Source organism: Aythya marila (genome assembly GCF_965140915.1).
Source record: "Aythya marila genome assembly, chromosome: 10".
Taxonomy (NCBI): domain Eukaryota; kingdom Metazoa; phylum Chordata; class Aves; order Anseriformes; family Anatidae; genus Aythya; species Aythya marila.
In genome coordinates, this window is record NC_139051.1 from 7,296,205 (window position 1) to 7,440,383 (window position 144,179).

The 144,179-nt window shown below is 45.7% G+C and overlaps 2 protein-coding genes across 2 annotated transcripts; both read right to left on the minus strand.

The window, feature by feature from the left end:
* Positions 1 to 5,214: 5,214 nt before the first annotated feature.
* Positions 5,215 to 7,591, minus strand: SNTN (sentan, cilia apical structure protein; the record flags this gene model as incomplete). The annotated part of the gene is made up of 4 exons (XM_082768565.1): positions 5,215 to 5,373; positions 6,176 to 6,315; positions 6,949 to 6,983; positions 7,491 to 7,591. 4 exons carry the CDS (start codon positions 7,589 to 7,591, stop codon positions 5,215 to 5,217), a joined length of 435 nt encoding a protein of 144 aa, XP_082624691.1.
* A 5,517-nt stretch (positions 7,592 to 13,108) lies between these two features.
* On the minus strand, positions 13,109 to 108,013 carry SYNPR (synaptoporin; the record flags this gene model as incomplete). The annotated part of the gene is given in 9 exon segments (XM_082768455.1): positions 13,109 to 14,817; positions 15,612 to 15,803; positions 22,901 to 23,099; positions 35,920 to 36,044; positions 104,587 to 104,652; positions 104,745 to 104,787; positions 104,789 to 104,812; positions 104,814 to 104,939; positions 107,985 to 108,013. Coding segments are annotated over 9 exon segments (1,071 nt in total). The 3' UTR covers positions 13,109 to 14,550.
* Positions 108,014 to 144,179: the final 36,166 nt, after the last annotated feature.

Genomic DNA, 144,179 nt, shown 5'->3' on the forward strand with positions numbered 1-144,179 from the left:
TGCCCAGCATTAATACAGGATTTGACAAAGCCACCTTTAATATGATCTCTTTTTAATTTGTGCTCTTTATTACAGCTTGTTGTAGCTGCCTAATTAAAGTTTGTCAAGGAAGTAATCAGCCTTATTTCCGTAGTGAGAGCAGTTTAATAAGAAGGTAATTTTGCAATTTGTTTTCTTTAATTAATTAGACAAAACCCTATAAAATCCTTGTAGCCAGGCACAAACCCAAGGAAATGGTGACACCAACTGCAGTGTCTGAGGAAAGGGGATGTTCCACCTCCAGTGGTCTGTCCCTGACGTGGTTTTCATACCTGTCAAGCACAGCAGTATTTGCAGCTCTCAAGAAACAAACTCTCACATCTAAAGCCTAACCTGTGTGTCTCTGTAAGTGCACGTGGTTTCCAAACAAACCCCAAAAGAGCATCAGGTGGAGGCTGGACCCAAGCACAGAACAGCTAGCTCAAGGATAATCCACCTGCAGATGCGGGAAATAGGTCAGCTTTGGGCACAGACTTCCCCCAGCATCAAAACAAACCATGCTTGTACTGCTGTAAAAAGGAAACAGAGAAATGACTGGAGGGCTCTGGACCACTGCTGGAGGAGAATGAAAGGTCTCAGGGCTGGGCTGTAGATATTTTTACTTGTTCCCACTGAAGGAATATTCGGTTCATCTCCAGCAGTACCCAGCTTTGCTTTACAGACTCAAGAGGGCTGGTGTATGTCGACCTATCCAGACAAAAAAGTTATGCTGGCCTTAGCTGCCTTTTCAAGGAGTTCAAAGTTTGTTCTGTAACACTGACTAACACCTACTGAGCCTCGCAGTAATCATATGCAGTAAGGCAAGACTTCTACTAAGGATCACTTACTGTGACACTTGTTCTCTTTTGCTCCGGTGACAGCAGGGTGCCCAGAGGCTGCTCGTTTTTGGTGGGTTGCGAGGGTGGGGAAGCTCTTGAGGTCCTGAGATGTCATTTATTGATCATTCAGGATAAACACAGGCTTGGTTTTGCCCGCTGATGAACTTCTGCATTTATCCAACTGCTGGTTTTACTGGAGGGTTGAAAACCATCCCACCTGAGGAGCGGTTTTCCTCCAATGAGAGGTCCTGGCCTCATTGATTTCAGCAGCTTCACAGAAGCGTGTGTTGTGCCTTGTGTAGCTCTGACCATCAAAATCCAGCACATAGCAGCTGAGAAAGCCAGATCAAGGGTGAAGGGGAAAGAAAGGAAGAATGACAAACGAGGCACCGTTTCAGCTGTGCACAACCAGCCTCTGCTACAGACACCCAACTCTGGACTTGGTTCAGTTTGGGGGAGCATGGTTTCACCCCCTCGGTATGCCTGGGAGGTTGGGGCTGGCACTTTTTATGGCTACACATAACATAAACTCACTCCTACAATAATAATGAATAAAAGATAAGTCCCGTGGCTTTGAATCTATCTAAATCTAATGGCTGATTTGTGCAGTTGGGGATTGAAGAGACAGCCCGATCTATCTGGCTGCTGAGCATCATTTGCTGTCTACCTTTGCTGGAGGAGGACTCGGGACCAGGGCTATAAACACTCGGAGGGTGAGGGAACAGCAGATGAGCAAGGAGAGGAGAGGAGACGTAGCTCTGCTGGAAACCTTGTAAAGCACTGGCTGCAGTAAAAGTCAGCGCAGGAATTAAAAGCTGTCAGTTCAGCAAGCCATAAAAAAACACACCATTTCTTCTTTATCTAGCTTCCCTGACTGAGCCTGAAACAAAGAGCTTTTCTTTTTTCCAGAAGGCGTTTCAGAGTGCTCCTTTGTGGCTCACAAACTATAGCACTTCGGAAGGAACATAATTCCAAGACAAAGCTTTTCATCCGCTCTGAAGCGAGCTCCCGAGAGTATGCACCACGTAGCACCTCTCTGAGTCAGGGCAGCACTCCTGAAGAGGAGATAACTGCTGTCTTGGTAGGCTGACATGCAAACCTGAGCCCCCTCCACAGTGACCTGTGGAAATCATAGCAGGAGCGCACGTGGCAGGCAGCTGCCAAGGTGCTTTTGTGGGCACACAACTAGACCCAGCTGGGGACGTGCAACCCAGACAAATTTTGTTTTACATAAAAAAGTAACACAATGCTTTGAGGGGAGAAGGGATGGAGCAACATGTCCCTCAGCAGGCAAGGTTTCAGGTCCCGGGCAGAAGGCCTTACTGAAGGTGCAATAACAGCGAGCCCTTTGGGGAACATATTTCTCTTTCCTAAAAGTTTTATGAAAATTTGCTGGCACAGTGCGTGTGGCCTCAGGGTCCTGGCAGAAAGCTCTCTGTGCAACGCTCTGCTGTGCTTCACCCCCCGAAAGTCAGCAGGCTGGGCTGTGAGAGCTCCCCTGCACCCTGGGAGAGCACCTCAGTGGTTCGGCTAAAGCAGATTTTCAAAACCTTCCAAGTCCAGCAGGCTGTACTAAAGCCAGATACAAAGTAAGCCTCATGGGGAGAAGCAGTAGCTCTAGGTGAGCTAATCAGAGTACGAGAATGAAGCTGTCTCTCTGAGACAACACTTGGAACCAGAAGCTGAAGATCTGAGGCTGAAGCTTTCAGCCCAGCCCTCCTGACCCCCATTTCTCCTCTGGCAGTCATCTGAAAGCTCACAGACCTGCAGAGATGACTCAGACTCCTCCGAACAGACCTTGAGACACAGATCCAAAGCCTGCAGAGCCCACCTGAGCAGTACAGCTGTAAAAATCCCAGCCCAGGCCCACAGAGGTCAGGTTTTGACTAGCTGCTTCATGCTGCCTTCACTTCTAGGAGCGGGATCAGATATTGATACGATGTTCACACTTGCAGAAGAGTCTGTAGTTTTCATCAATTTAGCTGCCTGCTCGATTCCTGAGCACTTGCGTGGGCTCTGCTATGAGAAATCGATGATGAGCTCCCATCGCTTCCAATAGGAGTGAGCTAGGAACAAAATAAAGCACAACAGTAGCCTTTTAAGCAAGCTTTTAGCCAGCTCCCCAAGGATGAAGGCAGACATGCTGTCTACGCCAGATCAGCTTCAAAGCCGTCAGCTGAGAGTGCTCGGGGCAGCCACAAATAGTCTGAGCTAATAAAAGAGCACCTTCTGCAGCCAAGTTGCAAACTTCTGCCTACTCCTACCTGTAAGAAGATGCTGGGGCTCTTCCAAGTGCATCACCCTGCTTTTGAGCATCAGGCAGGACTGTCAAGGGCAGGTGTGGATCAAGCCTTGCACATCCCATTCCCTTCCTTCAGAAGCTCTTCCAGCCAGGCTGGTGTGGGAAGCCCAGTGTGGACTGGCACCCAGTTCCAGCTCTGCTACACGCACCGAGCACACACTGGTTTCTCTGCATCTCTGATTCTTTCCCTACCCTTTCAATATCTATGCTGTCGAGGACTTACTTCTTACTCTGGATTTTTGCTGTGCTGTGCACAATAGGCGTTTGATGGAAGCAAGGCACTCTGGATGCTAGTGCACAACAGGGACTGCATTAGAATACGAAGGGTTTGCACATGACGAGATGACAGAGTGAATTGATCTGACAAAAGGCTCTGAAGTCATTAATTCAAGTCACGCAAGATTAAGAAATGTTTTAGCAATAACAGAAACTGTGTTAGGACCTTAGCGATTTCAGAGAACACTTTCTTAATTGGCTTCACAATATTGTTCCTTTTGCCTTTTTGTTGTAACAGAGGGATATTAATAAATTCATGTTTTCAAAGTCATCAGTGGCTCTCAAACAAGCTTTTCAGGGCTATGCCACGATTTCTTTACTTTGGTAATGGGAAAAGCCTTCTAGGGACTCTTGCATTCGATCTTTCTATCCTGGAGAAGGAGCATCTGCTTATTCTGTAAGCTTCCACAGATCTTCTGCCTGGGCAAAAAGTAAGGGGCTGAGGGAAGAGACTGGGGACACATTAACTGTACAAATCTCTGATGCCCACATGGATGAAGATACCAGAATTAGGCCTTGCTTTGATCTGTGAATATTTAGCCTCCAGGTCAGGCCAGGCCCTTGCTCTGGGACCAGCCCCTTCCCTGCTGAGCTCCATTCCCAAACCCATTCACATCACTTCTTTCAGCTCCTTCCCAAGCTGCAGAAAGACACAGACCTGTTCTCTCCAAACAGCTGGCTGCTGTCCTCCTACCGCAGCTTGACCAAAATCCAATGCAAAACATCCTCTTCATTTCTGCAAACACTAAGAACCTTTTCATGCCAAGGAGTTAAATCTGGTTACTCAGCTAACATTAATTTCCCTCTTTTAGCACCAAAGGTTTTCATCCCATCCTGTTTTATATATATTTTTATGTACCAAAGCTAAATCAATGTCACCTTTTCCAGCAAGGGAGAGGAGAAAAGGAAGGGAGTTGCACTATTTTGCTGGTTTGCCCAGAGGCTTGCTAAATTCTTACGGAGGATGCTCTGTTACTGGGGTATGAGAATGCTTTTTGTGCCCCAGAGTACTATTACAGGGGGGTAAATGCTGGCTGTGAGCCAGGACCTTATAGGAAGGAACCAAAACAAACACAAGGATGATGAGCATTTGGCACCAAGGCCCTGGCCCTAACCAAGCAGGGTGGTGGATCCCACCCAGTTCTAACACCTGCACTTCATTAGCTGCCCTTTTCCCACCTCCCCTGGTCCTGACCTTATCTGCTCTCTCCTCTTCACATTTTCAGAAAATAATGGGCCCAGCTGACTGACTCTTTGAACCAAGTCACCCCTCTGTTCACACGAGCACACCTCTGCCAAGGACACATTGCAAAGGCTGGACTTGGAAATTCCTTCTGCAGTGACTGCTCAATGAACAGGCCAGCTGGAGGACAAAATACAAATAAATAAATAAAGCTCCATTCAGAAGGCTTAGTTGAAAAGCACACAGACTAAACTCAATTCTTACTGAAGGCTGCAGCAGATTGCCCCACAGGTGGCAGTGGCAGGGGTGCTGCTCCACCGACCTCCCTGGGGGCTGCAGGGCAAGAGCTGGCCCCAGGCTCAGCCCCCTGGGACAGACACAAAGCCCTCGGCCCTATTTCATAGCCATTCCTGCCAGGACACCGCCCACGGGCACTTCCTCTGCACAGAAGTGAGGTCAGGAGGGTTTGGACAAGACTTTATTCCATTTGAAAGGGAACAGCAGAGGGGATTCAGGCACTCGGTGTTATCTCTGTGCGTGTTTCACACCCGCTTTCCTTGTAAAGTGCAAAGCTATTTCTTCTTTTAAAGCACTGGTCATTTAGTGGTTTTCATGTTTTTGATCTCCTGCAGCAGGTCAGACATTAGAGTGAGACTGACCAGCAAGATCATGAAATCTTCAAAGTCAATTTTGTTCTCTGTCTCCTCATCCAGGGAAGAGATTACTTCCTGGTATTTTGGTTTGTTTTCTTGGCCCTATGGAGAATTTTAAATGGAGGAAAAAAAAAAAAAAAAAGACGTTACATTCCTTTTTTATTGTATCATCTGTAAAGAAAAAAGAAGCAGCATCATTTTTTGTTTCATATCTTCCTATTCAGGGTTTTATGTTCACATGCACATTAGTTTTTCTAAAGTTATCCCAAGAAACTCAAACAGAAATATTATTGTAATCAGACAGGAAAACAACTAGTCCCCAAAGTTTCCTGGATCCAGAATACATCTTCTAGAAGATCCCTGATCACGACTGCAAATCTGGTAGTGATGCATGCAGCTGGTAACTGCAGCATTCCTACCACTTGATAAAACTCCTGTTCTCTTTTGGGTTAGAAAGGGAGAAAAAAAAAAAAGCAAGAAGTTTGCAGCCACCAGTACTTATGTAACTGGTTTTCCACCATAGCTGGCTGCTGGTTTTACTGGAGGGAGGGCGATGGATGGTGAGGTGCTCATGGCTCTGTAGCATGGGGTCAGCGTTCTGGCAAACTCCCAAATCCCTAATTAAATGCAATGGGTTTCTTATCCCGTAAACACACAAATACTTGTCATTACATGAGCTTTTTTTTTCTTTGTTTGCTTACAACTGCCCTCCTTTTCCAGCAACAATACAAACAGGCACATCAACAGTGGGTTATTGCTGATGCTCCTCTTTAGCCCCACACCAGACTCAGGCTCAGCGCTAAGCAACTAATTCACCAAAGACATTTTACCAATTCACCCCATGGATGGATGCACACACAGCAGTGAGACAGAGCCTGAGATGCCCGCTCACCCAAACTCTTACCTGTATGAAACTCAAAAACTGGGTCTGCAGCAGGTTTTTGGTTTCAGCTTTGCTGAGTTTGCCCTCCGGGTCAGCAGCGTTGTTATACACCAGCGCAGCCGTAGCAACAGCTTTTTCAAGGTCTGAGCCTTTTTCTAGAGCTAGGGGGAAAAATGTTGCCAGCCTATCAGAAAAAGCAGTGTTTGAGGTATAATTGAAAGGAATGTGTCAGAAACATCCTGAGTGGGTGGAAATCAGTGTAGTTCCATTAAAGTTAATAAGCCTGAAACTGTTTGTACCCACAGAGGACCTGGCCTAGATTTTATTTGGAGTGGGCCAGCAACACACCTCCTGTCCCGTGGAAACACACCCGAAGGCAGGTTTCACATGGCCAGGGTGGGAGCCGGCAGGGACACAGGGTTGGGGGTGAGACCTGCCTGGCTGTCCCCTCTGGGGACCTGCTGCACCATGGGGATAGGCCACTCCAGACACCTCTTGTGTGTGTGGGGACTCTCAGGGCCCTCCAGCAGGGGAAACGTGGCCCAATAGATGTGCCCGTGTCTGAGTATCAGTGATAGAGCTGCACACCAGTGTTGAAGTGTGTTCAGGATTTGGGCTGAAATATTTGGCTGGGTTCATCCCCTCCTAAACCACATCCTAAAGACCTTAGTTTCCCAGCCCACAGTTCCCAGCAGGTACCAGAGGTGGTTTGGGCTGTGATTTTAAGGGAAAGACAAGCAGAAGAGCCATGGATGAATGCTGGGGCATCCAGGGGCAGTGAAGGGTCCCCTTACCTTTTATTGATGCCAGCTGCTTGGCTATAGGCATGCTGGTAGGGAGAGAGAAAGGACACACAGTTACCACCTGGTGAATTGAGCAAGCATATAGTTTCTCCATAATAAGCTTCCTCACTTTTATTTTATTTAATCCCCCAGAAACCTGAGGCTTCCCAAAGGAGACTCTCTTTCCTTCACAGCAGGAAGATCAACATCCCTCACAAGCGGCACACAACATCACACAGCTCCCAGTTCTTAACCTAAGCAAGTAGCCTGGAGTTTTTATTAGAGATGATAATTAAATAACTTGATCACTGGAGAGAGGCACTGCAGCCTGCGGCAAGTCTCTTCCTGGAGCTCTTTCATGTTCTGAAGAAGTTCCTGGGTTTTGAGCCTGTCCCCAGGGAAGCACAGAGGGCTTTGCCATCCCCTGCCCAGGGGTGCTCCCACTTGGGAGCAGACATTGATAATAAATATAACATTTTTGCAGATAAATAGATCCAAATAAAGCCTTTCACGAACAAATCACCAGAGATGCAAAGAGCAGAGCAGTCACTTACCGCTTGGGCATCCCTGCCGCGGCTGGAGGGCTCTTCTGGGGGGAGGCAGGATTGACGGAGTAGTGCTTTGTGCTGGGGACGCTGGCCTTGCAGCCACACATCGTGAGGGCAGGCTGTTTGTGATCTCTAAGCAACTGGAGTAACAGCAAACAGGTGGATTCAGGCTCTGCCCCGTGCGAGCAGCCTGCCTGCAGCCGTGCCCCATCAATAATGTAAGTGCTACCTGCTGGTCACGGGACCAGCAAGTACGTGGGTCTGAACAGCCCCTGTGACGTTGGCAGGTAGAGTTGCTCTTTATTTTCTGGGATAACTTATTAGAAACAAACCAGACTCGGATGGGGCCTGAATCCCCTTACATCTGTGGGATGTAAAATTGCACCAGGACTAACTCAGTCACCAAAGCAGCACCCATTATCATTTTAATCAGAAGCCTTCCTGGTGTGGGATAAAGTAACTTGCCCCAAGCTATGAAGAGAGCTGCTCCTATAGGCAGAGTCGGAAACCAGGTGTCTCCCAAATCCTGACCCAGCATCATCCTAGGAGAGCAGCACAAAAAGCTCTGCTGGTGCCCCAGCTACTAGCACGGCAGCGCCCAGCACCACACATTGGCTTCGGTTTTTACCCGAGCAGACACTGCCTGCCTCCAAAAGCAGCACCGAGCCATCTGGCAGAGCAGCCGCGCAGTGGAGGAACTGGAAGGGCTCTGATGAACTTTGTTATTTGTTGGCATGGATATCGCTACCAGAAAACACACAGCTTGTCACGCCGCCCATCTCTGGGCACGTTCTTGCCGCGCATCCTTTGCCAAGAGGTGTCCAGACAGGGTGACAGTGACCTAGAGGACCAAGTGGCTATTTTCATCCTTGGGGGGCTGTTAAAAGGTGGTGTCTTCAGCTACCTCATCCAGCACATCCTTCCTGGGGAAAGGATACAAGGCGATGTCAAAACTTCCCAGAATGAGACTTTATGTAACAGGACACGCAAAGGAGACTGCAACAGATGGCCTAGAGAATTAAAATGTTTTCCTCGTTTAGTAGAAGCTAAATTACTGAAGGCTAATGAATAAGGATGTTCACCACCTTACTGTTCCTGGATTTTAATTATCTTAAAAAGCATGGGAAAAGAGAACCTTTAATTTTCCATCTAAGAGTGTCATTACTCAAACAATTCAGAGCCTTTTTCTGAGAGGTTTAAGCTGTCTTAGATCTCTAGTGCGTTCTTTAGGACTGGCTCATGAATAAAACAGAGCCTATAATTGCAATGACGCAGCCAAAACACATATAATCAATGCTCATTATCCCATCAATTAACACACTAAAATTAAACAAGAATTCAGGCTTAGTAATCTGCCATAAGCTCTTAAAAAAAAAAGTCTTGATATCACGTTGAAGTGATAATTCCCTTTTACATCTGTTGAACCATACAAGAAGGCATGAAAAAGCCTTACATCCTGGTTAATCCATCCTGGTGGTGTTTGGTCTCAGCATCCGAGGTAAAAACGAGAGTGAGGAACAGCCCCTGTTGCGTGGTTATCAGCTCCAGGCTGTGCTGGGAGCTGCCGAGCAGAGCCAGCTCCCTGGGCTTTGGGCTCTTTCCATCGCAGATCAGATTTCAGCTCAATTTTAATCCTTTTTTTTTTTTTTTTTTTTTTTTTGCATTTAACTGACTTTTGGGAGCCTGTTCTCCAGAGCAGATGATTTCCTTTGCTGGGGCATTAGCAAGCCCAGGCAAGCCTGGGAAACTTTATCTCTCTAGGATGTATTAATTAGTGCACACAGGAGCGTTAGTGCATTACAGAGACAGGGTAGCACAAGGATAACCCTTGCTTTTGCAAGCGTTGATCAGCTTTGAAGACAGCAAGATTTTGGCTGTGTGTGTTGGTGCAGTATTCTGGTCAGCAAGGTGTGAGGGAGAGGGGCCATCTGTTCTGTATCTATTTTGATCCACTCTATTTATGTTTGAGATATCCAGGTGCTTCTATCAGGCAATTTTTAGCACATTTCACACATTAACAATATTGTCTGCACAAAATATGCAACCTGATGCTTACGGCTACACAATCTTTACATGCAGTTCTGTTCAGATTTTGCAAGCGCTGCAAAAAGCCTCTGCCTCCCCTTCCTTTTTGGTACTTTCCCAGAGTTTTCCCATCCCTTCTAAGAACTTCCTGCCATTCAGTATAGTTTATGTTGCAACACACTTGTGTGCACGGAGTCCCAGCTCCCTTAGTGATGCCCCTACAACAGCGGCCAGAGGCAGGTGTAAGCTTGCCCGTGCTGGGGCAGGGGCGGTGGCACAAGGGAGTGCCCAAAGCTGCAGAGGCACTTGAGCCATTTTCCAGCCAGCCTTCATTTCTGCAAACTCCCAGGAGCTGCAGGAGAAGTGTTGCTAACTTGCACCCAGGATGCTAAAAGCCTGATTTCTTCGTGACCAGAACGTGGTCATTTTGATCTTACCTAATGTTAATTTTTTCCCCCAAAGGGTGAGGAATGGGAAGCCCCCATGCGATGCCCCCAGGTCTCACTGTGCAGGCTGAACCAGGACCATCCGGTGCTCTGTGGGCTCAATCCTAGCACTGTGGTGGCTGTGGGACCACAGCAGCCCGCTCTGGGGACTTTTCCAGGTGGAACCTTTACCTGGAGACAAGGACACTTTGTCTCTAGAGGGAAACAAAAAAGGCAGCTCAACAGAAGGAGAGTAAAGCTGACACCAGCCTCCTGCTGAGGCTTCCTGATTGCCTTTATTGAGCTCACATGCTGCTAAGCATCCAGAAGAAAACAAAACGCAAGCCTGTGCAAAACTTGAACCTAGGACTGACCAAGGAGAGGTCCCCATCCAGGAGGCACGGACACCTCAGCCCACCTCCCCACCACACGCAGGAGATGGTGTGTGGCGCTCAGCCTGGGGTCGAGCTCTGGGGCCACGAACGAATAAAATGTTAATGAATCCCACTGCTGAGGCAGAGCAGGTAAAATGCCATTTAAGAAAAGCTATTAGAAGCAGGCTGTCTGCAGGGAAACATCGTTTGTCATCGCACGCCCAGGCACTTCTCAGATGTGGCGCATAGCACAGGCCGAAATCTGCTCGTGCTTCCCGTGGGGCTGCTGGGGAGCTCAGAGGCCACGGGGGTCCTTGGCATGCAGCCAACCAGCTCCCTTGCTGCCTTTGAAGATCTAACATGAAAAAGATATAAGGCACGATCCCAACAGTTTTGGTATAGCATTCATTTTCAGAGTGAAGTCTGAAAATATTATTACCAAATAACCTTCCCTCTGAGACACATTTTACTAAAGGACGATTAGACTTTAAAAAGGCAGCTGTACTCATTAAAAATGGAAAATCTTATTAAAGAAAGACACAACAATAAAAATGTAAGAAAAGAAACCGGTTGCTAAATGCGACAAAAGGGATGCTCCCCCTGCTCAACTACTAAAATGTTATAGCAAAATGCTAAAAAAAATCCAAATCTTCACACTGATGTATGCACTGATGGATGATGGGACAATTGGTGCCAGATATTAATATTGAAACACAGATTGTTGCTGCTCTTAGAAAGTTCCAGGAGGAGAAGCTCTTGGGTTTAGTAGCAAGAGGGAATAGAAAGTAATCCTGGAAAAAAAATAGCTAAGCCAAGGAGAGCACAAGGTAAGTAGCCCATCCGTTCACATACATGCAGATTTTGATCTGCCAAAAGGAAGAAAAGCAGGTAGCAGAGGCAGCTGGTACCCAAAGCCACTCTCCCTGCCCTCTCCAGCCCCTCTCCTCATCCCACAGAGGGGATGAGGCTGCAGCTCTGCAACATCCTTCCCTCCCCAGTCAAGAGCAATGGGGAAATCTCCAAACAAGATGTGAGCATACCTCTTGCTGGGCTGGGAGGCACACTGAGAGAAAGTCCTGTGCTCCCACCTCCCTGTTGCGCTCATAGAGGTACCTGCCTCTCCTCCTCAGCACTACACTTGATCACTTGATAAAGCAAATATGCTCCCATCCAGGGTGACTGAGAAATGGGCTATAAAGAGAAACACATGGGAAAACAGGAGGGACAGCACAGAAGCTCAAGTAACATATTTTTTTTTTCCAGGCTGACCTAGTTACTTAACTAACTGGCAGAGATACTCACTAATGATGGAGAAGAAAAGCAATCGGTCTGCCAGCAGCAGTTTCACAGAGGATGCTAGAGTTTACTTAGCTATTTGTCTTAAAACCAGGATACATCAAATAAAGTCTTTGCTGTCTTGCTGCTTGACATTCTGCTGTACAGTCACTATTCCCAGTTCAAATAAACTTCCAATTCCTCAGCGATTGCAAAAGGATGTGATAAGACTTGAATCCAGATGAACACAGAGGAAGCATTCAGAAACATTTTCTTATGTAACACAGACAAGTACATGTATCATTTTTGTTTTCACTTGTGCTGCCGCCAGAGTATATTAATCTGAAAAGCTGTAGATGAAGAGATTTTCCATCCCTTCTAATTCACAGTGAAGACTAGTCCCTTCAGGATTTATCGGACAACCGCCAGCTCATCTGTTCTGCGTGGCAGCAAGGTAATAGTGTACCTGTGACCAATCAGTAAAGCAAAAGGCAAGTCTTTCATGAAAACATGGACCTTTTTTACTACTCTTGTCAACTGTAGCACCAGTTCTGCTCTTCTTGAGACAATCTTTGCTCAGATTAGGAGTTACACAAGTAATACCCAAAATAAGTCAATGTCTCACACCTCTGGTCTTATACTGCAGTTCCTGTGCTCACATGGTCACACAAGAATTTCAGCTTGTTGGAAACGCAGGAACAAACCTCAGCAAAACTCAAGTTTCTGACACTCAGCATAGAAAAGTTTGGAAATGGGACCCTAATCACCTAGGTGGAAAAGTTGATGAAGAAAAATTTGGATCACGCAAAAAGCGTACTCCTCTACTTCTAAGAGAGAGGCATTGAGTACACAGTTTACGATAGTCCTGATCAACAAATACAAAGTGGATTAAAAAAAATAAAATGATTTGAGGGGAAGTAGGATGACATGTGAAGAGCTTACAGCGCATTCCCATCCCTCCCCACAAGCACAGATTTCAATTTCTTTTCACTTGCCTATATATAACTTTTTCCAAACTTAAAAATGAAGGAACAAAAGAACAGAAAGCCAAAATAATTTTTTTCACTGACCCAGAAAATTGGATTTTGATCCCATTTGGAATACAAGGACATTTAGTTATTCAAATTTGTCTTTTCTTAGGGTTGAGAAACGGCTTTTCCAGCAATCCACAGAACTGGTGCAGTTAGCACAGCACAGGGCTAGTCCTACTGACGGATGGAAAGAGAGGCATAGAGGTGGGCAGATACTAAATTGCAGTTTAATTTTTGTTTAAACTTGTGATAGTGACCTTTAATGACAAGTATCTGTAGAAGTGTTGTACTCCACTAAACATTAAAACAAACCTCATAAAGGTGTTGGAAAACAGTGAGAATATGACCAATAAGGTCAAGCACAGAGATAATATTCTATCCATCTTCTTAGTTATTTTGCAGTGACATTTTAATATTATCATACTCTGAAAACATGCATTGTATGCAATAACTTTATTAGGGTCAAATAGATATCACAATATAGATTCATCCACCGAGTAGCCATAAACTGGTTACAACAATCATAGAAGAAACTAAGCTGTTTTAAGCTAATATGCTTTCAACATTACAGCTCATACAATAAGATTATATACTGATACACTTTTATTTAGAAATGCAGATGATCAGTTTGGACTAGTACATTGTGCTTCAGGCTTCCATTTCTGTCAATGCATCCCATATGCCATAGTGAGGACAGGCTGAATTTTCCAGGGAGAAATCAGAACCGGCTAAGAACCTGGCTCTGGCTATTTTAGGGTGAGTTCCTCTGAACTTGGGTTATTTGGTCAATCCAGATACATTCTCCAGTAGCACCAAGCTAGCGCTCAGAGCAGCAACAGAACAGAGGGATATCTAACAATCTTTGAACAGCACGGATAGAAAGACTGTCTTATGAGAAGAGGGTAGAGAGGAATATTTATGCTTTGTGAAGTCACAACAGTACATGCATTTTTCATGTTTTGCTGTACTGAGCAACAGGGCATCTTCAGGTGGTTTTGTATACTGATATCTGCACCTCTGTTATCTTAGTTAAATAAATACCTTTGTAAACATATAACACAGTTACTTGGTCCTTATTCTCCACAGCTCACATTAAAAGATTCACAAAACATCCATAGAAATAGTGATTTATAGAATGAATACTTAGCTCAGTTAAATGGAATAAACATTGGTTAGGTACCATATATACTACTGAATGCCATTTCAAGGAAAAACATTTTTGTTACAAAGCATTCAGAACTTGGGTAAGCCATATATTCAACTCTGCAAAATATATAAAAGATGCATACTTCTTTTAAACGGACATTTAACAAAGTGTAGTGGCAGAAATTGAGAAGTTCCATTTTCACAGTCCAGACAGTTGGTAGTATGAAACTGCTTATCCATGCACTAAATTACAGATGACTTGGTTAATTGAAATAATAGTAAAATCTTAAGAAACAGAAGATATAATCAAAACAAATGCTCCAAAGAGTCACAGACAGGCAGTTTTGAAAATGTTACATGCATGGATATACAGAATAATCAGTAGAAATAACAGTAAAACACTTCTGTTTGTCACCAAAATGCAGAAGGAAATTCAGTTATATTATGCATATTAAATACTACAGACTTGTGGCTACAAAATGCTTCTACCATCTCAACACATACAAAACTACCATAAAGTTATCTCTACAGAACATACTACAACACGGACTCCAGGTCACCACCTGCAATGTGCAACTCCTGACATTAGTCAGGGGCTAAAAATGCCAGCCTCAGCCACAGGCCACCTCCCATCCACCTCAAAAGGTAGGGCAAGATCTTCAATTGACATTGAACACTGTGTTGTAGTATTAATTTGTGTGAAACCCTTAAAAACCTGGTGCCGCTGAAATTCGAGACCTGTTAAACGCTCTGTGTGTGAGGGATGTAAGAGCTTGTGCTGCGTGAAACCTTAGATTTGATTAGCGAAGGAGGTTGGCCCGCTCTGGCCGTAGCTCTGGGGCTGGCCGTAGTCACCCACCTGCCCGTAGGAGCCCGGCTGGTTGTAGCCCCCGGCCGGCCCGTAGCTGTCTTGGTTGTAGCCACCCTGGTTGTAGCTGCTGGACTGCTTCTCCATGGTGTCTGGAGGGTGCCGCTGACCCGAGGAGTGCCAGCCCGTCTCCTTAAACACAAACCAAATGTTGCCTGCCCACAGGATAAAGTTCAAGAATCCAAAGACCTGGATGGAGAGAAAAGGATCTCGTCACCCCACAGTTGTGGTGACACCGCCCCGCCTGATGGTTGGGACCCTGCATGGTCCTTGGAGAAGGCAGGGCTGCTCCCAGTCAGTCCATCTCCCCAAATCCGCCAGAAAGGTTCCTCAGCTGTGGAGCAAACACCTAAATTCACCTCCCTTAGCTCTAGCTCGCTAGGTTAAGTGCGTTTCCCCTGCTGTTTTAGAACAAGGTTGGCATTTTCAGCTACTTTTTTGTTGTTTGAGAACATAATTTAGTTTAAAGAAACATTGGAAAGATAAAATGGGAAGGAAATATTTTTAAAAGAGAGGAATTAATTGCTCAGCTGACTTTAAATAATTTATTTTGTTCTTCAAACATTTTCTAAATACTGAAATGACATTTAAACACGCCATTTAAGCAGAGAGACTGATTTATATTGCTCTTTTTTGAGGATTTTTAAAGGAATCTGTCAGGCACAAAACCTTTCCTTCCTTAAGGACAGCACAGACTCCTTTTCCAAAGCATTGAAGCTGGGCAGCTTACAAGCAAGCAGGCTGATGGACTTGTTTGGAAAGGCACATTGCTTCCTCCAAGCTCCTGCCCTTCACACCCATCCCACTGCTGCTCCACAGCACCTGCTCTGAGTCAGGCTCTGCCTTTCCCTGCGGCAAGCTCCTATTTCCATTGATGGCATTTCAGCTAACAGGTTTACATTAGCTAATTTGGATCAACACACGGGTGAAAGAGATGAAAGTACATTTGCAAGGTAACGGTGAAAACAATCAAATTCACTTACAACCGAAGTGTTCAGGCTCGACATAACAGGACTGCGAACAGGCAAGCATTTGTTGGACTGCTGTTTGCAGGCTGACATCAGTAATAGCACCTCGTCTGGGTCGGTCGCAATCTTTACATCTGACAGTCCTTTAGCCCAAGCAGATGAGCCCACTAGCCACAAGAATGAGAAGACCACTGTCACAATGAAATCCTAAAAGACAAATCAGTTGGGAGCATTATACTGGTGTGTCCATTGAGAAGAAAAATAATGTTAAAAAATCACCAGAAAGCTGAAAGCTTGCATCCGAGAAGAGAGAAATAAACAAATAAGAGCTTGTTATTTTGCAACAAGTCACGATTACTGTCATCACCTACAGCACTAATTTTCAGAAGAACTTGATGTGCCCTGTGGCTGCCATCAACATCTTCAGCCAGAGGGCAGTTTTACAAGCACATGGACAGTATGCAGGGTGCTGAGCTGCCTTGGGAATCTGTCTATTTGGGATGTCTGGTGCAATTCAAAAATTCAGATGCTCTGGAAGGAGCTTGGCCCTCCTGAGGGCTCTGGATTTCCAATGGGAAGTGTTTCCATCGGCGACAGCATCTGAGACAGAACCTGGAACTGGCTAATCCTCAGCTACCAGATGAGGAGCTTTCTCACAAGCTACAGGTAAGGCCAAATGTCCCTGTTGCATGAACTGTGCAGCCGCTAATTATAACGAGCAAACAAATAAACAGAAAGCCTTGCCAAGCACAGAGACTGCTCAGCTCCTCTGTCCCGGCAGCGCTTTTGCTCCTAATCCCCATCGATGAGAGAAGAGGGGAGAAGGTGCGGCGGTGCCTCCAGGCTGCAGCGACTCCCAGCAGCTCTGCTCTGAACCACTCTGCTCACTTTTCCCTCGAAAGGCTCTCAGGAGCACGCACAGGCATAAACTTCTCCTTGTCTTGGCCAGAACAAGTGGCCAAGTGACACTGTTGCTGTGTGGGTTTGGGGGGAGAAGGGGGAGGAGGTGTGATTTTTCAAGCTTTCTTGTGTCTTGCTAAAACAGAAGAGCCTTTCTGCTGTCATCTCTCATCCCATCTGTCAGCCCACAGCAGATGGTGGAGGTGCCAAAGTCTAACATACCGCTGACTGCATTGCTGCGGCTCGATACCCCAGCTTGGTGGGGGCTGCTTCCCCTTTCCCCCTACAAAGTAAAGGTGTGCGAGAAAGGAGGAGAAAACGGTTGGTAAGAACGCAGCATTTAGGGTCTGTATCCAAAGAAATAAGGGATCCTCTGGGAAAAATCAGTCTCCTTTTCTACAGACACCCTGGGGATTGGGCTCTCCATGGCACGAAGCGTGGACGCGAGCCTCTGCGATGGGAGAGGCAGCAGGAGATGAACCAGCCACTCGAGTGAGCCCTGAACAAAGGACTGCTCCGCTCATGCAGATGGGATTAAATTAAGCGTGCTTGGATGCTTCCCAAAGAATACATCCTTTTTTTTAAACAGTGCCACAACTTACTCTCTGCAGGCCTGTGTCTGCCACAGCGCTTTGAGTTCCTCCGACCTCCCTTGGTGCTGCCCAAACAGGCCCTCTGGGAGGGCGTGCTGCGAAGGCTGGGAGCTGACAACTATCTTAGCGCCCAGCAGGACCCGGTGTAGGCAGAGGCACGTAGCCCACGGTGTGTTCTCTTCTCAGGGAGATCTCCAGCAAGAAAAATTATCGTACGCTTTGTGTCCTCGCACTAACGGAATGAGAAATGGGTTTCCTAGAGGCAACAGCTCAATTTAAAATATTTTCCTAAAAATTCCAGCTGGTAGAAATGCCAAATACTTGCTAAGCTACGAATTATGATGGTATATGCTTTTTTCTTGCAATGAGGCTTGACGTGTTACGTACCTGGCTGCCAAGCCCACATATAGGCTTCCATCAACCCAATAGACTAGGATGTACGAGGGGTTTGGGGAATACTTTACTTAAACAATAATGAATTATCTCTCAACATCACCACGCTGTTACGCTTTCCAAGTGAAATCAAGCTCTGGAATCAGTGCCTTAACAATAAAATAAACAAAGAGTAGGTAGAAATTCAAGGGAGAGACAATCAGACCAAAACTAACATAACATAGAAGATGAAACTTGCACAAAAGAGGAAAGTTTTAAACTGAGCAAAGCTCTCCAGGCAAGTACCTACAGCAGAGGGGTTCAGACCCTCTCTCCAGCTCACACCGTCATGCTCTTGGCTGGACCCATCCTGCTCGCGAGCATCACTTGTGAGCTGCTCCAGCATTTCATGTAGCACACACTGACCTCAGTGCTGCAGTCTGAAGGATTCACACCACTTTAAAAACTGCAGGGACTAAAGCCAGGGTGGTCTTCAGCCACAAGCACAAGCCTTTCTGCTCCAAGTGGGGCAGAGAGGTTGGAATTTGATGGTCTTTAAAGCCCCTTCCGACCCAAACCCTTCCACGATTCTGTGACTGGAGAATTTGCTGCATCTCTTCCGCACTGTGCAAGGAACAAAATATATGACGAGAGCAAACTTGTGTCTTCCCTATTTATTTTGAATCTTTGCTAACCTTCAAGCTTTGGCTGGGACTTGAACCTTTCTTGTTTTCAAGTGGGTTTGGATTCCTGGCTGAACATTTTCACAGCTCTGGGTGGAACAGAGTTACAAGATAATGACATGCTGAAAATAAAAGTGAATTTCAAGCTAAGCTGTTCTGTGGCTTAATGTTTATCTGGGGAATTTCTCCTTGGTAATTAAAGCCAGAGTGCCTGCATACTAAAACAAATCTAGCATTTGAATGTTTAATATCCCCATAGCATGTTTTTTTTTTTTTTTTTCCCTCCTTTGGAACAAAGTAATTTTTGTAGTTGTTGTCTTGAAACGATGCCTACAGATCTCTTTGGTGTGTATTGTGGTATGGTTACTCTATACTTCTAATTGTGAAGTTTCTTTTTCAGATCTCAGCTGAGATACTTTGGTCTGCCTACAGGTGCCTTTGGGAAGAAAGCAAAATAGGAACATGTAGGAGAAAGCAGAAAACAAGATTTAAAATATGCAGAATATCCAAGGAGGGAATTTTTAAGAGCTTGAAGTATGCACAACAAGAAAAAAAATCTTGCTGCCTTATTCACATTGAAACTTCCTATTACCAACTTTGCCAAAAATGCCTAATTGGGACAATTTTATCTATTATATGATTTAGAATAGAACTATCAACATGCCTTTTCACTTTGTGGTAATCAGAACATTTCTCTTTGCTATCAAACCACCAGCTTTTGCCAAATTCCTGACTTTAGGGCAACAGTGAGATGTGGATCCAGAAACCCAGCACCCTGCATGCCCTCAGCCAGCCAAACTCGCCTGCAGAAGGCACTGCTCCATGCAGCAGCAGGTGCCTTTCCCTGCTCTGAGCTGCTCAGCACCTTCAGCAATCCCCAGGGAGCTGTAACCCATGTCCCTCCCTGCCTTCCCTGCTGCCCCGGCCAGCACGGTACCAGGCAGGACAAACCACTCCAAAGCCTGGCTTTCACGGTCACACAGGAACCACCCCACCAACCCCCTCCACGAGAGCCCCAGCCTGGGAAAGCAGCCAGTGGCTGCAGGTAACAAACACCTTCTTACAATATAGCTCTTTTTTGGTAGCAAAACCTGCTTCATCTTTTCCAATGTCACTCGTGCATCTCCCCAAGGAGCTTCTGAGCTCACAGGTGAGGTGCACACTGCTGTATCCCGGGGCAGAGCGTTGGGCTCCCCTTGCTCTATGTTTGCCCCTTGGTCTGCACAAAATCCCACCCTGGGTTTCCTGCAGAACCCAGCTTTGAGCCAGTTACACGCTTTGTGCTGCAGTCTGCAGCCCTGGGAGCTCTCTGACAGCAGAGACACGCAGGGCTCTTTGGGAGACACCAGTGGTTGCAGCAAGGTCACAGAGCTTCGAGAAAGAGATGACAGAAGTGGGCTGACATAGCTCTTTGAAATGCAAAGAACTATTCAGGTTATTCACATTTTTGTTGGTTTTGTTGTTGTTGTTTTGTTTTGTATGTCACTAAAAAGAAATCAGTCTTTGTTTTTACAGGTGGCCCTCTATTCTTTGCCTATTTATTTTCTAGAAGGCAGGGCAAAGCAGAAGAAATTAAACATGTTTAACCAAAGACACCTCCAAAGAGAGAATTAGCAGTATACTTTACTCACTTGGTCCACAACATATGTAAAGAACCAAACGGCTTTCTGCTTAATGTGATTATTCACGGGACTCCAGATGCAAACGACCTCATCTCCTTACCTGTAAGCATCTTTACGCACTGCAATAATGAGATTATCAAATAATCACTACAAAAATGAAATATCTCTTTCCAGGGTTATGTCAGTCACTTTTTTGACTAAATCAATTTATGCTTTTGTATCAGTTGATTGGATGCTAATCAAGAGATGTACACGTACACACAAGTGCATGTGATTTTTCCCTCTGCAACTTTAATCCCAGGTAAACTCTGCTCATTCCTTTAGGAATTGGCAATCCAAGGTCTTCTCTCAGATTTATCTATCCAGGACGAAGCCACCCAAATTGTCTCTCTGTGGAGGCTGCAAGGCAAGATGAGGGTACACATGTTATCTGCAACTGTTGCTCACTGCACAGTGCATCCTGACAGCCACAGGAGGAGCTAGCAGCTCCAAGTACTGGGAATATTTCCCTGCCGTGATGTCTCACTCCTCTCTGAACATTAAAATATTTTTTCCACAGTTAAAGTGATGCTCAGCTGAGCTCTCAGCACACGCAGTTGCTTTTCCCTGTATTTGTGTGAGCAAGGTGAATGCAAAACATTTGTAACTGAAATTCTCTCCATGAGTTTCATGTAACCAAGCGGTCATTTAATTCTTTACAGTCATATGGTCTGCATTCAGTCAGGCCTGCTGCAATTTGGGATGCATTGATAATGCTTTACTGCCTGTGCAAGGGATTTTGATTTTGTTTTTTCTCCTCTCTCTACTTCTATCATACTTATTTTTCAAATCCTAAGAAGTACTCAAGAAGAAAGGCAGCCAGCTCTGAAAGGGCACAGCCAAAAGGCAGATGCCACCCCAGACTGAGCAGCTACCAAGCCAAGAGGAAGTAGAAGGCCTAAAATGGGAAGGGTTTTAAATACAAAATTATAACCAGGCTCTGCAGCAGAAGCAAGGACAGACAAAACCATCTCCAAGTTCATCACTAAGAGACAAAAACCTGGTAGCCTGGCAGCAGTGCCTGACCCACTGATCTGCTCTACTTAGGAGAGACGAGAGGACGGCTCTGCCTCTCGTGCTGATGCGCTGGGTGACTGCTAGTGTGGCTCAGGCATGCACAAAGTAACCCAGATCTCTGCAGAGATTCTTTGGCAGGAACAATCTCTATCAAATATCTGATTTGTTACAGGTGTGATCTCATGGGTGCTTCACTGCAGGGTGGCATCTTCCCAGAGCTGGGAGATGCATCGCCTGCCTCCCTTGCACAATGCATTACATCCCTCAGGTGAGCCCTGCAGCCCTGGGGAACTGGTTTGCACTCTGAGTGACCCTTCACTCTTGAATCCCTTCTGGCTAAAGCTGTTTTTTCTCTGCTTTAGACCCTGAATTTTCCTTAAATCTCCACTGCACAGGACCTACTCCTTGCCCCAGGCAGGCTGCAGATGTATGCAACCACTGCAGTGGGCAGCCTCTGAGGAGACCACTGGGTATGTGGTCCAGGTGAAGAGATTTTGTTTGTTTGTTTGTTTTTTTTGTAAAACAAACCAAAGCTGGCAGCACAGAGGAGATGCTAGAGCACATTGAACTCCCCTCCTGGCAGGCGTGACTGCACATAACCCTAAGCCACTGCTCAACACCTCTTAGCCTGGCTCCTGCCCCAGCAGGAGCTGCTTTTGCTGTAGGGCACAGAAGCATCTTTATATTCAGAACAAATAAGGTCACTTAGGCTTGGTTTAAAGACTGGAAAACTGCAAACAGCGGCTTTGGTAACAGACACCAGTTAAATTTAACCTGTAGATTCAATTACAATCCATTACACAGAACAAATTAAATCAATGCCACGCTGATGCTGTAGCGGATTGCACCGTGCATCCTGTGACAAACACGACTGCAGCAGCTGTGACAGGAAAGTCCTAGACAATGGCAAATGGCAACATCATAAGCTGACATATTAGTGTTATTTATCTTGTTCCTTTTTCTATTATGCAGGATAGCATGGTTGGTCAGAAAAAAAGAATTATTTTCCACAAGAAAGTTTAAATGGCAGATCTCTGCAACTAATCCCTTGATGAGGCAGTTTGAAATGAGATACTGAATCAAGCAAAGCAAGGCACTATTTATTTACTGTTTCTATAGGGACCCCTTCATCTTGCCCAGTTTACCTCTCCTTTTACTGTGATGATTTCCCTTCCTTCCTCCTTAATTCTTCAGGGTGAGAGGGAAAGACCCAAAGACTTCCAAAGGAAGAGGCTTCATTCCCTTTAATGCAGACTGAGAACCTTTACTTCTGTATCAATTCATCAGTTTCAAATGATGCAACCTTAAATTACTCACATTTTCTTGCAGCAGGAAAATCTCTCAAAACTGCCAAGATTACCTTCCTACAGTTTTATCTTCCACCTGCTGTTACTGGAGCTATTTCCTTTATCAGGTACAGACTTTTTGAGTTGGTGATTTATTTTCCTTCCTATTATGTTTTTCTGATGTTATTTTTTGGTGGCTTTCAGTCATTTGAGAAACAGGTCTCACCCAAATGCCTCGTTTCTGGGAGTGTTAAACTTCATATTTTCTGAAATAGAGAATCAACTTTTTCCTTAGCCAAGTCTTGACTAAAAATTCACTTTCCGTTTGAATTGCTCTCTTCACACCAACACTTGAGCAAGGTATTTCCTTTCCTTTAATGTAACCTTATTCTCATTCCTGTGGATGCAGGGACCTGGCCAAATTTCATGCAGCTGAAGATTGGTGCACAAACAAGACCAAGGGGTCTGTCACAGGTCACGATGGATTAAAAAGTAAGGGAGATCTCAAACAAAATAGCTGTCATGGGTTTTACAGCCTTGATTTATAAGAAAATGAATACATATCATCACTTGTTTCTTGTTATGACCCTTTCAGAATCAGTAAAAACAAAAATAAAGGCAAAAACAGGCACAGCTTGATGGGTGCATACAGTGATAACTGGAAGGTGAGGAAGCTCCTAAACCAGCACTGAGACAAATGCGCTGGATGCTTGTGGTAATTCTGGAAAAACAACCATGTAATTCTTCAAAGAAAAGTCAATCAGCCGCACCCAGCAGTAATTGCACACTTACAATTAGAGGTCCCCTGTTGTTTTCACGGTACTTGTTCTGGAAGAAGATGTAAACCACGGTGGCAGCCAGTGAGTAGAGGAAGGCGAAGACCGCGATGGTGACGAAGAACTCCGCAGAAGAGGAGAAGTCCCCTATCAAGGAGAGCTTTTCTCGGCGTTTCCCTTCACAAGTGGGAGCATCAAAATTCACTTGATGCAACCTGGAAAATATTCCAAAGTGCATGCAGGTGAAGCACAGAAATAGAGAACCATTACCTGAATAAAGATACATTGATATTTGCTGTTTCCCTGTCTCATTCCTGATGCGCATGGATCTCCTGCTTGAATAACTGGCCCCGAGAGCAGTCTCGTGGGCTGTGCTCTTCGGGGCTGCTCATACACGTGAGGTTGCTTCTGGGTGAGACCCAGAACCTGCACACATGTTTCCATCAGACTTTTAATCAATCTGAGAGAAAAGTTGCTGTTCCAGTGGTTTGGTACAACTCACCTGCTCTGGGGCTTTGCCATGGCAACAACTGAAAAAGGGTGACACGAGAAGTCATTTGAGTCTTGAATTCATACAGTCAAGGAAAAAGAGAACAGGTCTTATCCTCTCTATCAGTAGCATGGGATACCTACTTTTGGAAGCTCAAAACTTGTGTAAAACAGTTTAATGCACAGCTACCTGTAGCTGTTGGGCCATGGGGCTGTGAGCTGTACAGAGCCCTCTATGCTGGAGGTTTTTAAAGCCGAGCTGCAGCAAAAATACACAACTCAAGCCAAAGAAACAGCCTGCACACCTTGGTTTTAGCAATCAAAGCTTGTGCTCACACACCGTTCGCAATTAGCCACCAAGCTAATAGATTTGTGGGGGTCTGACAGCTCCTGCCAGAGCCTTCTTTGCTCTAATAATTCTAATTTCTGATTCAGAAAGAGAAATGGGGTCCCTTGGGTGTATGTGAGTGTGTGCTTTGGCTGGTACCACTGTGTGTCCCAGATTAGCATCAGTGGGGACATGGGGCCTGATGAGGGATCATGCAGTTCTGCTCTGAGCTGGGAGAGCAGAAGGGACAAAGCCAGCAGAAAGTCAACATCAGCGATTAAAGAAGTTATGATCTGGTGCTGAGAAAGGATGAGGCCTTTTGGGAGACATTCCTCTGCTCAAGGGCAATTAATGTGCGCAGCAGCGAGCCACCGGCGGCAGCAGCTGTGAATGTATGACTAAATAAAAAGTTTGGTCCCTAGGGGAAAACAAAGAACCCGCGGCAGAAATCACTGAGGATGGATTAATGGACATGTGAGGATTGCATGGCTTTTATTTCCTGGTCCGAACTAAATGTATCCAAACGTGTAGGCAGAATCTTTTCATCAGTGGCTGATGCATAAAGCCAGCTATCTGCCTTGGGCACTTCCTTCCCTGAGCTCCTGTCGCTGTAGTAGCGTGGCGTGGAAGCACAAAACGTGTGTCTAGATCACAGAAACAAGCAGCAGTTGCCTCGTCTTCCCCGTGAACGCAGCCAAGTCTGATGAGAGCTGCACACGTGAGACTGATGCCTCTGAACACATCCGACAGCTTCCTGACGTGGCTGCAAAGCTTTGTGGCATCAGTGCACGCACGGTTTTTTATTAGGTCTTATTGCCCTTTCCTAAAAGTGGAGAAGAGGAAAAGGAAGGTTTCCTAGTGCCTGCCATGCCCATTCTGCAACCTGTAGAGAAAGCGGCTTCATTTCAACCACCGCCAGGACTACAGGAAGGCTTGAAATGCATGATGTGATGTGGGAAGGCCAGGCCGTGCCATGCTGATGGAGCCACATGGTGCTGTGTTACCACCTCACACCGCAAAGAGACTTTGGAGAATTGCTCTGGCCCTCAAGTTACTGTCACAAATACCATGGAACCAGGCCGAGTTACATTAAATACAATCCTACTTCTCTGGGGAACAAGGCAACTCTGACTATATTTTACCAAGTAAAACAGATCTTTAGGGTAGTTTTATTTTTAACCTGGAGTCCAGAAATACCACACTTGGCAACACAATGTTTTGCACACACCAAAGGTGAAATGACTTAAGGAATATTCCTATCCAGGAGTTGCTGCCCAGCCCTGCCCCTTGGGCTGCCCACCACCAGCAGCCTGGCTGCAACACAGCGAAGGAACCAGCACCACTTTCCTTTTCCATTCCCTATTTTCTGGGCTGCATCTTAGTTCTGAATCACGATAACATCTTACTCTTATCTTCCCAGCGGTGCTTTTCTGGCCAAGCATCTGTCAGTGATACCAGATACCTTGTGATCACAGCAGAACTTTTCCATCAAGTTATATTTATTCACTAGCTTTTCTTTTTAGATTTCTCTAGCCTCTAAGAGTATGTGTGATAATTGGTGTCTCTTGGGGACACCACACCTCTGCCCAGACAACTGAGATCTCGGTGCAAATGGCCCCAAAATAGTCCATGACACAGACCTGGGAAGAGGAGGCTGTGGCAGGGATGGGAGGTGAGGGAGGCCCTGAGGCAGTGATGGAGGATGTTGGCTTTTCAAGATGCATTTTGAAAGTTCCTTTAGGACAGAGGAGGGTCAGTGATAAAAAGTCTGGGTTTACTAATCAAGTCTTCTTTGATCTGGAAGCTCGAATTTTTCCACCAGTGCTGCTGAGTCAGCCTTTCTGGGGGCAGGACTGCTCAGTGATGACTCAAAAAATTAATTGCCTCTACCTCTGCCTCCCACTTTCAATGTGATTCTACCCATTATGCCTCCTATTTCCTCTGACTTATTGTTCTTTCATCTTCTCTCATTTCTCATTCTTTCCACCCCACCTTTTCTTCCGAGTCATCCTTGGCCAGTGTCTTCCTTCTGCTGCTTTTCCATCTCCAGCACCACCCCTGCATTTCATCTTCACCTCTCCATTTCCTAGAGGAAATCAGGAGCCCTGAGAGCAACTCTCTGCAATCACATCCTTTGCACTTTGTTAACATCTGAGCAATGCTGCTGGGCTGCATTAGCAGAAGTGATTTTCACTGACTGATAATACAAATAAGAAACACTTCACTGTTTACCTAATTAGGGGAAAAAAATAATGGAAACCTTTCTTCCTAGGTTCCTCAACACCTGAGCTGGACAGTGCTTTTTGGCTTGTGCTGTGCTAGGTGTTATTAATTGAGAAATAAAAACAGTGACTCAGGAACGTGACCTTACAGCCTGCATCCAGCGGGGCATTGCTAGGGGCAGCCTCGCAGCTCATCGCTACTAACACCAACCCTTCATCCACTGGGGCTGTTTGCTAACAGCACCACCATAACCAGGCTTTCTGGGTCTGTTTTCCCTCCAATTCACAGGAATCTGAAGCAGAGTCCACCAAAGGCAGTCGAGTCGCACTGATGAAGTCACGGTAATTAAGGGCTTGTGAGATTTCTACCACTTGGCAAACTTTCCGCTGCCGTGGGAAATATGATGACAAGACAGCTGTATTGTCTGGCTTGACAAGATCAGAAGAGGGTAGGAATGTTTTACAGTGGAAAAAAAGGATTTTTACATTGTTCCCCGACAGCAAAGAGCGGTTAGGTTTTCAGACACTAATTACTCATACTCTGAAAACAATACATGAAGCCAGGCACGCCGAACAAAGCTACAGCTGCTACATGTGCGTGGGGAACAGAAGTTGTGCTCCCTCCATGTAAATGTGAAGCTGCCTTTCCTTGCTGAACTTCCTTAGTACAATATTCAAGACAATTTGCTTTTAATTATGGGCCCTCCCTTTCTCCAGCAGCCTAGGCCACCTGATGATCCTGGAACACAAAAGCAGACAGAGCCAACTGCTCCAAGGGCCCAGCTCATCCCACATCCCATTCTACCAGCAGACACAGGACAAGAGCCCAAGCAGGAGTGTGCACAGGGCGATCTGATCTCCTCTGTTTCAGGAAATCTCCTCCTTCAGCAATGCACTCAGGGCTGAGCCTTGAAACCAACAGAACATGCAATTAACAGCAAGTGCATGCTCAAGTATTATTGATGAACAGGCAGAGATTTCCTCTCCCGGGCTCTGATCAGTGCCTAGATTAATAAATAACAGATAAAGTTCTGCCTCTGAAAATTCTCAATGGGGGTTAGTGTTTCTCCATTTCTTTACTAGGATGTGGTGAAAAAAACATGACAAAAAATCTGTTTTGGCAGATTGTCCTATTTTCTGAAAATAGCATCTTGTAATCCACCCCCCCACACCCGTCTATGACATGCTTGAACAAAATCTGCAACACCCACACACGCGCTTGCAAAAGCTCAAAGATCCATTATCCTTGCATCAGGCTTTCTTTTCCCCCTCACTTATTTCTGGTAGTCACACTGTCAATTGTATTTACTGTCTGCAAAGCAATCGGAGAAACACACTGCTGGAAATTAGTTACTGCAGGTAGTGCCTGCGGAGGAATTTGTTGCAAAATGTTTATCTTGGTTGGTAATCTCCAAAACAAAGGATAAGTGATATTTCAAAATACAGTAGGCTGAAATACACAGGACAAAGCTACTCTGGCAAGACAAGAACGTGATGGGAATTTTTGTTTTTCTCTCTCCGCATACAAAGAGAAGGCATTTTTTCAAGTCATCCCTAGAAACACCACAGGTCCCTCATTTTGGAAGACTGTGCTGATGTGCTTTCCCACCAGCATCCCCAGCCAGCTGGTCCCTGGACATATGCACCTTCTCAAAGTGCCAGATGAGGATTTTCTGTAGGTTTAGTTGAAGAACACTAATAAATGGGACCTTTTTCTCTCACAGCAGAGCCCATCATTCCCCGGAGATGCTCCCTGCAGGAAGAAAAATACTTTAAAAGTGACCTTTAATACTCAGGTGAAAGCAGAAATCTGTCTGAGAAGGAAAGGCCTTCTCTTTAATGAAATCAAGGTCCACTGACTCTTCCAGAGCCACAACATCCTTCACAGCACGCCCTCAAGGAGGGAGCAGTGCACATACTGCTCCTCACTGCAAAGAACATTTCCCCTGGCATTGGGCATTCCTACATTTTTGGTGTTAAATCCTGGCTATTCGAAAGGCTGCCCACACGACAAGAAACAGGTTTCTTTCCAGCCTTCAGGAAGGTGGCTGGATCTGAGCTCTGCACCTTCCTCCCCCAGATCCGCTCTCTGAGGACAGACTGCTATAGGGTGGAACCCTGCAGCAAAGCCATGCTGCGAGCTCTCATACACACCATGAACACATGCAGAGGGAGCCACTGCTAAGCAGTTGTCCTCCATCTCTCCATCTTTTTTTTTTTTTTTTTATTTCCCAATTATAGCCATTATCCAGTAATTCCCCTGGCATCTGAGTCTTTGCATCCAGGCCTCCCGGAGCTGTTGAAGTCACTCTTTCTTTGAGGCAGGCAGCCCATTAATGCCACATTTGATCTGCTTCAAGCCGTTAATACCAAAGTTCTCTCCAGCCTTTCAAAGTTGAATACCTGAAGTGTTAATAGACCCCTGGGCAGCCGGGGGGATGTGAGCGGCTCAGCCCAGCAGCAGGACAGCAGGTACCACAGAGGTGATTGTTCCCTGTCCCTTTTGCACCTATGATGTTTTGGCAAAAGCTGAGTTTTCCACCCCTTCGCTAAGAGTGACAGGACTGTTTCTTCCCTAAGCCTGCACTGACAGCTTTTTTTTTTCCCCTTGAGATAAGAGAATTAGCATTTGCTTGAGCATTCAGTCCCCTACATTTCCCACTGCCCATCTGCCATAGCTTATCCCAGCACTGCCTGAATATACCACAGCCATTCAAAAATTGTGAGGTGCTTACCCATATTTCCTAGGTGTCCTAGCAATTGTCCATACCTCACTATCTGTCCCCCAAAAGCAGCCTCCCCCTTTTAGCCTCCCCAGAGTCCAGAGGTGCTTTCAGACCCTTCTTCCAGAGCAGCTGCAGTGCTGCTTGAGAGCCCTGCTGCTTTTCTTTAAGGAAGCAGAGCTGGACTTCAGGACACTATTTTCTGCCACATCTGTCACCACAAAATCAGTTCATTTTTCTCTGGAAATTAGAAAAAAAAATTTCCATCTGACTCAGCAACTCAAGCTTGGTCTTTTGTTTCTTTGCTTTCTAGAGAAAAAAAAAGTTTGCTGATCAAAGAGGGTTTGAAAGCATTTCACTCTGAATTTCTGTCTTCTCAATTGCTCCAAAAAAAGCCCAAATCTCTTCAGGATTATTCAGCATCATCAGTAGTTTCACACTTACATACACACTTCATCTTGCAGACATTTATTCCTAACTTCTGTCCCAGACATTTGACTATCCTAAAGACCTACCAGTCTATGTTCTCTTCTTGTTTATGTCAAGTCAAAGTACTGGAAAATATTTCCTCCTCCATGTTTTCATTTTCTTAACTTGTCAGGTTCCCAGTCCGCACTCACAGTGCAAACATGTGGCCAGTGCTATATTGTTAGGCCACTGTTTTTAATAAGACAAATTGCCAGCCACAGTTGTCTCAACACCACACAGTGCGTGCACAGAGAGGTGGCAATTCCCCCAGCACCAGCAGCACACGAACAGCCATGGAACAGCCACAAACAGCTGGACAGCCATGAAGCGTGCCCAGAGCCATGTGGCGTGCATGTCCTCTGCTCCAGCCTCCTCCATCCTCCACCTCATATCTCTTCTCTTTAACACAGAGAGACAGGGAGCATCCAAGGTGCCCAGGTCTCCATGAAGGGAAGGAATAAAGCCATTTGGAGGATGGAGTCTAAAGGCTTTGGAATAAGGACATCCTCATTAAAACAGAACCCTGTCCCTGGTGGTGTCCACAGCTCGGGAGCCCTCTCGTGGGGCCTGCTACCAGTGTTTGTGTCCACAAAGTTCTTGGAGAGCAGCAACAGCCTCGCCACACGCTCCTGCAGGAAGACGTCCCAGCCGCACGCTGCTCGTAGCAGCGAGCCTCCCCAGACTGCGCCCGTAACAGTGATCCAAGCCCTAGTACTCCATCGTAACACCAAAAAGGAAATCCATCGTAACACCAAAAAGGAAATAAAACGGCTCTTTATAGAACATGCTGCTGCAAGCACTCACAAGGCTGAGTGGGTGATCCCAACCCCAATTCCAAGCCCACATCCAGACCCAGATTTATCTCCCGAGAGACTTTCACAGCTCTCCTCGGAAAGGCACACTTTCCCTTTCCATGCAAGCAGAGCACAGCAGTCAAAGACATCCTCCACCAGTCTTTGCAAACCCAAATACTTTCTCAGATCAGGCTTTGCGGTACAGGCTGGTGGGATTTCCCTTCACTAAGCGATTTTCTTGGGGCAAACTGCTTCCGAGCCACCACGAAGCTTGGCTACTGTTTCTGAAGGAAAGTAACCCTTGATTATCCTTTAGAAATGTCACTGTGTCCATGGAACAATGCAAATTAGGAGTCCTGGAAATGTCACAGACACACATTATCATTGCTGCACCTGCCCAACTCTACCCAGTCCCACAGTGCAGACCTGGGGGATCCCACAGCCCATCCATCCCCCACATGCTGCCCTCTCCCCCAGCCAGCCATGGGCCAGCTCGCAAAGCAGCAAGCCTGTCAGAGCTGAACAAGAGCTCCCATGTGGAGAAAAACCTATGAAGATCTCAACTTCTAAGGTTATATTTTAAGAAAAAGAAAGCATAAGGCAAACTCCTAAAAAACAACAGCTGAATCTAATGAGACCCCCCCCCTCCTGCACCCTGCCAACATGCTCCATGGCTGCTCTCAACAGTTCATGAGATTTACACCAGCTCCATCTCACCTTGCCTCCCACAATCTAACAGGCTACAAACTCTGCATGAAGTCAATCCAAATTCATGGGTATCACTGGGTGTTCAGCCAAAATCACCCCAAACCATAAATTCTTTGCCCTGCAAGAAGCAGGGTTCACATACAGTTTAATCTAGGTCTATAAACCCTGCAAGCAGCAATTTCAGCTTCAGGACCAGCAGACATAAATATGAGAGCAATTACAGAAGGTGCAGCAACATTCATTCCTTTGTATTGTATTTTCACATTAACATTGTATTTTAACTATAATTTCTTCAAGTATATTGTCCTAAGGCATTAGAAGCAATCGAATTCAGTCCTCTGTGGAGTTTTACAGCATGACTCCAATAAAACTCCCAGTCAAGACGTTTTCATTCAAAGTAGAAGTCAGCACCTTCTCTCAGGGACCCTACAGTTCTGGGGAAACCTTCAGGGCTGCTGCACTGCAAATGCAGATTTGGGAGCAGGGGAAGGACTTGTCTGATCACTGCTGCCTGGGGTATGGGATCAAACACCAAGCAAAGCCAAAGGGTTTCTGCTTTGGTTGCTTCTGCATTGGCAGCATGAAAATAGGCAAAAAAAACTGCAAGGGAAGTAGTAAAAAGCCTGACTTTTAGAAAAAGCCTTTGTGGCAGGCACAGATAAAACACCATCACCATACAATGCTGTAGAGACTATTCATGAATATATATTAAAAATTCAAGTGGGAAAAAAGCTGCATATGTTACGAAATCCAAAAGTGACTTCCACTTTAAGATCAAGTTACAGTTAAAGTATTAAAGAATTTTTCTTACACCAAAACAGTGTTAAGCATAAAATAGAGCATCTACAAAGCAAAGTAAGCTAGTCTGCAGATCAATACCATCCACATTCATCGAGAATCCAATTGCTTTGAGTGTCAAAAGAAAAGCTTCTACAACTCAATGAAGATTTAAAAAGCAACATTCTCCCTTTTCTGCAGCAGACACCACCTCCACAAAGTCACTGACATTTTGTTAATTTCTGCAATGGTCATTTCTACAAAGTGTCCACCAACATGCATGGAGAACAACAGGGTTTTAAAACAATGCTAAAAGAAGCTGACAAAGACTGCTGAGAGGAGAAACTTCCATAGTTGCCTGAAGCCAGCATTGCAGATGACTACTAAAGTTTAAAGACCTATTTATCAGCAGCTCCTTGTCTCCCAGCAATGACTGACATTTATAATCTTTTGGTGAACACGTTTTCCATTGAATTCTGAAGCAAGGCTTACTACAAATGGGTTAAAAAAAATGAACACTGGTACATTCCAGCACAGAAATGTGCTAATATTGACATAGGCTTTTTCCAAAGAAAGATAGCTGTAAAGCACCGAGTTTGCTACTTTCTCCTTAATTATCATCTGTAGCTTCTAAGTAGGCAATTTAGGCCTGACTGTCATATTTCAAAGGAAAAACTAGCCTACCCATCGCATGCAGATGAGGTGTACACTTTAAAGAGCACTCTGTGGAAACATCTTTATTCAAATGAGATGCTTAAAGAGTGAAAAGCTCCCGTAAAATACAATTTCCTTTTCTTTCAGACACAGGGACTACTTCAAGAGACAGTTTTACTAGCACACTGGAAATATAATGTGAGATTTAAAATAAAAAGGGAAAACAGCATTTGTTTTGCTCAATGCTGCAGTGCAAAGGCATGCATAGACATCTCCCCTCATCAGGCTTTCCCATTAGCACTAGTAGGCAACCCTGCTCTACCCCACTGACATATAAGTTTTTTTTTTTTTCTTTTTTTTTTTTTTTTTTTTTTAAAGTTGGAAAGATAGAGCTATTACAGAGAAATGTGGTGTTGAGCCACAGTTTTCCATCCCCAGCTGGACTCACACCTCGCCAGCCCAGTCCATCCATTCCTGGAGCTCACCCCCATCATCACGCTGCAGCCAGGCTCTGAGCAAGGCACTGGGTCAAGACAGGGTTCTGCAGAAGTGAGCTCTCCACAAGGCAGCAGGTGTGATACTAGCAGATAACCTCTCTGCCTGGCAGCACAGCATCCTGAGAGCACTGCTCCTTCACAAAGTTTCACTTAAATCAGCTGCTGAAGCCCAAACACTTCAGCGAAACTCTGCCAGTTTCAAGAAAAATGTTAGGCTTGTGACATGAACAATAAAGTAACAAAAATTCCTCAGTACAAACTCAGTAAATAAAGCCTGCCAACTAAGCTGGCAATCAAGAAAAAAAATGTTTCTTAGAGGATTGGTTAAAAAACACCTTAAAAAGATGAATACCAGCAAGAAATATACAAGCACAGCAGGTGTAGTACTCAACCACTTGCTGTCAAAGCAAAACCAATTAATAGCCAAGTGTGCAACAAAATTGTGGCTGAGATCAGAATAAAAACACAAATAAGTTTATAGGACCTTCACCAGGACCCTTTCCCAAAGAAAAACTATTGCTTCAGGGCACTTGAATGAATGACAAGTCCAATCTGAAATGGTGGCAGACTGCTCGACTGTAACAAATAATTCCAAGAAGCTGATTGTTTTTTTCCTTAAAAAATCAGTACTGGGGTGAGTGTTAAGTTGATGAACATCCAGATATGTGCCAAATCTCCAATAGATACTGCACCAAGCACAGTTCCTTATGCTGAGAAAAACTTACTGTAGGACCAGAGATGTCCCAGCCCCCAAAATACAAACTTGTAAAACTTGAGTTGCACATCCAGGTATCCAGAAGAAAGGCTACCTTGTGTTTTAAAGCGTGAAGACGTAAAGTAATCCTTTGTGATAAAAGCAGAAGCCAGCAGAAGAAACAAGGAAAAAAACTAGGGTGCTTATTAGAAACAGCCTTATGAAGATCATCTTGGACATGAAAAAGGTTGGCAGAATTGTGGAAAAGCTCGGCAGAGCTCCAGGAAACACTGCTGGTGGGGTGGTAGGGTTGGACTATGGGTTTCTTTGCATATTGCAGCATGACTGCAGGGTCATGGATGTGGGCAGCAAAAAGCTTACATGAATTGATGTACCACTTTGCCACAACTCTTCTCCAGAGGTTAACATGCTTATTTACATTTCCCCACTTCCTTTTCAAAGAGCAAACAAATCCAGGCCCAGAATTAAACTGGAAAACACTTTATACTGGATCTAATTTACTTGCTTGAAACACTTATCAACTAGCCATGGTCTAGCTGTGTACCTTCTAGAAGAAAATGAACATCCTCACAGTTACAGCAATGAGAATGAAAGCAGCTGCTAGTACAGCTGGACACTTTTCTATATCTTAAGTCCTGCTGGAAGGTGCAGCTTTAAAAGCAGCGCTCAGGTATGTGACTGCTTCAGTGCCACCGCTGACAGCCGTGACAGTGCTGTGGTGTCAGATGCTCGGCAGCATCCTTTCTTCCACCCACACCTGCTCCAGTTGTCAGCCAATAATCAGAAAACTGAAGGCACTGGAAAGGAAAAAGCCTTGTGAATACAGACTTACTCAGACTTAGATGCAAGAGAATTGGTGGGAAATTCATCCTACCTACACAAAGCCTACGTGCCCATGCAGGCAGATAAGCTTCAGGATCACAGACCTGATGAGGGAGCCTGAACTCAAAGCATTTCTGATTTTTTCCAAAGGTATCAACTGCTCTGACAGGAGTTATCGCCTTTCCCAACCAAGGCCACTCCTGTTTTTAGGGTATCCCCTCTCCATTCAGTGAAAGCACTAGAAAAAAGTGGAAAGATCAAATTCATTAAAATAAACAACACAAACATTTAGATAAAACTTAACACGATGAAACCAAGTTCCACAGGCAGCACTGGGCCAGATTTTCCATGCACACATCTGCTACCCCACATGCTTTTTGCATGTGCCTCATGTTTGCACAAAAAATGGACAGACTGCAGGTATATTCATACCACATGAATATATCCAGGTGTTGGCTCCTCCTCATATCCCACACTGCTCAGAGAGCACCAGCCACAGCTGGCAGCCACGCCAACAGCTCAACAGCCATCTACAACCTCAGTCCCAGCTGTATCCCTCCTGCAAATAAACCTGATTTTGTACCATATCTTACAATTACTCAGCAATGTCTCTAGTTTCCTAATAAGCAAGACTGGGAAATTGCAGATCTGGCCACTTCCTTCCAAAAGCAATGGTCAATGTGCCTGTGAAAACACTGGGAGATATTTGCTGACTACTTTTCTCAGTTTTATTAACTTTTTGTATAAAGTACTATTTAATAATCATGCAAATTAAAACCACTTTACTGTAGGGTGTATTCTGTAATGAATGCTGAAGAAATGACCTATTTGGAAGTGAATCACATTACAAATTCATGTAACTCAATTTTCAGGATCCATCTCATGCATACTAAGCAGAAATGAAAGAAAATACAGACAAGTTGAAGACAAAAAGTAAACATTTGTAATACCAGGAAATAGGACTTCTGGGGTAATAAGTGTGTGTCAAGTGACAACAACAGTTCAAGGAATCAAATTCAGATTCTGCTGTTTGGAAAACACTACATTTTAGAACATGTTAAAGTAATAGATGCTATTACATCTGGTTTGTACATACTCATAAGCAAAACAGCATGTGATTTCCCAAGAAACCAAAATAATTTCAGTCCTAATATACTGGGTCTGAGACTGGATTATGTATTTTTTTTTTTTCTTAATCATCTCAATTCCTTAAAGAAATCACTTATGCAGAAGTGAAAGGTTTCTAGAGTGGTCCTGACATCTGTAAAAACAGAAGACAGTAGGTGTTCTTTTGAAGCAGGATCCTAAAACACAGGAGCAATAAATACATGTTTTTAACCTCGCTATAGTTTTCAGATGTACTTGAACAACAAAACCTCCTCCTCAGTCACTAGTGGTCCAACTTTAAAGCATTAAGGCACCAAGAGATGCAGACAGGCAATCAGTGTCATTTTCAAAAGAAAATCAAAACTGTCATTAGAACTTCCTTCATTTGCAGCTTAGGTAATGGCTGCACCACAATTAATGACTACTTTATCCCCTTTTTTCTTTTTTAGGTCAGTGTGCCTTTTTTTTTTTTTTTTTTTTCTTATCTTGCCTGCCATGGCCCCTTGTGCTGTTCTGGCCTTTATGAGGCTCTCCATGCCCACAGCTGCTCTTCTTCACTGAATTCCTATTCCCCAGTGGTTCCCATAGCCCCATCCACAGCAGGTCCAGCCAAATTAATTCCTCCTGCCCACCCAGAGTCTAAACAGTCTTGTGAGCAAAAATTCAGGAGCCCCAAACTGGAGCTTCATCAGGAGCAACCTGCAACCGAACCGCCCCAACCCAAAGCATACCTGAACGGGTAGGCGAAAGCTATGTCAATGTTGAGGTCACTCTCTGACTTGTTTGCACAGTCCACACTGAGGCGCAGCCCTCCAGAGTACCCACCGCATGTTGCAAATGCAAAGATTGCAAAAAGCTGTCAAAAAAGAAACAAGATTTTTATTTTATTTCATTTCACAAGCAGATCTGTGCAGCAGCAGCTGCCCCCTCGGGTCAGGTTATCCATCACACCATGCACTCAGAGGTTTGCCATGCATTATTCCTGCACCCTTCCAAAAAGCCAATACAAAGAACCATAAAAATTGAAGCTCTGTTGCTTCACATAGACTGAACCATCACCGTTTTTCTGTGTCAGACATCTCAGCCCTCCCCTCCAGTCCCAGAGCCCACTTGGGATTCACAAGGCAGGCAGGTATTTAAATCACCCGGCTGATGGGCAAGTTTGGACTAGAAGAGAAGGATGAACATTGACTGAGCATAATGAGTCAGTCCTGACACAAATAAAGCATGGGCAGAACTATTTATAATGAGCAGACAGGGATAGCAATAGTAGACTGAGACAGTTCTTGTGGCCATCATCTCATTGCACGATGAAACACACAAGCTGCCCTTATTCCATTTAATGTAAAACTTGGAAAGAAAAAAGATGACTTTTTGATAACTTTTCCTAAATTACTACTACAACTCAAGATGGACATATAGATGCCATAAACTAAAACTCAGCAAAACAGAAAAAAAAAAAACATCAGGACAGAGGACAAGCTCTGGCAAAATGAGCAGGAACAAAGAGTTAGGGTGGTTCTAATGCAAACCCATAACACATCTTAATCTTGCTGGAGAAGGAAGGATTGGGCAGACTACAGACACATCAGCATTTATAGTTATTTCAGGTGTTCAAACAGAGGAAGAAGAAACTTCACTAGTGTAAGCTGCCTTGGAAGATCTAGAGCAGAAGTGAAGACAGCTTACTTATGCAGTTGTAATCTGAATTAAAGGCCAGGCTAGTCTTTGTTCCCATTGCATCAGTATAGACCTGAAGTAAGCCCATCAGCCTTAAATGAGCTATTCTGAGATCTACAGTGGGTCAGATATGGTAACAAGTAACCCCCCAATCCCAGTCACAATTGAATATACTAGAGGCAAGAAACCCAAAGGAAACAGAGTGCATGCATCTGGAAAAATACCCGATACATGGCTTCCCCAGCACAGATGTACACTTCAATACCACTCACCCACCTTAAACTGGCTAAGGTTGAAGCTATCAGGGAGCAGACCATGCTCTGAGAAAGGAAGGCAACCAAATAACAGAGCATGGAGCAGTGCACACGCCTGGGAAAGTCAGGTAAGGTGCCACCCTGCTACTCACTTCCACTGCATGTCACTTAGGGGTCGATTTGCAAAGGTATTTAGGTGCCTAATGATAAGGAAATTTGATAAAATTGTGATTTTTTTTTTTTTTAATGCTGGGCTTACTAAATAAAAAAGATAGCTGAAGTTTACTATGAATTGGCTTGTTAAGTAATTCAAAATAAATCTTCATGCCATAACTTGAGTAGCATTCCTTAATCTTAAAGCAGACATTTTCTCTGTAAATACAAAGAGTTGTTCTGCCTTTACACGTGGAACAGCACTAAAATCAGTATTAATCATCTCACTACAATTTGTGAGGCAACGTCAGAAAACAATATATTAAGGAGAACAGGAGAGATTAGGGCTGACCTGCTTTCTGGCCTAATTAATGGAGTCGCAAATGCAAGTGTTTTGCAGATGTATAGGGAGCCACAAAGATTAATGGCTTGCAATAAATAAAGAGAGAAGTAAATAAATAAAGAAGAGAGTACAGGACAGACCTACCGTAAATGACCAGCCATCACCTGCAGCTCTTGGCGTTTGGATAAGGAGAGAAAAGAGGTGCAATTCAATGCATCTCTGTTAGTGAAGTAGTGGAAATTAGCATATGTGCCACCATGTTTATTCACCAGGGCCAAAGGGACACCCCAAAACCTACAGCTCAGACTAGTCCTTCTTAGAAAGGATCTTCTCCTTCAGGAGCATCTTTGGCAGCAGACTCAGGCCCCCCCAACCTCAGTCCCTTCAGATCCAGCACCACCTACCCTGAGTGCCATGAGGCTTTTCAGATGCCTCCTCTTGCTCAGCAAACCCCTCCTGCTGCTCCCCCTGCAGCCACATCCCACCAGGGCTGCCCACAGTTTCTATCCTTGCTCAGCACATGCTATGCTACAAGCACCCAGGCAGCACCCACACTGGGAACAGGTGGGGAAAGGGAAAAGGAACCAGCTGGAGATTTTTATACCCAGCTCCAGAGAGGGCTGTGCCAGCCCCAGCCCAGCTCTGAGCTGCAGCTGGGTCAGATGCTGCTCGCAGCTGTGCGCTGAGGCCACGCAGCACCTTTTGGAAGCACATTTAAATTTTATTTCACGGGGGAGCAGGGCAAAAGCTTTAAATCTTGGGTATTTCCCCAGGGTGTCTTGGCCAAGCAGCAGGCATAATTCTCCTCTTGCCAAAGTAACTCTGTGTCTTTCTTTTTTTTCCCCTCAAGTTTTGCTGCTTTATGTTGCCAGTGGAGTGCCTGGTGCATTAAGCCAAGATTTACTTGGTGGGTTCTGCGTGTGCTGTAATTCTGCGGCAGTTGCAGGAATGCTGTAAACACTACTGTATTTTATTATATCAGGATTTGTGTAAATGGCAGTTGTAAACCCCATAATGGGAGCTTTATGGGCCAGATTCAATAAAACCTCCATCTGCAAGATAATTTTATTGAATCTAGCCTCTCTGAAATTGAAAAGTTTATGGAGAACGGGAAAGCGTTTCCCTATGTTCCTATTTACTCTTTGCCTATAAATCCATGCTCAGCCCTTGTCCCATCTGCACTGTGCATGCACATTGCTTTTCCCCTCCACATCAGATCAATCTCCCAGAGCGTGCTTACCTCTGGTTATTTATTATATAGCCTCTGCCCCAAGGGCAGCACCGTGCCTGCCTTCCCCAAGGAGCAGCTGGGAGAAGCACAGTGCCCTTGGGGCATCGCATCCCTACCCATGCATGTTCCCCACCCCTCGTCCAGCCCCGGCTGGAAGACTCTCCACAAGATTTTGGACACATTTCTAACAAAGCAGCACGTCTCTGAAGATGGCAGTGCCTTTCGGTATGGCACACAGATGTAGGTATTAATACTTAATGAATCCCCTGCTTTTCTAATGATGATATTCTCCCCATGACCTTGCAGCCTTGGCCGGTGCTGTTGGCATATTTTTGTAGGGAAGCCAGGTAAATCTCACAGTCTAGCTTAACAGAAATTTATTATGGTACTGAGCAGTCATAATGTCTTTAGTATTGAATCAGATTAGCATGTTTTAACGACCAGTTGGACACTTAGCACATTGAGAAAAAATAGCAGTATAATTCCCAGCAGAGCACGTGCAGCTCACACCCACCCAGGGCAGGCAAAGTCGGGAAGACCAGCTCATCACTGGAAGCCCTCCCTTCGATTCCAGCTTCAGTACAGTGCCAGCAGCTTCTTTGCTTCTGTGGTCAGGAGCTGCTGGCCACCCCACGACAGGTCCTCCCTGCAGCCACCCAACCAGAAGCACCTATTTGCACTCACACATCCAGGTTTTCATTTCAGCAGCTCCTGGAGTGAGGCTTCAGCCCTGCCCCCCTTGTCTGGGGCTGGCACCCCAAGGAGCTGGTCCCCACTGTGCTGAGGCAGGTGGCAGTCCCACAGCATGTGACCCCACTCCTCCTGCCCCAGGAGGGACAAACAGGACAGTTTCCTATCAATTCTCAGTGCTTGGCTTTCAGACAAGTCCCCTCAACAGGTTTGCCATGAGGACCAGAAGAAAGCAGAGCAGCTCCTGACGAGGCGAGCTAGAAGACTTATGTAGAGCACATTGCACTAGAACATCCTGCTAGGAGGATAACGCTGTCATTTAAAATTGATGAAACTTTTATATAAGCCACTTGTCTTCCCCAGGAGCACGCCAGCCCCATGCAGCAGACCTTGGCAGCTCACTGGCAGATTTAGTGGGGCTGGCTGGGGATGCACCCCGCGATGAGGGCTGGTCCTCAAAGCTTCTGCTGTGCCAGGAGGGCAAAAGGGGACTGAAGCTGCTGGAAACCCAGCAGGAGAGGTCCCAGCCCCAGGTCCTGCCTCAGTGCTGGGAAGCTGAGGGGAACTTCTGACGCTCGTGAAGAGCAGCAAGCAATTCTTGAAACGCCTCCTCTTCCATTAGTCACTTTACACATCGAAAGCATTTCACAACGACATGTATTTCTGGCAGGGCTTTTGGATGTAAGACTTCCCCATAATATAGACTCTGAGAAGGGTCTGCTGGAGCTGCCTGGCTTTGTGCCTCCTCTGCTCGCTGGGGCCATGGGGAGGGAGCACCCCCGTGCCCTGCAGCCAGCATCGCCCTGCACGCTGCCTCCCTTCGCTTGGATTATTTATTTATGGAGCACAACCAGCAACTGAACATCATTATTAAGACTGTAAAGGGGAGATTCAAAGGCACTGAGTGACTCTACAGGAAAACATTTACTGCAGAGCCGATGGCCCAAAATATGTCACCAGTGAAAGATCGGGGAGCGCTCTCTCTTCTAGTTGCCTGCCTGTTTCTTTTTTAAAATCTGGCATTTTTCCTGCGTGGATCCGAGCTGCAGACTTCCTGGAATCACTTCTCCTACGTACAAGCCTTCGTGCACTGGAGATTATCAGATTATTGACTTTGGGATTCCTAATTATATCAGTTTGACTGGTTGATGAATTGGAGGTGGATAGCACTGCAGCCAACGCAGCGCTGGGGGGGAGGCGATGACTAGCAGGGCTCATTTTCCTCCAACAACTATCCAGGGAGCGAGCTGAAATACATTCTCCTCCTGCTGAAAAATAAAGCCTAGAGCAATTGTCCACTAATTGCCAGGATTTAGTGTGCCCTCTTAGATATATAAAGCAGCTCTGCAAAAAGCAAGCTTGTTCCTGCCCAGACCTGGCTTGTTTGGACCAGGAGCCCGGGGATGAGGGAACATCTCAGGGTGTGCGGCTGGAGGAACCCCATGTTCCCCATCCAGGGAATGTTGTATTTCTGCCCAGATATCGCCCCATCATTGCCTCATTTTTAGCACATTGATGAAAGACCGCTCAGGCAGCTACCCCACATCCTCCAGGATGTGGTGGCAGCTGGGACAGGACTTTTGGGGTCACCACTGGACAAGCCTGGCACACACGGCTTGTCCAGATCTCACACAAAGCACTCATAGCTCTCACTTGGGTAGCAGGTTTCATTTCCAGTGCCTTCTGAAAGCAGAACAGAAACACAACTACAATTGTGTTGGAGGAAAATACTTGCATCAACAATTTTGCCTGGCTTTGCACTGAGCTGAGCAACCCAGGCCTCTCTCACACAGTGTGGTGAGGACAGACATCACCTAAAACACCCTGTCCTTCATCCCTTAGGCCAACAGGACACTCACAGCAGGCTCCAAAACATCTCCACGTGGCTGGGCTTTTCCCTGGGCCGTTTGTGGCAGCAAGTCCCTGGTTGGATTTGGTGGCACCTGCAGAAACCGTCCCCAGTGCCACTGGGCAGGAGCCCTGCAGCAGGCTGGGGCCCTGCGGCATCCTCTGTTTAAAGCACAGCATTTCACTTAATGCCTCGTGTTTTTAAAATAAAAAAAATAAAATACTTAATTTGATTCTTAATAGAAAGATTTATGGAAATGAAATTGGGGTATTTTTAGTGAGTGAGGATCATGTTATAATAATTCAGTTCCACAATACTTTAATCCCAAGGAGACAATTTTCTCTCTTTTTCTTTGAAGAAAATCTTTATCTTTTTTACTCATCTTTCATTGATTATTCTAAAAATCCCATTTAGGCCCGCCACATAATGGTATGGTAGTCTTTTCTCATTATATTTTAATGGAATAAAACCCAACAGTATATGAGAGGATTAGATAGCCATTCGTTGAGGTAAAGAACATTGTTCCTCCAGATGGCCAGACAGAATCTGTGTAATGCCTTTCCTATTTATTAAGTTCAAAATGTAATGCAAGCTGATGAGATGTTTCATCCAGTGTTTAATGGGTCAGCCATAAAGTTGAAAGCTAATGCTAAGGTTGGCAGCTCGCACGGAAGAGTTAACTGGCAGAAATAAAGACATATTTCGACATCTTCTTGGACTTGGTGAAATGAAAAGTTGTCAGAGAACAAAGCCACTCACACAAGCAGGGCAGAGATGTTAAGCTGTTCCAGCCCCTCCAACCACTTGCCAAAGGTTTGAGATAATTGAAGACATCTACAAGGACCTGCTTCATTATTACTATTACTATTATTAGCAGCCTTATTGTATAAATTGCCTTTTGCACATGGGCAGTGACAGGTCGGCAAGGAAACCACAAAACTAAATGTGCCGATACTTACTGCCGACAGATTTACGAGTACCTGAGTAATTAGTGGGTGGGCACCTCCTTCACCGGGGATGGATCACACAGAGCTGTAGCTCTCTGCAGCCAAAGCCCGCAGTTCTTTCCCTCCCAGTAGCCTGGAAGTTACAGCTCTTCCTCTGCTGACTTCCTAACTCCACTTCCCTACCCTCTTCTTTCAAGGAGGTGGGAGCAAAAGAGAGACAGATTTGTTTAATTTGTGCATGCAATCCCTGAATAACTCATGTTGTGACATATGCCACTTCAGCGGAGACGTGCACTCCTTTTTGGGCCTGAAGACTTTTCCAGCCTGCTGGCACAAGAAGGCAGTTGTGATGCTCTCGGCGGGGATGTTCACTGCCACGGAGCCCCAGCACCAAGAGTGGCCACCCCCAGGCTGCTCCAGTTCATGTGTGAATGCAACTCTGTCCCTGATCCCTGTTGAAAACATGGGATTTTTTTTTTTTTTTTTCAGGCTTTAGAGTCTGATTATGTGGGATTTACTGTGTAATGAGTGTAAACATTTAATTATAAAAATAAAAAGGCTGGACGGTTGCTCGTTTCCTCGCTTGCCTGGTGGGTTTAAAAACATCTGGGTTTAAAACAGCCCACCATATAACATAACTGCACACGGAGCGTGATCCAAACCATTACTAAGTCGGATTTACTCTCTCCAATAAACACGGGGATTTACCTTATGGCTGAGCACTGTCCACACATGAAGCACTCTGAAAAAGTGCCCCAGAACTTAATGTCACTGACACCTCAAAGGGGGTCCCTTAGGGGCTCAGCAAAAGCCATGATGGTCCCATACCTTCCACAGCACTGGATGGCAGAAGAATACACATACAGCTTGCATAAAAAGTATAGTACACAGTAGCTGCACCACCTGCCCTGGGACAAGGCACCTTCTCCGTCTGCTGTAATCACTTCGTTATCCAATTTGCATCTTTGTTCTTTCCACCCGCCCCAGAGCTGCCAGGCAGACCTGAGTGCCGGAGGAGCATCTTCCTGCTCTGATTACAGCCTGCCACATGCGGCAGCAGCAACGAGAGGTGGGAGCTCTCCTTTGACCAGAAAATGCTCTGACGGCCGGGTGCCCGCAGCGCAGCGCAGCGTGGGGGCTGCAGCGAAACCCTCCCCGGGTCAGGAGCAACTCCACATGATTACTCCAGGAAAGGCGCCTGTCCTTCAATCACGCTGTATTATTTATGACCTAATGATTGCCCATTGACTAGCAGGGATTATACGTTTGCTGAGATGTTTCTGGGTGAATGAAAGGGCATTAACCTCATTATTATCACGGCCGTGCTCATCAGAGGCCATTAGCAGCTTCCTCTCGGCTCCCCGCGCTGCCGTGAAGCCACTTGGTGTCATCTGCTCCCTCTCCACCCGCCGCCCCGCCAGCATGCATGCCTGCACTCAGCTCTGTCTCATTTCTCAAGCAGACCCAAGGAAATGGGTGAGAATTATTTTGTTTGGGAAGGCATCCAGAGAACCCTTGGGACAAATAATCCAGCGCAACAGCTTTGTCCCGTGAGGATTTGAGAGTGCTTTCAAACTGCTAAGCAATGAGGCCTCACTTCCTCCTCACATCCCCAGCAGAGCTCTCTGAAATGATGGCTGGATGTTTTTTTTTTCAGTCTTTCAGTCTCACAACACCCTTACGAGCAGGACCACTGGGAACAAGGCTCTCCTTTAGGAAATCACGGCTGCTTTTCCAGGCAATATGTGTGCGCAGCCAGTCCTGGCCACCGAGACCCTTGGTGGGTGTCCTGACCATCACAGAGGTGCCCTTCTTGCTCCAACCCAACCTCCCTACGGCGCCCTTTGCAACAGAGGAAGGCTCAAGCTGTGACCAGGCTCCTGTGCAGGACCCATCCCCTCATCTCAGAGCAATTTTGGGTGGAAAATTCCATCAGCGCCAGCTCCGACCTCAGCACCCGCCTCTATGCAAAGGGCTGGAAGAAGAATTTGCTCCTGGCTAGCTATCAGCACACATGGTAAAAAATAATTTCTTTTCTAATAATTAAAATGATGGGCTATAAATGAACGCTTGCCTTGTTGAGCTCTGGGAATTCACAGGGAACATTTTGAGCAAGAAGAGTTTTCAACATTAAAAGCTCCCTTCCCTCTTCTGTGCCTCCACTCCTCTTATGCTGTCCCCAGAGATGGCACTGCTCTCCTTCCTGACACTAGATCACTAAGAGCAACACCTAAACATTAATGTTTTTAGGAAGCAGCAATAACAGTGTCCTTACATTGGAAGAAAATAAATAAATAAATAATCCAAATCTCACTAGCTCTTGACACACTTCATCTGGCCAGCTTAAGCTGTCCCTGTTTCCTCTCCATCCTCACCCAGACCATATTCCTCCACACTTCTTCCCTCTTTTTCTTTCCATGCCTTCTCACTGGTGTTCCCTGAAATCTGCAGCTGTACCTGTTTCTAAACACACAAGAAAAAAGATAACAGGCATCCCCCTTGCCTGAATGCTCCTCATTTCCTTTGTGTTTCAAAATACTTGCAATTCGGAAATAATCAGGCATGTTTTTCTTTCTCTCAACTGCCAGCAGCTGCTGTGTATCTTCTGTGCCACTTCCCAATGTACTTCAAATCCTACCAGAACCCGGAAAAAAGCAGGCACTTGTTCAAAACCCAAATGCATCAATATGGTTTTGGCTGTAGCAATCTTTATACCTGCACTGCTGGAGATGATTATCCAGCTTTTACATCTGCAGATTCAGGCCTGTGGAATAAAACCAGGGCCGATAAAATAAGGAAGCAAAGAAAACACAAGCAGAAAATGAAAAAAGCAATTGAACATGCTATAAATTCAGGATCAGGTAAAAGCTAATTATGGTCATGTTCGCTAGGAAGAAGAGGGCACAGTGAGGGAGATAGACTTATTAATTATTTGTGTTATGGTAGCACTTAGAAGCCCCAGTCCTTTATCTGGGACTAGCTGTGCTATACATGGCAAACACTCAAATATCTCCGGGTAATTGCACACATTTTTAAGAAAAATGTGCAAATGCTCTGTTCTTTCACCTTCAGCAGCCTCTGCTTTGTTGTTGCTGCCGAAGGAGTCCAAGTTCACCACTGGCCTCATTCCGAGCAGCTTGCTGGATGCTCTCATGGGTACGAGAACAAATAATTCAGCACAGAGGCATCCTCCACCCATAGCCAAAGTGGGCAAACAGCAGCAAAACCCTCACTGTGGGCACGAGGCTTATCCATCAACAACCCCATCCCCTGGCCTGGGGGACAGAGCACTCACTGCTGCCAACAGGGATGTTTTGTCCTCATTGCTTCTGTGCAAGTTTGATTGCTTTTCTAATTAAGATACATTTTATGGTAATCTACCAGGCCCCTTAGACTAAATCACTCAGTTAATCTGTTGTTAGTGCCCATATGTTTACAGCTTTCGAGCCTGCTGCAGCACATTTGCTTTGCCAGGGTGCTGGGGAAGTTTGGTGAGAGATGAGCTGTGGCGTGGTCCTTCAGGTGGTGGGATGGAAAGGAAAGGAAAGGAAAGGAAAGGAAAGGGAAAGGAAAGGAAAGGAAAGGAAAGGAAAGGAAAGGAAAGGAAAGGAAAGGAAAGGAAAGGAAAGGAAAGGAAAGGAAAGGAAAGGAAAGGAAAGGAAAGGAAAGGAAAGGAAAGGAAAGGAAAGGAAAGGAAAGGAAAGGAAAGGAAAGGAAAGGAAAGGAAAGGAAAGGAAAGGAAAGGAAAGGAAAGGAAAGGAAAGGAAAGGAAAGGAAAGGAAAGGAAAGGAAAGGAAAGGAAAGGAAAGGAAAGGAAAGGAAAGGAAAGGAAAGGAAAGGAAAGGAAAGGAAAGGAAAGGAAAGGAAAGGAAAGGAAAGGAAAGGAAAGGAAAGGAAAGGAAAGGAAAGGAAAGGAAAGGAAAGGAAAGGGATACACTGCAGATACAGAACCCCATGCTGATCACCTGTCTCTTCCCCTGTATGCACAGAAGGGGTCAGCACATCTTTCTCATTTTCCCTTTTTTTCCCTCCAAAATAATAGTTGGACATGACAGGAGAGGAAGGCTGAGGACTTTCACAGTATTGCCACTTCTCCGACACCAGACACCAAAGCAAACAGGATTTTTATCGTGGGCTCAAGGGCTCTGAGCATCCTCTCAGGTGAAGGACCATCACCACTTTGCAAACCAAGGGTTTGGTTTGACTAGCAGGAGTCAGCCCCCTCCCCACCTGCACCAGACACCGAATGAAACAACAACTGAACAAGTGCTGTACCATGGTGCCCCTGCAAGAACCCCAGCCTCCCCCCCAGCCCCCAGCCCACCACACAGCCACGCTGCATCAATGAGGGGCACCATGCTGCTCTCTGAAAGGACTTGTGTTCAGCTTGCTGAAGGAAAGAGAGCCCAAAGGCAAAATCAAGAAAGACCAACCTCTGGGTCAAGTTGCCATCTGTCATCCTACATGCAGGGAAATATTTTCTGAAAAAAAATGGTCATATAATTGTACAAGAACCCTTAATCAAGAATGACGTGATGAATAAAACGCCACCTGCCATCACCAGCAGTGACAGGCAGCTGCTATCCAATATCAACACAAATACCTTTCCCCCCATGGAGCACCTATTGATCGGAAAGGGATTAACAGAGGTGAGGAAAGTATTCATTAAGTCTTCCAAGGACTTGGCTAAAAAAAGAATATCTGGCATCCAGGAGGAGATATTTAAGAAATCAATCTTTTAAGAGCCTAAGGAATTTCTCTAGGAACTGATTGAGCTGATAGGTGCCACACAGCCAACGAGACAGGTCTCAGAGGAGAAGCACCTCCCCAAGATGCCTGCCCTAAAATAACATTTTAGCTCCCCTAAAATAACATTTATAACTCCTTCCAAACCCTAACGCGCCTGCCAGAAAGACGCAGCAGCTCCTCCACCCCACTGGCACAGCTCTCGTGGTTCCAGCCCTGGAGCTGTGTGAAGCTCTTTGACCACGTCAAAAGCAGGTGGCACGGGCTGCTCCGGGGGCAAGAGGAGGAAGAGGTGGGGGAGGACTACATGTTGCAGTGCCAGGATGGGCAAAAGGTGACAGAAAACCGTGAGCATGGAAGACGTTTGTATGTACAACATAGGGAGTAAGCAAGCTCTGCTGTCTCCCCAAGTTTGTCTTGGTCATATCCTGTAGAAAAAGCATGTGGGGGTTAGAGGGATCATTTCTGCTCAGCCACAAGCTCCTCTGCCAAGGAAAAGCCTTGTAGCGGCGGACATAACCACATTGCTCACAAAGGGCCTTCCACCCGTTTGGCTGCTGGCGAGGGTGAGCCCTGCCCTGCCTGCAGTCACGCCAACCAGCCCTGGCCACTTTTCCTGCTTCACATCTATAAAGACAAGCTGAACCATCTTCTTAATTAACCACAGCACGCCTAGCTTTCAGGGAAGTCTGGCACCCCTGCTATGACAAGTTACACAGCACAGAAACCCCAGCCTTTTTGTTCTGCAGGGCTGGAGGCAGGAACCATGCTCCTCGGCTCATGTCAGGCAGCCCCTTCCCCTCCAGGGGCACCCAAACGTGCTCCTCAGCCACCTTCCTGCTCACCTGGAGCTTACTGCGCTGAGCCACATACATCGGGCTCGGCAAAGCTGGAAATGCTTAAAGCAATCCTCAGGCAGGCAGGATTATGCTTAGAAAGTGTGAGAGGTATGTGCTGCTCGCTCATGCCCTCCGCACCTGAGAGATTAAACAACTGGGAAAAAAGATTAGATTGGGAAAATGATAATTATGGTTACACACCTTGTCCTCTAACACTGTGCTGAGCACACATGCTTATGGGAAGCTATGCAGTATAAATGCACACAGTGCTTACAAAATAGAAATCATGTAAAAACTGAAAAAAAAAATGAACTGGGCACACATTCATCCCATTTTGGGGTGGGAAGCGGAGCCCCAGGGATGGGCTCCCTGCTCCAGCAGCCACCGCGCAGCCCCCAGTGGGGCTCAGGAGCTGGCTGCAGAGGGGGCAGAGCCCCCAGTGCTGCCTGCAGCTGCTGTGCACACAGGTGGGAAGGCGAGTGCAACTCCTCCATTTGGAGAAAAAAACATCGGAACAATTAAGCTTGCCCAAAAGCAGCTTCAAATGACTAAGCAGTTATTGCCAATTTGAAATTTCACTCTGGAAGAGTTCAGCCTGTGCTGCCAGGCACATCCTTACCTTCTTTTCTGGGCTTAATAAAGCCAGTTACAGCCTTACTGGAGCACACTTCAACCATCTATTAGCATGCCCTGGTATCATGAGAGTAGGTGGATTATTCCGGGTAGGGTGCGTGAATTTTCCGAGCAGGTAAATACTCGTGCCTGTTCTCACAGCAGCTCCAGGTAGTGGAGTTTTTAAAGACTTGTGAAGCACCGACGTGATCGACTCCCAGGGATATGATTCAAGTACGAAAGAATCAAAGTGCCAATAAATTAATGAATATAAAGCAGCGAATTCAAATATTTATCATGCAGTCTGGAGGTGTTACAGCTATACATCTTGTTTTCCTCAGCCACACCATTGCAATCACTGTCTGGCATTGCCTGGAAAGCACACGGCGAGCTATGATGGGGAGAGAGAAATAACTGCACCTCGCTGTTATTTACAGGTAACAAAGAGGTCTCCAAGTTAGCCGAGAGCACGGCGGAATGAGGCTGCTGAGCTATACAAAGCAGAGGCAGGGAGCAGAAAGTCAGAGCAACAGTCTATTGACCTACATTAACGATGTTACACTCTGAAAAGAACGCTATGCTCTTAATTACTTTAAAGATTTTCTTTATTTCAGTAATAGGTTTTGGTGAGGAGCATGTTGCTGCCCACCTGCCGCACTTCAGATTGATCTCTACAAGGTAATGTGCAGTCAGATATTCATGCTTCAGGTTGATCGATATGAAATAGCTTTCACTGACTTTTCTGTACCAAATATTGCTGCATTATTTTTGAGGAGCCTTTGGTTAAAAGTGCCAGAAGAAACATGACAAATGTTATGTTTAACATTCCTTTAATCCTCACTTTCCACATTTCTGCTGTAAAATGAAGTGCAAAACAAGTTTTCAAAGCAGACACCCCCCCCTGCAATGCAAAATACAAACCAAAAATATTTCAATGTATCTAAAAACCATGGAACAGTTGGGCTCAGCATGAGAGTACAAAGAAACCAAAGCTAAAAACAATTTGGTGGGCTTTGCAATTCCTTAAAAAAAAAACACTTCTCCCCCCAAACAGCACAGTTACACAAATAAATAGATATGCATATAACTTACCGGAGCAAATATCACCATACACATTTACAAAAGGATTTATAATCCAACTTGCGTCTCCTGAAATAAAGCAAGGTTTGTCTCATACTAAAAATAAAGGCTCCCAAAAGCTTCTCGCAGTGGAGAGGGAGAGAGAGAGGGAGGGAGGGAGGGAGCGAGCACCAGCTCCTTGCCTCTCTTTTTATGAAGCAAATAAGGAGAGCAAGAAAATCAATGCTGAGAGAAAGTGAGCTGATATACCAATCAGGCAGCAGCCTCAGCCTTATTTGCGGAGGGATAGCAAAATGGTCATATTATTAGACAATGACTATACACAGCCTAAGTGGAGAAATCTAATACTTTCCCCGTGGCAAGAGGCTGATTGCTTTGTTGTGGTGCAGGTACCACCACGGCGTGCTGAGATGCAGCCCTGTCCTCCCCACGGTGCATGCATTCAGCTTTGTTCTGCGTGCACGCTCTGGGGGAAGGAGCACCTCACCATCACTGGGCTGAAGTTGGGCTCAGCCTAAAGAGCCTCCAAACCGGACACTTGCAGGTTGGGGGCTCTTTGCTGTGTTTTGCAGACCCCACTGCCGTGCTTCTCATTGCCTCTCAGACAGCTGCCTGCAGCTCCAGCAAGGAGCCCACCCAGAAAGGGGATCAGACCTTTCAGGTCGCATTTACTGTAATGTGCACTGAGCTTCTCCGCTGCCCTCACAGAACTGGACATCCAGAGCATCTCCCTCAACCTCGGGCTTTTTCCACTTCTTCAGTGTCACAGAAAACCTAGGGGGAACCCACAGGTTCCCTTCTACCAAATGGGAAAAGTTGTGCACTATTAATTTACCCAAAGAAAACCTTCACCGGGCCCCTGTTTTCCGGGAGGAGGAGGAGGAGGAGAGCACAGCAGGAGCTTAGCTCACTGCCTCCGACACTCAGGCATCTGCTTGCCAGCAGCACTCATCTCTGGCAGCTGCACACTGGGTCCTTAGGATGCTGCCACACCTGCTGCCCCTGCACCGAGCCACAAGAACCCCACAGCCCATCCCTGCAGACCCCTCACCAGGTTTCAGACCTTGGCACAAGACAGCTCCACGGCTCCTTCCCTTTGCAAGGAGCCCAGCTCCCATCACAAGCCCATTGCCCCAGCGGTGTTTTGTGTAAGTGAGACTGTGAATCACACTCCGTGCTATTTTTTTTCCCCACCAGCCCTGGGTTTATCACTGTTTTGCCCTCTTTTCCAGACTCTGCAACAAAGGCATGTGACTTAATAGATGAAACACAATGTGAACTTTCTCTTTTATTTGGAGACAGAAGTTACACACTGGCATACAGAAACACCTGCTGGGTGACAACAGTTCTCTGCAGAGCAAAATCTGAGCACACTCACATTTCCATAGCAGTTTGGAATTCAGATTGTGCCAGGAGAGCTGGAATTCACAGGGAAAAGCATAAAGATACAAAGCAAAGGGACTGAATGCACCTGATATTTCCTGATCATTCGATCTGTCCAGTTGGGGCTGGCACTCCCAGCACTGGATGCTCACAGCCCGGGCACAGAGGATGCTCACACAGCCCCTGACGAGCTCCAAACCTCTGGGCCTGTTTCCCACGAGTGGGAGCCACATCGCCACACTGCCAGATGTCCCTTCTGGCACCACGGCCCTGCCTCTCCAGCAGAGGCAGCTCGCTGCCAGCCAGCGCTGCGAGGAGACATCACGGTGCCGAGGGAGTTCTCCAGGGAGAGATGCTGAGGCGCTGCTCCACAGCTTGGTGTGTTCAAATGGAGGGGAAGGCATCTGCCTGCTGCTGTGCCTGCTGCCCACCCGAGTCGCAGCCACACCGATCAGACAACCACGGTCTTCTGCATTGTGCTCAGGTCTACAGCTGGCACTGAAACTCACTGCATCTCACACAGACCAGCCTCCTGCTGCAAGGCGTGACCAGAAGTGAAATGCAAGCACCCCTCCTCCTTCTCTGGTGGGATCACTTTATCTTCCCTCCCCACCTCACCCCTAGGTTATCAACAGCTACACTATTGTTGCTACTTAAAAACTCACTGAAATCTTTGGAAAACCTCGAGAAACATCCATTAAAATAGCTTTGCAGAGATGCCCTTGGGAGCTGCCAGACCTTGGCCCTCTTAAACACCTGCCCACCTGGGTACCACCTACACAGGACATAAGGGAGCAGGATGCAGGTTTAACCAGAGCACGACAGGTGACAGCAGGTGATACTCTATCCTGTCCCACAGCTCCTTCAAACAACACTGCAACACAGGCTCCGTGATCAAAGGAGATCCAGGCTTGATTTTTTTATTTTTTTTTATCCCAAACCGTGACACGCCATGAATGGATCAGGTCTAACACTGCTGACAGCAGATGCGTTGGTGCTTGCTGATATGGCAAAACTCTCCTCGGGATGCAGCAGGCCCTGCAGCACTGGTGCTTGCTTTGGCTTTATTAGATTCCTTTGGAAAACTTCGTTTGAAATATTGGATGGGACACTTTACATTGCCAAGCATAAAACCAGGCTCTGCCAGTGTCAGCACTGCTAGGACACGTCTCTCTGTGCTTTATCAGAGCTTTCCACTTTTGATTAAGCTGGGAGTTTCAGAGCAAACTAAGATGCTTCATGGGATTTGAGCTCCAAACTCCTTTAGATACCACTGCAGAGCTGTACACATCCAGCAGATTTCTGCCAGCTTTGCTGCGCCACTCCGGGGTCTAAGGAGACTCAGCCCCTGCCTGCAGAAGGTTCCTGGCCAGAGCAGTTGGAAGGGATGCAGTGACACCAGTGACAGCAAGGGCTGCAGCCCAGTGAGAAAATCCTCCTCCACTGAGACAGAAGCAGAATTAGGAGGCATCCTCAGGAGGACAGCATGAGACAGTGCTGCTTTTCTCCCAGCTGCACTTTGCCATCTCCCCTCACATCCCCCAGCCCAGCACAGGATGCCTAAACCCCACTTGCTATGATGGGAAGGGCAAGGAGGGAGCCCAAAAGCACAGGGTACACTTAGACCCTCTTACTGCCATGCTGCTTTGGTCTTGGTACATGTGTTCATATCACCCCAGCAGCACTGTTTTATACATCCCACCACGCAGGACCTGAGCTGGAAGGTTTTCAGCATAGAGCACCACGGTCCTCAGCTCTGCCCGTGGCTGCATCACACCTGCCTGGCTGGGCTAAAGCAGGAGCAGGCAGCTACATGAGTGCCCGTGCCACATTTGCAGGACCTAATTAGCACTATCAGAGCCTCCATCCCAGCTGTGCTGTAATGAAAACACACCTGAAGCAGCCACTGCAGATAACCCACCAGCCCAGGGAATACTCACAAAGGCTGCCCGTTTGCCAACGGAGATTTTTCACATGTCCCTCTCAACCTCTATTTAAATTTGGGAAGGCAGAAAATTAACAAAGTCTGAGATCTAACTGGAGGCCGTTTGTTTTTCCCATGGAAATGGAACGCTTCCTAATGAACCTCCCCTCCCCCTGTGCCGCCCGGCTCTGGATGCAAATATTGCTGCGAGTTTATCAATCTGCGCCTTGTTTCACGCTGTTTGCAATGCTAATGAGTAAACCAATTTTGACATATTATGTAAGCCAGTTTCTGAAACAGAGATTCTTGGCAGGCCAAATGTAAACACAGACACCCTCTTGCATCCAATTTAAATGAGCATGTTGCTGAAAGCACAGAGGGCTTGATTCTGTTGACTTATTCCTGATTTACTCCAGTGCAAAAAAAAAAAAAAAAAGTGGAAAAACAAAAAACCCACCACCCTTCAATTCAATTACTAGTGCAGCAGCAATTTGCAAAATGGATCTAATTTTGTAACATGGAAATATGCTGGAATAAGCTAATGCAGGGTGGTGACTGGGGCACCGTGTGAGCATCAGCACAGCACACGGCCAGGAGCCCATGTGCCATTCCAGATGGAGTTAATGGAGGACGTGACAGCTCTTCCCTCCCCACCTCCCCAACCAAACTCAGGTCCAGGTAGGGGACAACCCAGAGGGTGACTCCTTTTAGCCTCCCGGCTCTTCCACCATGGCTTTGCAAGAGGACCTTGCACACCTTGGCAGCCCCATGAACCACTCATCACCTCATCCACTCAGCCTACTGTGAGGTCCCCAAACTGGCACCTGGCCCCAGCACCAGGACAGCTGGACACCCTTATGGATGGATCATATCCAGCCTTTGCAGGCTGTCCGAGCAGCAGAATGACATGCTGGAAGGCACACAGGTTGGATGGCAGGCTGCAGTGCCCAGCAGTGCTCTGCCCAGTGACAGAGGGATGAGCCAATGCAAATTTAGGGGTAGTAGAAAGAAGGTGGCATGCATTTTAAAGGCACCTTAAAAAAACAGCTCTACTAGAGAGCTGGACAGGATTCATTAAAGTGAAGATAGGCTGGAATCAAATCTCTGATTTGCACTTTTCACAATACCATCTGGAACATTTGCATCTGCCAAGAGCACAGCGTATTTCTGCGGAGAAGCAGAAGCAAATGGGGTTGCAACATACCTGGAGGTGGCCTTTGCCCCTCTAATGGATCTGGGCATCTCCAGAGTGTTTTAAAGCTAAAACACAAGTGTGAAGCTGAACTGAGCTGCTCCCGCCACAGCAGAGGAAAAGAAATGAGATGCTCTGCTGTGAGGTTGGGTGTGCTGCTGCAGAAAATATTTATTACACGTGTCAGAGATCCTGCCAGGCATCAGAGCTACAAAGCCCAACCCCACGTTCAATCCTGTGTCACTTCACAACATCAGGACCAGGATGTCATTAATCATACCTGGCTCTTTTGCATTATAAAACAAATGAAAGCACGAGGAAGAATACTTTCAGCCTCCAAGCAAATATCCCATCCTGAGCTTTCAACGATGACAGCAAACCTGAGAGCTCTTTCCTTCATGCTGCGCAGCACTTTCAAGCTACGATCATAAGCAGCCGAAATGTCACACATTTGCTGTCTCATCAAGTTCCACCCTGCAATTTTGGAAGTACACAGTTGCTAAAGTAATTCAAGGTTTGAGCATTAAGTTTTTTCTCATGCCATACCTATACATGAAAAAGAAGAGGACAGTGCTCAAAAACAGGGCAGCTGACAGGTGAGCATCACTTGGGATGGAGACAGCAGGGAGATGAGCTGCCAGCACACTCTGCAGCAAAGACTAGGAAGAGAAGAGGCCCTGCAGACCCCACAGACCACACTGGACCTTGCCCAAACTAGTCTAAGCCCAGCTCCTTGCCAGGCATCTCCCACCCCTCTAAGCATGACTGGTTAGAAGTCTGGCTGCTACTGCTGGCAACTCCCTTTGGAAAGCCCTCACCATCCACCCAAACACCTCCTGTATTTCTGATGGGGTTACTGCCCACTCCCCCAGCCTGCTTTTTCTTGTTGTTTTCCATGTCTTCAACATTAAGTACTGTTTCTGCACTTCTAAAATACCAAAGACTAGAAAAACATAGAACAAAAATAACCTGAAAGCCAAGTGGGCACAGACTGGATGATGAAAACAGCACGGAACAGGAGTGAATCAGATTAATTTCTATTGTAATTTTTGTAGCTATTTAGCACGAAGAATGAAAAAAAAAAATCTAATTACTGTCAACTGTAAGTTTTCAGCTTCCCAGCCAGCAGAGTGCTGTTATTAAACTACTGCATAATTGCCTCTTTTACTCCGCTTCCCACAGAAGTTGTGTTATTTCACTCATAGTTAAACTCATAATATTGGCTTCATAACTAATCCTGTCAATTGAAATCCCCGGGCTGGTGCAAGGATAAAAATAGCCGAGTTGTTTCGTTCCTCAGCTTTCCTTCAAAGCCCATCTCACAAGAGCTGGGGCCACAGCTCAGCAGGGCCACATCCCTCTGACCCACAGCTACCTGCAGGAATGTGCTCCAGCTGAGCACAGGGCATGGGGACAGAGATGACTGCCCCCCTGTGCTGGGCAGGAGCTGTCCTGCCCATCTCTGCCTCTTAAGAAGGAGAGCTGAGGTGAGATATTTAACATCGCACAGCTGAACCCCACCTCTAAGCCCCAACCTTTCTGCCCACCCCAGGACTTCAGGCTGGTGCTGAAGTTTAGGTGATGCTTGCAAAGGCTGCAGGTGCACAGAAAGCAGGGGTTTCTGCCTTCCCCAGACACCAAGCACTAGGTATTTATCTCACACACAAGACCGTGCCAGGGCACCCAATTCCACTTTCAAGCAAAGAAACGGAGATGAATGATCATTAAAAGAAATACTTATCTGTGCACTTCCTCAGGAGACTGCCATAATGCACTGGACTTCCACCCACATGAATTTTGGAAGTTTAGGCTGCCTGAACCCCTACTTGCTCCTTGTGTGTTGGGCAGACCCTCCCTGCTAACCCCAGCACAGTCCTTCCCTGCAGACAGTGTTTGCTGCAGGAGAGCCAGGACTCCACATGGCAGCACATCCTCCTGCCAGCGGGATGCTTCTCTCGCCCAGGACACACAGCAGGGCTATAACTTCCACCCAGCTCAGGTTTGGGCGAGGCAACAGGGCTGGAAAGGGTGAAGGAAGGTGGCTTTGATCTCACACCCAGCCCTGCTATCCCCAGCTCCGTCTCTGGAGACACCAGCCCTGTGCCAGGGATGCTCTCTGGTGGGCACGCACAGAAACTGCTGAGAGCAGGCAAGGAGCAGATGGGAAAGGATGCAACATCCAACACAGGCGTCTGGCCAGCAGCTGCTTCCCCTGCAAGCCCAGGACCCCAGATTTGCCCTCCGACAGAGCTGCAGAGATCAGGAAGCAATACTAAACCCCTCTCCTAGGGCTTCCACACGCACCTAGAGCAGCTCGGCACCCATTCAGCTGCTTGCTTGGCTGCGACTGATGCACAGCCCAGAGCACAAAACAGCACAAAACACTCCAGCTGCACCCCGTGCCTGCAGGGGAGCCACAGGAGATGGCTTCAGCTGAGTGTTTTCCCTCCTGGCAGAGCCACCAAGCAGCAGCAGCACCACCTTTGCTTTCCCAGTTGAGATGAGAGGAAGGAAACTCATTTATGTCATTGCACAGTCCCTCGGTGCTCTCACACAAACCAGGGCTGCTCCTGGCAAGCCCAGCCTGGAGACCTGGGTGTCCCCTGGGGCTGGGGCCAGCAGCCCCAAAGATTTAAAATAAACACAGCCTGATGTAGTTCTTGTTTTCTTACTGATGTTTGTGCATGTGAACCTGCAGGCTGACAGCCCTCCTTGTCTAGTAAGCCTCAGAACTGCAGAGAAGCTGTGCTATAGGCCAAGGTTAGCCCTGCTGGTGGTGGCACTGAACTGCCAGTGCCTGGCCTTGGGGTCAGGGGATGGAGCCCACGTTCTGGGGCCTGCCTCCACATCTGCAGGACATAGAAAGGATGAAGGAGGGAAAGGCTCAAGTACCAGGATTGAAAGAAGCCCATTACCCTGGGTAAGAACTGTCCCTGCACAGTTCTCTAATGATGTCCAAATACAGGAGTAGAGGAAAAGGCAAAGGAAAGTGAAACTGCCAAATACGTGGGCAGCAAAACCCCAAGAGGAAGAAGCACTGGTGAGGGGACACCACGTGCAGACACTCAGAGCACCACAGCAGACAAGGGGGTACAGGCCAGCCTGCCTCTGCTGGAGCTGACAGCAAATGCCTCCTCTTGGGATGCTCAGCCAGGTCCTCAAGGAGACATGGCAAAGCAATCACTCTTATAAAGCAATCACTCTTATCCAGATGTACATCCCTGGGTAGCAGTCCTTTGGTGCCTCAAACACTGCTCTGCTCTTCCTCTGTGTCCCCAGTCTCCAGTGCCTGTGGCATGTCCGTTTAGTTCTGTCAGCTCTTCACCCCCCAAAGAGAAGGAGGAGTGAGAGTCCCAGGCTGTCCTCTGCTCCCCCTGATGTGGCACAATGTGTTCATCAATCACCACAGGTCCTTCGGGAGGAACCTGGAAGAGGAGAGCACAGGCCACGTTAACACTACATAAATCAAGTTTTTAAAGTGTAACTTTCAAATTTTCAAAAAATCTGGTTTGAGCATGCAAGAAAGCGTGCTTAAGGTCTCACTATTCCCCAGATTAAAGTACTGTAGGTGAATGGGTAAAAATGCATTTGAACTGATGATTTGACCAGGGGAAAAGGAGAAGTGCATTTCTGCTTCAATAACACCTAATTAGCAGTGGGATTTTAGATGCAAAAGCAAAACATAGGCCTTGCCATCAACTTCTCATTTAACAGTTCAATCAAAGAAGTCATCAGCCTTCCTTGGTGGCTGTAATTAAGGGTTTGCACAGAATGCAAGGCCTGTTGTGCTTGCAGCTGAGCAGGGAGCCTTTCCTTTGGCAAATCTTGTATGCCTGGGCGAGTCTGCAGTCCACATATGACTAAAAGTTTTCAGCCAGCTCTTAGCAGAAGAGCTCCCAGATGTGGGGCATTCCACTGCTCCAGCTCCCTCAGAAGTAGTGGGTTGACCATTTGGTGAAAGATTCCACCTCTCTAAGGGATGCCCAAGCAGATGGCCACTTTCTTGGTCATGCACTGCCCTCTCTTAAGCTCTAAGACACGTTGACCATGGAAGGTCACAAGGGCATCTCGTGTAATCCCAACACTCAATAAAACCCAGCCATGCCCATGACAGAAAGTAGCATTATCCTTTTTTTCCTCTGGCTATATCTTACCAGAATCAGCAGCAGCAGGGGTCTTCTGAACATCAGCTTCAGGAGGGTCGGGTGCTGAGGTACTGTATTTCCCCTGTGAACGAAGGGGAATGGTGCATTTTTTAAGTTCTGCGTTAGGCAGCCGCACAAGTCCTCTAGGTGGAACTTCCCTTTGGAGCGCAGGAGACTGTCCTTGTCCAAGCATCAGAAGGTGTCTGTGCAAGTCAGCTCATTGTCCTTAGACTTTAGCACATTTTTGTGAATATGAAACTCAAGCATTTGTTATTATTTCTTGATGTGAGGAGCCCCCCAGCAGCACCCCAGTTTGCCCAGTCTCACGCAGTGCACTCAAGCTCTCACCTATGAGCTCCATGCCAGTCACTTCCAGTAAATGGATCTTAAGTGAGCTGCCCAGGATCAGGAACTCCTTCTGAATGAGCTGTGGTATTTATAAATCCATCACACCCCAGCTGTTTCAGGCTACTACTGGTGGCTCTTTGTAGCTCTTTCTACCCCATCCACTAGCCTAGCAATTTACTCTTTTATTCTCCAGGCACATCACTTATCTTGGTAGAAAAGCAGTGCCTGCTGCTGCCATCTAGATGAGCTCCACCTCATTAGCTCTCTGTTTCGTTATGAAACTTGGCTGTAAACTTATTTGCTCTCTTTCTGCTCACACCTCTCCGTTTCCCTCTCTCTGCTATTATCTCTCTAATTATATTATTTCATCCTGTAATGAATGTAGCGCTTGTAGGAACGATGCTCTGCAAAATTACCTTCTATTTGCATTTACATCTGAGCTTTTATCTTTACACAGAACAGATAAAGAGGGATGAGGAGGGATCTGACAGTTACCAAGAAGCAGCTCTGGCTGAACTTTTAACCAGCTTTGGAATTACTAATGCTTTTTTTTCCCCGCCCCCCCCTCCAGTCTCTCCTTCTCCCCCACTTGCATTTGTCACACCTTTGGCAGGAACCCTCCACAGCAGCCTCTCCTCCAGAGGCACTGACAGCTCTCTGCTCAACCCAGCCACCTGGGCCACAACACCTGCAACCACAGTCAAATTTGGTTAGACAGGCTAACAGGGCTAAAATCCATGGGGAGGAGGAAGGAGTTCAAATAATGTGATCTTGTAGGCTTCATTTGCTTCAGAAATCAACTTGGAAAATACGGCCAATCAAGACTTATAGAAAACATAGGTTTCAGGGAAAAAATAAATAAAAAAAATTACTGTATGCTGACTAGTAAAGCAGCCAACCCCACATGTGGGCTATTTATGCAGCAGTCAAGTAGTTCTGGTTTCAATGCCAACATGAAAGCCACAAGCCCCCATTAAGCTCTGAAATTCAGTATCTTGAAACTCTGCATGAGATTCCCCCACACCATCACTACCCACCGAGGGGTAAAGTGCTTCCAAATTGGATTGTCCATCCCTCCCTAAACAAATTCCCAGCTCCACAAGATGATAATCTCATCTTGGGAGCTGAATCGTGAAGCATGTGAGACAAGGCTGTGAGCCGATGATCAAACTTTATGAAAATGCCCTAGCTCTTATCAGGAGAGATCAAGCTAAGACGGATCAGAGAATTGAAATCTCATCATTTCATAAATCAAACCACCGCCTGCGTGCTCCCAGTGGCTGTCCAGGAGCACTCATGTTTGAAGGACTAATTGCAAACCAGTATGGTTTTCTTTGCTCTTTTCCAGAAGATAAATTAACAGAGATATCACAGAGATGCTGTTCTCCAGGCAGCAAGCCATCGCTAGGTCTGCCCAGGTGAGCCTCCTGCATCTCATTTACCTTACCAATGCAGTGGAGGTTTGCAGACACCTGGTTTTCTCTCACCACAGTGCTTGCCTGGTTTATTTCCAGTGCAGCAGAAGCAGCCAGCTCTTTCCTGCCATTAGCACGGAATGTGCTGTGCCCCTGGTGTAAGGCACTGCTCTGCAATCCTCATCCCTCCAGAGCAGCAACTCTGGGTGCTGGGGCTAACCAAGCCCTGGTGTTCACAAAAGGTTGCATGTACTCTCCGAGGCAACACAGGTATTGCTTATTTATTATTTCTTAAAAGAAAACTTCCAGAAACACAGGCTCTTTGAAGCTACGCCACCCAGCCCAACTGTGCTGAAGCCGGCCAGCAAATTCAAAATTTATTTCTGCACCTTGCTGAGGATCAGGGAGCCAGCATGCACACAAGCTGACTCACAGCCGAGTTATTTCAGTTGATGCTTAAGACAGGACTTGCAGACAATAAAGCAAACATCCTGCTCAAACTAATTGCCCTCCCCAGAAGCCAGGCAGGTAGCAAGCCATCACTTCAAACCTCAGCTAGCACTCCCAGGCATCTCTAAGTGCTTGTCTCCCCTTGAGGCAATTAACTCCTAACTCGCTGACAGTTTCTGTCTCCAAGAAGCAGATCCTAAATTATTGGCACAGGACTTTGCACTCGTATCTCTAGCTTCTGTGCTCTTATTCCCTTTCATCTGCAAGGCTTTGCATGGGTTTGTGTCTGGGCGTGTGTTTTCTCACACCAGTGGATTCATTATTTATGGGGCCGAAAGAGCCAAGCTGCTCAAATGGCTGCTCATCATTTAGCTCTTCTGCATGTCTCTCAAAGGCATAATAAACATTATGGGAAAGCAAATATCAGGCTCCGTGGGGTTGCTTGAGGGAAAATGGAGATGTGACCTCATGGGTGCTTTGCAGAGGGTGTGCCACGTGCCACGCTGTGTGCTGGACCCCATGCCAGCAGCTGGCACTGCCAGGTCTCAGCCCTTCCACAGAGCCCTCCCTGTGCATCCCCAGGGGTCTGCATGCTCCAAGGGATGCTCTGGGTCAGGCACCTTCCCAGCATCACCAACGTGCTTGGTTTTAACAGCTTTGCCAAGCAGCACTAGAGGGCAGAGCTGTTTACCCTCAGCATATCTGACACCAAGTAAAAAAACTAGAAGTATGTATTTTCAGCAGCATCTGAATTCTAAATGACTGCCCAATCTGCAAGCCCATTAATATGCAAAAGTCACACAGCACATTTCTGTCTAGAAGTCACAAGCACAGGCATTAAAAAGCCAATGCCAAGCCTGGGTTTCCTTGCTCTGACTGCTTTCCCAAAACCTGGAAGACACCACGTGTGGGGCTGCCTCTTGCTGGCAGCATTGCCAGCCAGGGCTTCTTGCAGTCGAGGACATGGGGTAATTCCAAATCATCTCCACGATGGGCAGATAGCAAAGCCTGTTTAATTCCCATCACCGATTTTAGAAAAGGACCTTGCAAATCAGCAAGCTTTGATCAGAGCCCTGAGATCACAGACCTCACCGACACTCCCCTGGCCAGGCTTGCAGCTAAGCCTCTCAGCAGCTGAGAAACGCTTCTGAATACACACAGTGTTCCAGGCTTTATTTAGCTTTGATTTTGAGAGCAGAGAGCTCGTAGGAGCCCCCCCAAGGCAGTAAAGCAGGGCTGTTTGAGGGTACATCCACCCACCCACGCCAGGAGCCTCGGTGAGCATCTCCACCAGTGACCACCACGGCTTCCAGCTCTCAGCTCACTGCACCTCATGCAGGAGGGACAATAATCCTCAAACCTGCCTGCTTGCCCTATACAATCCCAAAGCCTTTGTCTGTCATAACAATCCCTAACTTACTTATTGCACTTTGCTGACGTGCTCCTGGAACCAACTGCCCAGGGCCTGGCTGCTTGAGGAGACGTCCAGCTGATGGGCAGCAACAGAGCAGCGGGGAAGGAGCACTGAGAAACCCCAGCTGAGGATGCAGGTCCTAAGAACCCCACTCAGATATCATTTTCTTATTATTTCCCCAGTGCACACACAGTGTGCTTTTCTTTATTATCACCAAAATCAGTCACCCTGCAGGTCTGCCTGCTGCCGGGAAGGGAAGCGGAGGAGTCTTATGTGGAAAGTCACTGTTTGTTCCAGAAACAGGGGAACTTGCTTATGAAGAACTGTAATGCATTGTACCGGAGCACCTGGCCCCGCTTCCTACGATGGCACTTCATAAGAAAACCTCTCCTGAGAGGGAAGAGAAAGGCCTGCAAGATACAGCTCTGAGCACAGTGCATTAATGGCTTAGGTGATGGCATAGAATAAAGCCGGCGATCTTGATAGTCTGAAAAAAAATAAATCTATTATTAATACTTACAGAGCAGGAAGGAAATTATAGTTATATTGGTTTTATGTCTCAGTCACACTTTGCCCCTTGCCACAGTTACTTTGCACCACATCCCTGCCTCCCAGGCACAACCTGCATTTCCTTCCTCTCAGAGAAAAGGCACCGCATTGACTTGTTTTTGTGCAGAACTTGCTTTTAACATCACCCAGCAAAGAGGGTTGGCAGGGTCCTCAAGCAGAGGCCAGGCAAGCTGTTGCCCTGCCCAAGGCAGGGGCAGCTGTGCCATTTCTGGCAGATGTTTGTCCAACTTCTGACCCCCAGCAACCGCAATTCTCCAGCTTCCTGGGGCAAATCCATTCCAGTGTTTCTCAGCCCTCATATTCAAGTTATACATCCCTTAATATCATTTCCGCTCATTCCTACCACCAAGTATGTAAAAAACTGTCCATTCCCTTCCTTTCTGTAGCAGCCCTGGAGAACCCATCCACAGCAATCTCATCTCCTTGCAGTTCCCACCTCTCAAGACTAAACAGCCTTGGTCATACAACTTTTTTCCCTCACAGCCTCTATTCTCAGAATATTTTTGGTGTGCCTGTCTGTGCTCTGCTTCCCCAATTACCTCTTCTTTTGAAGGCAAAGCCCAAAACAGGATGCTTTCCCAAGGTCTAACCAGCATGGAAGGACTGCTTCTCTTCCCCATGAGGCAGCTGCCATACCCCACACCTACTTGGCTGTTCTGCACCACCACCCTTGTTCCTTCAGGCTGGGAAGCAGCAGCTCACAACCAGAGCCTGGCCTCAGGGGTACCTGCAGAGTCACAGCCAGGCTGTGCTGGTGAGGTTGCTCCTGCACCTCCCCAGAGGATGCTTACAGGAAACCAGATGGCTCCAGATATTTTCTCCACATCAAAGCCAACTCTTAAATTACCTCAAGAAGCCACCAGCCTCTTTCCACTGGCTACATAATGGCCCAGGCAGATTACGCACCACAATTTAATTACCCTAAGAGCTCCTGATCCCCTTACTCACTGGCTACTTTGGCTTGCCTCATGCACACTTTGAGTCCTACCCTGCACATCTCCATTTACTCACGTGCTGCAGAAGAAGAAGCCACCAGCAAGGACCAGCTTTAGGTCTGACTTACACACACACATTGCCTGCTCAGCTTCCATCCATACCAGCCACTAGGTACAGAACTGCTGCTCCTCCCTTGAAAATCACAGCTCAACAAGCCTCTGCAGATGGGATTAATGATGGTCTCTTAAAATTTCAGCCTGGTTGGCCTGGAATCACCTGCACCGAGTTAGACCTTCAGCTCTGGCTGCTAGGCCAGGTGTGGCTGGGTTCCTCCTTCTGCTTTGCACAACACTCGAGCATCTTTTAGATTGCAGCTGAACTTCCCTCACCCCTTATCGTGCACTAAACAATTTGGCGTGCAGCTATCTTCTTCAAACAGAGTCAGGCAGAACATTAAGATGGATATTGTTCCTGCTCCCCAAATGATTATAAACAAATTACTGCTGGAAGGAGCAGCATTATATTATCCTAACATTAGATCCATTTCTTTGGCTGGCTGTATGGTTGCTGTCTAACTGTGACTGCGCTTGGCATGGGCAGTGGTGGTCCAGCTCTGCTGGGCTCATGTTGTAGAATACTTACATTTACTCATTTGACTTACATGTTATCTCCAGGTCTGCTGCAAGTCTCATTAAAAAGTCATAAATTATGAGCAATAAACTCACAAACCATACAGAAGGACTAGCCCCATACCAAGAAGAACACAAAATACTAGCACCCTACATAAAATGAAGCAAGGCCAGACAAGGTCCAAGCAGCATTACAAAGCTAACACCCCCTGATGTCCACGACCAAGGCTGAACCTGGTTCAAATCACCCCAGGTTTTACTGTACACCAATTCATGACTACACGTACCTGCAAAATCTGCTTGTGGCAGCACATATGGTAGTTGTGCAGCAAAATACCTGAACGGCAGAAGCAAATTCTCATGATAATCATAAATGCTCAATTAGCTTAGACAGTTTTTCAGTGCCTGCTCAGAAGCTGTTTGACTATTTAATTATTTAAGCGTAGAACAGCCTTTTTGTTACTGCAAAACTGGGGCCTGTCATCAGGCGATAAATAAAACACACACAAACTGCTACCTGAGAAGCATCAAGAAGCCTGAGAACCCCAGGGTCTGGACAGATTTAAGATCAGAGCATAGCTGTCACTTGGCTGTGCCTATCATCACGTTAAATGTGATGGGCACGATACCTGCTCAGGTACTATCCAGGCATAGCCGGACATCCAAGAGGAGCTTGTGAAGGGGGCATGCAGGTGCTATTCCGTGGGGCAGTTTCATGCAGCCTGTGCCCATTCTCACCCCCATGATGCTCTCCATGCCCACAGAGCCTCCCTCTCCTGGTGTTGTCTCCTGCAGTGGGCAGGAAAGGCACCCAGCACAGGGGCTCAGAGGTACAGGGCCAGGACCTTTGGGCTGGGGAACACACTGAGCAGCCTGGGATCTCTTTGCCTTGCACCTGCAGCTCACCTTTTGTCTCATATGACTGCCTTTTTTTTTTTTTTTTTTTTTATTTTGAAGAGGTATCTCACCAGTTAGGAAAAAAAAAAAAAAAGGACCAAAGAATATCCAATGTGACATTTAAAAACTGAGAATCACCTTGTAGCTGCAAACCCACATAATGAACGTACCCATTTGCTCTTCTTGTATCGTGCAAGTATTTTTAAATTCAGCTTTCATAAAAACATGCTCCATAAGAAAGAAAAAAAAAACCTCTTTATTTGTAATATTACAATTTGATTCTCTTTTATGATGTTTGCATAGTTTTGTTTAATTTTGTAGAAAACCAAAACAGAGACTGGGATCAAAGACAGTGATTTCATTAGAGCTGATAGGTCTTATAGAGCTCTGCAAAGTTTCACTGTTGCCTGAAGATGTTTTAATGCCGGAAAGATCTTTGCATTTCCAGCCTGCCAGTTTCTGTTAAAATTAATAATTGCAGGCATAAATGGGCTGCTGGTTCTTACCTGAGCTGTGACTTTAGCACCCAGCTCAGAGGTGACATTCTCCCATCTGCAGCAGGCAATTTGGGGCAGGCTTAGAAATGTCAGCCAGGTCACTGCCAGCAGGTGACACCACGGCCCATGCCTTGGATTAACCAAAACTGCAAGTACTTCTCTGTACCTCAGGAAGGGATGAGTGGGAAATTGAAAAAAAAATCAATCACTAGTCTCATGTTTATTTCAGCTGATCATGAAGTCTCTAGTTATTTTCTTAAATTTTCTTTTCCTTGTTTTTGAAAAAAAAAAAAAAAGAAATAAAAATCCGCTGTAGTAGGGTTGTCAGTGACAAAGCTTGACAATGTTGAGCAGTACATAACCTCAGATGTACACAGGCTTAAAGGAGGCTTTGTAGGCAGTGTTACTGAAATACAAACACATCCAGTCAGCTTTAGGGTAATTGATACTGTTTGTGGCTAAAACTAGTCGACACAAAATCGAACAGAGGTCACAATCTGCCCTCACCTTTGCATGTATAAAGTGCTGGGAGGCGATGGGGGAAACAGGCTATTATTTACAGGGCATATAATTAAAAATTGAGTATAAAATTTCCCGAGGCCATGCCTAGGGCCCGCTGTTGACATTGCGTTCCCATGTTAGCACAGACACCGAGATGCAGTTCCCTCGGGAGATGCCTGGCGTGGCCAACCCAAGGCCAGGTATTCACACCCTGGAAGAAATATTTGGCTGCTTCTGTATTTTTCTCCTTGTTTCTCTGGAGCACAATTATCCTGGAAGGGTGAAGTTCAGTCGATCCATTCCAAGCTGGGCTGGCTGCATTGAATCAAGATTTTAGCTAATTAAAGAACTATAGCAAAACAATTTTGCTCCCTCCCTTGTTCTGAGGTTTGGACCCAGGAAAGCAGAGAAGCTTTGAGACTGTCACGTCCAGGACTCCTTCTGGCGAGGCTGGCCTTGCTGCCAGCCGTGGTTATTTTGGTGCCTGCTCACGGCTGAGCAGCAGCAGCCCTGGAGGCATCTGATGCAGAGGAATTTGTTCAGAAATCTCACAAGCTAACAAAACATGAAGTTCTGAGCAACCCCCCCTTTGAAGAGTGTTTTTCTGAGGAAAACAAAGTTATTTCTTTGCCAGTTCTCCATTCCCCTGAGTACCCAGCTCCACCACCAGAGATGATGCTGGGATGGGACCGCCACATCCTTCCAGTGACACCACTCACCTGGGCCTTTGAGCAGCCTCTATGGTATTGCTCCTGCACCAACTTCAGCAGATGTGGCTTTCCTCAGTGCCTCTGCTATTTTAAGGCCCCCATCCTCTTTGCAGAAACATATAAAGAAATGATAAAGGCAAGTGAGAGCCACTCCACAGTAAAGGCACTTTGAAGCCTGGGTCACTTCTGAGGTTTCTGTGAGCTCGGCCAGGCTTCCTGCTGGGCAGAGATGCAAGGGAGAGCTGCTCCCTGCCTTGGAGCTTGGCTGTGCTTGCTGCATGCCCCCGTGTGTCCAAAAATAAATGGAGATGCTCCATGTATCACCAGGACAACAGCCAGGGGGTTTTAGGGGAGGTGGCATGCAAAGGAAAAAGCCAAGGCTGAATATTCCCTGGAGCTTACAGCAGGTAAGAACATAATACAGATATTTAGTGATCTTGTTGTTGCTATAATCCAGGCAAAGTCACAGCTGAGTCCTTCTGGGGCTTTGATTTTAAAGCTCAGCCCTTGTAAACATGCTGGCTGAACAAAGGGTATGGATAAAGGCAGCGGGAGGTTTTTCTTCTGCAAAGAGCAGGGAAAAAAATATTTTATTGAAAAAAAAAATCACAAAAACAGACTTCTATTTAAGCAATTTCTTTCCAAAATTTTGGAGAGGATTTCATTTCCTCTTGAACTTGACATCAAAGCAGACATCATGCTTGGGTTAATAAGCACGAGAAGCGAAACCAATTAAAATATTACTGTCACCGAAGGCAGACCTGACTGGGTATAACAGCCTGCCAGATTTTCGCTGATGTGGTGATGAAACACAAATATTTATGAGCCAAACGCTGCCTCCACCATTGTTCAGAGCCCTCTGTGTGTTCCAGCACCGAGTCAGGATTACAGCAGGGGAGGCTTGTAGCAGATGAGCTCTTCGCCTCAGCCCCCCCTGCCAGGGGAACAGCAGCAGCTGCACTTTGTCCCTACGCCTCTCCTCTTCATCACAGCATTAGGCAAATGCGAATGAAAGCGTGAGGCAGAGTAATAACACTAAGAGTGAAAAATCCGGAGATAACTTTGAAGTGATGAATCCAGACGCTGCACAGAAAAAGCCTTATTCATACCACAGCAACAGGGCCCCTGCATTATTGAAAGGAGCAGCCTTGAGCTCCCGGCAGACAAAAAGGAACTCTTCTCCTTTACAGCCAAGGCACAAGAAGAAATTGCTTGCCAGCCTCTCACCGAAAGCCTGTAGCCAAGCCAAGAGCTGAGCCTCGGTGGTAGCCCAGTGTCCTAGAAGAAATGTCCCGGCAGTGCAAATCTCTACCTGAAAATTACACCTACCTAATTAAGAATATATTCCTCCATGTCTATGACATCTATTACTACAGCTCAAGAGGGATTTGTGCTGTTTCATAAATATCACCGTTGCCTGCTATTAGATATCCAGTAAGGCCCAAGTCACATGTTTGAGTTTAGGCACAGAAATGTTTGTTTTCTGCATCATTTGAAGGCTTCTACATTACAGAGTGCAGCAACAAGTGCAGTAGTTGTGGGGTTGTGTTTGTAAGTGAATCACTGTAATTCTTCTGACATACTCCATCATGCACTTTTTATGTACCATACCAAAAGCTCCTCAGCTCAGTTCACGTCAAAGCAGGCTGTCCTAAGACTGGCAGCTTTCTGTTGCAAGCTTCTATCATCTTCATAGCATGGAGTTCCTGAGAACTGAACGGAAAAAAGTAGCTGGGGTTACTGAGGCACTGTTGTATTTTTCAGGAGGTTATGGGTCTCCACTGTGGTACAGAGTAGAAATAAGTTAGATAAATCCTTGTCAGGAACAGTTTAGGCTGATCCTGCCTTGGGGCAGGAGAATGGCCTCAATGAACTCTCAGGATCGAAAAGGATGAGAAATAACTGAATCACATGGGAAAAATGTTACTGATTGGACGAATAAAGCTGAGTAATTACTGCATTACCTTTCTATGTCTCTAAATGACAAGAGATTCTGTAAAGCCAAGTGTGGTCTTGGTTTTGGAAAGACCACACTGCTTTTGCTGAGGAAATAATTGCTCATTTCAAGCATCCTATTCCCAAATCCACTTTCTGGGTCACATACTTGCTCCTATGTAATGCTCACAGAGGAGGAGTGGCTACAAATCTTTTAGGAAAACGATAAATTTAATTTCAATTCTACTGTGATCTACACTGCATCCTCAGAAGGCTGTGGGAGAATACAGCAGCCAGAAAGAAGAAGTGAGCCAGTTATTAAGTTCAAGCAAGATGTTAATTAACCTCCAGGAAAAACACCTCCAAACCTACAGGGAGGAGAAGGAAGGAAGGGGACGGTGCACGACTTGGCTCTTGTCTCCTGCCCAGGTCACCCACTGCCTTCTCCACACAGAAGGAGAAGGTGTAGCCGCTATCTCTACAAAATATGAGCAAAAAAAACCACCTTAAACTAACAGAGAGGAATTCCAGCTTGGCCTACAGGGAAGAACCACAGGTTAGTTGAAATGCTGAACCAAAGATACTTTACAATCTCAATACCAATTTGCCCACTGCCCTCGGGACAAGGCACTGACTCCCTGCTCTGCCCCAAAGGGCCAGCCCCAGGGCATCGGCATGCCCAGAGCCATGGATTTTCACAGGCTCTGATTTCTCTCTCCCTGCTTCACAGCCAGCAGCAGCCACTGAGAGCAGACGAGCCCATGCTGCTAGCATTTTTCTGAGGAACAAGCATTGGAAATTTGCTCTTTTTATATTCTTCATCCATGAACACAGCCCCCTCTGGGCTTCCAGTGTGACCACTCTGAAGGCAGCCTGCACGTCTCTGTCAGGGAACGGCTGGGTGTGATCCTGCCTCTGACACATGGGCACTTATTTGCCATCAGTCTTCACTGATGGAGAAGGTCAGCTTGCTTCCTTTCTTGCCTCCAAGCACTTTGTACATAGTCCCTTGTAAATGCATCCTTATACCTGCCTTTAATGTTAGTGTGGTTGCAGTTCCCAGATAAACACAGATTCTCCTCATAGGGAATTATTTCAAACTGTCCCATATTCCCTTTTTTTTTTTTTTTTTTGTTATATCCTTTTCTCGTAGACAACATGTGCACTGGTGAGATAAACTGGCAGCAGGTGAACGGGCAGGGGAGTGGGGATTTCTCACATTTTGGATGTTACAGGAGGCAAGCACAGGAAATCGTGAGTTCCTAGAATTGTTACAACTCTGCTGCCAAGCCTCAGCTCAATCACAGCACAAGGAGCAGGAGCTCACCTCGAGAAGGGATGAGTTGTATGCAAACCTTCCACCATCAGCATCTCGCTGTCTCACTGCAGCAGCACAGGCTTCTTTCAAACCACCTTAAATACCATTAAAATATCACTCATAACACACTAATTGTGCGCTAATCCATGCACCTTTGGCTGTCTCAGATGACAAAATTATAACCCATAGTACAGCAAGCGGGGATCATTGCTCTTTGTACCAAATAGCTTTTCCCTGCACTCAAGATCATCATGAGTAGGTTTTTATATGCTAAATTTATGCAAATAAATGCCACTTTGGCAACTTCTTTTGTCAGCACTTTTATGACAAGTTACATACATAATGCAATGAATCTGTCCTGCTGAAGAAAAAGGCAAGCGTTTCTGAGGAAATAAGAAAAATTTAGGGAAAATATTCCAGTCTGGAACAACTGTCAGCACCTTCAGAAAGTTATTCATTGTTTCCTTCACTGGTGAAATTTATTGCAAACAAAAGAAAAGAGAATTAAAAAACAACAACAACAACAAAAAACAAACAAACAAAAAAAAAACCAACAAAAACAAACAAACAAACAAAAAAAAAAAACAGGGAGAAGCAGAGAAGCCTCCCAATGACCAACCTCTGCACAACAGCCCCCCACCCAGGATGCTGGGGTTGCTCTCTGGCACGAACTGGTGTTCAGCAGGAGCTTTGGCAGCAAAGCCTCCCTCTTCGCAAGCTTCCCAGGGCCCTGACTCACTGCCACAAACATCTGTGGCACATTAAGCTGTGCATCTCTGAGCTGGGAGAGCAATGTCCTATATCTGACTAAATAAATCACATTACTGCTTCAACAGACATCACTGTAAGGACTCGATACCCAGGCAGATCTTGTTAGCAGAGCTCCTCAGCCCAGCACCTCGGAAGAGGTTAATCCATTTAGTCAAGCCTTGAAAGATCAGGCTGCTAGCAAATTTCACCATATGACACCTGGGATCTGCACAGGGCAGAGATTTTTGGGTGAGATTTTATTTTTTTTGAGAGCAGAACATCCGTCCCCTGCAGTGGCATCTCCCAGCACCAGCCACAACTGGTGGCTATTTTGAAGTAGCTTTCTAAATCACAGCTGCAGGCAAGCTCCTGGGTTTCAAGAGGGATCCCTCCCTGATTTTGATGAGAGCATGAAGTAGGTTGTTGCATAGGTAAAACCAGATATCTGTGTTTGTTTTGTTTTTCTAACACACCATGATCTGCTGACACATATAATGCAGATTACAGGCTCTGAGTACATTAAAAAAGGTCAAAAAGGTCAGTATCACAAGATTGTCACAGGGCATGGAGAAATAGACATCTTTCCTTAAATTTTCTTATAAATAATGAAAATTTGTGACTCTTCGATCTGCTGATGCTGAATCAGCTGCTCCAGCTGAGAGGTGTTATATCCAAAATATTCTGTACCTGGTATCTGAAACAGCAGATGCTAAAGGTCCTCCATCCCCAGAAACAGCATTTTTGACCTGGGAAAGTCTCTGCAGTTATGATTCCATCACTGTTCCCCTCTAATGTGTAAGAAAAGAGCAATATGTCTCATTGGTTTGCTTTTAACCACATTTTATGGGATTCAATGTAAACAGAGCCACCTGTGCAAAACCAGGCGACTCCAATTAAAAATAAGCTCAACTGCTAAGATGACCCAGCTGCAATAAGCACAAGGAAACACAGCTCCCAGCCAGAGAAGGATACATCAGTTTTCCCTGTACTCCACTTTCCTGATGTGTGCACGTGAAAGGCTGTCTGCCAAACCAAAGGAGAAGATGGACAGAATGTCAGTTAATGGTGGGCTTTTATATGTTCATATTCCATCTGAGCAATATGAAGAAAAGTGAGTTTGAATGCTTAATATTTTCACCTTTATTGAAATTAAATATTAAAAAATAAATAAAAGGTAAATAAACAAAACCACTTGCTGCACATTCAGAACAGTTTCAAAGGTTTACAGTGATTCCAATGAACCCCACAGATCACAACAAATACACTTGGGTGTAAGTGTTTTTTAAAAATTCACCATGAGTGGCTAACGTTACTGTCTTTGTCCATCACAAAAGCCATATGAGCTCAAAAAGACATCACCGAATATTTTAGACCAGGAAAACTCTTTATTGACTGCTTTTGAGAGGTGTACAGAGACTTTGTCAGGACTGGAAACAGCTGTCATCTTCATCCATGCTTACACATTGTTAAAAATGTAATATATATGTAAATGTTTATATCATAGTATATAGATATGAATATAAATAATATCACAGACTTCATGAAACAAACTCACAGCAGCACAAGCCTCCCCACTGGCCTCTGCACCAATGGAAGTACCAAGCTGCTGGACCGCTTACTAAACACAGTTGCAGTACAGCACAAACAGCAATACGTGCAAAATCACACGCGAATGTATCTTCCACCCACCAGGATAAACAAAAAGGTTTCCGTAGAACACAGATAGAGTGACTTTGATATTACGGTGCCTGGGAACGCAGAGATAATGAGCTGTCACAGCCAGGAGCAGCTCGGCACCAGCGATGCAGCTCCGCATGGTCACAGCTCCCAAATAATACCGATTGCTTCAGCATTTCTGTCGGGATCAACTTGACACCTCAGGCAGTTTGGAGAAGAACCATTTAGACAACATACAAAATCCAACCACATCCAGAGGAAACTAATTAAACAGAAAGTATAAAATACTTCTAAAGCATTAAATGATGGCTGGAAGGACACCTCAGTACAACTGAACTGACCGCAATTCAGCAAAGTCTCTGTTCTTCTGATCCCAAAACACTGGGAGCTTAAAGCATTCAGGAAACACGTTTGATTGTCAATCTCTTGCAGTGAAACCATCGTTGGAGAAGGACAGCAGCAGCGATACCTACTGAATGATCCTTTCATGTCACTCACTGATATAATGATGCTACACTTACTTCAATCGACTAGAAGATGTGCTTATAAGGGATAAAATTTTACTTTCAAGAAGCCTTCATAAATATGTTAACTTTTTTTTTTCTTTTTGCAGTTTTGGAACTGCAGCCACTCTATTTTTCGAGGGGCAGCAAGGGTCCCTCCTGCAGCCAGCACAACCTCCCCGAGGCCGTCCCGCTGGCTCTGCAGCAGGGAGCAGCACACAGGGCTGGCCCCAAAGAGCAGCTGGGGCTCATCCAAACCCACTGCTCCCCAAGCATGTCAGCCCGGCAGGCCCTGTGCACAGAGGTGCTTGCACCCAAACAATCAGCAACTCCAAAACTCCCCTAACTGAGTAAAAGCATTCTGCCAAGCTAGGTGCTGGCAGGTTTAGCAAGTATGGATAAGTGCAAGCATGCTATTGTCATGTCAGTAATGCATTCCTTTATGTCTCTGTAAGATGAGCCAGATACAAATAATACCAAACTTATGCATCTTGTTAAGTATGCAATTAACTAATCCAAATTGAACTGGATAAGAATTCAGCTGAGCTTAGTCCCTGCTGCAGCCTGTTCTTCCCCAAATTCTTCATCTGTTACAAAAAATGTGCTCTGGGTGACTGGAGAGGAGGGAACCAGCTGAATGCAAGGACTTGGGGACAGCTCAGGGACATAATCCTGCCTGCAGAGCCAGGGCACAACTCCTGGTGGGGATGCTCCCATCACTGCACACAATTACCTACCAGGTTTTTCCTCTCTGCAAAACCCTGGAAAACAAGCACCATAATTTGGAGCCTTTTGCACTCGTTAGTAAACAGCAGCAGATTCTGCAGGGAAGGGCAGCTGTTGAATCTGGGTCACCAGAAAAAGCTCATGTTTTTCCACAGCCGGCCAGAGCCTGCCACCAGGTGTCACTAACTTCTTGATTAACGCAGATCTGATCTGAAAACGCTCCTTTATCAGGATATTTCTTACCCAAGGGGACGATTTTCACGCATACCACCAGCAACCAGAAAAGATGCCCACCTTCCCCTCCAAAAACAGATAGCACAAGACCCACTCTTGTACCAAAGCTTTCATTACAGCTGCTCCTGCCAATGGCATTATGTCTGCAGCCATTCCTGCAGCCTGACACCTTTTAGAAAAAGAAAACCTAACCCGACCATTGAATTTAACTCATCCCCATGAAGGATGTTGGGGCTAAAGGTATAAAACAACAGGGTTAAAGAGTACCTTGGGAAAGGGTAAGTGGTAACTGCAAGAAGCACAGTTAACTGTCCTGATAGCTGGAGCAAACGGTGCTGGGACAGCGACTTCCCATGTCAATCAGAAATAACACAGAAGTGCAAGCAATGGAAAGAAAACAGCTCAGATGGTGGGAAAAAAAAATCTTTCCAAACAGTCTCATATGTTTGTGTGCAGGCATGACATTTCTACAGTCAGCTCAGAGGGAGAACTGGAGACAAAACATGAGTTACTAATACCTCTGTATCCGTTAGAAAACTACCTGGAATGAAAAAATAAATAAAGAAAAGATATCACAGGAGGTACTGTGCCCCAGTGGTGTACTGTCCATCACTGCAGTGCCAGGTGGACACAAGGTGGAGGCAGGGGCACACAGAAGCAGCCCCCAGCACCAACTCCAGGCATGCTGCCACCGCTCTCGGTGCTCACAGGCATCGCCACACTGTGAAGATGATCAATGAGGAAATATTCCCGCAGCATCCAGACAGTGCCTTGTCATGTGAAAGGCACTCCCAGAGGGGCTCAAAGCTCTCTTTTTATTCTGATTTGAGCTGCCATGGATACAAATTTCTCTAACTGGGAACAGACCTTCCCTACTGGTTGATGAGCCCCAGGTCCTTTTGTTGAAGCAAGCAAACCCTCAGAGGGTGACAAAACCTAACAGCAGACTCAAAACCCTCAGAATCATACGGAAATTAGAACTTTCTGTTCTTTGGAGCCTGGCCAAATGCCCCCGAACTTACAGCATCACTCTGGGTGGCCCTCATTTCACCATAACCCTTTGAGACTGTCCCCATATTGCCCACCAAAGGCATTACCACTGGCAGCACTGCTAGGTTCAGGGATGTTGTTGTCCACATCCTCATATAAGACCATCCCTGAAATCTGAATTTTTTGCGTTTGCTTCATTAGGCCGTGCAGATGCTGAATCTGAGAGAGACACAAGATCAGAAATGATTTAACTTGTTTTTGAGGCACAACTTTATATGTCACCCATTCGAGGAAGACTTCAGCCTTGGAGGGCCACCAAAGCCCCATATCGTCTACATCAGGCTTAAGCTAAGATCTTCCCACCAAGCTGCAAGAAACATTGAAAGACTGTCAGTTGTAGTTAAAAAGCTGAAAGTTTTCAATTAAGTACAAAGCTGCAGGTAAACATGCCTCTGTTCTGTATTGATTTCAAAGATGTTGTTCAAGATTTGCAGCCCTACCTTGCCTGATAGCAACATAAAATCTCAAAGGTATTGCACAAGGTGTAAAAAAAACAACTTGTCATTTGGGACAACAAAGCAGAGATTTTGCCCGACTGAAAAGCAGAGGTGCCACCTGCGGTTTTAGGACAGGGGAATTAGCTGAGCAGTTCTGGCAGGATCTCCAGCGGTGAGTGACTTGGTGTGCTGGGCTCATTTCTCATCAGGAGTTACACATTTTGCACCTGCTCCTGGTTCTCTGCAGAGCCCCAAAGATGCTGTATTTCGCACAAGGAAATTGAGTCCACAGCACATAACACATTGTATATTCTGCTGAGAAAAACACCACACTATGGAGGAGTGTGGTGGGTGATGCAGAAATGTCCCAGGTTTGGCCCTACTCCTGCTGGGGATCAGGGCAGAATCTTCCTCACAAGCCAGGATGAGGCCCCTTGCACAAGCAGTACTCACCAGCAGCTGAGGGTTTTTCTCGGGGTGGGTATCTTCTCCTCCGACAGAGCCTGGCTCAAACAAGCAGAGGCCTTGTGTTCTGCTTTGATTTTGCATTTCATTATCCCACTCTTCACAGTGAGCAGATGTGAGGAGGCTTTTCGTTTTTTGGAGCATTGCTATCTGCAGACTGGGTAGAAAACACTGCGTGATACCAGACAACTGTCCAAATACATCCAAGTGCTATATCCTCTTATCCCTTGACCTCCTGCTTAATCTAGAAGTAATTCCAGACCTCCTCCTTTATTGAATTTTTGTATTTATGATGAAGCCCAGGTTCATTAGCAGCATCGGCAGAGGAAGAAGTTTGTCATATTATTAAATCAGCAAAGGGGATTCAGGAACCCTGGAATCACTTCTCAGCTCAGACACTGGTTTCCTGCACAGGCAACCAGTCTTTTTGTCCTCTTGCCCTCCCATGCATTAAACAGAGGTGGAAACTTTTTCTTTCTCCTTCCCTCCTGCTTGTACAAGCTGTGAGGATGGTTGGCAGCGCTTACTATGAGCCACATTTCAACACAGCAAAGGGTGAAGTGAGTGCCTAACCCACACTGAAGGGCTTTAATTGTGTTTTTATCAATGGTGAGTCACTGCAAGTCAAGAACTGTGACAATATACCCTAAATCATACAGGATTACCACACTGTGTCAAACAAACATATAATTAAGCGGCTTTAATATGTTAACAGTTTGGAATCAGATTAGTGTTGTATTAGGCTAATAGAGTCAGTCCCCATTAATCCAGATGAATTGCCCAACTCTGTTAGTTTATTTAGATTCTTTTTGTCCAGAAATTAAAAAATATAAATCTAATTCTCAGCAGAAGGTGCACGTGCTGTAGGGCAGGATGAATTCATCAAGATATCTGGGCACGTGGATAAACCAAGTGCAGCTTAACCGGTTCAACTGCACAGTGCAGAACTAAACCCCCTAATCCTCTGTGATGAGATTTTTGTGCTGTATGAACACAACGGGTACCACGAGAGGAGACAACGTATCTGGGAGGCACAGTCCTGAAGCAACAGCACTGAGCTCCCCTGGGCTTAGCACTCCTCCAGCACCAGTGTTAGAGCCTAGCACCACCTCATCTTGCAGACACGGCTAAAAATGCAGGCAGACAAGGCACAGATGCAAGCAGAAGCTGCTGCCTGGCTTCCCCATGCTATCCAAGTTTTAAATATGAAGTTTAGGGATCACACACATTGGGACAATAGTGCTGGGATGTCTGCACACCTTCATCAGGAATGACTGCTTGCACCATAGCAATATTCACAAGCCAGCTCAGAAAGAGTTTTTATTTTCCATCCATAGATTACTCTTAAGGATGATTACACAGAAAAATCCAGCTGAAAGAAACTGTGGATACCCAGGTAAGGAGAGGGAGAAAGGGCCGACCCCTGTTGCTAATGACCTTTACAGCACAGATGAGGTTTAATCCAGCCTTGCTTAATGCAGCTTGCTCTTGGCACATCACGAATCCAAACCACAGCAGAGTGACAGGTTGCCCCATCAAGATACAGATTTCAGACTCAGAGGTGATGCTTCAAGTCCAGATGCCTACGGCCACCCACACACTATTTCATATATATATATATACGTGTGCAAAAATATATATTCTCATTACATACGTGTAACTTTTGAATTTTATATATATTTCTATTCTATGTTGCAGCAAATCAACATCAAGATTTTACTTCTTCAGTCAAGCTGGCTAAGACAAAATCACACATTATGTACACAATCTTTTTAAAGCCAATTTATATTGCTTTACATTTGCAAAATAAATTGGACTAATTGTCCACATTTTTGTATAACAGTGTAAATAATTCATTTTAGAAGTTAATTTTAAGCTGATAAACAGTGCAGTTTGTAAAAAAGGCAGTTTCTGAATTAACCATCTACATTCAAGGCAGCGTTCAGCCAGCAGGAGATGCATTTGATTTATATTGTGTGAGTACAAGTGAGCCACCCAAGCACCCACAAAGCAGACTACATATGTCCAAGTAATTAGCCAAAGAACTAATTCATCACACCCTTTCTGAGACAAATTTAGCAGTATGAAAGGCAGGATGCTGTAGCCACCTGACATTTTGTGACTGAGCTTTTATTCACAGCGAGGTGCTATTCTCAATATGAAGCACTAGGCCTTGAGTTACCAAAAATAAATAAATAAATAAAAAATCCTGGTCCATGGTGTTTATGCTACCGGGGACAAAAAATCTGCTTAGAAATATCACCAGGAAAATGTCACACAGTGAGGTATCCATGACAGAATGGCTTGGAAACGATGGGGTTTGTGCTGAGAGTGAAATAGCAAAATAGAGCGTAGATGGGGTTGGACAATCTGTGTTTTCCAAACCCTGGAGGTCAGCACACAATGCTAAGAAGAAAAATCACTTGCATCTGTTTTGTTTACAACGGCAGTCGGACATTTTTTGTTTGCTACCAAGCACTTATTGACGTGTAGCTCACCAAGATGAGAATGTTTTATAAGAAGCATCTTTGCACTAGCAGAAGACAATGCTGTGCAAGAATAAAATGGTATAAATACTTCTCTTCACATATAGTAGTATTTACAACATGCAGCAGTAAACAACCTAAAAAGCATGGTTGTAGACACTTACCTCCAAGGGAAGCTTTGCTGCCATCTCATTAATAGGCCTTTGTTGGTGGCCGTCTTGAAGGCAAACAGGAAAGCCTGAGCTGCAGCAGCGCTGGCAGACAGCTCAGCTCCCCTCATTTTTACCATGGTGATGGCCAGGTGCGTTTTCTAATTACAAAACTCATACTGGACACAGTGCCTCATGTGTTGTTCACCCTGAGGGACAGGAGGCTCCTGCAACTTGGGAAGACACCTTTGGTATGGTGCTGTCACTCTTGGTGGTGTACCTATAGCCGGTAAGAGGCTCCTGGTGCTTTTGGAGGGGAAGAGAGGGACCCATAAGGAGGCACCACATGAACCTTTAAACCTCAAACCCCAGCACTTCCCCTGAGACCAGCTTGTGAAGGATGTTTCTTCCCAGCAGAGCTGAGAAGAAACTTCCCCACTGACAACAAGGAACCTTCTCTGGTGGAGCCTCAAGAGGAATTGCCCTCAATTCCCACAACACGCTAAACTAACCATTTTCTATTTCATCAAAATTGAAATAATGCATTAAACAATGCAGCCAGAAAGAAATTTCCCAAAGAACTGTTTTTATAAGTGTGTATTTTCCCCTTTAAAACTTTCATTTGTCACAAATAGCTGTTGACAGGCAGGATGACATGTTCTGTACAGAAATTTTTGACATTGTCAAAATTCTTCTTCTGAAGCTTTCAAAATGAACAGTTTCAGTTGAAAAAATATTGTGTTACAAGACTGTAACACATATAAGAAAGAAAGTATAATGGATCAAAATCAAAATCCTTCAATTGACCAGATCTGAGGTTGGGGGTGTGGGTATCTTTTTCAAAGCAAGTACACTTTCAAGATTCCAATGTTTCTTCATGACTCAAAGCAGACAAAATTTTGGCAGCCTTGTCTTTTTTTTTTTTTTTTTTTTTTTTTTTTGGAGGGGTAAGACGTGAAGGCTGCTTCCCTCATGGCTTAGCCAATCATCAATGAAGAGAAAATGACTCTCACATGTGGGGAGAAGGCACCGATCCAGCCATGGGCATCCACCCCATCCCAGCATCCAGGGGATGTGATGTGTATGAGGAGACCAAAGCCTGTTGCTCCTTCACCACGGCACGACAAACCTCACAGTTCTCAGGCCTCTGAGATCAGGAGATGCTGTTAGTGCTACAGCCAGGACACTCAAGCAGTACCACGAAACCCACAGCCAAATATTTCATCCCACATGGAGTGATAGGGCCTGGCTGCTGTCTCCAGGCCCACCTCCTCCCTTTGGCGCTTACAGGTATGATTTGAGGACAAGGAGAGTTTCAATCTGCTTTCAAGGGACTGATGCTTGTTCTGATAAATCAGATGGCGTCTTGGTTTGCTTTTATGTTTAGTGAAGGATAAGGTAGGCAGGCTGTCATGTTGTCAAAACGCTCACACACCCCACAACAAAGATGAAATAAACCATTTCAATTTCAATACTGGAAGCTTTAACTATCATTTTATTTGTGTTTATATGCAGTGATGACATTCAGGTGAGACTAATGCCCATGCTAATTGCCACAGGCTCACAAGCAGTGTTTTCTAGGTAACAAAGCACTTACAAAGACAAATCTGTATTGCAGTTTCATTCATACTCAAATCCGAGGGAATGAGTTGGCATAATTGTCAACTCCATCTTTTTGACATATTTGTAATTTGATATAAAAAATTAATGCAGACAAAGTAAAAACATTCACAGCAGAGGATAAAGAAACGCACAGCCCAAGCCTCCCACTCCCCTCAGCTGGAGGCAACGCATTCCCTCAAACACGGTATTTATCTTTGCCTTCCTAAACTATTTGCTGGTATTACTATTTATTTTTTCCTAACGACATGCCAAGGTATTACTTCCAAAATGACTGGTTTCTATTCTCGGTTAGCTGCAGTTCCTACCTCCTGCCACCTGCCAGCCAAGTCGCGGCGGTCGCTTGGAGCAGAAGGTTGGAAGCACACAGGATGCTCTGCTCTGAGCAAGCCCTGGGGCCTTCCGCGGGAGCGCCAGGGCTCCAGGCATCCTCCAAAAACACACCAGGAGAGCTGCAAAGGAACTGAGGTCAGAGGGAGGGGAAGGGAAACCGAGTCATGGGGCAGCTGCTTTTCTGGGATTGCCCAGAAGAGCTGGGAGAGATGCGCTGGCCATTGACCCGGCCGATACTTCCTTTCTCCTGCTGCCTCAACAAATTGGTTGTATGATGAATACATCACCACACACACGGCTACAGCCTCTGCAGAACATATTGCTTACACAAATGCCAATTGTTTGGCAGTTGGAAGAAATTTGGCCAAGCCCCATTAGAAGGCGCTGTTTGGAGCCGTGCTGATGCGTCATCCCCTTGCCATAGTATTTTTAGAGTGATCTGTGATTTCTTGCACTTCTGCTGAGCACTGGCCCTTCCCAGGCTTAAAAAAAAAAAAAAAATCTGCTTTGGCCACGATGGGCACACAGAAAGGAATAGCAGCTGAGTTGGTATCACTGTGCTCTGAACACAGCAAGTGCTGTTACCCCCTCACTGTAAAGCAGAGTGAGCAGACAACCAGAGCAGTTGGATCCAGATCTTCGTTCTTCAGGTACCGACTTTAAATACTTTGCAACAGCTAAAGCAGCACAAGGATTCCACATTCGGTTCTGAACTTCTCCCTAACCTTTGTGGTGGCATTAGCATAAGGCAAGGAGACATATTTTGACTCCCATCTGTGCAAATCCTCCCCGTGCTGCAGAATCAACATTCTGTCAACCAATTATTTTATGCTGTATCACAGCACCGGGGGGTGGGGAGGAGGGGGGGGGAAATCATCACACCTACAATCAAAAGAGCAAGGTTTTGCAACATAGCATGTACTAAAGATGTCTGTCTTAAGTCAAACTAGCAGCCATATTTTATTCAAGAAGCATGTAAACAAATCTGGCACATTCATTATAAAAAAAAAAAATTGTGTACCTAGCATGTTCATCACATTTCAGATATTCCATTCCTCCCTCCCCACTGAGCTCCATGGAGACAAGTCAATCACAGTTAACCATCTGGTAATCCTTAGCCCAGGCTGTGCAGCTGCTACCTACCATTTTTAATCAGGGCTATGTCTTCCATTCATGCTAAATAGGAGGCATGAACAGCTGCTTGGCCAACACTTTCAAGCAAGCTCTCTCTCTCTCTTTAGTATTCCTGGCTTCTCTTCCTTTCAGCTCTACATTTTGCCCATGTTTTACAAGCTTTCACTTAAAAAAAAAAAAAAAAAAAAAAGAAAAGAAAAGAAAAGAAAAAAGATAATAGTAGTGAAACAAGAGGAAAATGTTTCTAATAGTTCACTCTTTAAAGGGTATATCTGCTCTATGCATGTTCCTAGGGGGGAATACAGACTGTGATCACAGCCTCTGCTGTGGAAGTACGAAATCAGTGTGCCTACAGAAATGTGTTGCTTTCTTACCTACAGAGCCCTGAAGAATGGCTCTCCATTGCTCATTTCAGGTAATGAAGATTTCAAGCACGTAAAAGCCAAAAAAAAAAAAAAAAAAAGTTTAAATTGCAAATACAGGAGTTCAATTTCAAAATGAGCCCTGTACTTTCTGCAGTGTGCACCGAGAGTTTCCTACAGGCTTTTCTGTACCCCAGCATCCAAGCAGAAGCCTCCTTGCCTCCAGGAGATGCAGGTCAAGGAGGCTGCCAAAGGCTTGTTATCACCCACACCACCATATCAGGTGCTTTGCTGCTCCCCTTTGAGCCATGCCTTTGTTTCTTCCACCCTCCAAAACGACTTTGAGCTTATTTTTGAAGAGGATCCAACATCCATAGCACCCAACTGTCTTTCCTGGAGATCTAAATATTATAGCATCAGCACAGCAATATCACAGCTGCAATTGCTCCAGAAAACAGCACTTACCCTGCTCGGGTGACAGATACCAGCCCAGCCCTGCACTGGACACACACACAGAGTCCCTCATTCTGTCTGTTCCATGCATCCAGAATGACAGCTGCAGAACTCTCACCTCAATAACATGAAAAAGTCAACATTTACCCATGGTGAATCACAGATTTTCTTCAAAGCCAAGATGATGGTCACGGCAATCCACGGTAATGCCCTCTAGAGCCATCCCAGCAGGATTTCCACTAGGATTTCTCAGGTGCATCCACTCAGGTGTTAGTTGAGCCTGTTTGTTTAAGCCAGCTCCTACAGCAGAGGCTGCTCTTGTGAAACATTTATTTGCAATTTTTTCTTCCCCCAAATCCTCCTGCAGCCAAGAGACACATCACTTCTTCACTTGTAGCAGCCTTTTAAGAAGAGCAGTATCCTGAAATAAAGAAGTCACCAACCTCCTCCACATAACCACATAATTGTACCGCAACAACAGTCAATTTATACCCAAATGCTTTTGTTACATATTTTGTTATGATAGCATTACAACACTGTAGAATATTGTTACTTTTTCAACCTAACAATAGATAAATCCAATATGAAGGTCATGCTGGAAATAAATGTTTTTTTTTTTTTTTTTTAAAAAAGACACAATGCTACAGTTATTAGTAAACATTGTCTTTATTAATGACATGACATTGAGGAGGTATAATCTTGTAGGAGTATATCGATCAGTTTGCCCTAACAGAAAATAAAGAGGACATTTTCAGTACAGAACAATGGCAGAAAAGTGCACACATAGTCCACTGTGAATTCAGCGTTTAACTTTTAAGAGTTTGCCACGAGTAAGAAAAAAAAAGCAGATTACAGGACAATGTTTCATCTTATGGAGGGGAAAATTCCTCCAAAATACAAAACATGTCAGAGCAAATTTTAAGAGAAAGTAAAAGTGATCTAGAAATGCGGTAGAAGGACCCTGTAAAAAATAGTTCTAGGATAATGAGTGCCACCAACCTGAAAAGGTTAATTTCTCTTTATGTATACACACATAAAATTACAACTGTTCTGCTTTAACAGCTTTTTAGTATTTCATGGGGATAAAAAAGGTTTTAACTGCTTTATCTAAATGTGCAGACTCACTTCCACTCTTGCATCAGTTGTCATGGGTTGGAAAATCTCTAAGTTTCTCTGTTAGTCCTTCTGGGGAGTCTTGTTCCAACCACAGAAGTCCTCCCCATGAGTGGTGGTCCAATGACATACATCTCTAGGCAATGATCAGGCTGACAGCAGTGAAAATGGGGCAAAAGAGAGGAGCACAAGGAAGAAAAATGGATAGTGGAGAGCACAAACATGGATGATCCTTTGGTTGGAAATACGTTATACAATGGAACAGTTTTCTGCCTACTGACTAGCTAAACTGAACTGGAAATAGGTGCTGCATATGTTTATCAAACATCTGTAAGAAACTGGCCCTTGCTGAAGGTTTTGTTCTGCTTGTAGGCCAATGCTAACCCTCTACCTTTCCCTCTGTATATCCCTGTGTGTTCTGGACGTGAATAGCCTCTCCTTGTAAATTTAGGATAGAAAACACAGTACAAGAGAATAACATATATATATGCCAATAGGCAACACCAAACATATATATATATAACATATATATATGCCAATAGGCAACACCAAACTATCTGAGTATTAGAAAACCAAGAGAGCTAGAGTTTACGGTAGTTGCTCTGACTGTGCCAGCTACAGACCTGTTCTATGGACACCACTGCCAACACCAGCGCTTCTCCAGAGGGGATAACAGGACAAACTCCAGCTCAGAAGCACCGCCTGAACAACTTCTATGCAAACTGCCACGTGCCAAACAAGTGCAGAAAACACTTGCTGTGACTGCAGCTAAGAGCAGCAGATTTCCTCATTCAATGTGAGGCTACAAAGAGCTAAGCTTTTCAGCCCAAATACTCTTCCATGTTATCCTTAGCAGCCATGCCCACGTTGTAGCTGGTGGGTGCTATTTCTGGCAGAAAAGCTCCTTCTCTGATGACATTACTGGTGCACCAAAAGGGACCATTTCTGATAGGGAAATGTTTCCCTGAGCCATTAGACAAAGAGGCAAGTGATGGTGCCCCTTCCCTGGGCCAGGCACTGTTCTTGTATTTAGAAGAACTTTATGGCACTTAGAACACTTGATAGGTAGATAAAATCAGTGACAAAGCAATGGATGCCATGTGACATAGACAGACACACATCTACCCCTGCAAAGAATCAGGAAGGTTATAAACTTCTACACTTGCATAAAACGTGCAGATCTACCTCAGGTTTAGAAGAATACAGTGGGCAAATACTGGATGTGCTGAGATGCTGAGCAAAACAAACAAACAAAACCCAACAACAACAAAAACACACAATGATGGGTTTGGATTTAATAACTTCTTCTTGTTTTTTGTTTGTGTGTCATAAAGCAACATCTTCCCTTGGGGCAAAATCTCACTTTTACAGTATTTGGTCCCAAGAGAAGAATGTATTTTCCTTAGATTTACTCCTGAATAAAAGACAGCCTGGCATCTTTGTTGGTTTAGAAACAAAAACAAACCACAACCTGCCAGAAGTGGGCTCTAATAAAGGTGGTGGTGATGATGCTGGCTCTCCCCTTCACCCACCAAGCGTTCTGGTTATGAAACAGAGACTGAAAGGGCTGAAAGGGAATTGCAGCATCTTTAATTAAGAAAACAGAATGAACTGAAAATCTGGAAAAATAACTTGTGACTAATATGCAGATTTTATCAGCTTGCAGATCTGAAGCCACAGTTTGCTGGAAGTTGTATCCATTCTGCTAATTTTCTCAGATTAAAAAGGCACTTGTGTTCTCTCTCTAACTGAATGCTTTGCCTCCATGCTTTTTGCAGCATATGCTCAAGTTTGCAGTTACTATTGATAGAATGGAAAAAAATTATAATTCTTAAGATTTAAAAAAAAACCAAAAAACTGTTTAAGGTCAAATGCTGCAGAATTGAAAACACAATTCGGATAATCAAAATCAAACTTGAGTCCTGGGACCTTCCCTTGCAAAATTACTACCATAGATGGAATTTAATTTAAATAAAGGACACAGTAATGCTTAGGAGAGGCTCACTGGAGCCTCTGTACATGCATAAAAGCTGGCAAGTACAATAAAACAGCAGAAGTGCTCAGACTATTCTAGTCTGAGTGTCCAGTGGGACACTTGAAAACTGTTAATTTGGAAAAGGATAAATACAGTATTTTAGAGTAAGAAGAGAAGTCTGCTCTGTGGTGTCAGCAGGAACCCTGGGAGCACCTATGCTATCAGAAGAAAGAACTCAACAAGAGAGCACAGTCTGGGATAGCAAAGCCCCACAAGTGAAGGATGTGCTTACACCCCCACACCGTGCACTTCTTGAACCCACCAGCCCCACCGGTAAGGCAAGAGACACTGAAGTCATCAACCACACTCTGCAGAAAGGGACAAATCCTCTCTCACACACAAGCTTACCACCCACGACTGGGGCTTATAATGACTCTCAACCACAGTTTTCTGCAACAGTCAAGCCCTTGGTTCCCTCAAGAGCAACACCACCACAAAGTGAGGAACGAGGCCATACTCACTTTGGAGCCTGCGGCTACGGAACAGGAGATGGGATGTAAAATGGGAAAGTACAGATTGGAGCACTGCACTGCCTGCTGCAGTACTTCTTCCTTCTGCTGTGACGTGAGATTTTGCAATGCTGTTCAAACAGAAAGTGCTAAACAGGCCAATATTATATGACCCAAATATAGTACCACAGTACATAATTCTGAATAGGAAAAAAAAAAACACAAAACAAAAACAAACAGTCAGGCAATAAATTAAAGGCACCACAAATAGGAAGCATATACATTTACCTATAGGAAGGCTTACGTTACCCATGATGACTATGACAGTTAGGTTTGGAAGCAAAATTTTCATTTCATAAGCATTTTTCTAAAGCAGCACCATATGAACACAGATGTAGGTCTACAAGCTCATACAATCTCAAAGATGAAGTGACTAAAGCTATCATAATATGTATGACCGGATAAGAAACATGATACTGTCACTCAGTTAACAACACGATACATGAGAAAGTAACACAGAAAATGTATTCCCAAGGAGTGTGAAAATACATTAACTCCTTGGTGCTCTTCACAAGCCATTATCACCTACAGAAGGCACACCATAAAATCCAAATCCCAAGTGTCAAAGACTAAAGACACGATATACAGCCATAATCAAATTTAATTACAATGTTTCATCCATGATCACCCTGCAAATGAGTCGGGATCAATAAATGAATTCCCATCAAGTGGAACAAGCTGCACATTCAGCAGGATAAGAGTTATCCCTGTCCACAGCTACAGAAAAAGGATTTGTTCTCAGGACAAGATCACTTCTAGATTGGCTGAAGTTGGGGATGGCAGCATTGCCAGTCTGCTGCTTCCCAAAAGCTCCTTGCAAAGGGCAGGGCTTTCAGAGTGGCTGCAGATAGCTTACGTACCCACCACAGTGGTCTTCATTATATTCAGTATTTGAAGCATAAAACATTCAACAAGAGGATATTTTAACTCCTAAAACCAGTCAATTATGTTTGCTGAATTACACCGCGTGATCGAGTTGGTAAGGACAACTAAGGAATAAGTGTGCAACAAAAGCCCAGTTTAAAATAGGTCACTCCTTTAGAAAATTCTGTAATTACACACTGCAAATGCATTTGCATGTTCAATGAGTAATACATGTTTCTTGCGATGAGAAAGCCTGGAAAAGCTTAATCAAAGCCGAGCTTATCACAGCAAAGGCTAATTGGCTTCCATAGTGCATCATCCAGCAGAATCTAGCATTAGTGCAAGCTCCGCCAACCATTAGTTGGCAGAAAATCCCAATTTATTTTGATAACAGAGGTCTTACCTCGGGGGGTTTCCATGACCACATAATCAGGTGGTGCATCAGTGGCCCATCCCATGCCCTCCAGTCAGCATCGCCCAGTTAATCAACTTGACAGCCAGGAAAGATGGGAACCGACCGCGATTTGGAGAGTAATTTGGGAAGGGAGAAAGGTACTGGGTGATACATAATGAGCTGAAATCTTTTTTCTTTTAAAGAAGAGTGCAAAATAGAAACTAATTAATAAACTGCCATGAGTAATGCAATCCAAAAAATGCAAAATAATTGATGGACTGAAGTATTTCCCTACAGCATGCTGTCATCTTGGTTTGTGAATTGTAAGGCTGATTTCCCCCGTGTTATGCAAAGGAACTGACCTTTTTTTTTTTTTTTTTTTTTTTTTTTTGTCCTTTAGACTCCTTTTTTTAGCTGCTTCATCTTCTTTACATTAAGGTGGGTTTTCAGGCAAGGAATAAACCTAACCCATCTCTTCCTGAGCATAATCTGCATGTGCATGAATGTGGTGATATTCTGGACAAGTACAGTTTGTGTTTCCAGACTTGGATTTCCACCGGGACAACATGTGACAACAAATAACAAAACCTACAGAAAACCAGACCTTACAGCTTAATATTATTATAATCAACCTAGTAGAAAATACCATGAAATATTTTTGGCTTGGTCCACATCAACAGGGAAGAGCTAGAACCAGACTCTACTGCCATTCTGAATGCAGCATAGACCCATCAACACAGAACTTCATTGCTGAGCTCAGCTAATTAGCAATGCCCCATTGACAAGGTCAGGTCGAGGCCTATCCCATCCCCTTCCAAGGGGACATGCAGCTCCGCCACTGCATCCAGAGCTGGCTGAGGCACCTCCAGATCACTCATGGTGCATGCACTGTGAACATTAGTCATTCAAATCACCCAGCCACAGAACTCCAACTACAATGGTTAAACGCAAGTAAAACAATCTAATTTTGTGCTTCGGAAGACCAACTAAGTAAGAGTCCCCTCACTGCCCGTAAATCCAAGGGCTGGACCTGGGCGCTTAGGGCCGCGTGTTTCCTAGGCGATAAGCCTTTCATTTTTCTGGAAGACATTTGAAATAGAGCATAGGAAGATTAATCCTCCCCAGAGAAGAGAGAGTTCACTGGCTAATTTCTCTTGCATTTAGATGTAATAATTAGGCGTATTGATTCTCCTGCTTTGTTCCTCACCATTATAATGAAATAATTAACAGAACTTCAAGAAAATATTTGAAAGCGCGTTTCACGTTGTCTCTTCAAACACGGGCAACCTAACACTTACGTGCACACTCAAAGGGAAAAGCTGGAGGCAGACTCTCGCCTTATTTTATCTCTGTAGTTCATCAGGCACCAACTTCAGGCAGCAAAGCACTGCCTCGGGCTCCACTCCATTTGCTGCCGCTGCCGACTCCGAGTGGCAGCACAAACGAGACCCATCTGGTGCGAGCAGGACGCGCGCTGCCTTCTTGAGCTATTGCAGCAGCTTGTTACCGAGGGGGCCGTCCAAAAGTTAAGGAAAAAAAAAAAAAAAAAAAAGCAGTATTTGTAATACTGTAATGCTTGCAATTCCCCTTGCAGAGCCTCGCGGTAGCTTTCTCGCAAAATATTACACAAATGGTATTTCTAGTTCAAATCTGTAGGATTCTTAGAAGACAATGTTGATGTGTCAGCACTGAAGAGCGCTCACGGGCTCCATTCTCTCAGACAGCAGCACAAGCAGGGTCTTCAAATACAAGCATGAAATTGTCCATGAAGGGCTCAGCACCCACAGGAGGAAAACATACCCCTGAGATGGGTTTTTTGGGGCTCCCTGACGCCCTTAGGGATGTGCAGTTTGGCTGAATGGATCAGGGCCCGAACTGTGTCTGTTGTGCACCACTGCACGTACACACAGGGAAAACCAAAGCTGTAACAATTATTAGTAGGATGAATGAAGATATTAAACACGGAAAAAAGTTCTGAGAAAAGCCTATTCACCATTTAAGCCGAAAAGGATTTTCTCATATCTAATTTGACATTACCAACTCAAAAGTTCATAAGAGTTCTCTGATCTCTGCAGCATGCCTCAGTTTTAAATAATTTTCTGGATTTTTTTGATCAAATAGCCTTGAAAAATATTAATCCTGTTAAAATACAGGGAAATGCATATGCATTTTAACACATGCCGGCATCAAAATACCAGTAAGCCCGGATGATACAAAATCCTGGTTTTTCAGCTGCTGAGAGGCAAGTTGGGGACTTACCCCCCAAAAAGGTTGCAGATGTGCTGCCCTGGGGTGTAGCACCAGATGTATGAGATGTGTACGAGCATCCAGGTCCAAAGCAAGGACCAACCCACACAGAAGTGAGGTATATTTGCAGGGATCGCTGGAGCACCCCTTGCCACAAGAAGGGAAGTCACAGCCTGTTCTTCCTTCTGCCTTCACACAAAGCTCACTCAGACCCTTGTGACTAATTTAGCTCCTGCAGAACATTAGCTGTTAACATTTAATAGGCATCTCCTGTACCCAGTGGTCACTCTGACAGCAGGGAACCGATGTCGATGACTGAACACTTCATATGGAAACCTTGGATGTTTCCTACCTGTCAGGAGGAACAAACATCTGAAGAATGTGTTTCTCTGATATTTATATTTTCTTGGAAATGGAGGTTGCCTGTATGACTCACATTCATGTTTTTCACTTGTGATATTTTTAAAAGCTGAGAACTCGCGCTGATTGAGTGCAAAAAGTGCAACTTTTCTCCCGTCCTACCCTAAAGGGTCTTTCAGCCAGGTATGGGTGACAGTAGGAGCTGGGAATGGGTCATCTCCATTTAGGAACATCAGTCACATGTGAAGGCTAAAACTTGGCAGATTTGAAGAAGCACATAAACCCATTTTCTATGGGAACACCATGTATATTGGAAAACAAACAAAAAAATCCAGCCAGAACAAGGGTTCCTTTCTCTCCCTCCACACAAGAGTATCTTTACTGTTGAGATCAGAGCTAAATAAAACAACGTAATTAAATAACCAATCTAAGGAGATATTCTCAAGATGCATGCACCCACGTGGCTTGTTCCCATGAATATTCTGTTGCTGCGCATCTCTTCTCAAATTCACTGTGCTTGTATGAGGGCATCACACAGAAACCTTTGCCTGCCATAGCTGCGTGGTAAGGGCTGCACCCACAGCCTCTGGGTCTGAAATTACAAGTCTTACTGCTGGTCTCAAAGGGCCAAAAGTCCCCAAAGAGAAATACAAGAAACAGGAATATAAGAGGAATTAAAGGCTTTGAAAATACTCCCTGGAGTCCAGGTTCTCCTTCAGCTTAGAGAGAGCTGAGCGGGTCCCCACTGTATCAAGGCTCACTGAAATCATATTCAGGATAAAATGTCTTTAAGAGCAGGCAAATGTAAACAGTGCCTTTCTTTAAACACAATTTAGTTGCTTTATAGCATCATTCAAGAGACAAACACAAGCCTCAAGCTCTGACAGACACAACTAGCTGCCTAGAGGAAAATCACAGGCAAGATTTTACTTTGTCAGGGAAGAGGTTTTGTGAACACATTTCTTTCTGCAGGAAGCAGCAAGAACAGGAAAGTTGAGGCAGAACAACAACACATCCAGTCAGAACAGTGTCAAAAACTGTAAATTTGAGAAACTGTAAGAGAGGGTTTTCTGCCCAGCCAGGATGGAGAGAAGCAGAGTCCCTCATGGAGCTCAGGAGCACACAAGGCTCCTCCAAACAGCCCGTGCAAATAAGCACGACTGCCTCACCAAAACACCTGAAGCAGCTTCTTTTAAAAGAAACAACTTGCAAGGGCCTGAAAAACTCTCTAACAATTCCGCTCACAAGGGCTAACATTACCACATTACCCATTTGGCCTATACAAGAATTTCTGCAGCTGAGTGCCAGGGAGCACAGTTTTCTTTGCAATAACCCAGTGCGCTGCCAGAGACACAATTTAAATACATTTCCATTGAGATAAGTTATCTCTTCCCCTCCCCACCAGCCGCTTTTAAAAGAAGTGTCTTGAACATACAGCACTGCAGGGTTTTTTCTCCTCAGATTTTTAATTCACTGGCATCACGAAGACCTTCAGCAATTTACAGTGTGAAGAGCACTCTGCAGACTGCCCTGCTCCAAGCCAGCCCGTACATTACGGTCACTCCATTACTTACATTGCATTACACCGGGGCAGCCGTGCCTGGGGCCAGCCCAGGCCAGATGTTTCCCAGGGTCCCACATCTGGGCTGCCCAGCTCCTCTGCAATGTGGAGCTAAACAAAACACTTTGTACCCTTGGAGCTCCAAAGCGGGATAAATCAGAGAAACGCTGCGGAGAAGGCAGCCACATCATCAGGCTGCACTAATCAAGGTGGTGCAATTAGAGGAGGAAAAAAAAAAAAGTTGCTGGAGATATCCTAATTCTGTTGAATGATGGCAAGGAACATCAGAGCGCACAGAATATCTTTCTCCCTAATTTTTGCCATGATGGCCTCGGCTATGTCTTCTCATCAGGCAGTGGGATGCAAGTCAGACTCCCCAGTCATGTGTGGTTTTGGGGACAGTTTTGTTCAGAGAGTGTTTTAGCAACTATGACTAACCAACATGCAAAGATTTTGCCCTGCCTCTGGGATTCACTCAGATACTAATAAAATAGCATCTTGGCCAGAAAAATCTCACGGGTTTTCTGCCCACGCGTTCAAAGCAGAGTGCTCCTGCAGCTCCTCACCTAATTCCTGCCTGCTGTTTCTGAGATCTCTTTTCCCTGGGCCCTTCCCATCCGTACATGCCACGTGCTGGCTTCAAACATCACAAACAACACAGCTGATAAACAACAGAACAGATTGCAGGAAACTCTTTGGGGGCACCTGCATTTCTTGGTAGACCGATACACAGGAACACCGATAAGATGCTGGGAGGCCAGTGCCTAAGGAACAGAGAAGCGCTATACATGGTGCATTGCATTCGATTTTGCTGCATGCCACCATATGGAACAGAATCTCAGCGTCATCAAACGTTTACCTAAACTCCATTAATGTCTTCTGCAAGCCAATATTTATAGCATACACACCAGTAGCTGCTGTCAGAGTGTGTATAAATGTTAAACTGAACTGTTAAAGAAACATAATGACAGATGTAGAGATGCTGAAGAGTGCAATCTATTCTAATTTATGATAATTTATTTCCATCATCTGGAGCCCTATTCAGAAGAGAAAGCTGAATGCATCCCAAAGCGCATCACGGGATGGAGTGTAAAAATCCCCAGAAAATCTCTTTTTAAGAGAGTACTCTTGTCCTAACACCCAGTACTTGCTTAGCAATCTCTCTGTGCAGGAGCAGTACAGATGTGGGGTACTTGGAGCCCTGCCTCCCGGCAGCCCTGTAACACGCAGATTTTATTGCGAGTTGGGAATAGCTGGGAACTGTTCGTCCCATGAGGGATGTTGGATCATTGCTGAGTCACTACTTTTTGGGCACTGAGCTGCACAAAAAAAATATTTGTTAGCTTTGTCAGAGCCTCTTCAGCTGCATTAGCAACCCATACAACATCCACGGTGGCCAGTGCTAATGAGCAGAGAAACAAAAAGATGGAAAAGCATTTGTATAAAAGAGCAGAGCATTTTGATGCTGTGGCAGAAAGAGCTTCTCCATTTCGCTGCTCAGCAGCACAAGCTGTGCTGGCGCGGTTCTGCTCCGAGCCCCTCCTCGGTCTCCTGTTGCTGCCATTCTGCCATGAAAACCATGATGGAGGGGATGAAAAAAAAAAAAGCAAAAACAAAAATAACAACCTCTGCCAGCACTAGGTCCTTGTGGTGGGGAGAGCACTGATCCAGCTGCAGAGCACCACAGGCAAGGAGCTAATTTTCATAGCACCCTGGCACCGTGCTCGGCAGCAGAGGGAGACCTTCTGCTGCGCCCACCCCGCGTCCCCTGCGTATGTCGATATGTCATCCACAGCGAAGCCAGCCTCTGCTGCCTGCCAGGACATCACAACCTGGGCAGGCACGGATGGATCTCGTGCTGGGATGGGCACCCCTCTGCAGAGCCGCCTGCCACATGGGACAGGCTGCAACGGCAGCATGTGCACCCAGGGAGCCAAGGTGCAAAGGAAGAAGGGCTGCCAGACACGGTGCAGCTCTGAAAAACTTCATTTTTGACCAAAAAATAAAAATAAAAAAAAAAAGGGGGGGGGGGGGCTAAGCACAAAGCATAAGCATAAACCATGGCACCAATATGCACGCTAAAAATTCAGTGCTTGCCAGCTGAAAAATTTCCAAAGCCATTTTCTGCATATACACTTACTCACCTTTTTCCCCCAAAAATGTTGTCTTTGCTCCAAAAATGTCAACTCTCCTTTGCAAGTCCCAATTCAAAGGGCTTTGGAGCATGAGGCCATGCTGGACATGGTGCAGTACCAGGAGTGAGCCTGGCGCATCGCAGTGGGGTGCTCTGGGCTGTGGACAGGAGGAGAACATGACCCGGCCGCTGCTTCTTAATGGAATTATTCTGAGCTGAAATATTGTAGCTTCTGGCAAAAAATATTTCTTTATTTGCTATCTCACTAGAAAGCCCAAGATTCCTGTGGAAATTTACACAAAAAAATGTTTTCCCCCCATGACATGAAGTTCGTTTCTCCAACCAGCTCTACCAACAACTCTGATGCAGCAATGACCATTGCTTCCCTGACACCTAGGTACAGCCTGAATCACAAAGGCCAAATACTCCACAGCTCCTCAGTCATCAGCCCCAAGCTACACAACAGCAGAAAGCTTACTTTGATACATTTGTCACAAAAGCACCACGTGCTCCTACCTCACTCACCTCCTGTCATCACCAAAGTCCCATCACCAGCAGCGCAGAGGAAGCAACGTGTAACCACATCTTTATTTGAGGGCTTTGCCACACATTGAAGACCGGCCGCAGTGGGGCTGCTTGGCCACATGCCGCTCAGTATGCATGTTTTGTGTTTCTGTACGGAGAAGCAGCAGCCTGCCAAACACTCTCGCACTGTGCAGTTGGCTGGGACGAGTCAATGAACATGCCCTGAGCACAAGGAAGGCAGCGCTGCCTTGCTTCTGCTCTGATGGAGGGATCAAACTTTATTAATTTTTATTAATTATCCTGTTTGAAGCTGATTCTGTTTTGCAATAAACCACTCTCAGCCTCAAATCTTTCAGTGGATAATTCCACCCATGACATTTTTTCTTCCCATACCATTCACAGAAGTAGATAAAAAAAAAAAGAGAGACTACGTTTAAAAAGCTCTACTGAGACATCACTAAAATATTCCCAAATAATCTCTTGGTCCATGTGCCTTTGGTCACCAGTTGGCAAAGTCTGTTTGGGATGCACTCACTACTTGACAGCATGCAGCTTTTGCACTTTTATTCATACTCAAATGCATTCCTGCATCCGCGTGCAAGATTAGAATAAAAAGCTGCTAGGACACAACAAAAGACACTGTGCATATCAGCTCGCTGAGATCAAAGGCACACAGCAGCACAGAATTTAATTAAAATGTTAAAATTAAACAGGAAGGCATCCATTGTTTAATTTTTTTTGGCAGGCGTGTTCTTGCAAAGCAGAACCTAATTCCACTCCAGCACGCCAGCTGCCCTTGGAGATGGCGACCAGCAGAGCTCTGCGGGCTTCTGGCCACGGGATGTGGTGGGGAGGGGAGTCTTGTGCTTGCTGTGGTTTGGTGGGGAGAGGCTTCAAAGCACAATTTCAGAGAAAGCACCCAGAGAAACTGCTCCACTCTAAAGGGTAATTATGCAAGTGAACGTACTCTGTGGTAATAAGGCAATTTCCAGGATCAAACCTAACCCCATTGTAACCCCATATGTATAATACATACCCAGGCGTAATTCCCCCTTAGAGTCCCAAATGGGAGCTGTGACCTTGCCCTCTTCAGTCGCCCCCAGAGCCAGCTCCATAGCAAAACTGTTTCAATGGGGAGGGGAAGACTGATGCAGAGCAGTGGCACTTCTTTGTGTGCATCTGCACGAGGAGTAGCAGGGGAAGCAGCCACTTGCTTTTAAATTTGCTCACAGTTTTTTTTTTTTTTTTTTTTTTTAATCTTTTTGTTTTACTTTGAGCATACCCCCAGCAGACACCCAGGGAGAAGATCACTCTGAAAACACTCCATGCAAGGCTCAAGTTTGCTTCTTAAATTGAGATATTTTCTTAAATCCTGAATTTTGACTTGGATGCTGAAAGCAGCCATGGACCATAACACATCTCGTGTGCCAGCTTCCCCAAAAGGTGGGCTGAACCAAGAGGCCAGGTGTCTCTGTGGTTTTGGGAACTCTGCAAGGATTGGTTTGCTACTTCTATGGTCATGCTTCTGGTGCCAGAGAGACTTTTCCCCTAGCATCAGGGAGATCAGCAAACACAATGTCACACATGGGGCACCAATACCAGCACCCAACATGCAAGTGTCTAAGGGTTTGAGCCGAGGCTTTGCACTTCAAAACAAAAATACTTTGCATTTTCATTACCTGAGGAATAACACAGGAGGGCAGAGCATGGACATCTAAGGTGAATTTTGAGGACAGACACAAACCTCTGCTTGAAATTCAGAGAGCTGCTGAAGTGCTGCTACTCTAAGTCAGTGGCTGAGGTAGCAGTGACCACACAGCTGTTAGGCAGCACTGTTTTCAGAGACCTTCTGGACAGAATTTCACCCTTGGTACTTCAGGTTCCTGTGCACTTCCAGAGAATACTCAGCCAGGCCGCTTGCAGCGGGTGCTTCTTGTGGAATAAGGATCAAGTTGACAGGCCGGGAGTTCTGCAGGACAGTCAAATCAGATTTATTTCTGGCAGTGGCTGACTCTGGGACCGTACACCCATCGGAACATTTCTAACATGCTATTGAAATCTTCCTGCTCCAGTTTTTTGCCTGCTTCCTTAACACAGAGGCATGGCAGACTGTCTCCTCAGTGCCTAGGATGCCCGCTGGGACCTTAGCAAAGAGGTGTCCCCAGTCCCTCTGTACAGGGTGTGGTGACCTCTGACTCTGACAATACCCACACAGAGTTCTGCTATGCAATGGCACCTCTGAGCAGAGGCTGGGTGGCCCCCAGAGCTCCCCCAATTTCTCCAATAAGCCCCCAGCTGCCTCACACTCTGTTCCCCAGGGCACGAGCTCTGCAGCTCCCACAGGCACCACCTCCAACACAGCCCTCTCCCAGGTGTTACGGCGTCTTGGAAGAGGCACAGATGGAACAGCTTGCTCACAGCAAGGCTTATCCATCCGTCAGAACATCACAGAAGAAGGAAAGGTGTAACAAAAAAGCAATAGACGCAGTGCTGCAGCCTTTCCCAGACAGCTTCCTTGCACCATGCACCTTCCCCACTGCTTTAGGACTGAAGCTGGCACGAGGTTCCTGAGCCCTTTCTGCTCTCTGAGGACCACAGCGCTGCCTCACGCTGCAGATGCCTGCTGCTCTGGAGAGCCCCTCTCTCGAGGGCTCACATTAGTCTAACCCTCTGCTGAGCTTTTTCCCATCACAATGTTATAAAAACATTCGGTGCTGGCAGTACCCGAGCTGTCTGGTGTGGGATCGCTCCTTCCCATCACAGCCACCGCCTCCGAGCGTGGCCACCAGGAGTTCTCACCTCTCTGGGTGTCTGAGCTCAGCTTTGAGCAATTAGCTACCATATACAACTAGAACACGCAAAAATCTTCTGGATTTCTCTTCTGGAAATCTTCCCTAATTGACTGAATGCCATTACCAAACCCTTTTAATGCCATAATTTGTGTCTGCAGTTAGAACCATTGAAAAATCCATCGTTTCACATTACTTAAGCATTTCCTTAAAAACAGGCAGCAATATTAGCTTTTCCAGCTGAGCAGTGAAGTATTCTGAATGGAAAAACATTGTTTCCAAAGGCAAACCTGAGAAGTTTCTGCCAAAAGATAAAAAATTGTGCAAATTAAACAATGCAAAAGCTGGCAGTCTGTCTATATTCGGTATTCCCTTGCTTTTGCCAAAAAGAAAGCAAGCTGTCACCTTAGCAACTATGTCACACTTTGCAGTACATATGTCACTTTGAACAAACACCTTAAAAGCAGCACCTCCACCCTTCTGTTCCTTTCCACAATGTTCTTCACAGCACCGTGTGGATCCCCCTGGGGGGTCACAGCTTTTAAGAGCCCTCTGGCCAGATGCTGGACAGACAGACAGACAGATGGCCCAGTGCTGTTCTCCACTGGGCATCCCATGACTATAAAACATGTAACTGCTTTCATTCAGTGCCAGAGGAGAAAGCTGGTGCAGGTGCGGTGCTCTGCCCTTCATGGCCAGCCCTCGCGGGGCTCAGCATCACCCTTCTGCACCCCTCGTCCCACAGCATGAGGGGGTTCCCTGAGTACAGGTTTCGGGTCATCATCAGGAAGACTCGTGCCCCTGGGGACCACGTGGGGTGCCACGAGCTCAGGTTCACGTGGGGACCACAGGATGCGAAGGATGGAAGCTGTTTATCACAAGCACATTCCTCCCTGCCTGCAACATTTGGATCCGGAGATGGCAACAGGCAGGGCTTTTACCCGGGGCTCCAATTATGCAGATGCTGATTTACAGGAGTGATGACTGAAACATCTCCCTCATAAAAATTGGCAAGGAGCCTTTAACTGTGTATGTCTAATGGCACAGCCCTCTATCTCCGTGCATCTTCTTGCTAGTTTGAAAGTCAGATCATTTTTGTTCTTCCTTTCATAGAAACCTGGTTTGCATATATAATCAAATTTAGCATTAATGAGTCTCTCTCCTCATCTTCTATTCCTAATGCTTTGAGCAGCCACGCTCAGATAATACCATCTGATTCTGCCATCAAGAAGGTGGCTTACCATAAGGAGATTTCACCAGTTTCACTCGGATTTCTTTCTAACTCCAAAAACTCAAGCTTCCTTGAGCACAGTTCCTCAACCACACGTGCTAACCCAACGTAACTCTTGCGTGCCTGGTCCCACTCAGTTTGGGCTTGACCTGTCTGAGAATTATCAAGATTTAAATGAATACTTGTGTGACTTTTACAACTGATACTTCCATGACTATAACATGAGCCCAAATGGAAACATTAGGCACATACTGAAGGAAAGACACTATTTACTTCCAACGTGTTCAGGCACTATTGACATTTTCTCCTTCCCTCCTTGCCTATGCCAGCATTTGTACCATTTTAAAAACAACTTCCAGATACAAGATCAACATGATTCCCAGTTTCCGATGGGATCTATGCACACAAACATCCATGTGAGCAGTGTGCAGAAGGGCCAGCTCTGCACAGTCTGCACAAACACAGGATCACAGAACAGATTTCCTGCTCCTCCACTTGTCTTCCGAGTTTGCAGTCTTTAGGGCTCCCATCTCTCTCCTGCTACCATATGGCAGCATATGGCTTGTCGGAGCCAAAGGTTCCCAAATCACAAGACTCCCAGAAGCTGAGACTTTAGGACCACAAGGTAAAATACTGTGCAGGCACTGTGAGAGCTTCTGCTGCCTCTGCCCCAGTCCCACCGACAGTGACATACGCTCTCACATCTGTCTGCAGCAAAAACTTCCCAGATCTTTCCTAAATTTCACATTTGTGAAATACCACGCGCAACAGAGCCTGATGTCTAACAGCAAAAACCACCTCCCAGTTCTTCCTAATTAGAATAACTTCTCCAACAGAGTTTGCTGCCTGCAGAGCAGCAGTGCCCTGGTACGTGTCCAGAAGTTGTGCATCCAGTTACAGGGCCCGTCTGCAGGGCTCGCTGCTCTCAGACACTCACACGCCCTTGTTTTGAAGTGGCAGGTTTTGTCCGTGCTGAACCACAGTGTATTTTGCATGCATTATGCTAAGCTGCCTATAAGAAATCATCCAATTAATGACAGCTTAACAGAGAAGGGTTAGTTACACAGTAATTACCTTTCTAACGTTAAAATACCATAGAAATGGATTTACAGCTTTTTGATTAAGTAGCACATTTTATTGATCTGACACTCTATATACAAGGTCTGTGAGATAGGAAGTGGGACAGGTTTGCAAAAACAGCCTGCTTTACGAGGAAGACTTTCAAAAAACAATCTTTTTTATTTATTTAATATTTTCGTGTATCCTATACATGGAGATGGACAGCCCCAATACAGAATGCACAGTCTGGTCCTGGTGTTGCATGAGCATAAGCAACATCAACTTTTCAACAATACAAAGATATTATTAAGTCTTTTCTCCTAAAACAAGGTCATGGAAGATCAAACAGTCCAATCTTCCAGCCTTGCATCTACAAGGAACATTAAGCTCCAGCAGGATTGCCCTGCTCCATCACCTGCAGTACTCCTCAAGGATCGCCCTCTGCCCATGCCAGACAGCAGCCTTCTGGCTGAGCAAAAACCAAGCAAGCACGAGCAAACTTGGTGAAGTGGCGCTCAAACAACTTTAATACACCCTTGGCCCATAGTACACTTTACAGAGCAAATTGCTGATCACAAATGCCTCATGCAGGAGTCACCTTGTTCCCCCCCATTTACTGTCATCACCAAGATCTCTAGTTTTTTCCAGGACACACTTGGAAGCATGCAGCTACTTCAGACCATTCATATGCATGCAAATATAACCCAACAAAAGCACTCTATGGCCAGACAAGCATAGAACAAAAGACAAGACTTATTATCAGTCTTTTAAGACTGAGAGACCCTTTGCCTTCCAAGTACGCATCTGTTTGCAAGGCAAGGGTGCTAACCTTTCAGAGGCAGTACAAACAAAGCAAGCTTGACTCTTGCCAAGATGATAACAGCCTGACCTTCTTCTCATCTCCCAAGTCAAGTGATCATGTCACAAAGGCAAGAAAGCAAAGCCAGGTCAGCTCGGTCCACGTACACAGAGTTTTGAAACCACATTGGCATTTCACTTGTCCAGTTTCCATCAGAGCTGAATGGGGATTTGTTGTCCAAATGCCAGGCACTGCTTTGAAAACTTTTAGTACATCCCATGAAGGACCATGTGTGGTGAGTACCTACAGTCATGCAAAAACTGGAACGTAGGTTTTTTTTTTCTGCACAAAGCAAGTATTGAAACAACTCACACAGATTCAGGTTTGTTAAACAGCTTAATGTCCACATCCAACTTGATCTATGAAGAAAAGCCCCAGCAGTGTTCTTCAGACTGCAACACCACCAGTAGATGAAAACCACAGCTATAAAACTGTTCCCAGGTACATCCACACCAACGTGAAAGGGACACAGTAGCAGGACAGTCCTGTAAGCAACCAGAGCTGAGGGCACACACGACTCACTCTTGTGAATGCATCCATAAGGCTTGTCCTGCAACACAAATGTCTCACATTTGTCCCCGTAAAAGCAGCACTGGCTTAGACAGAGCTCCTTGTATGGTCTTTGTGCCCCAAATACCCCCTTATCTGTGCTCACGTCTGGGCAGGGCTCCAGGCTGGCGGTGGTCAGCTCCTGCCTAGAACAAGGAGCTTGTGATGAGGAGCTGTAAAGCACCTGCGGAGTCATCAGGGCTATGCCAGTGCCCCTCCACCTGCAGAGCAGTGCAGGCTCTGCACCTCTGCTTTATCAAGGATTCCAGGGAAATGCATTATGGACATCACCGCAGCTCCTGGTATTTTATGTGGTCACTGGACAAACACCAGGCTGTTTTGGATCTGCAGGAATGGAGCTGTTTGTGGTTAATCACTGTGAAGAAGTAGCAAAGTCCTTAAAAACCTCAGCCTAATGACTGAAAGTATCCATATTTACAAAAAAAAAAAATAATCTTTTTTTGCAGGCAACCCCATGAATCTATATGAAGTATGTCATATCCATGTCATACTGCAGATGCACAACGCCCTGCTTTTCAGCTGATTTGCTTTTGTAGGGCTCCAGAGAGGCAACAACTTTGGGACAAATATAACACACTCAATAAACTTGCTTTTCTTACTTACTTTTCAGGGACCCAATAACAGCAACCTAAGCACATCCAGATATCTACATGATGGAAATTAATCCAGGGAGATGAACGTATTTCTTCTCTTTCATCTTTCCTTTCTCTTTACTGTCAGGTGCACATATAGGGGAGTCATTTCTCAAGCAGAGCTTTAATAGTGTCTATGGCATTGCAACTGGTCACAAAGGACTGTAGTGCCACAGTAGATAGCCATGAGAAATAAACTTCAGCAGTATATCCTTGTCTGTTATTCCATGGACCTTCAAGTGAGACAAGGAAACGAAGAGGAGGAAGAACAAACTTGGCTCTTAAACAGCTTTCCCCTGCCCCCAACGTGTGCCATGAAGCAAGAGTTGACTCAAAATTGGGAACACCCCGAGCCTATCTTGTACAGCTGTGTGCAATTTTCCAACTCCAGAATTGTGATCTGTATGCTGTAAGTACACTATTACAGTGGTAGAGCTCTGGATTTTTTTAAAAAATATGTAACTCTGAGGCTTAATTGCTACAAGTCCCGTGTTTTTTTCTTTTAACCTTTCATGGGCCTGAGCCAACATTGTCTCTACATGGCTTCCAAATGAAATTGCTTGGCTGGAAATAAGATTACAACGTACATGAGAAATACAAATGAAAACATATTACCGTACCATGAATATTAAGAAGACTCAGCCCTGTTTCAGCATCTTCTCTCTGGGTGATAATCAAAACAGAAGCTTGAAAAAGGCCTGAGTCCCTGCTCCTCAAGACACCAGTGCACCAGTGACTGCACAGAAGCTGCAACTCGCACACCAACAGATTGCTCCTGCAGCAGTCACACTTTCACACCTGAGAAGCCTACAGCCATCCCAGTTGTCTCCAGACCTGCAAATATTTGCACTTTACTGTACAACAGTACTGCTGGAGTTGGCGTATGAGAGGTTTAATAACAAGACAAGTGGACCCCTGAGTCACTTTCTCCATGGGCCTACCCAAATTGCCCAAAAGCACGCGTTCAAGATTGGACTGCTCGGACCAGCTCAGGACATTTTTGGTCCACACTACCTCCAGGCCACCAACTTTTCCAAGGAAGCCTCAGGAAATCATCAAGGAAGTCCGAGGAGCCCTGCCACCTGTGCTGTAACCCTGCCCATGCCACGAACCAACATCCAGAACCAGTGTGTCTCCAGCTAGGCCATGAGCTTTGCTTCTCTCCAAATGCGACCTAGGTCCCAGGTGGGAGGTGTTCAGAGGTGCCACGAGTAGCACGTGGGCTACAGCACACAGACAACAGGGGAGCAGTGCCAGTTTTTCTCCTTCTTAGACTGTGGAAAGGGCTTTCCCCACTCCCAAATCCTACCTGCTTGATTTCACACTAGAAATCAAAAACTTGGCTTTCTGGGAAACACGAATAAAAAAAGTGCAAGTTTTCCAAAAGCACAAGTTAACACCTCCCTGTGAGATGGTAAATAAGCCAGGAGAAGGCAATGTTACAATCACTCGCTGTTGCTTTCCCGAGCCCCAAAACTCCACGTAAAGCTGTGTTATGATTCAGCTGTCACGTCACTCACGTGGCACCGGTCACACCTTCCTATAGGTGATTACCACGAACCTCTGAGAAACTCATCAGCGTTAACAAGAGCAGGTTTAATAAATTCCTCTGTCACCAGCACTTTCTGCATAAAAACCCCACTCACACATCATTTAACACCCGAAATGAAACAGCTGTAAATTCAGCAATTAGTGGTGTAATTTGACTGTTCTGATCAAGTGCACTGAAGGCTGCGAGGCTGCTGGGGGATGTGAAAGCTGCCACAGAATCTGCTGGAGATTTTTGTAAAGTTTAAAATGACAATTAGGCTGGGAAAAAAAAAAAAAAAAAAAAAGGAGTTTGAGGGAAAGATGGCCACTTATTTGAGACCAGAGATGGTGGGGAGAGGTGGATGGCAGTCAGTGGGCACGGTTAGAGGAGGAGGATGATGGGAGCAGCACGAGGAGCTGAGGAGAACTGGAATTTGTGTAACCCAAAAAACCTGTCGAGTGTATAGCTAGATACAGTCCTACACACTCCTTTCACTAAGATGTGTTTAATTCTACTCACAGATACATTTCAAAAGGGGGAAAGAGTAATTTCTGAGACCATCTTAAGTTTTAATGCACTCTGCATCCTCCTTCCCCGTTCCCAAGGGACTGATCCACGGCAGCAGTGTCAGAGCTGTTCCCACACAGACACACGTGTTTACAGACATACAACCACAAGAGTTTCACATGTAGTTTTCAACCATGACAAAGGCAGACTTATATTCAGGTGTTGGAAAAAGTTACAGAACTAGGAAAATCATCAAGAAAAGAGCCCTGAGAGTCCACACTTCGTGTCCCAAAGACGCCAACACGCTGGGGAGATGGAACAGTTTCCTGGAAGGATTCAGGCTGTGCACCCCAGTGCTCACTGCCCAACCACCACCAGCACAGCTTCAGCAGGCAGATATTGAAGACACCACACTCCCAGCAGCTATTTGCCAAGAAAAAAGCTTTGCTCCCCATTCTGCTTCATGTTCACTTTCACAATGAGTGGCAGGGCGTGCTGCAGAGTGGCTGAAGCCCCCCAGAACCGTGTCTGGTGCTCAGCCCCTCAGCACCCCGACCTCTCCTGCAGGCAGGGGCAGCAGCACCAGCTGCCTTTGCAGGAGCTCTGGGGACCTTGTCCACCCTCCATAGCCACCACGCACAGGTCACCCCGCTGCAGGGCCACCTCGAGCCCATGTCCCCATCACCCTGTGCCATGGGACTTGGGGCTTTGGGGCTCTCAGCGTGGAGAGGAGCTGCTGGCAGTGTGCAGGGACCAGCAGCTGGCTCCGGGGAGAGCAGCTGCCCCACACATGCCAAAACTCCCCCTCAGCAGCACCCCGCGGGCAGGCTGCGCGCGGCGGGTGCCAACGTGCGGGTGAAGGCACCCGCGCACGGACGCGCCCCCCAAAATACGCGGCTTACATAATTCCCCAGCCAGTCGGCGTTAGGGGAATGTGATTAATCCTCCATGACATGTTCTGAACTTTCCGTTCAGAGAGGCTCTCTCCTCCCGCAGACCTACTGGCGATGAATGTCATTTGACCTGCAGACTTCACTACGAATGAGCATCAGAGCAACCAACAGTGACATTGCTCCGCAAACCAATTATCTGCCTCCTTCCCCGCTCGGCCCAGAGACAAGTTTGCTCAATGCATAACGAAGATCTTTTTTTCCCCCCCTTTTCTTAAAAATTTGTTTACATCCAGCACAAGGATAACGAACACCCACAACCCCCCCAGCCTGTCCCACCGACCCCACCAGGGCAGGACGACGGGTCCCCATCCTCAGCCCGGCAACCCCATCCCAGCCCGGCTCCCACCTGTTCCGCGGGGCTCACCTTGGGGACACCCCCCCCGAGCCCTCCACCACCACCACGGCGACCCCCCCGCGGCCGGAGCACCTCTCCCCATCCCTCCCCACGCGGGACTCACCCACTCGAGCACCCTGAGGAAGGCGAGCGGCTCCTTCACCACGCGGAAAGTCCCCGCGGAGGCGAGCTGCGGGCAGAGAGAAGGGGTCAGCACCGCGCTCCGCTCCGCACCTTTACCCTCCCCCGGCCCCGCACCGCACCCCGCGGAGCTCCGCGGACCTGGTCCACCGCCTCCATGGCGCCGCAGCCCCGCGGAGCCGAGCGGAGCCGCCCGCCAGCCGGGGATGCGCTGCGCGCCGCTGCCCCCGCGCACGCCGGGCGGAGCAGCCGGGCGGGGCCCCGCGCCCCCCGCACCGCCCCGCGGAGCCGCCCCGCGCCCCCCGCACCGCCCCGAGCCCCCCGCACCTCCCCGACCTGCGCCCGCGGGCTGATGCGCGCTGCGCTCGCCCCTCACTCCCCCACTCACTTACTGTTATCGGATTACCATTATTAAACATAAATCTCTCTATTTTATTCTTTTAAATCTTTAAACATTTTTATTTCAAAAGGAAAAGGTCGGGAAAGAGTTAAAAATAATTAATTAATTAGTTAAAAGGTTTCCCGCGCCCCTGCACCACTCCGACCTCCATCCGCGGGCTGATGTGCACAGCACTCGCCCCTCACTCCCCCATTCACTTATTATTATCATTTTTTTTTAAACACACACGTATATATATATGTGTGTGTGTGTGTGCGCATTATATTTTTATATATTGTTATTTCAAAAGAAAAAGGTCGGGGAAAGAGTTAAAAATATAAGTAAAAGATTCCCCGCACCACTCTGACCTCCGTCTGCTGGCTGATGCACAGGCTGATGCTCACCCCTCACTCCACCACTCACTTATCATATTATTATTATTATTTTGAAATATAGATATTTTAATTTTTAGACACTTTTATTTCAAAAGGAAAACGTTGGGAAAAAAATAAAGAAAATTTTAAAAAATGTTGTTTTAGTTTTTAAATATTTTTATTTCAGAAGGAAAACGTTGGGGAAAAAGAAAAAAAAAAAAAAAAGAAAAAGCAAAGAAAGAAAATAAAAAATAAAAAATAAAACAAAAAAGGAAGAAAAAAACAACCTGCCAAGAAGCTACTCGTATCTGTGCAGGAGCAGCAGGGCCGTGTCCTTCTTTCCCCTCTTGATCTCCCCAGGCAAACTCTCCCGCCACCCCCGGCCCCCCGTGGCAGCCCCGCTTCTGTCCCGCTCCCTAAGCGCTCCCTCGTGCTTTTGTAGCATTTCCTTGACAGCAGAGCAGCGTTTTCCATGTGTGTTGTCATTGTGCTGGCCTCGTTTCCCAACGTAACCCCAGTAATTAGAATATATCCTGGGTGGCACAGCCTGGCAGGAGCAGCAGTTCCCTGCGTAAGTCCATGCTTGCCTTGCCCTCGCGTGCTGACAGCGCTTCCAGTTCCTTGTGGCTTTAAAACATCACCACGAGAGGTTTGTGATGGGGCCAGATCCTGCCCAGCAAGGGCTCAGGATGGCACTGGGAGCATAAGCACATGGCCCTACGTAACAGCACATATCCAGCAAGATCTAGCCCCCAGTTCTGCAAGCACTTACGTACTTCACTCACCACCACCCTGACACACAGCTCTACCACCAGGACCCCAGTGCTCTAACAGGATTTGGGCCCTAAGTAGGTCAGAGACAGCACTACCTGCCACAAAAATACCTGAAGATTTCTCTGTAAGCAACCAACCAGCTGCAGGAGTTTACATTAATTAGCTTTGTTCAAAACAAAGCTCAGTTAAAAAATCCATATGTGCTCTAGGAGCAAACAAGAGGCATGTGGGGGTAATGAATTTCTGAAGGTTTAAGTGGAGTTTGATGTAGAAGATTCTGTGTCAGAATCGAGGAACTGCAAGGAACCCAGTCACATCCTATGACAGCAAAGGGAGTGGGCCCAACTGTTTTTTTTTTTTTTTTTTTTTTTTTTAAACATTTCCCCTATCAAAAATAGCTTTGGGGTCAAAATTACATTTCATTTTTTCAAGGGGAAAAAATAACAAAGCAACAAACACACACAGCCATTGTAGTTTATAGCTCTCCTTTCTTCTTGCCCTTGAAATAAGAATCAGGAAAGAAATTGATTATGAAATATTATGGAATTTTTTTATTTACATTTATATATATATATATATACACACGTATTTTAAGGGACCACAACGCTTTTCAGCAGTTGTAGTAACTGCCTGGAGGTGGCTTAGTGCTATGGGAGGCAGACTGCCTTGGCTGAGGTAAAGAGACAGAGCACCCCTAAGTCTCCAGAGGGCACAAGCAGGCAGCACCCTGCCACCCTCTGCCTTTCAGCCACAGCTTCCCCCACTGCTGCAGAGAACCAGGACCAGGTCCCTGTGAGCCACCTGCCTGCAGCTCACACACCTGGGCCAGAAACCAGCCCAGTGCCCAAAAAGTGCAGCCACACAAAATACTGAAACATTTTGTAAAGTTATAACTGAGCATCAGACCAGGGAGATGTGGGCTTTTTTTTTCCCCCTTAATTTTATTGGTAGAAATGAAAACTCAATCTCCATTGACTACCATGAAGGACCATAAGCCTATTCACCTACTCTCTCATTAATTACCTTTTCTTTTAATCCTAAGATTTTTAGGAGCACCTGAGCTTCTGTTTTCAGAAACTGTTAGTCTCAGACACACAAAAGCAGACATTCTGCAGACCCTCAGCACCACCAGGACGGTCTCTCTTGACAACCATAATGGTTTCCCCATTGCTCTCCAACTCGGCACACTTCAGGAGCTGAGGAGCTCCTTGTGCTGCATTTTCCATCCCCTTTCCACCATCCCAGCTGAGTTTTGGCTTGGTGCTGTTCAGCACTCAGCCATCCCCACCTCAGCTCCCCCCTGGCTAGAAATCCTTGCAGAACAGTGGCAGTAACCTGGTTTTATAGTCAGCACTCGGTGCCTCTTCTAGCCTTCATTAAGTCTTTCCGATGACTATTAGCATCTGTCCTTCGATATGGCAGAATGTGTCTCTCTGGCTTTCACAGCTGCTCTCTTTGCATGCAGTCCCAGTTAGCTTAGAAGAGCATCTTCTTGTCACTTCTTGAGCCTCACACTACACAACTTGCTCTGCACATGACATTTTTAGAGATCCACACTTTTTTGATAAAATATAATACACTGAAACATATGTTCAAACCAGCAGACATGATAGGTCTGCAATTAGTTGAGAAACAGCAAGAACCTGCACACTAAGACTACTTCTTTTACTAAATTATATTCATTGTTTTCACACCTGGATGGCTGTGCTTGGCATGCATTAATCAAAAAAAATGCTATAAAAGGTGCAATTAGAAAATAGCACGAATGAAAAGTTGTCCCTATAAAATAATTCTGCTCTCCCCAGACGAGATCTCACACCATGCACGTGCTCCCAAGAGACAGGAGCTTCCCACCTTTCCTTTTCCTGGAAGAGGTTCCACATGGCTCAGGATTAAGTGATACCCACGGGAGCTGAGCAGTGGCCATTGTGAGAGGGGGGACACCAACATCAGGGATGAACCTGATGTGTTCACCAGCAGTGGCACTGCCTCTGCTGCAGTCACTGCCAGACAGTGGGGATTTAGCTTTGCTTGGGACATCTTTGGTTTAAAGATTATAACCATCTGCTAACATGGAAGTTTTTCTCGTTCTGCTAGACTGGACACTAAAAGCGCACACACATATACACACGCACCTATAAAAAACAAGAACCTACAAAAAACCAACCAAACAAACAAACAAAAAAACAAACAGCTGAAAACACATTTCTCTTTGTAAGTAAAAGAGCACAAAGCCTATGGCCCGTGGGCCCATCCAGGCTGCAGCAGTGAAGGCCAGACGGTGGGGGTCACCCCATTTGAAGGGATTGAAGGCAACTGGTGATAGCACCAGCACTATTTTTTTTTGTGAGCAGTTGGGTGTGGAAAGGAGGTCTCGCACAGGCGCGAGGAGGACCATATGGTGCTTAGCACGCCAGATTTCTCAGCTCCAGCCAGGCCTCAGTCTCACACTCTACCTGTCATTCTTCCCAAGATCCACACTATGGAGGGTCATTTCATCCTCTCGGGGTCCCCATCAAATTTGTTCACAACACGTTATCCCCAGGAAGGGAGAGTTGCCTCTTGGATCTTTGTTGTTTTTAAAGCTACCAGCCCCTTGGAGCAGGTTACAATATTTTTCCCTGCGGCTGTGTTTTGCACCAGGGAGCTTTTAACCTCTTCCTGGCAGTGGGGAGACCACTCTCCCATCCGAATGGGAATTGCCAGACATTTCATGGTTTTATTTCGTTTGATGTTTCTACTCTAAAATTTAACAGTTAGGCAATAAAATATGGGTTTATGGGATAAGAATTGCCTCCCGAGTGACCAGAAACCATACATGGGTGAACAGTGGGAAAAACAGCAGACATCTCTGCCCTAGACAGCTCCTTCTAGCCCATATTCCAGCACCTTCAGGCCTTGGCCCATTTCCAAATTCTAGGTGTCCACCCCTGCATACAAATTGTCTCTAGGAAACCCTGTTTCCCAATGAACTTCATTTCCTCTTCTCCATAGAATAGCACCAGGTGGGGACATCAATGCCTCCCAGCATGTTAAAGTCAATGAACTAAAAGGCCATGGTATTGGAGAATATTCCACCCTCAGAACCTGAAAAAAGCTCACAAACAGAAATCTCTGTGTGATCATTTCAGAGCAGAATAGCTCAGAAAAGACATGCCTAAATACATCGCCATATACAATGCAAAGTTTACAGGACTCAAATAGAGCAGTGAGAAAATTGTTGACTATTAAGCTGAAGATACAAAAGTGTTTTTTTCCTTAAAATTAGTTTTGTTAAATCAGCATTTGTTTCTCCAGTAACACACTTCCTTTAAGCAGGTAGCAGGGTCATTTTCATAGTGTGGGATGCAGATAATTACAGAGCGCCTTATAAAGGTTTGGTGATTAAATCAAGCACCAGATGTTTAGCAGCATGGCTGATGTTGACCCCGAAGTATTAATGTCTACAAGTCAGACTACCTTAATGTAGTTCTTAGATCTCACACAGGTCTTACAATTATTTCTTTCCTGATCTCTAAGAGTGGCTGTAGCAATCATCTTTGGTGTCTTTTTGGATTTCAGATATGTGCATTTGAAATGAAATTGAAAGTCAAGTTTTCCTGAGTCCAAAAGGCTTGTCTGACAGTGCTGAAACCTTTGTTCAGGGTACAAAGCAATTCTGGCTTGATTTAAAAAATTAATCAGTCATTTTCCTTTTCTGTCTTAATCCTTCACTGACATCAAGTCTTGTCATTTTTGATCCTTGCTTCCGGAGTGTATTGTCTGACTTTAATCAAAAGCATTCTGTAATTAGGTTCCAGCTAATTTAACTATTTAAAAGTGAAAAATAGCCCTGCTTCCTGCTAAAACCCAGCTGAGTGTCAGAGGAGTTGAGCAGGGGTAGCTTCAATTCATAATTATTTTGCTGGCAACAAAATCCTTCCCTTAAAAGCACAGGAATGCAGTTTATCCTGGGCATCTTACGGGTGATTTGTACACAGGAACACAAACAGCAGAGACAAGTGTGAGGAGCACTGCTGCAGTCAGATTCTGTCTCTCTCCGAAAACCTGGGTCTGGAGTTCTAAAAGGGACGCTGTCAGGGCTGGGATCCTTCAAATACGACCTACTTTTCCATTGCATCCTTTACCAATGAAAAGGTTTAAATGCTACATTTTCTTAAAGGAAGAGGGGAAAATGTCAGTGCACTACCTCCACGGTACAGCTCCAGAAGCTAGAGCTGTGCTAAGGTAACTGCAGAGGAAGGGGCTTGCTCTCAGCCCTGCATGGAAACAATGCCCTTAACTGCCCCAGACCCATAAGGGATGAGTCCAGAGTCCATGCCCTGTATCCACACCCCTGCACAGGGCTCCAGGGAAAGAGCAACCACCTTGCCAGCTCTAGGATTGATGCTTGAATGAGAATTACCACAAGCTTTGTCTCTGAGTACTGGTGTAAACCAGACACACACGGTTTACATCTTCAGAAAAGGATGAGGTGGGTATACTGCATGCATACCTGTATCCCAATAAGTATTTTCCCTCTCCTTCCCTCTCTAGGTGAACATCTATTTGCCTCCCTTGCTCTGGGATTTAAAGCCCTGCAATTTGGCAGCATAGCAGGTGCAAATCGCCCAAAAAAGTGGAAAATAGGGAAACTAAACCCACCAAAATTCCCAAATGCACACCAGGACAGCTCTGGAATTTGGAAGGAATTTTTCATGGTTGGCTATGTAAGATAGCTAATAGAAAAAGTAGAGAAGGGGAAATTTCTCAAACACCTCTGCTCTCCAAGGCATGCCAACCAACTCCCTGTGCAAACAAAATCTGGAGCAAGACAGCAGCAATATCTCCTTCTCCTTAAAAACTGTTGCTTGCCTTTTACCCTGCTGCCTTACAAAGCATGGGATGAAATGTCAGTCTTCTTCAGGGAAAGTTCAAACTTGTATCATCCTTTCCAGAGGGTGCCCCAAGCACTGGGCTGCAGACAAGCCCAGGCTGAGATGCAAAACATCTGCTGTGCAGCTCCAGCAAGGTCAGAGCAGCAAGCAGGATATTCCAAATAAACTTGAAATACTCAGCAGATTTCACTCTGAAAAGGTGAAAGCCTGGCCATGGCAGACGTTAAAGACTGTGACCCACTTGGATGTTCTTGCAAGAGAAATCTCATTAGTACTTGGTGGGCGGATAGAAGAGTTGAGAGTGGTGCTGATTCCTGTAATCTGCAATGGGATTTTGAGAAACTCGAGCGAGCAGTTCTCTATCCCACTTTTTGGGCATCAGAAACAGAAAACGGACAAGTGTAAATTATGGGGAAGCAAAACCCCAAAGATCTCAGCAAGGGACTGCCTGTAACATTCCTTAATGTCACACCCAATGCTACTTACAGACAATTCACACAATATCTTTGCTTTCCTCATGCTGACTACACTTCTCCAACTGCCTTCTCAGGCTCTGGGGCTGAGCAAGTAACAGTGCTTCAAACCTCCAGGTTTTCATAAGAAGCTTTACTACATTTATCTTTTTGTGTGTGTGTTTGTTTGTTTGTTTTTTTCTAAAAAAATATGAATAATTTGCATGTACGTGCTGAAATCAGATTACCAGTAGCACCTCAAAACAGAATTATCCATCACAAAGAAGACTGTTTAAAACAATAGCCGACCACCAAAAAGTATCTCAACATCCCTTTCTCATATTACACTTTACCTGAATTTTCTTCAGCTCTGCGATGTGGCTAAAGCTGTTACAGTTCATCAGCAACCAACACGACTTATCTGTAGAGCTGTTGAGACATTGACATTGGTTCCCTCATCCCAAGCCAGTTTTTTCAAAGTTTTGTTTCATCATATAGGATCTTATCAAGAAACTCGAGATTTTTGAGGTCTGTTAGAGTTCACTATTCCTTGCAGCCCTGTCCCTTACAAGACACTTGCAGGGTGCAGCACCCCAGTACAGAGCTGGTTCTCCCCAGCCCCTGAGATGAGCAGCACCGAAGCCTCCTCTCCTCACCAAAGGCTTCCTGGTCCTACTACAACCTGTCTGTGGAGTAAGAAGGAAAAGCTGTTGAACATAATACTACTTGTAGGTCCCCTCCAACTGAGCTATTCTGTTCTAAGATGGGCACAACACATCTCACAGCCAGGACTCAGAAAACCTGAGGCCTAACAAACCTTGGTTCTGCCACAGACCTTCTAGCCTTTAGGAAACTATATAAGCTCTTGTTTCTTGATGACATTTCTTCCCAGTAGTTCCTTGTCTTTTCTCCCAGGGAGGGAAGAGATTCCTTATCCAGCATTTGCCAATGTCTCCCTCACTCCCGCTCAGTTTTACCATTACACTACGAGACCGGCTATAGCACCACTGAAAGCTACCTGCTTTCTTCATGGATAATGGAAGCTTACTAAAGAATATCTAGATCTCATCAGGATAAATTAGTTCTCCAAACTGGTTAAAAATAGCCTTCTAGAGCTCTAAGTCCCTGGAACAACAGTGAAAGTACAAACCTTTTATTTTGAAGTATTAAGAGACTCTACCACCAATTCTTCATTGGAAAAAAAGCAACACTAGAGAACCCTACAGTACAGAGAGCAGGAAAAGACCACTAACACCAAAACAAAACACAGTAAAGGGATGCTGACTAACAAGAACTAGCATACACATTAAAACACAAAACTGAAAAAAAAAAAAAAAGCAACTTAAAAAAATAAATCCAAAAGATCAATTAAAAAGAAAAAGAATACAGCCCAGAGCAAGAACATCAAGTAGCTGTAATTAGGGTGGGTTTCTATTGAGTTAGCCTCTCCCAGAGGCATTATTAAGTCAAGTAGGGATGGGTGAGGAAGGCTATGTATAGCCCTCTAATGGCTAGTTCTGCCTGATACAGCTTGAGGGTTTGGGGGAAGAGGAGGCAGGTGAGGCTTTTCTTGAAGCAGCAGTACAGTAAAGCACTAGGTGAGTCCAAAGTCTGGCAAGATCTGCAGAGTATCTCTTGTTTCAGTCTTTATAGTTGCATACTTCTTAAGACAACTTCTTTTCTTGCTGAAGTTCATTTTTCTTAGAAATAAGAGAGATCTTGAGACCTTTAAAACAAGAGTAGCAGAAGGGAGTTCTGCAGTATCTTTTTTGTCTTCTTCCTTGAGTTTTATCACCTATTGTCTCCCTTCTGTATTTTGGGGTTTTGTCTACGCTTCCTGCTACAGTTTTCAGAAGTATTTGAAACCTTTCAAGAACTTTCCTTCAGGCACAGAAGGAGCAGAGGGCTATGGTAGCTCTCACAGAATCAGTCTGGGGAATGGAGGGGAAAAAAGAGGCTTGAGTTTCTGAAATAACTTATCCAGGAGAAATGATGAGCTCCGGCTGTCTGAGAGCATTTGGTAGGCCTAAGGAAGACTGGGCAGATAGAGAAGAAAATAGAGGGTTCCTTTCCCCCCAGGCTGTTGTCAACAAAGGTCACATAGTGGCACTGTGCTGATTTTCTCAGAATCAGCCTTGGCAGAAGCAACTTCTCAAGCAGCCAGATCTTTATGAAGTCCCTTTAGTTTGTTTTAATGACCCATGTACACCAGAGCTTCCTTGTGAGCCTGGAGATCTGTAGAGAAGTCCTGTGTGCGCACGTGTGCATGCCTTAGTAGGTGACAGTCCTAGCACCTTATAGAAACAGTGGCTTTGGCAGTGCCACCACATAGGGATGTGAGCTGAAAGGACATGTGCAATCACAGAACAAAATCCAGCTGTTCTAGCCTTAAGCAAGGAGCTCAGCATGTGTGAAAAGGAGGCCAAGGTCTGGGTATTCATCAGAGCAGAGCTATGAGCCAGCCACGTGATGTGGCCATGAAAAGGCAGATGCAGTTAAGAACCCTCTTAAGGGTGGTATTTTCAGTGGGGATAATGGAGTGCTTGTATCACTACTGAATTTGGGATGTCATGTGATGTTATGGTCACCCAAGAACAAGAGAAGTGAAATCATAGGCAAAGGTGTAGAAAGGAGAGTGTAAGAGTTTAGCTGCTTATCCAAACAAAACAAGGCCTGGAAGGGAGCATTGTGCCCGTCTGCATGCCCTGGCTATGCAAGAGTCCTCAAGGCTCAGGGCTCAAGCTTGACTCCTTTGCCAGGAACAGCTATTTCCAAGCACCTTGGCCAAGAGGACTTTACTGTGTAAGTACATCCTTGGATAGCTAATATAACACCAGAGTTTTCAAAAATCTGGATTTGGATGCTATATAAATAAAGCAAAAGAGTCTTGAGTCTCTTATTCTTCCTGAATTTAACGCAGACTACCTGTTGATGTTAAATGTCTTGTTATTGGGACATATTGATTTAAAAGCAAGGCAATACCTAAGACCAGAAAGACTTTACATTGTCATATTAATCCTTCTAACAATTGAAATATTTGGATATATACAAAAAGATATAGTTCAGGCAGTGAAAATGCTTTTTAAAATTTCTTTCAAAGCACATTGATTTAACAACTTGCTCCATTTTACGTTGAAATCCTTACTACCATGAATGACCATGCAACAAAATAAGGAAAACAATTAGCCACTGACTAAACACAAATAGATTCCTGTTCTTTCTGTTTTTAAAGGATAAATTATTTTTGGTACAATTTTTAATAACGTTGAAAGTGATGTTCACATAGCAAGAAAAGGAAGTAGATTCGTAGATTCCTAGGAAGATCTTTCACAACTGTCAAGCAGGACATCTAGTGCAAAGTCTGTTCAGCGCTGTTTAGTGCGAAACCACTGGTAATAATTTGGCCATCAGCACTAGGCTGGGACGTGTCAAGAAGCTGGAGCAGGCCAGATTTCTGCTCTGGGAAGGAGATGGTTCATTCAGCCAACACAAGGTCCTATCCTGCCCCCCTCCAGCTCAGTGCAGCACAAGGCATGATGCCAGCAGGCTGCCCTGCTCCGTGAAACCCAGAGCCAGCCCGGAGGATGCTTGAGGCTTCGGGACAGGCAGCCTGGAGCAGCTGCCCCCGGCGAGGCTGAGCTGCAGCCACTCTCCTGATCCTGGAGCTAAATCTGGAACAAGTCCTCTGAGATCAGTGGCATTTCCCTCGCATAAAGCCATTGTGTGCGCAGGCAGATTATCCCAGGCCAGATGTCATTTTCTGCAGCCGCTGACGGCTCTTGCACAGTGGGGGCATGGCTTGTCTGCACCTTTTCTCAGCTTTTTACTGCACTTACCTTAGCTTCAGAGTGGGAGAATTCACAGCCACTTCTTGTTCTTCTACCTGATTTTCCAGGAGCTCAGTTTCATTATTTGTAACTGTTATTATGGCACATTAAAATGTGAGTTGCTAAAATAAAGCTGAGATTCTTCCCAGTCAGATTTAGGATGCACAGGGATCAACATTTTTGATTTGAATTATTCCTTGAGCCACCACAATAACAAATATTGCCAAGCTTCTGATTAAATCCTGAGGCCCATCAGCACCAGAGCATGCAGAACAGCCCCTTGACTCAGCCAAACACAATCACTGCAGTTCATCTGCTTTAACTAGCTGTGGTGCTGGCCTCAATTGCACAAAGCTGCATTCTCCCCTTGAGCAGACCCTCTGAGAGCAGGTAACCAACCCAAGGCCCCAGCTCCCACCAGGAGCATCGCTCTGCCTCTCCTGGAGGACATGAGCAAAGCCATCCTCATGCTACCCAAAGCCACTGCCTGTACAAGTCATCTTTCCTTCCCGAATAAAGGAGAACCTTGCCTGGATCTGCATGGGCATACCAGTTTCAAAGCTGGCTGCGTTTAACTCTGAGAGAAACAGAGATGGGATTTATTACTGGTACTCGAGAGTAATTTACAGCCCTGGTCATGTGCTAGAAGCTGTAGGAACAGAGAACAAAAACGCTTTGTTAGAAGTTCTTGCCTAGGAAGCCTAGTACATAGTGGACTTTTAGCAGATCTGCTGTTTGGTTTTCTTCAGTTGTTTTTGGCACAGGTGATTGTGTGGTGGCTGAGATAGGAGAGATGGTTTTGTAGGAGGAATGCACCCTTTTGCGAACAAGCCTTTGAATCTGCACAGAGAAAAGCTCCTTACTCAGCATCTCTGCAGTCAGACCCTGACATGCACATTCTGGGAGAAAAGCAAGAGAGAAGGTGATGTAAACGTGACCGGATATCATCAAGATTTAGAGATTGCAAACATTTGCATGTCATTTCCACACTCTTGGTCCCGCTCTAATCACCAGTGTAACATCTGGACCTGTATTCTTCAGAGGCTTTGAAGAGCAAAGCACTTGTATGTCAAATGAACTTCCCTTTTGCTTCGGTTCAGACATAGAAAGACATCAAAATAACACCAGAGATAATAAGTAGCTAAAGTATACCTCATTTTTCATTGTATAGACTCCCTAATCACACCATGCATATGCTTTCCCTAATGCATTTTATAAGCATGGCATGCAAACCTCTCTTTGGAGCTATTTTGTGCAGGCAGGCTTTAATTCTGGGGAGAGAGAGGAACAGAGCAGACATCTGTGCTCCGCTACATAGCTTGAGTTTAATTTTGAGGAGAGAGAAATGGAGCAGAGGTCTGTTCCCTTTTACAGCTCCAGAGTTTAATCTGGGGGAGAGAGAATGGACACCAAAGCAATGATTTTTCTCTGAAAATTCCCACGTACTGTGCCAGCTGAGAGTCAACCCTTACCCCTATTCCTCCAGTCCCTGCTGTACCCTGATCATGTACAACCTCAAGGGGAAAGGAGCAGAAATATCTAGTGTATTCTCTGGCATATGTTGTATTTCACAGCATGAGTGTAATGCCTAAGCACAGTATTTTTCTATAAACCAGCATGCAAGTCAGAAATCCTAGTGTTTTCAATTACTGGACATCTGAATGGGAAAACTGCTGCTGATGGGGTCAGGGCTGGCAGCATGCAGCAACCCAGGGGGACCAAGGAACAGCTCCAGGAGCTGAGCTCTGAAGGAGGCAGGGCTGTGAGCTTGGTGGGGATGTGCCATGGTCCTGCTCCCCATGCCAGGATGAGCTGGGCAATTCCAGCTGCTGATTTCCTTAGTGATAAGGCAGGGAGGGAAAGCATTATGTGCAGCCAGAGTGGCTACATGCCTGCCTGCAGGATGGGTGAGCACAAGCCCAGAAATGCTGCTGGCAACAGGGCTCCCATGAACTTGCTGGGAGCAAGGCTGGGGCTCTGAGCTCCTGCATTATTTCAAGCAAGATACCGCACCTCTAAGTTGCCACCAAAGGAGACAACCTAAGTCACCTCCTGTACTTATAGCAGTTTGACCCCAGAAGTCTTATCTGATGTGATGATATGCTGCTGGTTCTGGAAACTGTAGCAGGTTTGGCTGATGGCAAAAAATGCCAGGGTACACCAGTCATGGCTCTCCTTTGTACTGATTATGATTTTGTTTGTCAAGATGTCGACCTATGAAGAGCAACCCAATTATCACTCATCCAAGATAAACAGCATCACTTGTTATCACGTATAACGTACAGGAGCTATCAAAAGGCAGGAGGTAATACAGCTCACAGCCAAGGTTCTCTGTCCCCATGAGGTGGACAGTCATCCTGATAAAAGTACCCTGTGTTTGTGCTTCCCCATGCACAGAGCATGGTTTCAAGGAAATTAAAAAAATATTATTTGAATGGGCCTTTGTACTCTGGATTTAAGAATGAGGGCCAGTGCTGCAAGTGAATATCCCCATTGCGTTTAAATCACTAGGAAAAGCATCAATAACAACCTGAGGATAAGGGACAGAGATCACCAGGTACCGTGCAATCTGGGACTACAGATAATTTTCAGAGTGTCAGGCCCAAAAATGGTTTCTTGTGCCAGCTTCTAGGTTGCAAACATTTGGGTTTGCCTTTCACACAAGATTTATGGGATACCTGGTACAATGCGCTCCCCAGGAGGTGGTGTCTGGGGGCGGCACAGGGGAGAGCTGCAGCCCACCTACTTAATCTTTCCAATGGAAGAAGAAAAGTCAACAGGGGTGAGAAGCCTTTGCACCCCTCCATCCTTTATGTCCTGCCAAAACACAATCCAAAGAGCTTTTTATTTTAGGCAAAAAGACATCAAAGTGTCCTAAGTATCAGAGTGGATGAACTTGACAGATGCCCCACAGTCACTAATTGGAATCCTACCACTAATCTCACCTGCTGCAGAGTTCTCAATGATCACCACCAAATAAAAAATACAAGAAAGAAAAAAGAAAATACCACAAGTACATGTGTAACAAATACTTTTTGAAGTTCTCTTGCACTGGGGGGGAGAGCACAGCACAGCCAGCCTGAGGGGGAGCTGTGGTGCCAGGGGAACTGCTGTGCTTCAGCATCTTCCCCAAACTCCTCAGTGCCTGTAAAGCTGCTTGCTTAACTTGCTGGTGAACCGTGCCCTGAGGTAGTAAAATGCTTTAGGGGGTCAACTGTAAATACTGGTCTAAAAGCTGTGCTCAGGAAAGTGTACAGACTTTTCTAATTCCTTAGTCCTGTGTCAGGTTCTGACAGCTTGTGCTGTGCATTACATTCACATGTAGTCCCAGGCTACTTTTCAAGTCTCCTTTTGCACCTCTTACTTCAATTTTCCTCTCACAAAATGTAAACTTTTCATGAACACCACTCTGACACAGAAGAACTCACAACTGTTTCCTTACAGAATAATCTGAGCTCGTAACCCCACATCAGGAGTGTCATGCCCCTGTGTTTAATATATGGGACCCTTCTCATCCCAGCCCTGTAGGCAGAAGTTTCTTTTCAGAAGCAAAATCTGTATTCCCTTGCAACAATATTCAGCAATCAAGAGTTTGACTAGCTCTTCGTGTTTCCAAAATGGATGGCATAATTAAATGATTTAAAGCCTGCTGTAATCAGGAGTGCACAGTCAATGAATATTCAAGCTGTTCTCATTGTTAGGGATGATAAAGAAACATCGCTTTTGGTGGGTTATTTTTTATTGTCTAAAGAGTCATCCAGAAGATGGTGCCACAGTTCTGCCTGTAAAATGAATGCCAGACCAGAGAGAGTCCTTGCACAGAAAATAATACTTCATTGAAATTTAAGAGTAAACTTATTTTCAAGGGCAGCTCAAAGCTCCAAAACTGACATTTAGTCTGTGTTAAGGCTCTTATTGAAAACTAGGGCAATGTATCTTTATTGCTTTTGCTCTGTGTCACTCCAGGCAAGGTCAGCCAGCACGACAAGGAAGAGAAAACCCATCCCATCTTCCCATTCCCTTCTGAAAAAGGGATAGATCTTTGGGTATTTGTTAAAACACTCTTCCTGGGGAGCAGCAAGCCATCAAAAACTATAAAGAAGATGAGCACAAAACAAGCCTCTCTCTCGATGCTTTATGAGGCTTCAGTGGAAGGAGGAGATGCAGCATAAATAGAGAACATAGCTGTTTCTTCTGGTTAAGTAAGAAAAAAGGGCATTTTCGAGGTTTTGTGTCACTGAAGAAAGTGATGATGTCAAGCCTGCAGATCCTTGTAATCAGATCAAATAATCTGATTTCCATTTCACGAATCTTCGCACTAACATAGAAGGAAAAAATGAAAATTGAGATTGCCATGAAACAAAATCTTTGCTCCTACCGAAAGCATGCATTTAATTTTTTCTTCCATTACAGTTTTCTGTTGTCTGAGGTCTCTTCTCTGTAGCTCAAGCAATTTGTCATCCGATTAGTCTGATGAAGCATAGAGAAGTCATTTGAACTGTAAATTTTCTGCAGGCAAAATAAAATGCAAACAAGAAGAGCTTCCTGTGCCTGCCAAAGTGATGATACTCAGAATACAAATAAGAAAAAGCCATGCTGACAGCATAAGCTATTTTTATATTCTGTCATTGGCTCCCGGGCATGGCAGTTTGAACAGGACCGCATCTGTATTCCCAAACCCAAATAAACCATGTAGTCTTAAGTGAAGTTCATGTCTTACAGAATAGCTGTTTAATCACAGTGAAAGGATACATTGCAGGCAGGATGAATCACGACGTTGATTCACACTTGGGCTGTGTGTTTGCTGCTGGGATCAGCCTGGACAGGAAAGCTAAGGAGAGGAGGGTTTCCTGCCATTGACATGGGGAGCATGGGGCCAGCGGGGAGCTCGTGGTGGCTGCAGAAGCTGGGGGTGCTTCACGTCATGGTTCAGTCCTGGGGCTTTTAGGAGCCCACCTTGAGCCCCGCCGTGCTGGGTGAGTCCTTGTGGCCATGCTCAGGACATGGGTGCTCTGCCACCCTCCTGTGGTGACATCCCAGCTTCCGCAGGCAGCCAGTTTCATTGCCTGAAAGTTACCTCCAGGGCCAAAGCTCACTGTGTGACAGCCCCCGGTTAGGTTTTCTGCATGAGAAGGGTGCTGAATGTCTGCAGATGAAGACGGATGCTGGGCTCCCTCTGTCCTTCACACAGCCCTAGCATCTCTCAGCCTCACCCTCACGTGGCTCCTCCCTGCAAAGGCAGCTGTGACTTCCTTCCCTTCTTCAAAACCGAAGGCATTTAGAAAACAGAAACATTTTTTTTTTTTTTCCACAACACTCTTAAGCTGCTGAATTATTGCACAAACACATGGCATGTACTCGTTACCTGCCAGGATATGCTTAACAAGTCTGGCTAATTGCAGTAAATCTTGCTCTTGCACACTGTTTGTCAGCGCTGGATCTTGAAGCCTTTCGGGAGGTCAGGAGCATTAGCAACAGGCAAGATTTCCCACAGAAAGCAGAGCTGAAAGGAGTGCTAATAGGACTATAACTGGCAAATAGACCATGCAGCCTCACAGAGGCCTTGATCCCACATGTTGTTCCAAAATAATCCCTTGGAAAATGTTACTGGAGGAACAGGAGACTTTTGTGATGCAAAAGAACTGCTGCTCATGAATTTCTGGAAAGTATTTTTTCCTCTAAATGAGCACAGAGAGGAGACTTCTGCCAAGCCTGGGAGTGTTTTACAATCCAGGCACTACTAATTCACCACTGTGCAATATTATTTAAGCAACGCAATTAATTCTCACCTCCTAACTTAGAAGATGACTCTGATCTCTACAGCAAGCCTCTTGGAAAAGCCAGGCTGCTGCTTGCTTTGGCACAGGCAGTCACACCACACTTCACTCTTACCAGCCCCAGAAGAGCTCAGGGAGCTTCAAATGTGGGTCACATTCGGCTTGTCCCTTCCCTGGGACGCCGCCTGTGGCCCTGCAGTGCTCCCAGACACGCCAGGGACATGGTAGAGGGACCACAAGCAAGCACCAGGCTGTCTCCCAGGATGGAGCCCCAACCAGCAGCCATCCAACCCAGGCAATTAAACCGGGGGCAATAACCCAGCCTGTCATCAAATTTACACACAGTTCCTCAGGAGAAGTGTCTGAGTGCTTTGCTTTCCCCCGGCATTTGCTGGGCTGACTGCTCAGCAGCTGCCCGGGCCATGTGGCTTTCTGGCACATGCGGGATGCTCAGGAGGGCACCATTTGGGTGGCACCGGTGGCCACGTGGTGGAGGGATGATTGATAACCCCATCGGAGCCACGGCTGTGCTTCCACCCACGCTTGCTGCCAGGCCCTTTCAAGAGCAAGATGCCTCTGCGCTCTGCTCTGTTTTTGACAAGCAAGTACAGCACGATACACAGCAAGATACGTCCGTCAGGCTTTTCACAGCTTTGGACAGGCCTGGCTGCTGCTTTAACCCAACTCTTGAGCAACTGAGCATGTTTGGGGATGCTCCCAGTGCAACCCTAAGCCAGGAGCTCTCTTGCAAACTGCTTCCCACCATGAATGACAAGGGACTATTGGCCTTGACACAAGACTGTAAAATCCTTGCCCTGCTGGGATGGAGGCAGGAGATATGTCCTGTATCCTGTGTGAGTGATGCAGACCTGGGGCCTTTAGCATCAGTGCTCTCCCAAGTTCTAGAAACTTGTAAAAAGTACAAAATGTCAGGAATTCCTGTGCAACCCTATTTTGTTTTGAGAAAATGGGGCTTCCTGATAGGAAAGAAGCTGATCCATGGATAATAATTATTATTATTTTTTAATTATTTTACTTTTTATCAGCCTGTTCTCTGCAGACGGAGGTGAGAAGTTGGGTGTTAGGCAGATCCTTGTTGGCACTGGGAAGTAGAACTGTATCTCCTGCAGTTAGGAGATGCCAAGGTAGTAGTGACTTGGCCAGCACAGAGGTGAAGGTCTGCTGGAGAGCTCCAACTGCAGATCCATTCTTACTGAAGTCTACCTTGCTCAGGTTTGAAAGAAAGGAAGGGAGAAATATTATCCAGATTATTAGCAGTGACTTTTGCCTTTTTCATTAGGACTTCACCCTGCAGGAGAAAAAAAGGGACGGCAGAGCTAACGTCATGGATAAAATTGAAGCCCAAACCTGATTTTCATGCTCTATTTATTGCAGTAGATCAGAGGTCTTGTCTGAGATCCTTGGGAATGTAAAGAACAGTGAGTTTGTTAGAGCAAAGAAGCAGTTGCATATTTTCTCCTGCCTCAACACAAAACTCAGCTGTCTTCTCAGGCTGAAATGAGTCCTTGTTCAGAAACTGACCTCGGGAGCAGAAGTCTTTCATGCTGGCCAAGAATTTGACCCCAAATGTCTCACATACAGACAGCTGGCTGGGCTGGGGCGCATCCTCTTTCCCTTGCACTGGGGATGCACCACCCATGAGTGCAGAGCCTGGTGCTCAGGTGCCAGCACACAGCTCTCCGGCAGGGAGGACACAGGGGTGCAGCTGGGTGACCCAGAGCTCCCAGAGGTGGATGTGGCATGAGCACGAGATCCATGATTCGGTGTGGGAACAGCCAGCAGGCACTTTGCAAACCTCCTTGCCACGGACTCATGGCACAGGCAGTATCCAGAGGCAGCACCCCAAAAACACCTTCCACTTCCTTTACACAAGCACTCTCCAAAAAAGGGCCTCTGCTTCCTTGCTCCAGACAAATGATTTCCCCAGAGATGCTGTTGTTTTTTTGGCTGCTGTTTCCAACACACTGAATCTCACTGACGTGCCGGCTGGGCTTCCGCACCCACAAGTTTTCTCTTTCCAGGATCCAGCTGATTGCCTTGGGGGAGTTAGAGATCCTCCATCGTGAAATTAAAGTAAAAAGCCCAGCTCCCAGTGTGAGGGCTGTGTTTCTAGCCCCAGTTTTGTCTTTCAGGGAAAATGGCCTCACTTAGCAAGTTAGCTGCGAGAGCACATGGGCCGTGTGCCAGCACCGCCATCATCTCGCTATCAGCTGCGCGCTGAATTACTACGTGGTGACCTTTCAGCAAGTTATTGGGATTATATTGAATTACTTGGGGGAATGCTGGGACCAAGTCATCAGCAAGTGTCCTTATAGCCAGGGGGATTGTGTGGTGGCCTTCCTTGTGCCCGTTCCACCAGCAAAGTGCTGCTCCTGAAGTCAAAGAAGTGAGATTTTTGTTTTTCAGTAGTGGAGCTGCAGGTTTTTTCTTGTGGGATACCTCATGCTGAGGTAGATGCGAATCAGCTGGTCTTTCCTTTAGGTGTCTGCATTAATTTGCACAGAAGAAGTAGCTTTTAGTTTGATATTTGCTTAAATGAACATAACAGAAGGTGAGGAGGAGAGAAAATGATTAGCGGATTCAATCACAGAATTGCTTTCAAAGCTCTTCACAGGTACTAGAGAAGCAAAGCACCCAACTGATGGGAACATTTTGAGCACGCTGATGTTAATCACAAATGGTCTCAGACTGGTTCAGTTTAAACCAGGGATCTCTGGCTGGAGATGGAGCAGCTTTCCCAGCTGTGAGCAATGCCAAGCAGCCATTTTATTGTTTACTGGCACATCAGCATGTGGAGGAAGGAGAATGCCTCGTGAGCCACAGCAAGAGCCACTAGAAAGTTTTCTCATGTGCAAGTTTCATATTTTTTTTCATGAATTTCTGTCCTATGAATATTTCTTAAGTGCACTTGAAATGGAGCTGAGACATAGGGCTGTGCTGACAGCAGAGCCTGTTCTCCGCTCTTCCCTACCCGTGTAGGCAGCATTAGAAATCAGTACATCAAGTATCTCAAATATCTGTTAGCTCGCTGCAAGCCCTAGGATTCATAACCCTGGACAACACTTCAATGCCAGTAAGAGCAACATTTCATTTCCTTTTACTGCTGTGGTAACCTTCCAGTGCTGAGATACATGCCTGTGGTCTCTAAGCTCATGTGGTAGGTAATAGATCTAATAATCCACATTTCATTTTGCAATTTCCAATAGTAGGAAACTGTGTTTGCAAGGTTGCACTTGTACAACACCTCCCCAGAGCCCTCCTTGGGTAGGGGGTTGCAGCTGCAGGGCCTGGAAATGTGGTGGTTTGCACCCCCAGCTGGAGCTAAAAGCCAGCATTACATTTGCTTTTCACCAAAAGTGTCTCATTTGTAACCTGCTTATGCAGCACGCGCTGCGGTTGGGCTCTTATGTGTGAGGCAGATACATACTTTAATCTAAGCCAAATTTCTAAGCATTGCGCTAAGTAATTGCATGCGTATTATACACAATCTTACAAACCTGATGACACTGCTAATGAAGAGCAGCTATTATAAATGGTGGCACTTAGAAAAAAAAAAAATAATACTTTTAAAATTAACTAAATTTCTTGTTGCACAGAAACATACCATTTCTAAGCTCCCCCCTTAGCAAGTGTAACCTCTTAAATCTGTGCTGCTAAAAACAGGCGGCACACCTTTTATTCGAAAGAGAGTATAACACCAATAACTCCTACTGTTTCAGTGCAATGGGAAAAATAAATACCTCAATATTTAGCCATCCTCCTGAAGCACAGTCCGTTCAGTTGCATTTCCCTGCAATTTGCTGAGCTGCCACTTGATGGGGCCGCCCGTCTCCTTTTGTAGGATCCTGCCCTCCTCTTCCCGAGGCCCTGGCGCTGGGGAGGCTCCGGCAGGCAGGGCAGGTGCCACATCTCACCCCCCTCTGCTCGCCTGAGTCCCTGCTCCTGAGCCTGTCACCCCTTTTCAATTTCTCTGCCTCTTTCTACATTAATCCGTGGTTGCAGATAAAATTGCTTTCTAAATCTCTCTGCTCTGCCCCAGGAAAAGGACAGTAGCAGCAGTGACTGACCCAGGGCATGCAGCTCCACCTCTGCCCTCGTTATTTCCAGTGGTGCCACAGTTTCCCCCCTCAGTTTGAGGTCTGGGGTGATCCCCTCCACTAGCGGGCACCTCCATGGACCACCCTCAAGTAGCAAGAGGGCTGGGGGGCATTTTCTCAACTTAGAGGCACTCTGAGTTATCACAATCCTTTGTTTTCTGCTGAAGGAGGCAAGCAGACTGCAGAAAGGGTTTAACAGCACTGGGAAATAACTCTGAGCTGGTATTATTTCCTTACGTTGTTGCAATATTGGCCAATATTTCATCAGATGTGCTTTAACCTATTATCTCCTTGGCTGAACTGGCAAGTGTATGGCCATCATAGGATCCATTAATAAAGAATAACCATGTGAGGACTTGGAGGAAAAAGAAACTAGACAAGTATCTGTGCACTGGCTTTGGGAGAGGAACAAAATGTTTTTGCACACCCTTTTGGCTTTTCCATGTTCCTGACTTACCGTTCTGCATCCATGGTCTGGCTGAGGGTGAGGGCTTCAAACTCCCTGCTTGTTACGTGGCATCCCTTTCAGAGCACTCCACCCAACGGGGCCCATATCACAGCCTTAATGCTTTGCTGTCTGCAAAACAAAACAAAACTTTTATTGTGTAAGCATGCTCTATGCTGGCAGGCAAAGGAGTGTGCTAAACTGCATCAACTCTGAATACAAGGTAAACCATGGAGCTCTTTTTATAACACCAGAACCAGCATTGTGTGATGAGCATGGTGAACGAAGCTCATTACCAGGCAAGGGGAAGGACGAGGCAGGATGGCAGCAGTACCACCAGGCCAAGGATCACGTAGGGATGGAGCAAACAGGCCTTTTTCTTCCCTACATGATCAGCTACTTGCAGCCAAGCGCTTCTAATTGCTTCCACCAAAGTTTATTCCCTTGAACTACTCAGCAGTGAATTGTTCTGAAGTCTCCAAGGAACTGGGGAAAAGAGGCATTAAAGAGGTTGTCATCTCTGTCAGTCAAATAAATGGCTGTTTTGTGAACCAGGGGAAGTGCGGCAGGCTTAGCAGGCTTGGACATCAGCAAATCACTTGCTGCGGTGTCCCCAGGGGAAACTATTAGTTTTGATAGCTAGGAAAGGGCTTGTGGAAACTGGGAGACTATTTCCAAAAGTTCAGGAAGGGCGAGAACTCGGCACCCTTTCAGCAGAACACCAGGCCAAAGGGGGGGCAGAGGCCGTATTCCTCGCAGACCTGGCCAGGACTGAGCCCACTTCATGTGCTGGCAGCCTCTGCAGACAGCGTGTGCTAACGAAGTTCAGCAAGGAAAGAAAGCTGGAGGCACTCTCACCACAGAGAAGGTCTGACCGCTGGGGAATGAACATGGGATGTAATTGAACAGAACCGAAGCACCAGGTAACGCATTTAACAAGCAACTCCGCCGTAAGTTGAGAGCTTGTTATTTGGAAGCAATTTCTCTCGTTGTATCAGCTGCTGACAGACAGGGAGACGTGAAGTTGGGATCAGGGAAACGGGAATCCAGGCGTGTAGTCGCTGAGAGCTTCTTCTAATGCTGACATTGATATCAACGGAGATCTCTGCAGGAGGTTCAGCTGAGCTAAACCGAAGCTGAGCTCACCCAGCGGCCCTGGCCACGAGCAGGATGGTGCCCATGGGACCTGCTCAGCTCAGAAGAGGGCTCCTTGCCTCAGCAGGGGACAGAAGTGGTGGCACAGCACCTCACCTTGCCCTACCTCGCATGCCTGGGAGCACTTCTGCAGGGTACCCGGGGGTTTTGCTGGCCACGGGGCTGCGTGTCCCGTGGGGAGGCTCGTGGCTGCCTGCCAGCACCGGGGAAATTAGGGTAATTGTCAAAAACAAGCAGCTGGAGGTTTACTACCAAAGAACAATATTTGGTTGATTAACTTTCTGGGACAGAGATGGCTGCAGCTGAAGCTTCGGCAGAGAGGGGCAGAGCCAGCACCTCATCCAGACCCCCCGTGTCTGTCCCCACGGGATGGGGACATTGCAGGGTCACATAACTGTGCTGTCACCTGCAGGGAGCCTGCGTGAGCCCACAGGGATTTCCCAGGGAGGGAAATTATCCGAGCATGTTTGCCTCCAACCCACAAGAGCAGTGTGTGGGGGGCTCTGAAAGCAAAGCCCCTGCCATGGTGCTGCTGGCTTTGGCCTTCCTCCGGTGCTCCTCCTCACCGCGGCTGGGAGCAGGAGGGTGCGGGGAGCCCCAGCACGAGGACAGTCTGCGCTGCCAGCAGGTCTGGAGAGGCTCTTATCAGCACAACACAGCTCCCAGCCCAACGTGTTCAGCCCGCCCCAAGCGCTTTGACTTTCTCTGGGTTTAAGAGCACAAGCAGAGGACTCCCCTTTGAAATAAAGACTCTTTTTTTTTTTTTTTTTTTCCTATTTTCTCCTTCAAAATTGTCTCGTAAACAAGGGATTTGCCTAGATATTTTAGAATACACACAGATTTTCACTCTACCATTTTCCAGACTGAGCTGGAAATTAAGACATTTTGAAAGGTAAATGCACACCGACATTGTTCCAGGGGCCAGGAGCCAGGTGCCTGGCCAGCCGTTGGTACGTGTCTTGGTACGTTGTCCAACTCTTTGCAGTACTGTTGTGCTGAATTTAACAAAGTAAGAGGCTAATGCACAATTTCATTTATAGTTCGCACAAACTTTCCTGCTGCCAGCCTTGAAGTTAGGTCACACAGCACTTGCTTCAAATTGTCTGGGCTTTCAGGGCTTTGAGTTTCATACAGGAATGCCTTTTTTTTTCCTTTTTTTTTTTTTTTTTTTTCCCTTTTTTTCCTGACTGTTTTAATGAAGCATCACTGAATAGTCAAGGGAGCTCGAGCACATAGCTGGTTTAAGCACTGCTTGAGTTTGTTGGTTAATCAATATTATGCATACAAAAATAGCAACAGCACGACCTATTTCCCCACTCCTTTTTGTTTTGTTTCCTCCTGCTCCCTTGTCTGTCAGAAGCCACCTCTTGACACTTGCCAGCTCTTTAGAGTTGGGGCTCTTTTGGCTATATATGTTTGCCAGTACAGTGCAGTGAGATCCTGCCTGTGTTCAGAGAGAGAGGGAAAAAAAAAAAAAAAAAAAAAAAAAAAGCCCTTTTTGCACGGAAACTTGCACAAATTTCCTAGAAAACGTATCCAGGGCAGGTCCATACCTCAATTCAGACAAGGCGAGTTGGTTTCAGATCAGTTCTCCATTTTGTCTGAACTTCTCATAGGAGACTGCTGTCTGTGGGAAGCATTGCAGCCAGACAGCTTCTTGTGCCTGCTTCCCACAAAAACACAGCCTAAAAGCCCTGCAAAAGACCTCTCAGTAGCTGTTACAGAGAAATGAGGACCATGGGACTTGTGAAGGGTTGCTGGGATTTCTCTCTCTCCAGAAAGAGCAGAAGGGGAAATCTTTTGACTGTAAGGAGGCTGCATTGATTTTAAACACACTGATTTGCTACAGAAAGAGTCTGAAGGTGGGAGGTGAGAGGGTCTCTCTGCCTTCTAGCTGCAAACTTCTTCTATTCTTACCAGAAAGAAAATGCAAAAGGAAAGCTCAGGAAATTCAGATTTGGTTCAATTATGCCCTCTGCTGCTACAGGGCTGAAACAAGGTCCGGTGTAATTTACAAGAACAGCATGCAGCGTGCGATTTGAAAGCTCTCCTTTGGCTTAGAGGCTGGGAAAGCTAATTAAAACCCTTTTTGCTTAGAAGACTTTTCTGGCTCTCTTCTGCTCTCTCCCCCCATGTAATAAGTAATGATCCTTCATTAGACCAACATTATGCAAGAGGTATCATTTCACTACCTTGCACAGCCTAAGAACGATTGCTGCTGCCATCAGTATTGGCAAAGAGACTAATCCAAGCCATGATGTATTAGTGAGGGGCCATCAGAGGAATGCTGGTGTAATGTATTTGAAAAAGTGCAGGAGAGCAGCTGGGGAGGAGAGGGAAAAGAAGAACCACCAAGGCTTCATCTGAAATGGGCCCTCTGCTCAAAGGGTGCCTACAAACTTTAATCCACAGCAAAATACTTTTCACTTTGTTTTCCCACAAAACACATTTGTTCCTCTCAGAGCACAACTTCTTTGTGAAATTTTGATTTATTTTGTTTTTCTTATATTTATTGATGCATACAGGTGTTCAGCAAGCATTAGTGGAGTTTCTTAGGGAAACGGCTGTTACCCAATACCCTTTATTCAGATATATTTGGGCTCTGCAACACTGCAGAGAAAGACATAATGCTACAAAAGCCTCCGCAGCAAGGGAAGGAGGGACCTCACTTCTGACCTGAGATTTCTGTGCCTCTGTCTTTTCACATCCCCAGGCTCTCCGAACACTTGGTTCTTGTGTGCTGTCATCGCCCTCCCGAGCACATGAAGCTGTTTCACTCATCTCTCTCTCTCTCAACAAATTTCAACAACACCAAGATTCCTTATGAAACACTGCAGTACAAAGAGAAGGCAACTCAGAGAATCTGAAATACCACCCCTAAAACCTGCGGATTAGAGAGAGAAATGGAGAGACACACACCCTGCTACAGCCCCATGAGCTGTGACGTGAAAGGCAACTGGAGGAAAAACTGGGGAGAGGCACTCTGAAAAATGATGGAGATGTCTGAGACAGCAAGAGCCTCTAAAAAAGGGAAAAAAGGGGAATATGATAATGAAAGAGGGGAGAAAGAAGCTGCTTGCCCAGCGGTGCTGGCAAGTGTGTGAGCTGGCACTGCGAGCTGACGATAATGGGTGCACATCAGGGCAGAAGTTTACATAATGCAGAAACACACAGCCTCCGTTTTCAGACCTACAGGGGGGTTGGTGCCTGCCATCAGTGTCTAGAAGAAATGTTCCCCCTTAACAGGATGATTGTGTTTGACGTGACAGGGATGTGACAGCTTCACGTGTGGAACAGCACCGGCCTGGGTGGGTCTGGTGAAGGCCGATACAGTGAGCTCAGCACGGATCGTGTCTGCGCAGACAAGAGAAGGTAATCGTGCCTTTAAGTCATCTCAGTGCTCTACACATAACAAACATCTTAGAAGGTTCCTATTCTTACAGGTTTTCGGTTCACCTCAAGGAAATGCCATTATAAGGACGGAGCAGGTTTGACAGCAGGCTCAGCTTTCTTTCTAGTCATGATTTATCAGAGCAGGAAGCCCCTCTGAGCTGAGGATGTGTTGGGAGGTGCAGGGGGAGGGATTTAGCTCATGGAAAGTGCAGGTTTGGCCATAAGGCAGTCACAGAGATGTGGGTGACCTGGGAGCAGCCTGGCATCAGCAGCACCCAGGCTGTGCCCTCCCCTGTCCCAGCACACGCACGCTGCCAGAACAGCTGTGCAGCTAGGAAATCAGGGAGGGAAACGTGTGGCATTTCATACAGAAGCACCTAGGGTCACTGGAGAGATGAAGCTCCATGGCGATGCTTATTGGATGACCCAGTGAAGAGATCAGCTTGGTCCCAGCCCAGACCCCACTCGTGCTGCTCCCCACACCTACTTGTGCTGCTCAGGCTTCCCCAGATCCCACCCTCAGGAGGCAGAAGGCTCCAGGTGGTTGTTCCTTTACATGAGCTGTTTCTAAATCTGGGAACCAGCAAGGGATGTGCTGCTGCTGCAGGGTGCTGAGCACGGTGCTCCTCAGGTCCCCACAGGAACCCCCTGCATCACCCTGAAGGCAGCGTGAGGGGAAGCAGGCCACAATTGTGCCAGAGATTGCCTGTCAGCTTGTGAGCATCCATCAGGATTAGGTGCTCAGGATGAACCGAGGGGCAGTGAATTATAAAAAACACTCTAATTTATTTTGGTGTTTTTCTCTTTGTATCTCCAAATTTATTTTCCTCAAAGTGCATCTTTTTACACTTTATATTCCTAGAAATAGCCATAGCTGGATAGCTGCTGTTTTATGAATGGACAGCGTTGTTGAATCAGCTTAAAAAAATCACCACCAGGTACGTGGCATTTTAAGAATTCTGTGGTTACATCAGGTGCTTAAAATGCAGGGGCCTCAGCTTGCTCCGTGCTCCATTTTCCCACAATCTCTGAAAGAGCCAAAATGGCCTGTGATGCCTGTGGAAAGATTATGCAGTCCCTTCAAAAGTCTGCAGGTGAAAATGAACCAATTGTATCTGAAAGCCTGAGAGCCGCCGCAGCCGAAGGTTCATGTTAATGGATGGATCACCCTCATTTGCAGCTAGGATATCCAATATTAGCAGCGTTTCAGAAAACCAGAATAGACCAGATGCCTCGTAATCTGCAGGAGAAGATGTAATGTCTCCCAGAGGCTGATTTTCACTGCCTGGCTCCTTCTAAGTCTGCACCCCCCTGGGAGTCAGAATTTGGGTCCCTAAAGGGGGCAGACACGAGGTGGCTGCTCTGGGGTTTGCACAACCTGCATCTCCCCGCTGGCAGCCGCAGCGTCCCCCAGAGCAGTAGTGCTGGCTGCTCCTCGTCTCTGCCTTAATCACCCTGCGACGTTACAGGCATCATTAATATCCGTGCACCCAGATGGCTCCCAGCCGCCGTGCCCAGCTCCCCATCGAAGCTGTGTGCTCAGACCAACTGGCTGCACTGGGAATTGTCTCGGAGACGTGAGAGGAGCAGGGAGACGCTGCAGACTCTTTACAGCAGCAAACACCCAGGCTGCAGGCTGCTGAAACCCATGCAAGCGCTGCCACTACTGGCAATAATCTTTGGATGGGGCTTTAATACTGAAAAATGGGGATTTCGTTCCAGAACCACATTGTGCTTGTGATACAGATTTTCTCTGATCCGATTCATATTTAATTTATTTATCCAGATGAGGAACGCATCAGGAGGAGGGCGCGAGGATGGATAGGCACGAGGACCAGGCTGCAGGGCCCTGCTCTGCCTCCTTGCCCTGCCCTCATCAAGCATCCTTTCTCCCCACCAAAATGCCTGCAATGGGGCACGTGCCTGTCTGCCTGCTCAAGGAAATGCAGCAAGTCTCTCAGCAGGGCAAATACGAACAGATGGGGAATCTTGCATCATCAGAATTTCAGGAGAAATGTAAGGCTACCTATGCCTCATGAGATGCAAACTCCACTCTCTTTAATATTCTAGATTGCGCCTGTGAGCAAGAGATGCTCTGGCAGCGTGCTGGATGCTAACGAAGACCTCTTCATTGTCACGCTTAGCATGGTGAGACGGCTGGCCTCAATTTCCATTTAGAAGTACAGTTTGCAAACTATTTTATCAAACAGCTGACATGCTCTGGAGAAGTTGCTTCATTAGATTTATTTATTTTGCCAGAGCGAATCCTTGAGTATAGACATTTTCAAATCACTTGTAAAAATTGTGAGGCAGGTTTCTGCCCTCCTGAAGATGGGACCTGCATGCTTTTTGCCTTGGATCAATTTTTTCACTGGTTTTATCTGTACCGTTGATTATCTTCTGAGCTCTCACGATAACTGAGGTCCTTGCACAAACAATGTTTCTTGGCAATGCAGGAGATAAGACACAACTGCACATGAAGTGCTGTGAAGACAATCCTCCTGAAGATGGGACCTGCCTGCTAGGTCTTCTTCATTAGGTACTGCTTTTTCTGCATTATGAGGGCTCCTATCTTTCAGAGGTGCCTTTACATCCCACTTTATGGATTATAAGACTTCACAGTTAAAATATTTAATCTTGTATTTTAAGTTCTGCTTCTCAAAGGGCTATTAATACTGCAGTTAACAGCTGAACCACCTTAATGCTTCTCTAGTGGTTTTCTGTCTCCTTTTTCCTTGTTTTGAAAGCACTGCAGCTGCTCTCCTGCAAGCCTGCAGATAGCAGAGTATTTTCCTAATTGACAGCTGACATCTCCCCTGTCTTTTTGCCTTGGATCAATTTGTTCACTGGTTTTATCTGTACCGTTGATTATCTTCTGAGCTCTCACGATAACCGAGGTCCTTGCACAAACAGTATTTCTTGGCAATGCAGGAGATAAGACACAACTGCACATGAAGTTCTGTGAAGACAATCTTCCTACCCCAGCCAACACACTGTACCCCTCCTGCACCATCGCTGCCCTCGGCTGAGCCAGGACCTTGTGGACCCTGTGGCAGTGCCAAGGAGCACGCACAACGCTTCCCGGAGCTGCTCAGCCCTGTGCACAGATAACGCAATTACAAGCATTTGTCTCCCAAACTTTATTAAGGAGTTTCTTAAAATCTGTCTGCAGCACCCCATCATTAGATGTAATTAATGTTTGTGCTGTGGACAGGGGTAACCTTGCAGATCAAAGCTGTAGTAATTCATTTTTTTCTGTTGCAAACAGCAACAATACCCAGAGCTCCCTTGAGCCATTCCATCTTTATTAAATAGACAGAGCCTTGGCTGCTCAGATTTGATAAATCAAGGGCCAAGATGTGGGCTGAGGTGCAAGTGCGTATCTCCAAACATTCAATCAACCACCAATATAATGAGCGGAGGGTTGATAATTATAGAAACCTAACATATTAACAGGCAGAACGTTAATGGCAAAGAACAACATAGAAGCTTATATTCCCTCCAGCTGAGAAGGTAAATTGCATTTCCAAGTTATGACAAACTTGACATTTATTATTATCTATTATTATATTATTTATCTCCTTTAAAGTATCGTTTAGAGGCCTCAGATGCGGTCAGAGTCTGACCGTGCTCTGAAAAGGTTATATTTTAAGTCCCTGACATTAAAGATAATATTTCCTCCTGTCTCAGTTCTGCCAGCTTGAGCAGAAGTTAAGCTAATTGGGAATACGTCCATCTGAGTGTACGGAGGAGTGTGAAATGCAAATGTGAAATTCTCCAGGTATATATTAAGCAGTGTCCTGCGCTCCCGCTCGCAGAGGGACTTGCAGGAGGTGGCTCTGCAAGGTCCCCAGGTCCTCCCCACAGTGCAGGAGAGGAGCTGGGGCACATTTGGGCACTGTGGTGTCCTCCACCTGCCTGCACACTAGCCCTTATGCACGTGGGGAAGGCTGGCGAGGGCTGGAACCAACAAAATGAGGTCCCATCTGTGTGATGCATGCTCACCGTGTGCCACCGTAATTAAGGATGATGATTACCGCGTGCAGATGTGCTGGTGTTGCACTTTGTCACTACGGCAGTAATTTCTTTTCTCACTTGGCATTATGAGATAATAACTAAAGGTTTGTATTTTTAGCAGCTTCGTGGAATTTAGGTCCAATTTGTTGTGGCATTTCCTAATGTTCATTTCATCCTTGTTGTGCCTAACCCAGGCTGCTGCCACACCAATCAGTGGTGATTTTATTCTTAATTACTGCATTTTAAAATGACAATTAGGTTAAAAATTATATTGTATGAAAAACAACTTACATTGCACAGATCTGTTAGGAATGGATGAAATAGAAGTCTTCCCTTTTCTGGTTTTACAAAGTTTTTGCGAGTTGTTTTCCGTAATACTGATCATAAAACATGGAGCTCCCAACCTGTCACAATATTTTGGTTTGCAAACAATACATGGAGATAGAAATAAAAATTGTAAAAGAAAAAAAATAATAAAATTATTTATAGAAATAAGAAATCTGTGTTCCCTCTTGCATGCATCGCTGTAAGTTAGAACTCAGAGGAGGAATTGCTGAGGTTTTGGGCTCCCATTTCTGACATAAATTGGGGGACACTGAACTGAAGTGAATGAAAACAAGAGTGGATACCAAACAGTCCCAGTAAGCCACCTCAGCTGAGCCTGTAAAATATGGTGATTATTGCACTGGCCGGGAAATGCTGGGCTGCAGAACTGGAAGATCTCACTGCCAGGAAAGAAATCACTTGGCTCAGGTGCAGTCTAATATTTCAGCCTAATTTATTTACAGGTAGGTACACTCATGGGCAAGTATTAGGAGCATTAGAGCATTGGAAGGCCAATGTGAATCATGGATGGAAGCCTTCCAAACTCCACACACAAACTTTTCTTACAGAAAATAGGGACCTGCACTCACATCTTAGCTGTCTGCTGTCACTTTGATTTAACTCAGCAAGTTGTTAGTGACATCTCTGTGCTCCACTTCAGATATTTCATAAGGAAATAGTCATTGATTACCCAAGATGAAAGGCTTCAAATGGGACTAGCTGCTCCAGTGGAGGAGGCTTTTCTGTTGCAGCCATGGCTGGGTGTGCTGAGCCTTTGCTCTGGCTCAGTAAGGACATTTCTGTGCTTTCCAGGAGAGGGATGTTGCAGCAATCACTGTTTTTGTGGGAAAATAAATAAATAAATAAATAATAATTAAAAAAAAAAACATAATCAAGCAGCCTGCTGTGGATAAGTTACTACTGGGGGAAAAAATTCCCATGTCTTGCAGGTGGGTCCTGCTGCAAACCCTGGCGGAACAGAAAAACTGTACTTTTCCCCATTTTAAATCATACCATCAGCATCTGGCTCATTTTATGGAAGGACAATCTGCACCCTGCAGATTAGTGAAAGCCTCCATTTATTATCGTTACGTCAGTAATGTACCTCATCCCAACTCTTTGCTAATCACTCCAGCGATCATCTCGGGATGAGCGGCTTGCAGGGGACAAAATGCCCTCGGTGGGCGTACAAACCCTTCTGCACCCTGTGCCACCCATGGGTTCACAGCACCCAGGTTGTGGCAGCTGCTGCACCATTGCCTGGTAAAAGGCACTGCTTAATTCCTGGTCTGTTTCTTTCATTTGAGACTGTTCATCTTTTGTTCTCAGATAATGTTTTTAAATACTGTGTTTTGCAGGTGTTTTTTTTATGAAACTCCTTCAGTGACCTACTTTGAGTTTAAAATAACCTTATTAGCAACACAGTAATGATAGTTAGCCTTCCTACATACGATTTGTCTTCAAGGCATTGCTCTAACTTTAGGCAATCTTCACAGTGGTTGTGAGAGGCAGGTGCTCATTGCAGTATTTTGAGACAATTCTGTTAAAAACGGAGATGATGCGGAAAAAAAAAAAAAAAAAAAAAAAAAAAAAAAAAAGTTAGACTTGCTTTCCACAGATTTTTTTTTAAAGTCTAATACTAAATTTTGTTGGAAAAATTAGGTGATTAAGAAACATGGAGGTAATGGCTGTCTAACCTTTAGCCAGGAGAACCTCTCATGTATGAGCAGCAACAGGAAGGAGACCAGCATCTGCTCAGTCTTTACTGGTACCAAGACCATTCCTTGCATCTCAGTCATTTGTAGCTTTTCTGGATAATTTGACATAATGAAGCAGGCAAGAACAAGTTGAAAGCCCAGGAAAGTATTTCCAAGCTCCAACCAGCTCTACAATATTTGAGAACATGGCTAAGTCCTGAACAGAAGAAAAAAAATAGTGTTGTACTTTGGCTACTTGTTCTTTCCAAGGTCTCTTTCTAAGCCCTAGGCTAAACCAAGTACCTTGCTTATGGGACATACTTGGATCATTGCATGTTACTGTTCCTTGGCCACCTCTTACCAGCCTCCATGCTCTTTTGAAAAGAATTAAAAAACATCCAGAGGTAAACAACTGCTGTGTTGTCACTGCAATTAGATCTGAGCAATTCCCTGAGCAGCCAAAAAGCCCTTCACTGCTCAATTTTTGGACCATGCTAAGGCATTCGATATGCTGCCATATGTTTTGGCCTAGAGACTGGATTGAATGTCAAACAGAATGAGATTCTATATGTAATGCCGTGATTCATAGGACAGACATTATATTGGCACATTTGAAACAGCTGCAGGAGCTGAGCCTCAGGGATACCTGAAGGGGAAAAGAGAGGAGCAGCTGCCCTGAGCCTGGTGCTGGTTGACTGGGCACCCTAGTTTTAACCAACAGGTCATCTCCTAACGCCAAAGAGGTTTCATATGCCTCTATTGCAAAGAAAGGAACCCGAGGTTTGTGTACTTTCCATATACCCTGCCTCAGGGCATGGGCTGATCCCCACCACAAAGGTTTAACCTGGGGAAGCTCGTCTTTGCCAGTGGCAGTGAGACAGCTTCCCTCCATGCCCGCATTCATCTGAATTCCCCGGAGGTGAATCTCAAGTAAGAAACAATAGGCTTTGTGATTCATTGGCACTGGTGTGTGGGAGAGAAAACCCCGCTGTGCAGCGAGAGGCCCAGCTCAGCATCCTGCAGCTTCCCTCAGCACCAGCCGGTACTTGGGGCTCCTGGTGGGACCTTCAACCTGACCGGACGGTGATGGGAAATCCAAACACATCTTCCATTTGCTCAGCAAAGATTCTGGGATGACCCCTTACTAATAAAAAATGCTTACTATGTCTTTAAACTCTTCTAAGGGATGTGGGCATGTTTATCATGGGAATAGCCAGCGCTTGCTGCAAATACGGAATTATTGGGGATTTTCCTACCTTTTTACTTGATCAATTCTTCTCTTGTCCTAGTTGTCATCTGTCTGAGGTGGACCTCACTCTGACTCACCCAGCAATTATTGGGAAGGAAATCGATGGACAAAGTGGTTCCCATTTTGGAGAGCCAAGTAGTTGTGCTCCAGCTCATGATGTTTTTCAGGTTTTTATCCAAATGAAAACATTTTTGGCTTGTCAAACTGAAAGCACAAATCAATTCAGAGCAACTAAGTTAATTCGTTTTCTCTAAAAAGAAATCATTTAAAAAAATATCTCTGCATAGGGAAGGCTGAGGTGAAAAATTATGTGAAATTACAGAATGAAAGTTGTTTTAAAATGAAAATCAGGGTTGTAGTTTGAATATCCAAATGCAATATGGAAGCAACTACAAAACCATCATTATTTTTGTTGGAAAGCTCCTTACTGTAGGTTTCCCTTTTGATTAATCAGTTGAAAACATCCGGAGATGATTTAGCTGGTCTTCATCTCATTAAGTTAAGCAAGAGATTGAATAAGTGGGCAGACCAGGAGGGGTTATATGTGAGGGAGCCTTGCCCAGCTGTCTGGGAACTTGGCCTGTACACACAGCAGACAGTGACTGCCTCACTAGGTGGCATTGGGTTCCTGAGGCAGGTCCTGAGCTGCAACTTCAGAAAGAATTACGCTGGATGCGTCACTGTTCTTAAAAACAGAATATGGCACCGTGACTCATCCCACATAAACCTGTTAGTCCTAAAACACAAAGAAATGCTTATAAATGTCTTCTGGAAATTTTATTTCTCTGTTCAGATTGCTGTAGCAAATGGTATGGTGCGACAAATCCATTCCACTGTTTGTGCACTAAGTTTTTTTCCCCACTTTTCTCTGCCAGTAACTTGAAATGGAAAATACCTGCAAGAGACCCAGTATTTTCAGCTGTGCCATGGAACATCAAGAGCAATGGAAGGCTGACCTCCGAGGCTTTCAGTAATATTAATAAATTGTCACTCTTTGAAAGCCCTGTTGGCACTGCATTCTCTTCCTTGCAGAGTCATTTAAGCAGTTTCTACATAATGAAAATTATAGCACCACATAGTGCTTAATGAAAACACCTGGTGCCTGCATCTAACTGCTCCTATTGTAGCCAAACATCTTAAAGGATATTTACAGAGATGGGTTGACACCGAGGTTCTCCTTGATGAGGAAATCATCAGAGGCTGAAGGCAAGATGTACAAAGCTAGGCTCTCCTCTCTGCTCGGGAAGAAGTGGCAGCTGCTGGTTTAATCAAGGAGAGCTAGGGTGCATGCACACGCCTTGAGGCACTCACCTGTGGGACAGCTCAGACCAGGGTGGTTTGGGAACCATCTGTGACACCACCTCCCTGAGAGGCACCTGGGAGCCTCTGGGAAATGCACACAAAGAGGCTCTGCAGCATGGTCTTGGTTTCAGGGCTAGAAACACACACTTGCAGGAAGAAAATCAGATCCCTGCTGTGTGGGAGGGCTGAGGCCTCTGCTCCCCAAACCAGGATTTGCAGAGCCAAAAGGCAGAGCAGAGCTGCTGGGAGGACACAACACAGACATGCCAGGAAGGAGAGTGTGCTTTGCCTGCGCTCAGCAGGATTCAGGCATGCCCAAGGTCTGTGTCAAAATCAGCCTCTTGCATGGTGAAAGCCAAGGGCCTGGTGCCTTGGCTCTCCAGACCAGGTGAGGAGTGGAAGGTAGGGAGGTGCTATCACCTTTACATCCCCCTGCTAGCAGCGTCACCCAGAAACCTGGTGTCTGAGCACACCAAAAGCTGCAGAGGTGCCTTCAGCCTGCCCAAGGCAGAAATCCCAGAGAGCCTCTATGGGAGGAGTGTGCTCTGAGAGGAGCACAGAGAAAACTGCATTAATTTAAGCTCAAAATGAAATTAAGCATAAAATTTGAAATGAGGGAGCTTGTTGGCTGTCTCAACAGGAAATTACTGTCCCCTAACACAGTTAGGCAGCCTGGCCCCAGGGCGGCTGGGCAGAGCACTGTAGATGCCCTGAGCACAGGGAGGTTTGGAAAGGGGATGCTCAGGACTAGTTCAAGCACTTCTCAAGAGGCAACGCAAACAGGCACAGTTGGCCAGTGAATCATTGACTGCTCAGAGTGACAGACACATCCAAAACAGCAGCTCAGCCTCCTTTCATTTGTCTGATGGAGTCTGGTGGGAGAAGGATGATGATCAGGTGTGAGGAGGTGACAATTCCTGCACAGCCCCTGGAGGCCCTGATGTGTCAGGTCCCCTCTGTCATGGGGCAGAGATGGCATCTTCCCCCTTGGAACAAAAGCACACACAACCATGCATTTGGGGTTGTTTCTGGGCCTGCAGAATGAGCTTTTCTTTGAGGGGCTGCAGAATGAAGTTTTCTTTTTTCCTCAAAAAGGGAAGGAGCACAAGGCAGCACTGAACCCCAACCCCATACTGACCTTTTCTGCAGAGCAAGCATTCCTTTGACCCTTCAACTCATCAGCAGTTTTAGTTTGAAATTATGCAACGAATTACAACTGCTGAAAGGAAAGGGCCTTACTCTTTCCTGGCTGAAATATTGAAGGTAATGGAGAAAGGACATGAAAAGGTCTCTGGGTGGAAATGTCAAAGAATAGGAATAAATGGGTATAAAAAATCGCTAGCTTTGTTCTCCCAAACTTGCAGCAGAGTCCAAGGCGAGAAATTCTGCAAGGACACAGTGGATTAGTGATAACCCTCAAGAACAGAGGATAAAACATAATTGAAAACAGCGTCATCTTCAGTACAGTAAGAGAAAAGAGCAGAGTTAACTCAGTTGGTAAAAATATCAGCTAAAACATCTCCTCCTTTTCACCAACAGGCCGATGTTTAATGAATATTTCCTATTAGAAACAGCAGGTAAGTTGGAAAAGGTCTGCTGGCAGGTTCCAAGTCTTCTGTAATGTTTAAACATATTTCACCAGTTTAGAGCTATGTTCACATTTATGCTAATAATCCCCCTTAAATACCAATTTAAACACAAATTCCTGAAGCTAAAACCCATTAGATATTTCTGTAGATGAGCACTGAAGATCTGAGAACTTGCATAGCACATATTGTAGTATGAGAAATAGCAGCAACCTAATAATACTGACTGCTTAGTAAACATAATGGAAATGAGCAGAGAACATTGAATACTTAATACAGCTCCTTTGTAAGTGTTAAAGACTGCCTTAAAGCTGCGGGTAAGGAGGTGAGGACTTGGCAGCTTCTTTTAAATGAGGTAAAACATAAGATGCTAAATTATGCATTTCAAGATCCAGAGAAGTCAGTGAAAACATCTTCAAAAGAAAGACTTAAGTGTAAAGATTCACTGTTTGCTGACTTCTGCCTATGTGCAGGCAAAATACATCTTCATCCCAGCCTTATGTTTGGTGGGAATTCAGATTTATCATACCTTTTGCTGAGTTCATGTTGGAAGGCAATTAGTGAAAGAGCTCAAGCAGAGGCCATCAATATTGCTCTGCTTGATTAAAAAACCCATCTGGAGCTGGCAGTGAAGTAGCCTGCTATTGGCAGGGGTTATTTAGTGCATCACCGTTCCTCTGCAAAACTCTGCATTTCCTCCATTATCACAGGGTGAGATCCCTGTGGGCGGAAACTTGGGAGACGGTTTTAAAAGTGAACGTGAAATAGAGTGAGACCATGGTGCTTGTCAAAGGGATCAGCCCTAGAGGCTGCTGGCTCCCTGGATTTTGGTACAGCAGATCCACCTGAGGGACTTCAGCACCGTCTGGGTTTTACCCCATCGTTTGCTCCTTTAGCTGGTTATTGCAATTACAAAGGGTGAAGTACCTGGGTCTCCTGTGTTTTAACTCTCTAAGGACATGAAAGGGGCAAGACCTTTAGGAAGAGGTTACATCTTGCTTTACATCATCTCCAATAGCTGGATAAAGAGCCAACGAGAGCTCTTTTTCAGCTCTAAAATCTTACTGATAGAGGGTTGTGTGGGTTGAGCACTGCAAAGAGAATGCAGAAAAGTAGAAGTGAAACCTACCTTAAATGAACCTTTATTCTCACATTGTTCCTGTACTGGACTTTGCAGCTAAATCTTCAGCCCAGAATGGGTTGTGTGTCTGAGCGAACACCTGATAGCTCCAGCTGTATCAGCTGCTCCAGGGCAGGCACTACCACTCCTTACCGAATTTCTCTTGACCACAGCTTAGTAAATATGCAGCGATTTGGCACATCACACATTCATCCCTTCCAGCCTTGCTCCTGTGCTAGCTGCAGGAGAAAAGCCACCATGAAATTCCCCCAGCTGCAGTTTGTTTCACCAGTTTATTTGTTTGACAGGAGGGTGGGGGATCACTGGAGCTCTGCATTTCCCAGCTGAAGCAGGCAGCATAGTGGTGATGGTGGCTGTCAGCATTTAAAATGGTCAGCCAAGAGCAAAAGGTCTATTTAGCCGGGCTGGGAGCTGATAGTGATTGAGGAGGTCTATGGTTGAGGAGGAGGAGGAGAAAAAGGGGCAAAGAAGATGAAGTAATGAAGTTAGACATAGTGGGTATGGTCTCATCAGTACTGGTTTCAGCTGCGCTCCCATTTTCATTCAAAACAATTGGTTCCAAAGAAAGCTACTCCCAGGAGTGGAACCCTTCAAAGCTGAAAGGCTTTATCTTGGGTGAATCACTGAGTCATTAACAAAGGAAATCAGCTTGATCGCTTATTTTTAAACCTGCTTTTCTCAGATTCCTCTGAAAGTGGAATTTCACAGCTCTCATGGTGCAGCCTCTGCTTACTGCCTGCAGCAACTAGCAGTTGTGGAGCAGCACTTCAATCACCTTCCTGCGTGCAGACGTTCACAAAGGGCTGCATTACCTTTCACAGCAATATATGGGCTATTTCTCACCAGCCGGGGCATTATTAAGTCCTTTCCAGCTCAAGGCTGGCACATTTCCTTTCAAGGTTTCAAACCTGAGGATTAAAAATCATGGAGAAATTCTCCTTCAGTTGCTGCTAGGACAAAACCCTTGGATTTTTTCAACCCCCAGGACCCAGATTTAGCTCTGGCATAACAGGGCATGGCTACTATTCCAGGCGCTCCATCTGGATGCAGGACACTATCAGCTGTAGGGACTTCAGGCCCAATGCTGTTTCTCTGGCCAGGGTGCTGGGAGGCTGTGTAATTACTGAGCCAAGCAGACAGTGCAGGATGTCATGTGGAGGGATCTTCTCACAGGAGAAGGATGGAAGGAGAACGGGCTAAGCCTGCTCCCTACCATCTGTTATTAAAGCATCTCATTTTTGCCAAGATCCTCCAGTTATCCGCTGAAGCCTCCCCACAATGCTGACTTTCACTCCTTGGATCTGTCTGGGTCCTTCTACTTTCATTCCAAATCACTCAAAAAATGCCATAACGTGAGATTTGTACCAAGCCAGGGCCTCGGTCCTGCTGCCCAAAGACACTGAAGCATGGCACATCTTGTGCTGCTGGCAAAGGCACTCAGGCACTGAGGGAATGCAAAAGATGATTGAAAAAATAGATTTGAGTTAACATTTTAACAAGAAAACAGATATCTGGAAAATAAGGTTTTTCTAGCCTTAATGATTCTCAGATTTTGCCTTGACTGGCAATCCTGGTGGTGGAATACAATAGTTAAAAGAAGGACGTTACTTGTACAACACATGCACATCATTTCAGATGGAAATAAATCTGGTGTTATTCTTTACCTTTGTGGGCTAGTCCAAGCTCCCATGTAGTTTCCTGTGTAAGAAAACCATTACAAACAAACCTATTAAAAGTCTTTTTACCTGAATTTTATTACTTTAAGATACAGCTAGTCACTATGTTAGAGTCTGGGGGAACTAGGCAGCACACTGATAATAGAAACTGAACTCTTCTTTCAAGCTACCAGAGGGGAAATTAATCCTTGGGTAATTTCACCCCAAAATCTCTTATTCACCTGTAAGCTCCCAATTTCATATTTTTTTTTTTTTTTATTTTTATTGACTCCAGTGGATTCAAATGGGTGATGCCACTAGACAAGAATATGGCCCTGAGTAAATTTCTGTTATCCTAAGAGAATACATCTAAATAACACCATAATACAGTAAGGCTGTACAGAAGAATATGTAGGAGAAATTACTGAAACCCAGCTGGACTATTTGCCAGGATGATATTACAGAGCTGGCAATGGAAACAGTTCAGTTGAATATATTTATGATCAAACTCAACTGAAAGATACCGGTCATGATGGATTTTAATTAGTTTAATGGTTATGCCTAAAATGCAGTCAGATCTATCAATTGGAAATCCCTTTAGCAGTCCTTATTTTGTGAAGAAGTAGTGCTAGAGGACCATTCCAAAACAACAACAACAAAACATTACTCATACAGCGTGTACTACTTATGTACAGATATTGCTTCAGGTCTAAGGAAGTTACTGAGATAGTTTCAGAAATACTATCTGATCAATTAATTAATTATTATTATTATTATTTTTAAGATCAACAAGATGTAGAGGCCATATTGAGCTTGCAACAGTGAGTGGATCTTTTTAGAAACCCCAGGGACCATTCCCAGCAGTATTTACAAGGAGAGCAGACCTGCCATTTACTCTTGGGGGTCACTGACTTTGTCTTATTTCCTTTGCTTATTTTATAAGGCAGAGTTCCCCCCTGCCTCTCCCAATGTTTATTATTTTCAAACCAATTGAGTATTTATCCATGCTACCCATATCGCTAACAAAACAATAA